The sequence below is a fragment of the Pristis pectinata genome, chromosome 7 (assembly GCF_009764475.1).
Source record: "Pristis pectinata isolate sPriPec2 chromosome 7, sPriPec2.1.pri, whole genome shotgun sequence".
Classification (NCBI taxonomy): domain Eukaryota; kingdom Metazoa; phylum Chordata; class Chondrichthyes; order Rhinopristiformes; family Pristidae; genus Pristis; species Pristis pectinata.
The window spans coordinates 7782764-7904659 of record NC_067411.1 but is presented as its reverse complement, the minus strand read 5'-3'; the positions used below and the strand labels follow the sequence as shown (position 1 = coordinate 7904659).

General features: G+C 44.7%; 1 protein-coding gene across 1 annotated transcript; it reads left to right on the top strand.

Moving 5' to 3' along the window:
* The first annotated feature begins 395 nt into the window (after positions 1-395).
* LOC127572459 (probable ATP-dependent RNA helicase DDX60) lies at positions 396-104456 on the top strand. Its single transcript, XM_052019745.1, has 37 exons — positions 396-893; positions 8337-8406; positions 9170-9359; positions 11203-11559; positions 13595-13711; positions 14630-14794; positions 16417-16569; positions 18924-19068; positions 21747-21902; positions 23878-23983; positions 24057-24175; positions 25522-25661; positions 27106-27352; positions 30875-31053; positions 33376-33534; positions 36006-36155; positions 39645-39764; positions 43136-43231; positions 43887-44002; positions 45719-45849; positions 50940-51049; positions 52325-52429; positions 54756-54884; positions 58712-58839; positions 62371-62529; positions 62997-63135; positions 66289-66441; positions 67654-67758; positions 68779-68979; positions 72593-72697; positions 77826-77967; positions 82287-82408; positions 84776-84923; positions 91899-92047; positions 94674-94825; positions 98229-98291; positions 101592-104456. The coding sequence occupies exons 1-37, from the start codon at positions 515-517 to the stop codon at positions 101695-101697; spliced, it is 5511 nt and encodes a 1836-aa protein (XP_051875705.1). The 5' UTR covers positions 396-514; the 3' UTR covers positions 101698-104456.
* The last annotated feature ends 17440 nt before the right edge of the window (positions 104457-121896 follow it).

Below are 121896 nucleotides of genomic sequence, written 5' to 3'. Positions count from 1 at the left end.
CTCTGTCCTGTTCCTCATCCAATCACGTTTCTCTGTTGGCAACCAGATCACATTCCTATTGCCACTAGCACATAGTGAAAGGGCAGTGCCTTTACGTGCTCTTTTATCCTTCGATTATCAGATCAGTACTGAGCCCCATGTCCCTGCTCTTGATGTAAACTTCATTAACAATAAACAGAAAAAGTCCAGTGTTCAGATACCTTAGGAATTACATGTTGGCATTATTTGCATTGAGTCAACTTAGTTTCATTTCAGTGGAAGTGAAACTTATTGGAGTGTAACAATATGTAATTTCCTGTGTGTAGTTTCACTTGTTGGATATAAATGATTGAGGTTGCTATGCACTGTCACTTTTCAGTCGTTGAGTTAGTGTCAGGATGCATTGTAGCTGAGGACCAAAGGGAAGCAGAGGCTTGGGTGACTGGCCAGTTGGTGAAGTGGTGTGGCCAGGATGACTACAACAGGTTCTGAGCCTGGTCAGTGAGTCCCCTTTGGATTGAGGAAGGGCAAAGCCATGGCAGAAGCACCTGAAACCCAGGATGTCCTAGGTTCAAGAGCAACCAAAACCAGGGTGATGAGACACTCCTCCACACCTGAGGAACAAAATGCAGGTCGAGGTGGTCTAGGGGAAGCAGATCTGGACGAGGAAAACACAGTAAGTCCAGACGAGGACAAGGAGGAGAGTCTGGATGAGGAGAGCAAAGAGAATCTGGATGAAGAAAGTGTGGGCGATCTAGATGAGGAAACCTGGATGAGGAGTGCCGAGGGCTCAGATGATGCAGGGATGTGGTTGGATGAGACTTCTAGTTCCACAGAATCAGAAGAATCAGAAGAGGAAGGTGTCACCTGGGATGGAACTGTGGGCTCAGAAGTCTCCAAACAAGAGAAAGTTGGTAAGCATCAATCTGAAACCCAACCAAACCTTGGTAATTGTAAAATGGTGATCTTCAGGGGTGTTTTTAAGAAGAGGCATAGTGTGGGGAGGGAAGTATGAGGTGGGAATAATATCTGAGTGAACAATGTAAAAGTTGGTGATCATTTTGATATTTCCTTTCCCCACACAAATTTCCTTCCATACCAGGCTGGGAGGTGTGCAGGAGATCAGTGTATCTGGGGATCACGGGTGTTGCCCTGGGAGACAGGTAAAGTGGTGGGAGAGGGCCAAAGGTTCTGAGGACAGGGTGGAGAAGTAAGTGGGTGGGAGGTATTGCATGGGATGTTAATGAACCGTCAAACCGAGCCCCCATCTACCGAAGAAAGGAATCCACCACACCATTTGGATGCAGGAGAGATCTGGAGACTTTTGTTAATGCAAACCACAATCATCATAATCAAGTTAATATATTTTGTGCGAAGCTATCGTGGTTCGAAATCGAATTTCATCCTTTTTCAATGTAAGTCGCGATGTGGACATTTGCAAGACCAGTATTTATTGTCCATCTCTAATTAGGGTAGCACAGTGGCACAAATAGCAGAGCCAGTGCCTCACAGCTCCAGCGACCGGGGTTCCATCCTGACCTCGGGCCCTGTGTGTGTGGAGTGTGCACGTTCTCCCTGCGTGGATTTCCTCCGGGTGCTCTGGTTTCCTCCTGCATCCCAAAGGCATTCGGGTCAGTAAGTTAATTGGTCCCTGTAAATAGTCCATAGTGTGCAGGTGAGTGGTAGAATCTGGGGGGAGATAATGGGAGTGCAGGGAGATTAAGTTACAGGGAAAATTATTGGGGAATGGGATTGATCTGTGAGCTGGCATAGACTCAATAGGCCAAATATTCTCCTTCCATGTCGAAAAGTAATATAATATTTAATTGCATTTGAGAGCATGCTGGTGAGCTGCCTCTTTGAAGATTGCAGCACCAATGCTGTGGGCACAGAAGTCCTGGGATCAGAGAAAGAAGCAACACAAAAGTGCTGGAGGAACTCAGCAGGTCAGGCAGCATCTGTGGAGGGAAATGAACTGGAGATAGATTTCCAAATTTAGGATGGTCTGCGATCTGGAGGGAAACCCGGCTTTCTCATGCACCTACTGCACTTGCTCCTTGGTGGTGAAGGTCGTGGGCTTGGGAGCTTCTGTTAAAAGCCCTGATGAGATGTTGCCTACAATGCATTAGTGATGGAGGGAGTTAATATCTATTAATGTTGAAGATTGGATGAAGATAAGTGAGTTGCTTTGTCCTGGATAGTGTTGAGCTTCTCAAAGTCAAAGTCAGTTTATTGCCACATGCACAAATACATGTGTGCACTTGTGCAATGAAGAACTTACAGCAGTATCACAGGCACATAGTATCAGATAAGTAGCATTCACAAGAAAAACATGAACATGATTTTTACAAGAAAAAGAACACAATTAGAACAAAAAAAAGTCCATTGCAGTGATCAAACTGGTCACAGTGTTGCTATACTGAGGTAGTGATTAGGGTTGTGCTAGTTGGCTCAAGAACAGAATGGTTGAAGGGAAGTAGTTGTTTCTGAACCTGGTGGTGTGGACTTCAGGCTTCTGTACCTCCTGTACGATGGTAGCTGCGAGAAGATGGTGTGGCCCCGGTGGTGGGGATCTTTGATGATGAATGTTGCCCTCTTGAGGCAGCAACCTCCTGTAGATACTACCAATGGTGGGGAGAGATGTGCCCGTGATGTATCAGGCTGAGGCTTTGCAGCTTCTTGCGTTCCTGCACATTCGAATTGCCATACCAGACCACGATGCGAGGATACTTCCAACATTTTCATGCATGTTGTTGGAGCAGCACTCATCCAGGTAAGTGAAGAGTATTTCATCACACTTCTGACTTGTGGCTTGTAGATGGTGGAAAGGCTGTGGCATGTCAGGTGAGTCACACACCATGGGAAACCTTGCTTTGAGAGCCTCAGCGTTTATGTGACTACTCCAGCAGTGGTGACTCCTTCCCACCTGAGCTGGATGTCGATGGTGAGGGACTCACTGTGAATGGTAATGCCATTCAATGTAAAGGGAGGCAATTCCATTTTCATTGATGGTCATTACCTGGTGTTCTTCATCGATTCCTCACTGTTCTTGCTTTCATTAATCGGGGTATTGAGTATTGGAGTCAAGAAGTTATGATGCATCTCCTTTGAACTCTGGTTAGGCTGCATTTAGAGTATTGCGTGCAATTCAGGTCAGCTCACTATAGGAAGGATCTCGAGGCTTTAGAGAGGGTGCAGAGGAGGTTTACTAGAATGATGCCTGGATTAGAGGGCATGTGCTATAATGAGAGGTTGGATAAACTTGGGCTCTTTTCTCTGGAGCGGTGGAGGCTGAGGGGTGATCTGTTGGAAGTGTATAAAATGATGAGGGGCATAGATAGGGTGGACAAGCAATATCTTTTTCCCATTATTGAGTGATCCAATACCAGAGGGCATGCATTTAAGGTGAGAGGGGGTAGGTTCAGAACAGACGTGAGGGGTTAAGTTTTTTACTGAGAGAGTGGTAGATGCCTGGAATGCGTTGCCTGATAGGGTGGTGGAGGCAAATTCATTGGGGGCTTTTGAGGGGCTTAGATGGGCACATGAATGAGAGGAAAGTGGGGGGATATGGGCATTCTGTAGGTAGGAGGGAATAGCTATGTCAGCACAACATTGTGGGCCGAAGGGCCTGTTTTGTGCTGTACTGTTTGTTAACCTCAGAGCATTTATCAGTGGAGTTTCAAATCTGCATACAATTGGAAGGTATACTTGGGCCAGTTTTGAAACCTTCCTCTAGTTACCTGCAGAAATTTATTGACAGCACCAAATACAAATTCATTCCTGAACCATCACAAATAGACAACATTTTAATATATATTGAATCTTTGTGGAGTTTGATGAATGCTGGGTTAATGACAAACTTGGTGTTTTAATCAATGCCCTGTTCCCTACCTACTTTTTTGAACTGATTAAAATCATTACTGATTAGAATTATTGGATATTCATGATATTATACAGCATTCAATTTTTACAGCATTCAATTTTTTATTAAAAGTAGGGTATTTAAAATTGTATTGATGTCCTAACACTCAAACAGTGAGTATGTTTCAATTTGCTGTGTGTTCAAAACAGTATGAGCAAAATTCATCATGGAATGCCTTGTGGCTGAGGCCTGCTCATTGTGTTTATTTGTTTTGAAACCAGCTGAACATTTTGCATAAACAGAATGTGCCAGGAGTCGAAGAGCCTGGTGGATAATGTCTTCCCAAGCACACCTACAAGTAATTGAGATGAATTGCTTCTGGTTGTATTTAAGGGGATATTAGTTTAAAAAACAGAGAGGAGAAGGGAATGATGAGGAGGATAGGTAGGGCCCTGTGGAGTGTTGTGGAACAGAGGGACCTGGGAGTATAAGTACATGGTTCCCTGAAAGTGGCATCGCAGGTAGACAGGGTGGTGAAGGCTTTCGGCACGCTGGCCATCATTGGTCAGGCCACTGAGTATAGAAGTTGGGACGATATGTTGCAGTTGTACAAAACGTTGGTGAGGCCTCATTTGGAATATTGTGTTCGGTTTTGGTCACCCTGCTATAGGAAAAATTGTCATTAAGCTGGAACGAGTGCAGAGGAGATTTACGAGGATGATTGCCGGGACTTGAGGGACTGAGTTATTGAGGGAGGTTGAGCAGGTTGGGACTTTCTCATTGGAACGCAGGAGAATGAGGGCCGATTTTATCCAGGTGTATAAAATCATGAGGGGTGTAGATAGGGTGAATGCACACAATCTGTTTCCCAAGGTTGGGGAATCAAGAACTAGAGGGCATAGGTTTAAGGTGAGAGAGGAGAGATTTAATGGGAACCTGAGGGGCAACTTCTTCACCCAGAGGGTGGTCGGTATATGGAACAAGCTGCCAGAGGAAGTGGTTGAGTCAGGTACATTAACAACATTTAAAAGGTACTTGGACAGGTACATAGATAGGAAAGATTTAGAGGGATATGGGCCAAATGCAGATAAATAGGACTAACTTAGATGGGAATCTTGGTTGGCATGGACTGGTTGGGCCAAAAGACTTGTTTCTGTGCTGTATGACTCTTTGACTTAAGTATTGGAAAGAGCATGGACCAATTGGGCCTGGACTCACTGGGCTTGTTTCTGTGTTACATACATGAGGGAATTCTTACTCGATTAGTTGGACTGAAAACCTCTCTCCTCCTGGTGATTTATTGAGCAGGGCCTTGACACTCAGGCACAGTTTTGAATCCCTCCAAGTTTACATCTTTGTGACTTCCCTCAGCTGCAGGAACCCTGCAGATCCGATTCTGACCTAAGGTGCTATCTGTGCAGAACTGCATCTTCTCTCCATGACCTTGAAGATTTGAAGGTTTCCTCCCGCATCCGAGGAAATGCTGGCTACTTTAAATTAGTGTAGACAAGTGGAAAAAGAGTCAATGGAGAGTTGATGGGCATGTGTGAGAGAGAATAAGTTGTAGGGTTCCAGAGAGAGAGGAAGGGGCCTGATTGGTTGGCTCTATAGGGAGCTGTCTTGAATCCAATTGGCCAAATGGCCTTCTTCTGTATTGTAAGCCTTGCTGAAATCCCTCCTCTTCACTACTACTGGTATCTTGAAACCCCTCCCTATTGTCTTCCAAATATCATTGGCCCAATATTGGCACCCATGCTGTTAGATACCATGGCCCCATGCCCTTGAGAATCTTTTATCTAGGGTCGAAATGTATCTTGTATCTTTTTCCTGAGCTCGAAATGTCTAATACTAAGGGACGTGCATTTAAGGGGAGAGGGGGAAGTTCAAAGGAGATGTGCGGGACAAGTTTTTTACGCAGGGAGTGATGGGTGCCTGGAATGTGCTGATAGGGGTGATGATGGAGACAGATACGATGGAGGCATTTGAGAGGCTCTTAGATAGACACATGAATGTGCAGAGAATGGAGGGATGTGGACATTGTGCAGGCAGGAAGCATTAGTTTAGTTAGGTGTTTAATTACTAGCTTAATTAGTTTGGCACAAGATCATGGTGTACTGTTCTATGTTCTTTGTACGGATTCCCTCCATGACCTGCCCTACCTCTCATTCAAGTGAGTTTTTTATTAGTTTTTTATCTCTAAGTATGGCAGGGTTGCTAGTTTCATGTTGATGATGAGGTATCTTGAAGTGTGTTAGTGCATTTAAAGGCACTATATAGCTGCAAGTATTAGCAATTAAATGGTTCGTTAGCAGCTGCCACCAGTTGTAAAATCATCACGTCTGCCCAAGCAATGATGACTCATTAAAAAGGCTCACACCAAAGGTAAAGCACTAACCTGCACTGTTAAAGCATATTCCTCAAACACTGCCCTGTCTCACCCAGTAAATGCTAGAAAGACTCAGTGGGTCAGACAGAATCTGTGGAAAGAGAAGCAGAGTTAATGGTTCAGGTCTGGGACCCTTTGCCAGAACTGGGAGAGAAGAAACAAGTTAGTTTTCAGTAACAAAGAATGTAGGGTAGGATGGGAAATATCTCTGGTAGTGAGAGAACAAATGGGTTAATGTGGTATTTAGATTGAGATTATACTTCCGAGAACCCCTTCGAACCTATTGTTAATCCCTCACACTTTATCTTTATATATTTATACAGGGGATGTCTTTGCAGGCTGAGCCAGCATTTAACTGCCCATCCCTAGTTGCCCTTGAGAAGGTGGTGGTGAGCTACCTTCTTGGACCGCTGCAGTCCTTGGGGTGTGGGTGTACCCACAATGCTGTTGGGGAGGGCGTTCCAGCATCTTGACCCAGCGCCGGTGAAGGAATGGCGATATATTTCCAAGTCAGGATGACTTGTGGCCTGATAGCTTTCTGTGATTTTTGCCTAAAAAGGAACCTGCAGCAAATTAGCTGAGAATGTGCAATAGGGAATGAACCATGTGGGAAGGATTATTAGCAGGGAATGTAAGAGATGTTGGGAGTGGACAGATCTTCTAGACAGATGACCAGAATGAATGCGGGACTATCAGTCTTTAGACAGGATTTTGAGGATTTCAGGGAATTCAGCAATGGGAGGAATGGGAAGGCTGAGTGGCAGAGATCAGGAAGGTTCTGAGGTGGAAATCAGACATTTCAAAGAGGGGAATCAAGAACATTCGGCAATTGAGCAAAGTTGAGTGGAAGGAACTAGCAAGTCTTAACGATGGAAATCTGGGAGGTCCCGAGGTGGGGATCAGGAAAATTCAATGACCGGTTTCAGGAAAGTTCAGTAGTGTTTCAGGGGAATTAAACAGTAAGAATCTCTGTTTCTTTGTCTGATATTATTGTCACACATACTGAGGTACAGTGAAAAACTTTATTCTGCATGCTGTCCGTTCATTCCAAAATACCTCTCGTTGTCTTGGTGAAGCAGCCAGCATAATCAAAGACCCTACCCACCCGGGACATTCTCTCTCCTCTCCTCTCCCATCAGACAGAAGATACAGGAGCCTGAGGGCACGTACCACCAGATTTAAGGACAGCTTCTACCCCACTGTGATAAGACTATTGAACGGTTCCCTTATACAATCAGATGGACTATGACCTCACGATCTACTTTGTTGTGACCTTGCACCTTATTGCACTGCACTTTCTCTGTAGCTGTGACACTTTACTCTGTACTGTTACTGTTTTTACCTGTACTACATCAATGCACTTTGTACTAACTCAATGTAACTGCACTGTGTAATGAATTGACCTGTACGATCGGTTTGTAAGACAATCTTTTCACTGTACCTCGGTACAAGTGACAATAATAAACCAATACCATCAGTACATTGAGGTAGTGCAAGGGGAAAAGCAATAACAGAATGCAAAATATAGTGTTACAGTTGCAGAGAAAGTGCAGTGCAGGCAGACAATAAGGTGCAAGGGCCATGACGAGGTAGATTGCAAGATAAGAGTTCATTTTTATTGTACAAGTGGTCCATTCAGGATTCTTATAATGGTGGTATAGAAACTGTCCTTGAGCCTGGTGGTACGTGCTTTCAGGCTTTTGTATCTTCTGCCCATTGGGAGGGGGGAGAAGAGAGAATGACTGGGGTGGGAGGGGTCTCTGATTATGTTGGCTGTTCTCCTGAGGCAGTGGTAAGTGTAAACAGAATCAATGGAGGGGATGCTGGTTTTCGTGATGGATTGGACTATGTCCAAAACTCTCTGCAGTTTCTTATGGTCTGGGGCAGAGCTGTTGCCATATAGATAGGATGCTTTCTATGGTGCATCTATAAAAATTGGTGAGGGTTAGTGGGGACATGCTGAATTTCCTTAGCCTTCTGAGGAAGTAGAGGCGCTGGTGAGCTTTCTTGGCCATGGTGTCTATGTAGTTGGACCAGGACAGGCTATTGGTGATATTTAAGCTGTTTTCAATTGATAGCAGCCAAACACTGTCTAACGTTGTCTTTCAGAAGGAGCGAATCCTGCCAAGACTTTGAAAAGTTTGTCAACGTATTTGACCAGAATATTTACAAAATTTCAGTAAGTATTGATCAATTAGCTCAGCAGACCAGTCATATTTATTTGATGTAAAAACAGAAAATGCTGGAAACACCCAGCAGGTCAGGCAGCATCTGAAGGAAGACAAACAGTTAATGTTTAAGTTTGAAAACCCTTCGTCAGAACAGGAGCAGCAGAGTATATTACAAGACGAGACAGACGTAACATAACTTTAAATTAACATAAATTATACATAACTTGCATGTGTGCAAAATGCACAACAAAATAAGCGTAACAACACTAGTGCAAGATTGAGAGGAAGAGAAAAAATATATAGTCTGAGGTAGTGTTAATGTTTTTGTTAATGTTATTGTTTTATGTTAATATTATTGTTAATATTAATGTTAATAATTAATAGCAAAAATAATAATTAATAATTCATGATGTTAATATTAAAGTTGATGTTAATGTTGGTTCAAGAACCTGACGGCAGTGGGGGAGAAGCTGTTGTTGAACCTTGAGGTGTGGGTCTTTGGGCTCCTGTATCTCCTGCCTGTCTGTTTTCTGTAAATTATGAATTAATTCTTAAAGCATTAGCTTTGCTCATTTCCTGTCATACTTTTGATTGAGGTTCTCCAATCTATCACATCTAAGTCAAACCTCAAAACTACTTGGTATCTTTCATTTGAGTCTCTTATATAACAGTGACTGTTCTTTAGAAGTACTACATTGGATGAGAAGTGGTTTGGACATCTTGAAAGCCCTTATGTAAATGCAAGTTTTTTATATATGTTTCTTCAATCAGCAGGACAAGCTTGCTCCGTGACTTTGTTGAATCGGAGTTCTTTGTCATCGATGGTGACTCTTTAATGATGATGTACATTCACAATGCAACTGTTGACCCTGGGCAGAACCTGCACTTTTTTTATCTGGTGGAATGGTTCCTGTCTGACCTGATCCAAAAACAGGCAAAGTTTGTCATCGCATTCTTTAAGGTGAGAATTAAATCCAAAATTCTGTCACATTGATGTTTTTTATTGGCAAAGCTGGTTGTTTCACGTGGGGCTGCGTGGAGAAAATGCTCATGTGGGTATGGTAGCATAGTGATTACTGAACCAACAGAGTTCTGGACCATTGATCCAAAGATGAGAGTTCAAATCCCACCAAGGCAGTTGGGAAATTTAAATTCAAGTAATTAAATCAGTCTGGGATTAAAGGTAATGTTGGAAAAACCCATCCAGTTTACAGATGTCCTTCAGGATGGAAATCTGCCATCATTATCCAATCTGGCCTGCACACAGGTCCAGACCTTACAATGTGGTTGACTCTTACCTGCCTCCTTGATTCAAGGTAATGAAAGGTCATTGGCTTATAAAATATCTTCCTACCTCCGCTAACGATACAACTGAAGATAAGATAAGATAAGATTTCTTTATTAGTCACATGTACATCGAAACACACAGTGAAATGCATCTTTTTTTGCGTGGAATATTGTGGGGACAGCCCGTAAGTGTCGCCACATTTCCGGCGCCAACATAGCATGCCCACAACTTCATAACCCGGAGGAAACCGGAGCACCTGGAGGAAACCCACACAGACACGGGGAGAACGTACAAACTCCTTATAGACAGTGGCCGGAATTGAACCCGGATCACTGGTGCTGTAAAGCCTTACGATAACCGCTACACTACCGTGCCTGATGAAGTTGCTTCTCCCACACCAATTAATCCAATGAGCCTCTATTGACCTCATTACAATTACCTGCCAGAATGTTTGACACAACAAAGTTGCCAAGATAAGACTATTTCTTTTATCCTTGAGACATACTGCACTGTATACACAAATTTTGAGGAGGCTCTGTTATGTCCCAGTTCCAGCCCCACATATAACACTGGATATTATGGACCTTGCCTCTTTAGTTGAGCTAGAATTAGAACATGGAAAATAGAACATGGAACAGTATGGCACAGGAACAGGCCCACTATGCTGTTCCAAACTAATTGAATTTATAATTAAATCCCGAACTAAACTACTCCCTTCTGTCTACACAAGTCCATATCCCTCCTTTCTCTGCATATTCATGTGCCTGTCTAAGAGTCTCTTAAATGCCTCTATTTGTCTTCACTATGACCCCTGGCAGCACATTCCAGACACCCACCACTCCCTGTGTAAAAAACATGCCCTGCACATCTCCTTTGAACTTACCCCCCTCTCACTTTAAATGGATGCCCTCCAGTATTAGACATTTCAATCCTGGGAAAAAGAAACGGCTGTCTACTCTATCTATGTGCCTCATAATCTTATAAACTTCTACCAGGTCTCCACCACTCCAGAGAAAACAACCCAACTTTGTCCAACCTCTCCTTATAGCACATGCCCTCTAATTCAGGCAGCACCCTGGTAAACCTCCTCTGCACCCTCTCCAAAGCCTCCACATCCTTCTTAATGGGGCGACCAGAATTGAATGCAATCCTCCAGATGTGTCCTAACCAGAGTTTAATAAAGCTGCAACATAGCTTCCTGACTCAGTGCCTTCACTAATAAAGGCAAGCGTGCCGTATGTGCTCCTTACTACCCTTTCAACTTTCATGGATTTGGACCTCAAGACCCCTCAGTACATTGATATTGTAAAGAGTCCTGACGTTAACTGTGTACTGTCCTTTTTGTTGGATCTCCCAAAGCGCAACACCTTACACTTGTCTGGATTAAACTCCATCTGCTATTTCTCCGCCCATATCTGCTATATCCCATTGTATCCTTTGGCAAACTTCTATACTATCCATAACACCACCAATCTTTGTGTCATCTTCGTTCAGCAATTGTCGCTCTTTTCTCCAGGATCTTGAATGTATTTGGAACCAAAGTTGCCTGTATCTCTCGATCCGCACTACGCTGATTCTCCACCTTCAGCGCAACACAAAGATCCCAGTCCACACAGAGTTCTCCAGCTGTTTTGATCCCAAATGGAAGACCTTCTTGGAGGAGAACCACCCTTATTTTGTGATGATTTCCGATACGGCTAATCCGAAAAAAAAGAGGGAATGTCTTTCCACTGGACTGTTCCACAACCTGATGATCCACACACTGGGAAATGGAATAAATGTTGTCCTCACGTCAGGAGTCACTCAGGACATTCTCAGACTATATGGCTACCACAAGACCAGCAATGCAATGATTATTTCAGTGTTTCAAGAGGTAAAATTACAAAGTTCTGAAACATATTTACTTTTATTTCGGCCTAACCATCATTGTTTGATCCAACTGTGGTGTAAATATGATTTATTTCTATTAATCTTTTCCAATGAATTATCCATCTTTTACTCACCTTATACTTCACTCAGTTTTAATACAGTATCTATTAATTCTCAACCTTGTTTTCAAACCTCTCTTCTGCATAAGTCTGGAAAGTTTGTCAGCCAAATAACTCTCCACAATCCCTCTGCTCCTCCAGATCTAACCTCACACCATTAGCTATTTCTAAGGCTTCTGTTTCCAAGGCTATCAGCTTCGAAATTCCTTAACTCTCCCATCTCCTTCCCTACTTTAAGAAGCTTCTTAGACTCTACCTCTTCCACCAAACATTTGATCACTGTCCTTTTGTAATTCTGAAAAAAAAGCAGAGAATGCTGGAACCACTCAGCAGGTCAGGTAAGAGAGGAACAGAGTTAATGCTTTGGGTCAGAGATCCTTCATCAGACCTTCTTGATGCCTTCCAGCGTATTCGACTTTTATTTCAGATTCCGGCATCTGCAATTGTTTTGCTTTTCACTTAATATTGTTTTTTATGGATTGAACATAGAGAATTGAACATTACAGCACAGGAACAGGCCCCTTGCCTACCCTATCTACGCCTCTCATAATTTTATAAACTTCTATCAGGTCTCCCCTCAGTCTCCAGCGTTCCAGAGAAAACAACCCAAGTTTGTCCAACCTCTCCCCACAGCTCATACCCTCTAATCCAGGCAGCATCCTGGTGAACCTCTTCTGCACCCTCTCCAAAGCCTTCCACATCCTTCCTGTAATGGGGCGACCAGAATTGCACACAATTCTCCAAGTGCGGCCGAACCAAAGGTTTATGCAGCTGCAGGGAAGTTATATAGATAAGATATCGTTATTTGTCACATGTACATCAAAACACAGTGAAATGCATCTTTTGCGTAGAGTGTTCTGGGGGCTGCCTGCAAGTGTTGCAACGCTTCTGGCGCCAACATAGCATGCCCACAACTTCCTAACCCGTACGTCTTTGGAATGTGGGAGGAAACCGGAGCACCCGGAGGAAACCCACACAGACACGGGGAGAACATACAAACTCCTTACAGACAGTGGCCAGAATTGAACCCGGGTCGCTGGCGCTGTAAAGCGTTATGCTAACCGTTACACTAACTGTGCCTGCTGGGGCAGATCAGCCACAATTATGTTGAATGGCGAGGCAGGCTTGAGGGGTCAAGTGGCCTACTCCTGCTCCTATTTTCTTGTCTTCTAAAGTTCTGCTCAATAGTGAATCCAGAGCTGCAAGCACTGCAGACCTGAAAGACATTACACAGTGGGAGGAGCACGATTGTGGAGGGATTTAATAAGCAAGATACCTCATAGTAAAAACTATTGATGTATAAGATGGAGGCAGTGCATGTCAGCAAGAAAAGGCATGATGCATGTCAGGACACTGACAGTGGGTGGCAGGAACTGACGCTGGTAGACCAGGTTTCATTGCAGATCAGCTGCGATATGACCAGATGGTAGAAATAGTCTTGGGGGGCTGAATGGCCTCCTCCAGCTCCAGTTCAAGGGAGATAAGTAAGACAGCTGGCAATGATTTCCTCAGCAGTCAACGTAATCCATGACCCCTCCCATCCTGGTCAATCTCTCTTCTCCCCCGCCTCCCCTCATCGGGCAGAAGGGCAGAAGTTACAAAAGCTTGAGAACACGTACCACCAACCTCAAGGACAGCTTCTATCCCGCCATTATAAGTCTCTTGAACGGACCTCTTGTATGATAAATCTACCTTGTTGTGTCTCTTGCACCTTGTTGTCTGCCTGCGCTGCAGTTTCTCCGTAACTGTAACACATTCTTTTCCCTTTGTACTACCTTGATGTACTTATAGTTGGAATGATCTGACTAGATGACATGCAAAGCAAAAGCTATTCACCGTATCTCGGTACCTGGGACAATAATAAACCAATGATCAATTCTCTCTGTGCTGAATGTCCTGCTCTTCCCCCTTACAATGCAGAAGGCAGAGGATCTGAAACGTGCTGAGGATTGGATGCTGAGTTGTGCACCGGCATTTCACTCCCAAGTCTTTTGTGGCACTGATGGAAAGAAACTGATGCAGACTCTCCACAGCGAGGTAGGATTTCTTCCTGTCATTCAGGAAAGTCAATCTTCAACAAAACCTGGAAAATAATTGTCTAACAATATTGCCAAAAATCAGATTTTCTGGCTCAAACCTAAATCATTGTCCCAATAGTTCTACACCATGTCGAGCAAACTTCCTGATTGTTTAAGCCAGTTGCTCTCTCTACACAATGAAAGAAAAACTCTGGATTGCAGAATTCCACAATAATCAGCAAGTTGGATGGCATGAGCAGGGAGAGAAACAGAGTTAACATCCTCACAGCTCCAGTGATTGTGGTTCAGTCCTGACCTCGGGTGCTGTCTGCGTAGAGTTTGCATGCTCTCCCTGTTACCACATGGGTTTCCTCTGGGTGTTCCGTTTTCCTCCCACATCCTAAAGACGTGTGGGTCAGAAGGTTAATTGACCGCTGCAAATTGTGCCCTAGTCTGCACATGACTGGTGGAATTCGAGTTGGGCGGGGGGAGTGGGAGTTAATGGGAAAGTAAGAAGAATAAAATTGGGATTGGTATAAGATTAGTGTAAATGTGTGCTCAATGGCTAGTATGGACTCAATGGGCCAAAGGGCCTGTTTCCATGCTGTATGATTACAGGTTTAACAGGTTTGGTAATATTAATCATACCTGTGGAAACTGAAAGATAAACTTAGTTTCTCCTCTCTGTCTATTTGTCTCTGTCTCTGTCTCTCTCTTTCTGTCTCTCACTCTCTCTCACTCTCTCTCTCCATCTCTCTGTCTCCCTGTCTCTGTTTCTGTCTCTGTCTGTCTGTCTGTCTCTCTCTATCTCTCTCTGTTTCTCTCTGTATTAGTTGTAAAGTGTTGTGGGAGGTTTGGGGGTAATGGGCACGAGGGGGTCCTGTTATAATGGGAGGTGCTTGCTAAATGGAGAGATGACCACGTTCTACCTCCCCAGATTCCCCAAACCATCTCTGCACTGAAACTTCTATGGCCCCAAGGAGTAGATGTCCGGAGGATTGTATGTGCCGTGTCTTGTTCCGTGGCACTGAAAATCTATGGCTACATGGTGGCAATGGCCAAATCTACAGGAGATGAGACTGGAGCATCAGCCAACAAAGAGGTGAATCTGTTTCCCTAACTTTCCCTAACAGTTAACGGCAGGACCCTTAACAGTGTTGATGTACAGAGGGATCTTGGGGTTCAAGTCCATAGCACCCTGAAACTGGCCACAAAAGTTGATAGGGTGGTAAGGATGGCGTGCTTGTCCTTGTTAGTTGAGGCACTGAGTTTGAGTCAGGAAGTTATGTTGCAGCTTTATAAAACTCTGGTTAGACAGCATCCTGACTGTTGCATTCAATTCTGGTTGACCCATTACAGGAGGCTTTGGAGAGGGTGCAAGAGAGGTTTACCAGGATGCTGCCTGGATTAGACAGCATGTGCTACAAGGAGAGACTGGACAAACTTGGGTTGTTTTCTCTGGAGCAACAGAGGCTGAGGGGAGACCTGATAGAAGTTTATAAGATTATGAGGGGCAAAGATAGAGTGGACAGCTAGTTTCTTTTTCACAGGTTTGAAATGTCTAATACTAGAGGGCATCTATTTAAGGTGAGAGGGGGAAAGTTCAAAGGAGATGTGCAGGGCAAGTTTTTTACACAGAGAGTGGTGGGTGCCTGGAATACTCTGCCTGGGTGCTGGTGGAGGCAGATACGATAGAGGCATTTAAGAGGCTCTTAGGCACATGGATGTGTAGAAAATGGATCATGTGCATGCAGAAGGGAATAGTTTAATTAGGCATCATTAGTTTAATTAGTTCAGGACAAGTGGGCCAAAGGGCGTGTTCCTGTGCTGTACTGTTCTATGTTCTATAACTATGTGTGGGGTGCTGCATGCTTTGCTTGGCTTGGAGTTCCCCAGGAGGTGAAAACAACTAGACTGTGGTATCAGAGTGTAATTGGACTGGGCGCATGTCCTCCAGCACTACAAAGTGGAGTGGGACCAGTTGTAGGAGCAGTGTTTAGCACTAATGTCTCACAGCTCAAGAGAAGTGGCTTTGATCCTGACCTCGGGTGCTGTCTGTGTGGAGTTTGATGAAGAGATGTGATGAAGCTAGAAAGGGTACAGAGAAGATTCACTGGAATGTTGCCTGGACTGGAGGGCTTGAGTTATAAGGAGAGACTGGATGGGCTGGGACCATTTTCCCTGGAGTGAAGGAGGCTGAGGGTGACCTTGTAGGGGTTTATAAAATTATGGGTGGTATACATAGGTTAGTCTTTTTCCAGGGTAGGGGAGTTTCAAACTAAAAGGCATAGATTTGTGAGAGGGAAAAGATTTAAAGGGGACCTGAGGAGCAACTTTTTCACGCAGAGGGTGGAATGAGCTGCTGGGGGAAGTAGTAAAGGCGGGTCCAATTACAATGTTTAGAAGACATTTGGACAGGTATATGGATAGGAAAGGTTTAGAGGACTATGGGTCAAATGCAGGCAAATGGGACCTGTGTAGATGGGCATCTTGGCTAGCATGATGAGTTGGCTGAAGAGCCTGTTTCCGTACAAGAATACTCTATGAATTGGGATATCTAACACGAGATCCACAAGGTTCCAGGAAGGAGGCATCACTGAGGGAGGAGGCATTTTAAATTGTTTTGTTTTGGTTTTTTGAACATTGAGGGTGGGGTGATATTTGCCTCAGGAGTTTATTTTAATGTCAGTTCTTACAATCTGGTTTTGGTGCATGTTTGAACAGGAGGAGCTGGAAGAACTGTCGGAGCAGGGAGCGACAGAGCTCTGCCGAACGTACTGCCTGCACGTGGCTCTTCTCCGCAAACTGCCATTGGCCCAAAGAGCTCTCAAGAGCAAGGCCAAATGGAAAAATGCAGCGATGCCATTCCTGTTGTTGGTAAGTAGAGAGACTGTTGTCCAACAGAAAACAAAAACGGCCATTGGCACAACTGGCTCATGGCAATACCTCCTGCTGCTGGTCCAAGTTTTGTGTTATACCCCACAGCTGGCTCTGGTTGGCTGTTATACTCCACAGCTGGGTCTGATTGGCTGTTACACCCTAGAGCTGCTTCTGGTTGGCTATTATCACAGCTGGCTCTGATTGGCTGTTATGTCCCATAGTTAGCTCTGGTTGGCTGTTATACCCCACAACTGGCTCTGGTTGGCTGTTATACCTCACAACTGGCTCTGATTGGCTGTTATATCCCATAGTTGGGTCTGGTTGGCTGTTATATCCCACAGTTGGCCCATGTTACCTATCACACTCTGCAGGAGCTTCCATCTTCTTACCTCACCATTCTCGCTGTATCGTACAACTGCTGAGATGGTGGAAGGTGAATGATGACTTTTGATCCCATCAACACCACCCTCTGAGAGATGGATAACAAAGCAACGTCCTCATCCAGGGAAGTGTGGAGACAAAGAGTCCCCTGAAGTATGTCAATGTTATTTGTCTCAAGGACTCCACATGGTAACACCTGCCACACTCTTATGAGCTTGTAGAGTTGTTATGGCACAGAATGACGTAATTCAGTCCATCATTTCTGTTCCATCAGTACGTTGTCTACCCATTCCCCAGAGCAATGCAGGTTATTTTCTTTCAAATGCCTGTGCAGTTTTCTTTTGGAAGCCCTGGTTGATTCTGCTTCCACCAATAAAAAGAGATTTTAGTCACATCCTCATTGTATCTATTGCCCAAAATTTGAAATCTGTGTCCCTGCTCATAGAGTCACAGAGCACAGAAAAAGGCCAACTCGTCCATGCCAACCAAGATTCCCATCTAAGCTAGTCCCATTTGCCTGCATTTGGCCCATATCCCATTAGGCCTTTTCATCCATGTACCTGTGTCAAGTCAAGTCGAGTTTATTGTCACATGCACAAGTACAGTGAGGTACAGGTGACATGCAAATCTTGCTTGCAGCAACATTACAGGCACGTCGATTCAGACAACAGCACTCAGAACATGTTACGCATAAATTATACAAGACAGTAATGAAAAAAAGAGACTGCAAAACACGATATTAGTGCAAAAGAAAACACGTCCATGTACAAATGCCTTTTAAACACTGTAATTGTACCCACCTCTACAGCTGCCTCTCGCAGCTCGTTCCATATACCCACCACCCTCTGTGTGAAAAAGTTGCTCCTCAGGTCCTTTTTAAATTTTTCCCCTCCCACCTTAAATTTATGCTACTTGAACCATCCACTAATGGGAATAGCTCCCTCTATTCACCGTGTCCAAACTCATTGTGACTGCCATCAAATCTCTCTCAACCTTCGTTGCTCCAAGGGGAACAAGCTCAGTGTCACCAGTCTAACCTTGTAGTGAAATCTCTTGTCCTTGGGACCATTCTTCTGTAACCTCTCATGGACCTTCACATCCTCACTATTATAACGCCCTTAGTCTTGGTCTCCGATTCAAGATGCAGAACGTTCCTCTTAGAACAGCTTTTACTAGACCTGAGAAGACCAGGTGAGAAAACCAGTGAGAAGACAGGTCAGCGTCTCTGAATGGTAGGCACGACTTCAGCCTAAATGCTCAGGCACGGATTACTATACATGTGGAGGAATATAGAGCTTCCCCTTTTCCTACCTTCAGTCCTGAAGAAGGCTTCTGACACGAAACGTTGACCACCTGCTTTTCTCCACGGATGCTGCCTGGCCTGCTGAGTTCCTCCAGCATCATAGTGTTTTTCATTGAAATGTGTAATACTAGAGGGCCTGCATTCAAGATGAGAGGGGGAAAGTTCAAAGGAGATGTGCGGGGCAAGTTTTTTACACAGAGAGTGGTGGGTGCCTGGAATGTGCTGCCAGGGGTGGTGGTAGAGGCAGATATGATAGTGGTGTTTAAGAGGCTCTTAGACAGGCACATGAATATGCAGAGAATGGGGGGATATGGACCATGTGCAGGCAGAAGGGATTAGTTTAGTTGGGCATTTAATTACGTCTAATTAGTTGGGTACAACATTGTGGGCCGAAGGGCCTGTTCCTGTGCTGTACTGTTCTATGTTCTATGTTAATTTACAAGGACTAATGCACCCTTTGCACTATTCACCACACATGCAGCTTGTAGGAAGCACAAAGACATGGTCATAGTAGATGCACTGGTGCCCACCACGAGAGCAGCAAGGAGCCAGCTAGAATCATGGGTTCATTCAGTGTAAAGTTCCAACTGAATCTGCTTACACCGTCCTTTCAGGCAGCATTTTCCAGATCAAACCAATTGTTGGGAATTTTCTTTCCTTCCCACAGAGGAGGATGGCAGAATTCTTGGTCCTGAAGGAACTGAGTACTACTCACGACTGGCCGGTCGACCTGACGTACTTGACTGACCTGAGTGATGAGCATCTCTTTAAAAGTGTAGTGAAGATCTGCTCTGAAAGGCCAGCTTGTACTGGTAAGTGTCTGAAGTGTCTGGTGTCTAGTAAGTGATCTGCTCTGAAAGGTCAGCTTTTACTGATAAGTGTCCTAACTGTGGCCCATACCAATCTCCTTAACCAGGATGTTTTTGAGCTGGGCTCAGTGAAGTTAAGTCTGGCACAGAGGGTAGCACTTTCACCTCTGATTCAGAAGGTTGTGAGTTCAAGTCTCATGAAAGTGTAGACCCTAAACATTTTGCCCATGTTGCTGTGTGAGGCTGTGCTGCAGTGTTAGAAGTGCCTTCTCTCAGATGAGACTGGGTGTAAAGGGTTCCACAGCACTACTTTGAACAAGAGCTGGGGGTTATCCCCCATATCCAAGGTGATATTTATCCCCCACTCACCAACTTTATCAAACATTGTCTAATCAGTAATGAGGTGTATGTTTGTATCAATATGTAAGTACATTGTATGTATGTCCAAGATTCCAACAGGACTTAGGTCAACTGGGAGAGTGGACCAAGGGGTGGCATATGGAATTTAACTCGGTCAAGTACAAAGTGTTGTATTTTGGTAAGTTAAACCAAGGCAGGACTTACATTGCAATGGTGGGGCCCTGGAGAGAGGTGTAGAATGGAGAGATCAAGGGACACAAGTGCATAGTTCCCTGAAAGTGGCGACAAAGGTAGACAAAGTGGCGTTTGGTTGAAGGCGTTTGGCACGCTTGCCTTCATTGGTCAGGGCATCGAGTACAAGATTTGGGACATCATGTTACAACTGTGCAAGATGTTGGTGAGACCACACATGGAGTATTGTGTGTAGTTCTTCTTGCCTAGTGATTGGAACAATGCCATTAAGCTGCAAATGTTGCAGAAAAGAATCACAAAGATGTTACCAGGATTCGAGGGCTTGAATTATAAGGATAGGCTGGGGCTTTTTCCTTGGAGGGTGGGAGATAGAGGGTGACCTCATAGAGGTTTATAAAATCACCTTTGTTACTTTCATCCAAGTCATAAAACTCCTGATGCATTCCAGACATCACTATCGTCTAAGGTCACTAGCAGCACAAGAGCAGGTTACAATCCACCTTCGAGTATGCTGCAGGTGTCATAATGCAGTGTGTGGGATCTTGCTGTGCACACATGACCCCCATTAAATTTATGGACAGGGTGCAGAAGAGGTTTACCAGGATGCTGTCTGGGTTAGAGGGCATGAGCTGTAAGGAGAGGTTGGACAAACTTGGGTTGCTTTCTCCGGAGCGGCGAAGGCTGAGGGGAGACCTGACAGAGGTTTATAAAAATATGAGAGACATAGGTAGAGTAGACAGCCGGTATCTTTTTCCCAGGATCAAAACCTTTAATGCTAGAGGGCATGCATTTAAGGTGAGTTGGGGGGGACGGGGCGGAGAATTCAAAGGAGATGTGAGGGACAAGTTTTTTTACACAGAGAGTGGTGGGTGCTTGGAGTGCACTGCCAGGGGTGGTGGTGGAGGCAGATACGATAGAGATGTTTAAGAGGCTTTTAGACAGGCACATGAACGTGCAGAGAATGGAGGGATATGGACCGTGTGCAGGCAGAAGGGGTTAGGTGTCATCAGCTTTATTAGATCAGCAAAACATCATGGACTGTTCCTGTGGTGTACTGTACTATGTTGTATTTTGTATTTTGTATGTTCCTATGTTCTAAACCAGTACCTTATCCGCAAAACATCATGGACTGTTCCTGTGGTGTACTGTACTATGTTGTATTTTGTATTTTGTATGTTCCTATGTTCTAAACCAGTACCTTATCCTCAAAATTGCACCATTGGCTGTAGGGTATTCTGGGAATGGCGGGAGAGGCACAATGTCTTTTATTTTGCACTTTTCCAATGAAGCTCCCCATTTAGCACATTGCTACATGGTTAAGCACGGGCAGGCACGGTAGGTGTAGCGGTTAGCAAAACGCTATTACAACGCCAGCGACCTGGGTTCAAATCCGGCTGCTGTCTGGAAGGAGCTTGTATGTTCTCCCCCGTGTCTGCGTGGGTTTCCTCCGGGTGCTCCGGTTTCCTCCCACATTCCAAAAGACGAACAGGTTAGGAAGTTGTGGGCGTGCTATGTTGGCGCTGGAAGCATGGCGACACTTGCAGGCTGATCCCAGAACGCTCTTCGCAGAAAGATGCATTTCACTGTGTGTTTCCATGTACATATGACGAATAAACATATCTTATTTTATCTTATCTAAGTTGCATCCTCACACTCTCAGGACCTGAGGTTATTAACACCGACATGTCACACACAAACATATGGAACTTCCAGGCAAAAAAAAGATTCTGTGAGACTGCTTTAAAGAAATAGGGAAACCTCCACATGCCTGGGTTGGTCTGTACCGCTGAGCCAACCATGGTCAAAAAAGCTCAGTATCCGGCCATTTTCACAACCTGTGTGAGGTCTTTGCATTAAAGCAGTAGGTGGGCTTCACAAGACGTGCTTCGGCTGTAAAGGACATTGGAGCTCCCAGATGCTGGGGAGACCACTGCAACAATATTACTTCCCTCCGGTGTTTCTCTCCTGATGTTGGTTTGTGAGGTCGGTGCTGGGGGAGGTCCCAAAAAGAACTGACATGTCCTGTAAAACCGTGTGATGAGTGGTGGGTGACCTGGATGTTCAGACTGCGGATGAGGTTGGTGCTACTCCAGTGTGATTCCAAAATTGTGGCTTCTGTTGCTGAACAGGATCGGAGCCCCAGCTGGGGAGGGAGATCGGGAGTGAGTATCGAAACATCTGGGAGGCTGTGGCCACGATTTCTCCTGCTCTTGATGTTGGATCTGCTCTCCCAGTGACATGCTCTCCTGGGCTACTTCTGCTGCCAGCAGACACCACAGAATCAGGTACCTCCAAACACCTTACAATTACTGTGTTTAGGAGACATTTAGACAGGAACTTCAATAGGCAAGGCATGGAAAATTATGGAGCAAATGGGGCAAATGTGATCAGTGTAGATGGGCAAAAAGGTCAACATGGATGTGGTGGGCCAAAGGGCCTGTTTCTGTGCTGTACAACGCTAGGACTGTATGACCTCCACACCCTTCTTGTTTCTGTCTCTGCAGGCGCTGCCTGATCTGCTGAGTGTTTCCAACGTTTTCGTTTTTACCTCAAAGCAAGCTCTGAACATCTATGCATCGCACACCAACACAGGATGACAACAACTAGGATTTTATTCATTGGAGCGTGGGAGACTGAGGGTTGACCTTATAGAGGTGTATAAAATAACGAGGGGCATAGATAGGGTGAATGCATGTAGTCTTTTTCCCAGGGAAAGAAAATCAAAAACTAGAGGGCATGGGTTTCAGGTGAGAGGGGAAAGATTTAGTAGGAACCTGAGGGGCAGCTTTTTCACCCACATGGTGGTCTGTATGTGGAATGAGCTGCCAGAGGAAGTAATTGAGGCAGATACATTAGTAACATTTAAAAGACACTTTGACATTTGGACAGGTACATGGATAGGATAGGCATTTGGTCAGCATGGACCAGTTGGGCTGAAGGGCCTTTTTCCATGCTGTATGACTCTATGACACATAATCTACACACCTTCAAGTCCAATAATGACTCTGGCTGCTCTGAGACTTGTTATCAAACCTCTCTATAAGTTACCCACTTTTGATTTTGATATATGACACCTACTTCCAAACAATAAGGATGAGTGGAGTCCTGGGAGGAGCACAGAAGATGGGTCTGGAGGTAGAGTTTTGGGATACAAAGCATGTCACATGGAATATTACAAATCAAGTCACATGACTTCAGTCAGAGGTAATTGGTATTGGTTTATTATTGTCACTTGTACTGAGGTACAGTGAAAAACTTGTCTTGCATACTGTTCATACAGATCAATTCATTACACAGTGCAGATACATTGAGTTAGTACAGAGTACATTGAGTTAGTACAGGTAAAAACAATAACAGAATACAGAGTAAAGTGTCACAGCTACAGAGAAGTGCATGGCAGGTAGACAATAAGGTGCAAGGTCATAACAAGGTAGATTGTGAGGTCAAGAGTCCATCTCATCGTATAAGGGAACCACTCAATAGTCTTATCACAGTGGGATAGAAGCTGTCCTTAAGCCTGGTGGTATGTGCCCTCAGGCTCCTGTATCTTCTGCCTGATGGGAGAGGAGAGAAGAGAGAATGACCCGGGTGGGTGGGGTCTTTGATTATGTTGGCTGCTTCACCAAGGCAGAGAGAGGTAAAGACAGTGTCCATGGAGGGGAGGATGGTTTCCTTGATGCGCTTGGCTGTGTCCAGAACTATAGTGTTACAGTGCAGTGCAGACATACAGTAAGGTGCAAGAGTCATGATGAGGTAGATTGAGAGACCAAGAATTCAGCTTTATCGTACAAGAAGTCTGTTCTTATAACAATGGGGTTGAAGCTGTCTTTGAGCCTGGTGGTACGTGCTTTCAAGCTTTTATATCTGCTGCCTAATGGGAGGGGGCAGGAGAGTGAATATCCAGGGTGGGTGGGGTCTTTGATTACATTGGCTGCTTTTCCCAAGCAGCGGGAAGTGTGGACAGAGTCCATGGAAGGGAGGCTGGTTTTCATGATAGATCGGGCTGCGTTCACAACTCTCTGCAATTCCTACCGGTCATGGGCAGAGCAGTTTCCGTACCAAGCTGTGATGCATCCGGATGGGATTCTTTCTATGGTGCATCAATGAAGTGAAGACAGCTAATCTTTGGAAATCTTGACCTCCAAGGATTCTGGGTGCTCTGTCATTGAGTATATTTAAGATGGTGATTGAGAGATCTGGAGACTCTTAATCTCATATTTCTCACAATGTAGATTCCTAATTCTAGACTTGTTTGCACAGTCCATCAGGAACAAGGAATTCCTCCCATTGGTTTAATACCAGTGACCTCAGACTTGGTGGAAGAATATCTTGGCAAAATGCTGGGACAAATGCCCCAACTTGACAGGTATACAAAGCACTACTGGCTATCTCAATTGTCTCTTGTGTTTGAACCTTTATTAACTGCTCCCATTTCTTAGTGAGGACCCCACCATTGTGTCACTTCTGAAGCTCAAAGAGTTTGATGAGGTCCTACACTGGCATTCAAGAAAGCCCTTGATAGAGACATGGCATGAAAAGATTCAGAAACTTCCAACAGGTAAAATGGTCCACTTATTTTTAAAGTATCTGGATGTAATTCATAATTAGTAATTGCTTTATTATTGACACGTGCCAAGGTACAGTGAAAAGCTTTTGTTTTGCATGCCATCCAGACAGATCATGCTGTACATAATAACACTGAAGTGGTAAAAAGGAAACAGAATGCAGAATGCAGATTTAGGAACAGCTTTTTCCCCTCCGCCAACAGATTTCTGAATGGTGCATGAACCCATGAACGCTACCTCGTTATTCCTTTCTTTTGCATTATTTATTTATTTTTGGAGTTTATAGATTTTTATGTCCTTGCACTGTACTGCAGCCACAAAACAAGAAATTTCACATCATATGTCAGTGATAATAAATCTGATTCTGATACAGTTACAGAGAAAGTGCAGTGCAGGTAGACAAATAAGGTGCAAGGGCCACGACGAGGTAGATTGGGAGATCAAGACTTCATCTTTTAGCGTATGAAAGGTCTCTTCAAGAGACTGATAACAGCGAGATAGAAGCTGTTCTTGAACCTGGTGGTACGTGCTCTGAAGCTTTTGTATCTTCTGCCCAACGGCAGAGGGGAGAAGAGAGAATGAAGGAGTTAAAGGATTAATCCAGATAGTGGACCATGTGGGTGGAGCAGCCACAATCCTACAGAACATTGAAGCAACTTCAAGTAGAAATATAGCTTCCTCCTGCCCCTATTTCTTGGCGTCTAACCTGACAACCCTCTCACCTCAGTCATTACAGAGTTTATTCAGTCAATAAACCTTCCTGTGCCCCACTCTGTGACAACGATGTCATTAAGCTGGAAAGGATGCAAAAAAGATTGATGAGGACGTTACCTGCACTGGAGGGTTTAAGTTATAAGGAGAAAGTGTGAGTGTGAGAGCTGGGACATCATTCCCTGGAGTGTAGGAGACTGAGGGGTGACATAGCAGTTTATAAAATCTTGATATGATGAGAAGCCACAGTCATTTCCCCAGGGTAGGGAAGTCCAAACCTAGAGGGCATAGGTTTAAATTGAGAGGGGAAATATTTAAAAAGGACCTGAGGGGTAACTTTTTCACACAGATGGTGGTGCTTATATGGAACGAGCTGCTGGAGGAAGTGGTAGATTATAACATCTAACCGACATTGGTACGTGGATAGGAAAGGTTTAGAGGCACACAGGCCAAGTGCAGGCCAATAGGACTAGCTCAGTTAGGCAACTTGGTCAGCATGGACGAGTTGGGCTGAAGGGCCTGTTTCTGTGCTGTATTGTTCTGTGACTCGAAGACGTGCACTGCCCGGAGGGGAGGGACTTGCAATGATTTGTTGGTTACTTACCCCCTGCTTTTGTACCCCACAAAGATCCATTGGAGAGGAAGTCAATGTTACGCCAGCAACAAAAGTACGTTGTGTTTGAGAGACTTTATGCGGAATCTCTGGAGGAGACGGCGACACTAACAGTTGCCAGCAGTCAGGCAGAGGCAGCTAAAAGACCCAGCAAGGTAAATGGCAAGAAATCAGGGGTAAGCCTGACAGCAGGTTTGGAGAAAGGTCTGCTCTCCACTGCTGGTCAGCCCTCCTGTCGACAGGTTCCGGCTCCTGGTCGAGGACAATAACCAGAGGATCATCACACTGCAGGCTGCAGGAGACCAATCCAGTCCCCTTGGTGTAGCAGGTGTACAAAAACACACACACACACACACACACACACACACACACACACACACACACACACACACACACACACACTCTCTCTCTCACACACACTCAAACACACACTCATGCACTCACACTCACACACAGACTCAGACACTCTCAGTCTCACACTCACACACAGTCTCACACACAGGCACACACACACTCACATACACACACTCTCACACACAGACACACATAAAAATCACGTAAACACACATACACATAGACACCCCCACACTTAGATACACACACACACACACACACCATGTACACACACACACACACACACACACACACACACACACACACACTGTCACGAACCAGCAACAAAAGAAACACACTGAGCATGATTCAGTGTTAAAAACTATTTTATTAATCACTACTTACGATAATACGTAAAATAAAAGTAAAACTGTTAGTATGTTAGAATTCAAAAATGTTAAACTTTGAACGTTAACCCCAAAACTAAACTCTTCATGTGTGTGTGACAAAGTCCCAAACTCCAAGTTCAGGAATGGTTCTTGAAGTTCAGTTCTGCAAGCCATAAGGTGAAACATGAGCAAGGGCTTCTTCAACATCCACCGTTGTCTGAAGATAAGACGTAGACGTAGAGAAACATAGAGAGAGTAAATACGAAATCCAAATGTTCCACGATGGAACCCAAATGACACTCCAGTGTTTACTCGGTAGTGAATTCCTCACCCCGAAAAGCATCCGAATCGTGGTCGTCCACACACAAATACCTGTTTCCTTCTACAGGTCAGCAACAAAGTGAACTCCACTGGATTACTTCCAACTTCCATACACAGATTTCAGTGGCAGACACAGTTATTGTTTCTCATCCATCGATAGAGAAAACTAGCAGGCTGGTGTCTCTCTTCCTTCTCTCTCTCTCTCCTTCTTCTTCTTCTAACTTCTTCAACAACGTCATTACGTCCTTTATCTTCTATTGACGTAAGCACGCCCCACACACACATACACACACACTCTCTATCTTAAAGGGACATTCACTGAGTCGGTAACAACACACACACTCATTATCACAGATCACCGTGCCTCTCTGTCCCAGGAATAATGAAGACAGGTTGTCACACCCCTGCCCACCCTCCCCCATCTCTTGTTTCAGAGTCAGTCCCTGTTGCTCCTTTTTCCCGCTCCGACCCCCACAACCCGGGGATGTGAAATGCTGCCGTCTGCTTGTGCTCAACCTTTGTAACCACCTCCTTTTGTGAACTCTCCAAAAAACAGAAGAGCACTGAACTCATTGAGGCGCAGAAGAGAAAGAAGTTGGAGGAGGAGGAGAGGAAGGCCAAGGAACAATGGAGCTCAATTCAAAAGTCCCTTGGGAAAGAAATGACTCAGGACATCGACAAAGGGATAAAAACTCTGGACAGGTTCCTGCAGAAGTGTAACAGTGATCAGGTGAAAGTGGATGCACAGATGGAAGGAATTAAACACTGCTATAATGCCTGGGTTGAACATTGTAGATCTATAGGTAAGAACCGTGCACTCACTCTGAACATACAAAGTCAAAGTCAAGTTTACTGTCATATGCACAAGTATTGATATTGGTTTACTACTGTCACTTGTACCGAGGTACAGTGAAAAACTTGTCTTGCATACCGATCATACAGATCAATTCACCACACAGTGCATTCAGGTAGTACAGCTGTACTACCTGCCTGCACTGCACTTTCTCTGTAGCTGTGACACTCTGTAAAGTGCAGTGCAGGCAGACAATAAGGTGCAAGGTCATAACAAGGTAGATTGTGAGGTCAAGAGTCCATCTCATCGTATAAGGGAACCATTCAGTAGTCTTATCAGCATGGAATAGAAGCTGTCTTTGAGCCTGGTGGTACGTGCTCTCAGGATCCTGTATCTTCTGCCTGATGGGAGAGGAGAGAATGACCCGGGTGGGTGATGTCTTTGGTTGTGTTGGCTGCTTCACCAAGGCAGCGAGAGGTATAGACAGAGTCAATGGAGGGGAGGTTGGTTTCCTTGATGCACTGGGCTGTGTCCACAACTCTCAGCAGTTTCTTGCAGTCCTGGGCAGAGCAGTTGCCATACCAAGCCATGATGCTTCCAGGTAGGATGCTTTCTATAGCGCATTGATAAAAATTGGTGTGAGTCAAAGGAGACATGCCAAATTTCTTTAGCCTTAGGAAGTAGAGGCGCTGGTGAGCTTTCTTGGCCGTGGCGTCTATGTGGTTGGACCAGGACAGGCTATTGATGATGTTCACTCCTAGAAACTTGAAGCTCTCAACCCTCTTGACCTCAGCACCATGTATGCACAGGTGCAATGAAAAATTTACTTGCAGCAGCATCACAGGCACATAGCATCAGATACACAACATTCACAAGAAAAACATAAATTAGAAATAAATTATGCACAATTTTTACAAGAAAGAACACAATTAGAACAAAAATAAAGTTCATTGGAGGGCAAAGTGGTCATAGTGTTGTACTGAGGTAGTGACTAGGGTTGTGAGGGTTGGTTCAAGTACCGAACAGTTGAAGGGAAGTAGCTGTTCCTGAACCTGGTGGTGTGGGACTTCAGGCTTCTGTACCTCCTGCCTGATGGTAGCTGTGAGAAGATGTCATGGCCCAGGTGGTGGGGATCTTTGAAGATGGATGTTGCCTGCTTTAGGCAGCACCTGATCCAGTAATAGAACAATTTAAGTCTGCAGAGCACATGTACAGAATAACACATCTTAACCCAGGGTTAAGAGGAGACATCATCAAGTAAAATTTGAGACATGGTCATGGAAGGAAACATTGATAAGTGATCAAAAGCTTGGTAAAGCAGCTCGGTCTGTAGGAGTTGAGAGGGAAGAGTTTAGGAAGAGAATTCCATAGTCTAAGGTAGCAGCTTGAAGTCACCTTCCCCAACAGTGAGGCGATTAAACAGAGGAGCCAAGTTTGACAAACTTGGCGACACGACAGACCGCAGATGTTGAAAATCTGGAGCAATGCACAAAATGCTGGAGTAACTCAATGGGTCGGGCAGCATCTGTGGAGGGAAATGGACAGTCGATGTTTCGGGTCGAGACCCTTCATCTGGACTCCTGTTGCTCCCTTTATCCGCTGTCACCCAAATGACCCAACTGGTCCAGATGAAGGCTCTCGACTGACTGTCCATTTCCCTCCACAGATGCTGCCTGACCCGCTGATGTTCCTCCAGCACTTAGTGTGTTGGACAAACTTGGGTTGTTTTCTTTGGAGCAGCGGAGGCTGAGGGGAGAGTTGACAGAAATTTATAAAATTATGAAGCCGGTATCTTTTTCCCAGGGTCGAAGTGTCTAATAGTAGAGGGCGTGCATTAAAGATGAGGGGGGTAAGTTCAAAGGAGATGTGAGGAGCAAGTTTTTTCCACAGAGAATGGTGGGTGCCTGGAATGTGTTGCCTGGGTGGTGGTGGAGGCAGATATGATAGAGGCGTATAAAAAGCTCTTAGATACATGAATGTGCAGAGAATGGCAGGAAATGGACATTGTGTAGGCAGTAAGGATTAGTTCCGTTAGGCATTTAATTACCAGTTTAATTAGTTCAGCACAACGTCATACTCACTACCCTCTGCGTGAAAAAGTTGCTCCTCAGGTTCCTTTTAGATCTTTCCCCTCTCACCGTAAACCTATGCCCCCTAGTTTTAGACTCCCCTACCCTGGGAAAAGACTGTTACCATCCACCTTATCTATGCCTCTCATAATTTTAAACACTTCTTTAAAGTTGCCCCTCAATCTCCTACGTTACAAGGAATAAAGACCTAGCCTGGCCGACCTCTCCCTATAACTCAGGTCCTCTTGTATTGGCAATATCCTCGTAAATCTTCTCTGCACCCTTTCCAGTTTAACCACGTCTTTCTTATAACAGGCGACCAAAACTGTACATCCTACTCCAAGTGCGGCCTCATCAATGACTTATGGAACTGCAACGTAATGTCCCAACTCCTGCACTCAGTGCCCTGACTGATGAAGGCCATCATGCTAAACACTTTTTTCACCACTCCATCTACCTGTGATGCCACTTTCAACAAACTATGCAATGTGTACTCCTATAAATGGGAATGGCAATGGGAATGTAGGGAGGGATGTGAGGAAGAAAGGAATGTCTGTGATAGGATGAATCGAGATGTGTTGATGGGGGCAGGTACCAGTGCATTGGTCTGAGTAATGTGTCGGTAATGCTAAGGTGGTGGGATCTGGCAACAGTCCAGGCTTATACAAGTTGGATAACAAAAACTGAGCCAACAACAGAAAAATGGAATATGACGGAAAAACCAACCAGGTCAGATTGTATCAGATCTCTGTTAAAACTCTGGGGCCTTTGTCAGGACCTTACATTGCTTTAACTCTTCATTATAACTACAACTGATATGTATTTCTCCTTTATACTCTTTGTGTACCATGTCTCTATGACTTTCTCTGAGTGGTGGAACAGGGTGGCCAAGATGAATCGTTCCCTCCTGCTTTTTTAACTATGAAAGATAAATTCATGCAGATTATGGTGTTGATGACATTGGTAATTGGTTTATTATTGTCCCATGTACCAAAATACAGTGAAAAGGTTTTGCAAGCCACCCATACAGATCACTTCACAACATGAGTACATTGGGGTAGTACAGGGAAAAGCAAAAACAGAATGCAGAATAAAATGTTACAGTTACAGAGAAAGTGTAGTGCAGGCAGACAATAAGGTGCAAGGGCCATGACGAGGTAGATTGTGAGGTCAATAGTTCATCTTTATCGTACAAATAGCCCATTCAATCATCTTATAACAGTGGGATAAAAGCTGTCCTTGAGCCTGGTGGTACGTGCTTTCAGGCTTCTGTGTCTTCAGCCTGGTGGGGGGGGGGGACAGAGAATGTCTGGGGCGGGAGGAGTCTATGATTATTTTGGCTGCTTTTCCACAGCAGCGAGAAGTGTAGACAGAGTCCACAGAGGGGAGGCTGGTTTTCGTGATGGACAGAGGTGTGTCCACAACTCTCTGACGTTTGTATCTGCTTTCAATATTTTGAGCAGCTGAACCCTCGAGAGATGTGAAGACCGCAGTGATGTTGATGCAGAGAATCCACACTGTTCTGAGTCAATATGAGGAGCAGCTGAGCCCGAAACAGTTAACTAAGCTGGCTGGTTACCTCAAAGAACTGGGATTCCTGAGCCTCAGAGATTCACTGTTGGAAAGAGTTGATGAACAGCAGGTAAAGCACTTGGATTAGAGTTGTGGAAAGGTACAGCACAGATGGAGGGCGTTCATGTCGTGTCAGCTCTTTGGAACAACTACCGGATTTGTCCCATTGCCTTCCCTCTTGCTTCATAGCGCGCCGTGGACTTTACAAATTAAGATAGATTTCTTTATTAGTCACATGTACATCGAAACACACAGTGAAATGCACCTTTTGCGGACAGTGTCCCGGGGGCAGCCCAAAGTGTCGCCACTCTTCCTGTGCCAACATAGCGTGCCCACAACTTCCTAACCCGTACGTCTTTGGAATGTGGGAGAAAACCGGAGCACCCGGAGGAAACCCACGCAGACACGGGGAGAACGTACAAACTCCTTACAGACAGCGGCGGGAATTGAACCCGGGTCACTGGCACTGTAAAGCGTTATGCTAACCGCTACACTACCGTGCCTGCCAATATATTGCCATTCTAGTAGATTAATTGTGGCACTGTGGTGTATCTGGTAGAACTCCCACCTTACAGCTTCAGCGGGTCTGATCCTGACCTCAGGTGCTGTCTGTGTGGAGTTTACACACTCTCCCTGTGACTGCATGGGTTTCCCCTGATGTTCCGGTTTCCCCCTATATCCCAAAGACTGTGGGTTGGTAGGTTAACTGGCCGCTGTAAGTTGTCCCTTGTGTGTAGATGAGTGGTAGAATCTGGAGAGAGTTAATGTGAATGTGGGAAGAAAAGGACAGGATTCGTGTAATCGAGTGCTTAATAGTCAAGATCATTCAGGGGGGCAGCGGGGGGGGGGGTGCAAGGCCGTAAGATTAAGAAGGGACAGGACTTTCTCTCTGGTGCTAAACTCCAGGAAGGTTATTGGTTCTCAGAAGCACTCACCTGCACCCATTTGGGTCAACTGGACTTCAATAAAACCAAACGAGTGGTTAGATAGGGGCGGTCCTGCACTTAGCACAAGTGAAGTTATTTCTTATCTTTCCCATACTGGTAATTGGTAATTGGTTTACTATTTTCACATGTACCGAGATACAGTGAAAAACTTTGTTTTGCATGCCATCCGTACAGATCATTTCACAATATCAGTACATTGAGGTAGTACAAAGGGAAAAGCAATAAAAGAATGCAGAATATAGTGTTACAGTTACAGAGAAAGTGCAGTGCAGGCAAACAATAGGGTGCTGGAGGCAAATTCATTGGGGGCTTTTAAGAGGGGCTTGGATGGGCACATGAATGAGAGGAAAATGGAGGGCTATGGGCATTCTGTAGGTAGGAGGGAATAGCTATGTCGGCACAACACACTATTGTGGGCCGAAGGGCCTGTTCTGTGCTGTACTGTTCTATGTTCTATGTTCTAAGGTGTAAGTGCCACAACGAGGTAGATTGAGAGTTCATCTTATACAATGAGGCTCATTCAATAGTCTTTTAACAGAAGATGTCCTTGAGCCTGGTGGTGCGTGTTTTCAAGCTTTTGTATCTTCTGCCCGATTGGGGAGGCAGGGGAGAAAAGGGAATGTCTGGGGTGGGGTGGGATGACTTAAAGGGAGGCCATTCAGCCCATCGAGTGTATGCCAGCTCTCAATGCATTCCCATGAATCCAATTCTCTGACTTATTTACTTGTAACCTATTCTTCCTCAAATGCTCATCAACCTCACCCAGATTCTCCTCCAGTCAGGGTGATTGCTGGTGGCCAGTTAACCCACCAACTCTCATGGCTTTCAGTTGTGGGCAGAACCTGCGCAACTTGGGGAAAATCCACGCAGTCACAGGGAGAATGTGCAAACTCCACACAGACAGCACCCAAGGTCAGAATTGAACCCAGGTCACTGGCAAAAAGTTAATTGAAATTATAATGGAATGAATTGAGAATGGTGATTTTATTTTTGTTTTTTGGTTCGTATTATGGAGGGTCAAAAGTTAAATTAAGGCAGTGTGCACCAAATTATTCAGGCTAAAATAATATTTTTAAAGATCTCATGTATCTGTCTTTGGAATGTGGGAGGAAATCGGCACACCTGGAGGAAACCCACGCAATCACGGGGAGAACATACAAACTCCTTACAGACAGCGGCCGGAATTGAACCCAGGTCACTGGCGCTGTAATAGCATTACGCTAACCAATGCTATATTGGCGCCGGAAACATGGCGACACTTGCGGGTTGCCCCCAGAACACTCTACGCAAAAAGATGCATTTCACTGTGTGTTTTGATGTACATGTGACTAATAAAGATGTCTGATCTTAGCTGTGGTACAAATTGCAAGGACTTGGAAGTTTTACTGGTTACTTGTTACTAGTGAAGCTGATTAAACATTCTGTTTCATCATGTTTTGCTCCAGAAAGAAAAGTTAAAGAAAAGACAGATGAATGATCCCAAGTGTCCAGTTGGACTAGGAGCAGCCCGTTTTCAGCTGAAGCATATGGGTCCTTTTCTAATCCGGGATGAAAGGACTGATCGAGACCCAAGGGTCCGGCATTTCATACCGGACACGTGGCAGGTAACTTCCAATGTTCATCCAAAAACTACAGATGCTGGAAATCTGAATCAGAATCAGGTTTATTATCACTGACGTATGACGTGAAATTTGTTGTTTTGCAGCAGCAGTACAGTGCAAAGACACAAAATTATGATAAATCACAAAATTGTTTTTACCTGTACTGCATCAATGCACTCTGTACTAACTCAATGTAACTGTGCTGTGTAATGAATTGACCAGTACGATCAGTTTGTAAGACAAGTTTTTCACTGTACCTCGGTACAAGTGACAATAATAAACCAATACCAATACCCAAAATAAATAAATAGTACAAAAAGAATCAGAACATAGAACAATTACAGCACAATTCAGGCCCTTCTGCCCACTAAGCTGTGCTGAACATGTCCCTACCCTAGAAATTACTAGGTTTACCCATAGCCCTCTATTTTACTCAGCTCCATGTACCTATCTAACAGTCTCTTGAAAGACTGTATCAGCCTCCACCACCGTTTCCGGCAGCTCATTCCACACACTCACCATTCTCTGAGTAAAAAAACTTACCCCTGACATCTCCTCTATATCTACTCCCCAGCACCTTAAACCTATGTCCTCTTGTGGCCACCAATTCAGCCCTGGGGAAAAGCCTCTGACTATCTACCCTGTCAATACCTCTCATCATCTTATACACCTCAATCAGGTCCCCCCCTCATCCTCCGTCTCTCCAAGGAGAAAAGGCCGAGTTCCCTCAACCTGCTTTCATAAGGCATGCTCCATATTCCAGGCAGCATCCTTGTAAATCTCCTCTGCACCCTCTCTATGGCTTCCACATCTTTCCTGTGGTGAGGCAACCAGAACTGAGCACAGTGGGGTCTGACCAGGGACCTATATAGCTGCAACAATACCTCACGGCTCCTAAATTCAATTCCCCGATTGACAAAGGACAATACACCATATGCCTTCTTAACCACAGAGTCAACCTGTGCAGCCGCTTTGAGCGTCCTATGGACTCGGACCCCAAGATCCCTATGATCCTCCACACTGCCAAGAGTCCTACCATTCTGCCAACATATTCTCTACCCTCCTCTACCCTTCTCTACCCATGACTACCAAACCGGAGGTTGTGAGGCTTTCACTGCACACTTTGGGTAAAGAGGTGCCATCGTTTTGAGACCTTATCACAGAGTCATGCAGCACAGAAATGGGTCCTTTAGCCTACCTCATCCATGCTGACTGCGATGCCTGTCTACACAAACACCATTTGCCCACATTAGGCCCACATCCCTCTCTGCCTTTCCTCTCCAAGTACCTGTCCAAATGCCTTTTAAATGTTGCAGTTGTTTCTGCCGACTACTGCTCCTCAGGCAGCTTGTTCTACACACCCACCACCCTTTGTGTGAAACACTTGCCCCTCACATCTCCTTTAAATTTCTCGCCTCACTCCTTAAACCTGTGCCCTCTAGTTCTAGGCTCCCCTGTCCTGTGAAACAGGATACCAGTTCTATCTGTGTCCCTCATTATATTATCAACCTCTATACAGTCACTCCACAGCCTCCGACATTCCAGTGAGAATAAACCTAGTCTATTCAATCTCTCCGTTTCACTGCAACCCTCCATTCTGGGCAACATCCTGGTGAATCCTTTTTGCACTATCTATTGCTGCAACATCCTTCCTGTAATGTGGAGACCAGAACTGTCTGTACATAATACTCCATGTGCGGTCTGACCAATGTTGACTTCAGGAAGGGGAGGGAGGGTGAACATGCACCAGTCTACATTGGGGGAATCAGCAGTGGAGAGAGTCAGCAGCTTTAAACTCTTGGGCATTAACGTATTGAATGATCTGTCCTGGGCCGAGCACATAGATGCAATCACAAGGAAGGTGTGCACCTTCACTTTCTTAGGAGGTTTGGCTTGTCACCGAACACTCTAACAAACTTCTACAGATGTACTTTTGAAACTGTCCTGACTGGTTGCTTCATGGTCTGGTGTGGCAATTCGAATGCAGAGGAATGTAAGAAGCTGCAGAGAGTAGTGGACTCAGCCCAATACATCACGGGCACCTCCCTCCCCACCATCGGTATTATCTACAGGAGGTGCTGCCTCAAGAAGGCAACATCCACCATCAAAGATCCCCACCATCCAGGACATGCCATCTCCTCGCAGCTACCATCAGGCAGGAGGTACAGAAGCCCCAAGTTCCACACCAGGTTCAAGAACAGCTACTTCCCTTCAACCAGTCAGTTCTTGAATCAACCCTAATCACTACAGTTTAGCAACACTATGACCACTTTGATCATTTTGCACTGAAATGGACTTGTATTTTTTTGTTCTGATTGTGTTCTTTCTTGTGAAAATTTATGTTTTCCTTGTGAATGCTGCTTATCTGATGCTCTGTGCCTGTGATGCTGCTGCCAGTAAGGTTTTCATTGCACCTGTGCATACATGTGACAATGAACTTCACTTTGATGGTTTATTTTCTGATTGGGTTTTAGAGAGAGCTATTGGATGCAGTGGACAACAATGAGTCTGCAGTCATTGTTGCCCCCACCTCGTCAGGTAAAACCTACGCATCCTATTACTGCATGGAGAAGGTGTTGAGGACCAGTGATTCTGGCATCGTTGTGTACGTGGCACCAACCAAGGTAAAGGCATTTCAAACCTGTCAGGATGCGGTGGAACTACAATGAGAGCATGGTAGTGTAGTGGTTAGCACGACGCTATTACAGCGCCAGTGACCTGGGTTCAATTCCCGCCGCTGTCTGTAAGGAGTTTGTACGTTCTCCCCGTGTCTGCGTGGGTTTCCTCCGGGTGCTCCAGTTTCCTCCCACATTCCAAAGACATACGGGTTAGGAAGTTGTGGGCGTGCTCTGTTGGCGCCAGAAACGTGGCGACACTTGCGGGCTGCCCCCAGAACACTCTACGCAAAAGATGCATTTCACTGCGCGTTTCAATGTACATGTGACTAACAAAGATAACTTAATCTTAAGATGTGCCGCGACTTCTCGATGTCCCAAACTCCCCTCAGTTGGAATTTCTTCAGAGGCAGTCATTGTTGCCATGTAGGAATTCCAACGGCTGTCGCACATGCCACAAGATCCCACAAAGAGAGATGTGGTAATCACCTGATAGTCCGCTGATGCTGATTGAGGAAAAAAGAAGGATTAGTCAGCACACAACTCGAAATAACACTGTGGGATCTTGAAAACAAAGTGGTGGAGGAACATCTGTGGAGGTAAATGGACAATCGAGGTTTCGGGTCGAGACCCTTCATCTGGACCGGACTGTCGACTGTTCGCTTCCCTGCACAGATGCTGCCAGACCAGTTGAGTTCCGCCAGCTGTTTGTTCTTTGCTCCAGATTCCAATATCTGCAGTCCTGGTGTCACCATCTTGGGATTTTGTATGCCCATGCAGTCATGGAGTCATCGACTGATACAGCATGGAAACAGGCCCTTCGGCCCAACTCATCCATGCTGACCATGGTGCCCACCACGCTGATCCCATTTTCCCATATTTGGCCCATATCCCTCTAAGCCTTTCCTGTCCATATACCTGTCCAAATCTCTTTTGGACATTGTTATTGTACCTGCCCCAACCACTTCCTCTGACAGCTCGTTCCATATAACCACCATCCTCTGTGTGAATAGTTTGCCCCTCAGATCCCCTTTGAATCTTTCCCCTCTCTATTAAACCTACGTCCTCTAGTTTTTAGGTCCCTTTCGCTTGGAAAAAGACTCTGTGGGTTCACTGTATCTTTGCCGCTCTTGATTTTATACACGGTCCCATTCCCTCTCTCCTTATCTTTCCTGTGTCCCTACAACATTCTCTCTCACATGCCCATTAACTTCCCCCTTTGATTCTTTTGCCACTTACCCACACTACAGGGGTAACTTACAGTGGCCAATTGACCATTCAGCACGTTTTTAAGTTGTGAGAGGGAGCCGGAGCACCCGGGGGATAGCCATGTGGTCACAGGGAGAAGGTGCAAACTGAACACCGACAGCACCTGAGGTCAGGATCGAACCCGGGGGTCCCTGGAGTTGTGAGGCAGCAGCGCGAACTCTCCATCTCACCCTGTCTCTTCTCTTCCTTGTGTAACAAACAATAGGCTGGAAGAATTCGCCCCTTCAAGCCTGTCCCACTGTTCAATAACAACACAACTGATCTGATTTTAACCTCAACTCTGAGTCCAAAACCGCAAGAAACTGTAGAGAGTTGTGGACACAGCTCAGCACGTCACGGAAACCAGCCTCCCCTCCATGGACTCTGTCTATACTTTTAGCTGCCTCAGTAAAGCAGCCAACATAATCAAAAACCCCTCCCACCCTGGACATTCTCTCTTCTCCCCTCTCCCATCGGGCAGAAGATACAAAAGCCTGCACTCACATACAAGCATGCTCAAGCACAGCTTCTATCCTGTTATAAGACTATTGAACAGCCCCCACGATAATAAGATGGACTCTTGACCTCACAATGCCTCGTTACAACCTTGCACCTTATTGTCTGTCTGCACTGCACTTTCCCTGTAACTGTAACACTTTATTCTGCATTCTGTTATTGTTTTCCCTTGTACTACCTCAATGAACTGATGTGATGAAATGAGCTGTATGGATGGCATGCAAAACAAAGTTCACGAGCAGGCACGGTAGTGTAGCGGTTAGTGTAACGTTATTACAGCATCGGTGACCTGGGTTCAATTCCAGCCACTGTCTGTGAGGAGTTTGTACGTTCTCCCCGTGCCTGTGTGGGTTTCCTCCGGATGCTCCGGTTTCCTCCTACATTCCAAAGACATACAGGTTAGGAAGTTGTGGGCATACTATGTTGGCACCGGAAGCGCGGTGACACTTGCGGGCTGCCCCCAGAACACTCTACGCAAAAGATGCATTTCACTGTGTGTTTTGATATACACGTGACTAACAAAGATATCTTATCTTATCTTCTTCACTGTACCTCAGTACATGTGACAATAATAAACCAATTTACCAATTTACCACTAACCTCCTGTGACCTTCCACCTCCCTGCATTTCAAGAATCTATCTAGCTTTGCCTTAAAAATATTTTAATGTATTTACGGGAAATGGGCATTGCTGGCCAGGATTTTTTGCCCTTCCCTAAATGCTCTTCAATTGACCAACTTGGCGGGTCATTGAGGAAGTGGGGCAGAGCACATGCTCCTGTCTGTATCAATGGTGCTGAGGTGGAGATGGTTGAGAGCTTCAGTTTCCCAGGTGTAAATATCACCAACAATTTGTCCTGGTACAGCCACATAGAAGTTCTGGCCAAGAAAGCAGAGCAGTGCCTCAAAAGGCAAAGGAAATTCAGCATGTCCCCTTTGACCCTCACCAATTTTTACAGATGCACCAGAGAAAGCATCCTATCCAGATGTATCACAGATCAGTATGGAAACTGCTCTGCTCACGACTGCAAGAAACTGCAGAGAGTTGTGAAAGCAGTCCAATCCATCAAGCAAACCAACCTCCCCTCCATTGATTCTATCTACATTGTTTCGGAAAAGCAGCTAACATAACCAAGGACCCGTCCAACCCTGCTCAATGTCTCTTTTCCCTCTCCCATCGGGCAGCAGATACATAAGCTTGAGAACACGAACCACCAGGCTCAAGGACAGCTTCTATCCCGCTGTTATCAGACTCTTGAACTGACCTCTTATATGCTAAAACTCCTGATCTCCCAATCTACCTTGTCATGGCCCTTGCACCTTATTCTCTCGCTGCACTGCATTTTCTCTGTAACTGTAACACTTTATCCTGCATTCTGTTTTCTTTTTACTACCTCAATGTACTTATGTACGGCATGATCTGTCGGGATAGCACGCAAGCAAAAACTTTTCACTATACATCGGTACATGTGACAATAATAAACCAATTCCAATTACCAATAACATCTTAACAACATCCTCACTGTATTATTTTGCCAAAGGATCAAAGACCAATCCAACCACACTCATCAGAACCCCTGCCCTTAAATACACACAGAGTGCAGTGGCTCAAGAAGGCAGCTCACCTCCACCTTCTCAGGGGCAACTAGGGATGGGGAATAAATGTGGGCCATGCCAATGTTGTCCAGATCCTGAAAAAGCATAATTGGATAACATGATTTTGCCTTTTTCTTAGGCTCTTGTCAATCAGGTGGTGGCAACTGTCTATGGAAGGTTTACCAAGGACTTACCTCAAGGAATGGCGGTGTGTGGATGCTTCACGAGAGACTATCGGAGTCACGTTTTTAGTTGTCAGGTAATGCTTTGTTTGATATCACCTGCTACAGTTTCAAGAAAGTGGAGAAGTTATCATTGGGCTTGAAGCAAAGGAGGTTGAGAGGTGTCATGGTAGTGATAATTTCATGAGGAGCATAGATAAGGTAGATCTATTTCCCATGGGAGGGGGGTCTAAATCTAGAGGGCAAAGGTTTAAGGTGAGAGGGAGGAAGTTTAAAGGGGACCTGAGGGGTAAATTCTTAACACAAAGAGTAGTTGGTATCTGGAATGAGCTGCCAGAGGAGGTGGTGGAGGCAGGAACAGTAACAACAGTTAAGAGGCATCTGGACAGGTAGCTGAATGAGCAGGGCAGAGAGGGAGATGGAATTAATGGGGGAAAATAAGATTCGTATAGATAGGAATGATGGCCAGTATTGGCACAGTGGGCCGAAGGGCCTGTTTCTATGCTGCACAACTCTCTGACTCTATAAGTATGTCTTGAATCCTTTTTAAATAGTTACTAATGCACATTTAAGCACCATCTGCAAAATGTAGAGCAGTTATTCTCCCAAGCTACATCATCCTCTAAGCCCCACAACTTTTACCACCAAGAAGGGCGAGGGAGGCAAATGCATGGGACACCACCTCTTGTAGGTTCCCCTCCAAGTCACACACCATCCTGACTTGGGAATATACCATTGGATGTTCATTGTTACTGGGTATAAATCCTGGAGCTCTCTCCTCAACAGCACTGGGAGGACCTTCTCATAGCGCAGCGGTCGAAGAACATAGAACATGGAACAGTACAGCACAGGAACAGGCCCTTCAGCCCACAACGTCTGTGCGAACATGATGCCAAATTAAAACAAATCTCATCTGACTTCACAAGGTCCATATCCCTCCATTCCCTGCCTGCTCATGTGTCTGTCTAAATGCCTCTTGAACATTGTTATTGTATCTGCCTCCACCACCACCCCTGGCAGCACATTCCAGGCAGCCACCACTTTCTGTGTAAAAAAATTTGCCTCATAGAACATAGAAAACTACAGCACAGTACAGGCCCTTTGGCCCACAAGGTTGTACCGACATTTTATCCTGCTCTAAGATCTATCTAACTCTTCCCTCCCACATAGCTCCCCATTTCTCTATCATTCATGTGTCTATCTAAGAGTCTCTTAAATGTCCCTAATATTTCTGCCCCCACAATCTCCACTGGCAGTGCATTCCACGCACCCACCACTCTCTGTGTAAAAAAACTTACCCCTGACGTCCCACTTATATCTTCCTCCAATCACCTTAAAATTATGCCCCCTCGTGTTAACCATTGTCACCCTGGGAAAAAGTCTCTGACTGTCCACTTGATCTATGCCTCTTATCATCTTGTACACCTCTATCAAGTCACCTCTCATCCTCCTTCTCTCCAAAGAGAAAAGCCCAAGCTCTCTCAACCTATCCTCATAAGACATGCTCTCCAATCCAGGCAACATCCTGGTAAATCTCCTCTGCACCCTCTCTAAAGCTTCCACATCCTTCCTATAATGAGGTGACCAGAAACGAACACTCATAAATCTCCTTTAATCATTGCCCCTCTCACTATGAACCTATGCCCTCTTGCATTTGACATTTCTACCCTGAGAGAAAGACTCTAACTATCTGCCCTATCTAGGAAGGTGCTGCCAGGGGTGGTGGTGGGAGAAGATACGATAGAGGTGTTTAAGAGGCTCTTAGATAAGCACATGGGTGTGCAGAGAATGGAGGGATGTGGACATTGTGTAGGCAGAAGGGATTAGTTTAGTTAGACATTTAATTACTAGTTTAATTAGTTCAGCACAACATCGTGGGCTGAAGGGTCTGTTCCTGTGCTGTACTCTCCTATGTTCTATGCCTCTCATAATTTTATGAATTTCTATCAGGCTCATCTTCCCTCCTCAGGGGCAATTAGGGACGGGCAATAAATGCCCAGATCCTGCAAAATGAATAACCAAAATATAAAATGTGGTCCTCAATCCCTTGCTCCTTGAATTGATGGACACGGTGTAGGGTTGGAATCCAACAGAAAGTAGATCGGGGATGGATGACCAGTTATCTCTCCTGAAGCCCTTTGGTGCTGCACTTGGGGCTGTAGGATTACTTAACACTAAGGCCATTCCTAAACTAATTCAATTTCACCAAATGCAATCGAGATATTGTAAACTCCGGATCTCTAGGTTCACAATCTTGTGTATTAGTCGTCAGGGTCAAAGATCCAGGGCATAATTCCTTCCAGATTCTCTCGTAGAGGCAAGAAATTAGTGAGGATGTTTCATAAGATTCTGGTCAAGTGATGTCTTAGTAAATAAACAGTGTGAGCATTTCTCCTTTTACACAACATCAGGTTCACAGTCATTGGCTCGTAATGGTGAGCCAAGTTTAGAAGCCCCCACCAATAGGACAGGGCATCGAGTACTGAAGTTGGAATGTTATGTTGCAGTTGTGCAAGATGTTGGTGAGGTGCATTTAGAATATTGTGTTCAGTTTTGGTCACCCTGCTACAGGAAAGATGCCATTAAGCTGGAAAGAGTGCAGAAAAAAATTATGAGGTTATTGCCAGGACTCGTGGGTGTGAGTTATCAAGAGAGGTTGAGTAGGTTAGAACATTATTCATTGGAGTGTAGGAGAATGAGGGATGAACTGATAGAGGTGTATAAGATCATGAGGGTAAATCATAGATCGGGTGAATGTGCACGGTCTTTTTCCCAGGGTTGGGGAATCAATAACTAGAGGGCATAGGTTTAAGGTGAGAGGAGAGATTTAGTGGGAACCTGAGGGGCAACTTCTTCACCCATAGAGTGGTCAGTATATGGAACGAGCTGCCAGAGGAAGTGGTTGAGGTAGGTACAATAACAATATTTAATAGAAACTTGGACAGGTACATGATTAGGAAAGGTTTAGAGGGACATGGGCCAAATGTGGGCAAACGGGACTAGCTTAGTGGGCACCTTGGTCGGCATGGACCAGTTGGACCGAAGGGCCTGTTTCCATGCTATATGACGTTACGACTCTATGACAAAGCTTGCGTTGAAGAGGGAGATTTTCAGGAGGTGCAGGAGGTGCAGAGTTGAGGAGGTTACAAGAGTGTAGGGCCTGGCCGTTGATGCAGTGATGAAGATTGACGCGTGGCCAGAATCGGGGAGTTCAGGAGGCTGGCGGAGGTTCCAGTTAGTGTGGGAAAGACCTTGAAGGTAAGTTGGAAAGTATGAGTCCTTCGTCGTCTGGGGTCTAATGCAGATTGGTGACTGAAGAGGTAATGGCTGAACGGAGATGGTAACACAGTTTTGCATAATGTCAAGATAAAATGGGGTGAGAGATTACTGGCAAACAATGTTTCTCCACTGCTGTTGGAAAGACTGATGTCTTGCTCTTGATCTGCAGGTCCTGGTGACAGTACCACAGTGTTTAGAGATTCTCCTCCTCTCTCCCCACCAACAGGACTGGGCAAAGAGAATTCAATATGTGATTTTTGATGAGGTAAGAAACTATTCATAGGATCACACAGGACAGAAGCAAGCCCTTTGGCCCACTGAGTCTGTACCGACCATCAAGCACCCATCTGTACAGTGTTTGATGTGCTGGTCTGGAAGCTTCTTTGATCTGTATCACAATGATGCAGCATAACTTAGTTGAAGGTGTTGATGCCTGGTCTAATGTAGGCCGAGTAACATACACCATTGTCCTATGTTTGCTGAGGCAGAGGAGAACGTCTCATGGTCAGGTCAGTTTGCAAACCATCTCTCTTGAGCAGCCAGCCTCCTGCTGTGGGTAAGTGCTCTGTAGACAACATCGTTTGTTTACAAAGCTGTCCTTCTAATTTCAAGCAACACACAAAACTGCTGGAGGTATTCAGCAGGTCGGGCAGCATCTGTGGAGGGAAATGGACTGTCGACGTTTCGGGTCAAGACCCTTCATCTGGACTCAAAGAAAGAGGGGCGAATAGCCAGTGGGGAGGGAAACACACACATTGCTGGAGTGTTTTTATTTTCAAACTGATTTTACTGTTTGCAAGTTATATTAAGAACTGGTTCTAGTTTGAATTAAAGCTTGCTATAGTCACATAACTCCATAACTCCTGAATCCTTAGCACCCTTCTTGGGTGAAGTAATTAAGTCTTGACCTTGTGTTGCAGGTGCATTGCCTGGGTGGAGATATTGGTGCGGAAGTTTGGGAACATCTCCTGGTGATGATCCGTTGTCCTTTCCTGGCTCTGTCAGCGACCATCAGTAATCCAGAGGACCTCACTCAGTAATTCCAACCTAAAGCTTTTCCGCGTTTGCGTTGGTCCGGAATTTCCTCAAAGTGGGAAACGTCCTGCTGGCTGCTTTGAGTGGGTCCACCAGCGAGAGCCTCCTCAACCAGGTTGTCTCAGTGAGGCCTGAAACATTCCCCTAGACACAGGGAGATACTTTGATTCACACTAAAAAAGCAACTAAAGTATTGGACCTTAGTTAAGTTAATGTGACTTGCCTGAGGCTTACCTGTCTCCCTCACAGCCGTTCTTCTCCATTGGAGTGACAGAGCTGCAGAGGGTTCAAGGGGCAGCTTCTTCCCCTCTGCCATCAGATTTCTGGACAGTCCATGAACTCATGAACACTACCTCGTTATTCTTTTCTTCTCCTGTTGCATTATTTATTTATTTTTGTGGTTTACAGTCATTTTAAGTCTTTGCGCTGTACTGCTGCTGCAAAACAACAAATTTCACATCATCTAAGTCAGTGATAATAAATCTAATTCTGATTCTAATGACCAGGGAAGTCCAAGGCTGAACCAACTGTCAAAGATTTAAAGAGATGGAATGTGAGTGAATATCCCTGACATCCAAAAGCCTTCAGAGCTTTGAAAGAAAATTAATTTAAAAAATTAAAAAACACTGAAAAGCAGCTAAAATATTGGACCTTAATTAAATCAATGTGACTTGCCTGAAGCTTACTTGTCTCCCTCATAGCTGTTCTCCCTTGGAGGGTGTAGATCTCAGAGGGCAGAATTCCTGGCTGGGAAACTGCAGGACCTTTACGATCTACCACTGGACTGCAAGAGGATTCCAACTTTGGACTGCAGTCGGAATAACGATGATTTACAGATGTCCAGGACTTCCACATCTTCATTGTCGGAGCATAACCTCAAACTCCTCCGACATTTGAATGTGCCCACCCGTCCCCAAAACTTTCCCTGGTGCCCTGACCTGACTCACGTGCTCCTTATCCATTCCTGCCCGTCCACTCCCCGCTTTATCTCCACTGCAACTCCCACATTTTAAGCCCCTAATCCACTTGTGTTCCTCTACCTGCTCTCCCTTCTGGAATGGGAGGAGCAAAGATCCTTCCTCATTAAGTGGGCCGAGCCTGCTCCATATCCATGACGGCTTGACTCCTGCTGAAGTTCATAAGTGTTGCTCTCATATGAAACGTGCCTTGGGCCACTGAATGTTTACGGCTGGACGTTCCTCAGAACAGAGAACTTAGAACAGTACAGCACAAGAGCAGGCCATTCGGCCCACAATGACTGCACCTAATTAAACTAAATCTCTTCTGCCTGTACATGATCACGTGAAAAGAGATGACACAGACGGGACCTGTACTCACTGAAGTTTAGAAGAATGGTATAAAAATGTGTAAAATTTTTGTGGGCTTGACAGGTTTGATGCAGAGATGAATTTCTCCCCCCCAATGGGTACTGAATCTTTTGAATTCTGTACCCAAGAGGACTGTGGAGGATTAGTCTCTATTATTTAATATAGTATGTTAGTATCTATTATTTGATAGATCTTTGGATATGAAGGGGACCAAGGGGTATAGAGTTAGTGCCGGAGAGTGAGCCTGAGGTAAAACATCAGGCATGGTCAAGCTGAATAGATACAAGAGATGGAATGGTCTACTCTTGCTTCTGCTGGCTTCTTGGTCATAGTATGTAAGGAAAACCACATCATGAACTTTTACTGAACCTGTGTTATGTCGTTAACAGATGGCTGCAGTTGGTGAAGACCTATTGGAAACAAGTGGAGAGAGATTCTGAGGAACCTTCCTCAGCAACCACCAAGCAGAAGGGCAAGAGAAAGAAACACACCAAGAGCCAGTCCTTCAAAGTGAGACTAGGTACTGACAGCAACATGGAGAACATGTTGAAGAGTGCAAAGCCACAATACAACATTGGCTTGCAGGCTTTAGAGAAGGTGCAGAAGAGGTTCACCGGGATGCCGCCTGGATTAGAGGGCATGTGTTATAAGGAGAGGTTGGACAAACTTGGGTTGTTTTCTCTGGAGCAGCAGAGGCTGAGGGGGGAGCTGATTATGAGAGGCATAGATAGACAGCCGGTCTCTTTTTGCCAGGGTTGAAATGTCGAATACTAGAGGGCATACATTTAAGGTGAGAAGGGGAAAGTTCAAAGGAGATTGTGGGCAGTGAGTGGTGGGTGTCTGGAACGTGTTGCCGGGGTGGTGGTTGAGGCAGATACGATAGAGGGGTTTAAGAGGCTCTTAGATAGGCACATGAATGTGCAGAGAATGGAGGGATATGGACATTGTGTAGGCAGAAGGGTTTAATTTAATTACCAGCTGGGCTGAGAAGTGGCAGATGGAGTTCAACCCGGATAAGTGTGAAGTGATACACTTCGAGAGATTGAATTCGAAGGCAGTGTGGAGGAACAGAGGGATCTTGGGGTCCACGTCTATAGATCCCTTAAGGTTGCCACGCAGGTCGATAGGGTGTGTTGGCCTTCATTAGTTGGGGTATTGAGTTCAAGAGCCGCGAGGTGATGTTGCTGCTCTATAGACCTCTGATCAGACCACACTTAGAGTATTGTGTTCATTTCTGGTCCCCTCATTATAGAAAGGGTGGAAGATTTGGAGAGGGTGCAGAGGAGATTTACCAGGATGTTGCCTGGATTGGAGAGCATGTCTTATGAGGATAGGTTGAGTGAGCTAGGGCTTTTCTCTTTGGAGAGAAGGAGGATGAGAGGTGACTTGATAGAGGTGTACAAGATGATAAGAGGCATAGATCGAGTGGACAGTCAGAGACTTTTTCCCAGGGCAGCAATGGCTAACAGGAAGGGACATAATTTTAAGGTGATTGGAGAAAGGTATAAGTGGGATGTCAGAGGTAAGTTTTTTACACAGTGTGGTGGGTGCGTGGAACGCACTGCCAGCAGAGGTTGTGGGGGCAGATACATTCGGGACATTTAAGAGACTCTTAGATAGACACATGAATGACAGAACAATAGAGGGCTATGTGGGAGGGAAGGCTTAGATAGATCTTAGAGCAGGATAAAATGTCGGCACTACATAGTGGGCTGAAGGGCCTGTACTGTGCTGTAGTGTTCTATGTTCTACGTTCTAATACATCCTGAATTGCTTGTGCTAAAAATGCAGTGGTATGGTAGCTCTGTATTCATTACTCCTTTGTCTTGTCTCCATTCCAACTTTTCTGTTTTCTGCTGTAACATTCTGATTGACTGCTGCTCCTTACAATGCTCAGTACTGCTGCCTCATTACAGCAACAGCCCAGGATTGATGCTGAACTGTGGCCTCTCTGTGGAGTTTGCACATTGTCCCTGTGGCCACGCAGGTTTCCTTCAGCTGCTCTGGTTTCCTCCCACATCACAAAGACATGTGGTTTGGTCGGTTAATCGATCACTGTAAATTGCTCCCAGTGTAGGTCAAAAGTCAAAAGCTGAGTTTATTGTCAAAAGCAGAAGTACATGTATGCATGGGTGCAATGAGAAACTTCCTTGCAGCAGTATTAGAGGCACATAGCATCAGATACACAACATTCACAAGAAAAATATAAATTAAACATCAATTATACACAGTTTTTACAGGAAAGAACACAAGTAGAACAAAATAAAATCCATTGTAGTGCAAAGTGATCAAGGTGGTCATAGTGTTGCTGTACTGAGGTAGTGATTAGGGTTGTGCTGGTTGGTTCAAGAACCGAATGGTTGAAGGGAAATAGCTGTTGTTGAGCCTGGTAGTCTGGGACTTCAGGCTTCTGTACCTCCTGTCCGATGGCAGCTGCTAGAATGGTAGAATCTGGGAGCAGTTGATGGGAATATGGAGAGATTAATGTCAAATTGGTGTTTGAAACATAAACTCAGTTTCTCTCTCCACAGATGCCACCTGACTTGTTGAGTGTTTCCAGCATTTTCTGTTTTTCCTTCAGATTTCCAACATCAGTAGGTCTTCAATACCTTTGTCCCTCTGTTAATCTACCTTCCCTGTCGCATTTCTGTACTAGTGTCTTCTGCCACTTCCAGTAGTAACGAGTTCCACATTCTCACCACTTCTGATTTCCCTGTTGCATTTATTAGTGACTCATGTTTATAAACTCCTTTTTGATGTGCAACCATTTATTCCTGGTTCCGGCTTGCATTAATAATGTTGAAAATATTTTGAAACAGGAAACTGTAGCTTTGTTATAAACTGAGGATGTAATTCAATTGTAACTGCTGAAAAGATGTGTCATTTCTTGGAATGTAAACTTAAACAAAGAAGTTTCTGTCTCAGCCCTAAAAAGATACAAAAAACAGTTGCGTTAATGTAGCACCTAGCACTATTTCTTCACAAGCTGTTGAAACGAGAAGCACTCGTTGGATGGGTTTCTGGTGGTGCTGATCGAGAGCTTAGGCAGTCTGGTTCTGTATTCCTTGGAGTTTAGAGGAATGAGGGGTGACTTTATTTAAACATGTAAGATCCTGAGGGAAGATGACAGGGTAGATGTTGAGATGTTTTCACTAGTGGGAGAGTCATGAACAAGGGGACATAGGTACAAAATAAGGAACTGATCATTTGAAATGGAGGTGCGTCAAAATTTCTTCTCTCTGAGGGTAGTGAATCTCCGTCCCTTTCCATTTGACCTCCCAAAGTGCAACACCTCACCCTGCCCGGATTAAACTTTATCTGCCATTTCTCCACCCATATCTTTAACTGTTCTACAGTATATACCGCTGTATCTTTTGACACACTTCTTCACTGTCCACAACTTCACCAATCTTTGTGTCTAAGGAATACAGATCCAAACTGAGTCCTCATTCTGTGTCTCTGAGGGTGGTGGAAGCCAGATTATTAGATATATTTAAATTAATATTTGAAAGATCAAGGAATTGAGGGCTATGGGGAACGGGGACAGAAGAGGAGTTTTGAGGCCAGCATAGATCAGCCATGATCAGATTGAAAGGTGGGGCAGGTTTGAGGGGCTGAGTGGTCTACTCCTTCTCCTATTTTCTTGTGTCCTTGTGTTCTGTTGAAAGAACGCAGGCCAGGAGAAATGCTCCTGCTGCTTTGAGTTACCCTGCCGTGATCATCAAAATGCATTGGACAGGATCTCAACTCAGCATCTCTGAGGGTTGCAATTCTGACAGTACTCCCGCAGTGCAAGAACTGGAGTATACTGGAAACGCTAAGCAGGTCAGGCAGCCTCTGTGAAAAGAGAAACAGTTAACGTTTCGGGTCAAAACCCCTTCATTAGAACCGAGAAAGAGAGAAAACAAATAAGTCTGAGTCACAGGGAAGTTGTGGGAAGGTGGTGGTTGGAACAAAGGGAATCTATGTTACAAGATAAAATGTCACAGCCATTAAATAGACACTTAATCTCCTCTGTCTGTGCAATGTGTTGCTAATGTTGTGAAGTGACTTGGATGAAACTGTAGGTGGGTGGGTGAGTGAGTTTGCAGATGACCCAAAGATCAGTGGAGCTGTGGGCAGTGAAGCAGGTTGTCAAAGGATACAGCGGGATATAGATCAGTTACAGATATGGGCAGAGAAATGGCAAAAGCAGTTTAATCCAGGGGAGTGTGAGGTGCTGCACTTTTGGAGGTCAAATGTAAGGGGAAAGTATGCAGTTAATGGCAGGGCTCTTAATAACATAGACATACAGAGGGATCTTGGGGTCCAAGTCCATAACTCACTGAAAGTGACCATGCAAGTAGATAGGGTGGTAAAGATGGCACATGGCATGCTTGCCTTCACTGGTCAGAGTATTAAGAGTAAGGAAGTCTTATTCCATTTATATAAAACTTTAGTTAGGCTGCACTTGGAGTATTGTGTGCAGTTCTGGTCGTCCCATTACCGGAAAGGTGTGGAGGTTTTAGAAAGGGTGCAGAAGATGTTTACCAGGATGTTGCCTAGGTTAGAGGTTATGAGCTATAAGGAGAGGTTGGACAAACTTGGGTTGTTTTCTCTGGAGCACCAGAGGCTGAGGGGAGAACTGATAGAAGTTTATAAAATTATGAGAGGCATAGATAGGGTAGACAAGCCAGAATCTTTCCCCCAGGATAGAAATGTCAAATACTAGAGGGCATGCATTTAAGATGTGAGGGGGGAAAGTTAAAGGGAGATGTGAGGGGCAGGTTTTTTTACACAGAGAGTGGTGGGTGCCTGGAACAGGCTGCCAGGGGTGATGGTGGAAGCAGATGTGAGTGTGGTATTGAAGAAGCTGTTAGATAGACATGAATATGCAGGGTATGGAGGGATATGGATCATGTGCAGGCAGAAGGGATTTAATTTAATTTGGGATCATCTAGGCACAGTCATCATGAGCCACAGTCCCTGTTCCTGTGCTGTACTGTGCTACGTTCTTGTGTTGTAAGTCTGGGTAATATTGTCTGGCGCACTGGGACGGACCCATCAGGCCAGAATATACAAATGAAAGGAAAAAGGGGAGAGAGGGACCGAAGGCAAAGACGTACAGTCTTGGTGCAATCGGAAAGAAAGAACTAGTTACCTAAGGTTGGAGAATTCAATATCGAGTCCTGCAGATTGCAATGCGCCCAGACAGAAGATGAGGTGTCATCCCCTGAGCTTGCATTATGCCTCATTGTAACACTGAGCCAGAGAGGTCAGTGTGGGAGTGGGATAGAGAATTAAAGTGACAGGCAGCTCAACTTCATCCCTGGAGACTGCAGAGTTTGCTGAGTTGACCATTTTCTGTTTATTTTTGTTTCATATTTCCAGCATCTGTAATTTTTTCCTTCAAAATTTTCATTTAACATAGATTATATGCTCAAATCCCCTTGTGGAGCTACAACCAACTTTCTTAATGCATCTGAGTCACACTTACTGATAAACACTTTCAACTGGATTTATTTATCTGTTCTGAAGCCATTCACACACACTGCAATATCACTTGCGGTTTAATTGTTGCACAATTAACAGAAGTACATCGAAGTAATGGTTATTTCCTGTTGTCTGCAGTCACTTACGGAGAACGATACAATGACCTTGAAAACTTTGTGTGTGACTTTGAAGATGACAAATACAAATTTGTTCCCTACCATCCCTGTGCTGCCTTAACAGTGGATCATGTAAGTTGCAGTTGCCTTGGAATAATTTGACTAACACAGGGATTGAGATGAGGTTATAGAGTCAAAGAGTCATTCAGCCCAACTGGTCCATGCTGACCAAAATGTCCATCTAAGCTCGTCCCATTTGCCCGCATTTGGCCCACATCCCTCTAAACCTTTCCTATCCATGGACCTGTCCAAATACCTTTTAAATCTTGTTAATGTACCTGCCTCAACCACTTCCTCTGGCAGCTCATTCCAGGTTGTGCTGTGGTTATAGCACTTTGTTAGTATTACAGGGCTTGAACTAACAATTTAAATAGTGTCCCTGATGTAGATTCATATGAATTTTATTAAACAAAATGGGACCAGGACACTAACGGGATATTAGGACCAAAAGTGCGGTCAAAGTGGTGGGTTTCAAGGAGCATCTGGAGAGACAGTCAGGTTCAGGGACAGAATCCCAGAGGTGCTACTGCCTCTTCTTCTCTTTCCTCATCGCTAGTCCCTTGGGATTGAGGGTGACTTGGTTCTACTCCAGGTCTGAGGAGTGCAGGGTTTCTGTGCCCGAATTCTTCCAACATGCAGTGGCCATTGAACACCAGCTACAATACCGTCTTGGACAATGACAAGGAGGGCCAAGGCAACTGGAGACACACACACACACACACACACACACACACACACACACACACACACACACACACACACACACACACATATACACACACACACACGCACGCATGAACAATCACACACACTGATACACACACATGCACACACACACACGAACAATCACACACAAACACACGCATGGACAATCACACACACTGACGCACACACACACATACACACACAAACACACAGACACACACACAAACACAAAGATAAACACACACACACACAAACACACAGGCACACACACACACAAACACAGATACACACACATGCGATCACTCACACACACAAACACACGCACACACACGTGCGCGTGTGCACACACACACACACACATGATCACGCATACACACACAGACACACACACGCACACGCACACGCAGACACAGACACACACACGCACACAAAATGATGCCAAATTAAACTAATCCCATCTGCCTGCACATGATCCATATCCCTACGTTCTATGGTTTACAATCTGACTACAAGGCAGAGAGGAGGAGAGCAGAGTTCCTGTGCACTAGTGCCATTCTCACTAGCAGCTGTACAGGTTCTTGTAAAGATCTCTGACCCAGTCCGGTTCAACAGCACTTAGAACAATGTGATTTTGTCTCACAGATTATAAATTACGGGATCCCATCTGACCTTGCACTTTCTCCAGCTGAGTGCCTCAGACTGTACGACACAATGGCAGGTGTATCGCAGGGGTGGCCAAGGGCGCAGGTAGGTTAAAGTGCTGAAGTGACAACAGGAGATAATGACACAGGAGCAGTTCATTCACCTCACTGTGTGTATAGTTTTGTGTATAATTTATGTTTAACTGACGTTTTACGAGAGGAGGTTTACAAGAATGATCCCAGGGATGAAAGGGTTAACGTACGAGGAGAGTTTGGCTCTGGGCCTGTACTCACTGGAGTTTAGAAGGATGAGGGAGGATCTCATTGAAACCTACCGAATATTGAAAGGCCTGGATAGAGTGGACGTGGAGAGGGTGTTTCCAGTAGTGGGAGAGTCTACGACCAGAGGGCACAGCCTCAGAATAGAAGGATGTCCCTTTAGAACGGGGATGAGGAGGAATTTCTTCAGCCAGTGGGTGGTGAATCTGTGGAATTCATTGGCACAGAGGGCTGTGGAGGCCAACTCATTGGGTGTATTTGAGGCAGAAATTGATAGGCTCTTGATTAGTAAGGGCGTCAAAGGTAACAGGGAGAAGGCAGGAGAATGGGGTTGAGAGGGAAAAATAAATCAGCCATGCTTGAATGGCAGAGCAGACTTGATGGGCTGAATGGCCTAATTCTGCTCCTGTATTTTATGGTCTTATGGTTTTTTCTTGTGAATGCTGCTTATCTGATGCCACGTGCCTGTGATGCTGCTGTAAGTAAGTTTTTCATTGCACCTCTGCACACACGTACTTGTGCAGGTGACAATAAACTCAACTTTGACTTTGGCAGCTCAATATCACATCCAATGCAGTGTGCAGTGTCAACTCCACCCTCACCTTACCTACCCACTGGGTGTCAAACCCACCCCCACCTTACCCACCCACTGGGTGTGAACACCACCCCCACCTTACCCACCCACTGGTTGTCAAACCCACCCCCACCTTACCCACCCACGGTGTGAACACCACCCCCACCTTACCCACCCACTGGTTGTCAACCCCACCCCCACCTTACCCACCCACTGGGTGTGAACACCACCCCCACCTTACCCACCCACTGGGTGTCAACGCCACCCCCACCTTACCCCACCTACTGGGTGTCAACCCCACCTCAGCAGTGCTGAGGGAGTGGTGCACTGTCAGAGAGACAGTACAGGAAACACTACTCTACAGGAGAGTGCAGCACTGTCAGAGGGATAAGTCCTGAGGGAGCACTGCACCATCAGTGTTGCAGTACTGGGAGTATGTTACACTGAAGGAACACTACTACCTGCAGGGCAATACTGTGGGAATGGAGGGCAGATGGCTCCCTCCAACTAGAACGCTGGTGAGAACACATCTAGAACATCAAAGTCAAGTTCATTATCATGTGCACAAGTACGCGTATGCGCAGGTTCAATCAAAAACTTACTTGCAGCAGCATCACAGGCACATAGCATCAGATAGGCAGCATTCACAAGAAAAACATAAATTAAACATAAATGATACACAATTTTTACAAGAAAGAACACGATTAGAACAAAAAACAAAGTCCATTTTAGTGCAAAGTGGTCAAAGTGGTCACAGTGTTGCTATACTGAGGCAGTGATTAGGGTTGTGCCGGTTGGTTCAAGAACCGAATGGTTGAAGGGAAGTAGCTGTTCCTGAACCTGGCGGTGTGGGACTTCAGGCTTCTGTACCTCCTGCCCGATGGTAGCTGTGAGAAGATGGCATGGCCCGGATGGTGGGCATCTTTGATGATGGATGTTGCCTTCATGTAGATATTGTGTAGTTAAGGAAGGTTATACCTACGACAGAGGAAGTGCAACAAGGGTCTCGACATTGGTTCCTGGGATGAGGATAACCTCTAATTTCTGAAGTTTAGAAGAATGTGCAAAATGTGCAGACTTCTTACAGTGCTTGACAAGGTAGATGTGGGGAGGACCTTTCTCCTGACAGGGGTCTATAACCGGGGGTGGGAGGGGGGAAGATGAGAAGAAGTTTTTTACCCAGACAGAAAATGGTTGAAGAAAGTCACAGGATTTGGAGTTAATGCAGGAAAGAAGCTCTGAGGTCAAAGATCAGCCTTAGGAGAACATAAGAGATAGAAGATAGAACATAGAACAATACAGCACAGGAACAGTCCTTTCGCCATGTCCTCAGGAGATTCAGAGGAAACATGCTCCTCATGATTTACAGCCAATGACATGTATTATCAGAAAGAGATGTTATCCACCTTCATTTTCTGTGATTGAAATAATTGTCAAGCCTTCATGGGGTTAGAAGGAGGTCATTTGGCCCATTGTGTGCCTGCTTACTAAAACAACTATGGTCTTTTAACGGTACACTTGCCATTTATGGAGTATAATGGCATCCTCTCCCATTGCTAATGGCATGCCTCCACTTCAGGAGCTCGACCCAGAGATGTACAAGTCCTTTAAGAACAAGATCGTTATCCGGAGGTCCGATGTGAGAGAATATGAAGCTGAGCTGAAGAAGGAACTTGCAGGATGGATTGAAACTGGGCGGACAAATGAGGTAGGTGTGTCTCCATTTATGAATGAAAACACCGAGCTTTCAGTACAATGGGTTGGGTTTATGCTCCTTCTGGCCTCTTTTTCACCCCATCATCACATCCCATTCTTTTCTCCCTCACCTGGTAAGCTGCGCTTTCAACACGTTCCTTCCTCAACCATTTCTGATGCTAGTCAGTTCCACAATTCACATCTCTGGTTGGTCCTCAATACACTGGTGGATTTATCAGTACCTACCTCATGGCCTTTAGTTCTGGGGTCTCCTTCAAAAGGACATGTTTTCCGCACATCAGTCCCATGAAACTCTTCCCATGATGTTAGAGATCTCTCTGTTACCCGTCAGCTTTCTACATTCAGGAAAGAAGACCCCAATCCATTCGATTTTCCAAACCTTGTCACTGATCTCGACAGCGATCACGGCAGGCATTAATGGATCGGTTCTACACTGTCGGAGGATAGTTTTGCTTCTGACACCTTAAGGCTGTTCCACCACCTCTAGGCATGGTCAGTAGTGTGATGTAATACGGTCCACTTGCCTGATTGAGTTCAGCTCCAACAATCGAGAAGCTCGACACAATCCAGGACAAAGCAGTCCACTTTGGCGCCCCATCCATCACCCATCACCCTAAGCCTTCGCTCCATCACCGGCGCACAGTGGCTATTGTGTGTGCTATTTATACATTAACTGCAGTTAGTCACATAGGTTAGTCCAACAGCATCTCCCAAACCCATGACCAATAGCATCAAGAAGTACAAATGACAGCAGGCACATTGGAACACCAACGCCTGCAGGTTCCCCTCCATCCTGATGAAGAGACCGAAATATATTGTCAGTCCTTCAGTTTTGCGGGGTTTGAGAGCTGGAACTCCCTCCCCAACACTATTGGGAGAAGACGTTCATCAGAGTGACTGCTGTGGAACAAGAAAGTGGTTCTCGTTCTCGGGGGCAATAGGGGCTGGGCAATGAACGTCAACGATGCCCGCATCCTGAGAAATGAATAAATAATCAAATCTGGAAGGGCACTGCACAGGGTTTCAGGATTCTTCGTAGAATAGCGACATGAACTGACGCAAGTACAGTACTGAGGGAGTGCCACATTCCCAGAGAGTCGGACCTCACTGAGGCCAAAATAAAATTGCAATTTTCAGGAGAGCCAGGACTCTGTCTACACTTCCCCCTGCCCTGGGAAAGCAGCCAACATAATCAAGGACTCCTCCCACCCCACCCCTCTTCCCTCCCCTCCCGTCGGGCAGAAGATACAAAAGTTTGAGAACATTTACCACCAGGCTCAAGGACAGCTCCTATCCCGCTGTTATCAGACTTTTGAACGGATCTCTCATACGCTTAAGATGAACTCTTGATCTCTCAATGTACCTCGTCGTAGCCCTTGCACTTTATTTGTCTACCTGCACTGCACTTTCTCTGTAACTGTAACAGTATATTCTGCATTCTGCTTTCATTTTACTACCTCAATGTAACTGTGTATGGAATGATCTGTCTGGATGGCACGCAAACAAAAGATTCTCACTGTATCTCGGTACTTGTGACAATAATAAACCAGTTACAGTCACTAGTTACCTCTCAGCAATTGCTGGAGCCCTGGCAGGGGCATTGGTATCTTCATTAGCCACAGGAGACATACTGAAAGACTGGAGGGTGGCTAACGTTGTGCCTTTATTTAAGAAAGGCTGCAAGGACAAGCCAGGGAACTACAGGCCGGTGAGCCTAACATCATTGGTGGGTAACTTACTGGAGGGATTCTGAGAGACACGACCTATCAGCATTTGGAAAGGCAAGGACTGATTAAGGACAGGCAGCACGATTTTGTGTGTAAGAAATCATGTCTCAAGAACTTAATTGAGTTTTTTGAAGAGGTGACCAAGAGGGCAGGGTGGTAGGCATTGTCTACATGGACTCACAAGGCTTTTGACAAGGTCCCGCATGGTACATTGGTCCGGAAGGTGATCTCACATGGGGTCCAGGGTGAGCTAGCCAACTGGATACAAAATTGGCTTGGCAGGAGGAACCAGAGGGTGGCAGTGGAGGGATGTTTTTCAGATTAGAGGTCTGTGACCAGTGGCGTGCCGCAGGGATCGGTGCTGGGTCCCCTGTTTGTCGTATGTATTAACGATTTGGTTGAGACTGTGGGTGACATGATGAATAAGTTTGCAATGACACCAGAAATGGTGGTGTGGTGGACAGTGATATGGGTTGTCTGCGGTTACAGGGTTCACAACCTCCAAACAAAGGTTCTGGGATTCAGGATAGAGATGGGAATAAATTTCCTCGCCCGGAGAGCAACGCATCTTTGGAACTCTTCACCCATGAGGGCTGTGGAGGATCAATCACTGAGTATATTCAGGGTAGAAACTGTCAAATATTTAGGGATTCAAAGGATATGAGATACGTGCAGGAAAGTGGGGCTCAGATGAAAGATCAGTCATAATCTGAAGAACAGGATCAAGGGACCTATTCCTGCTTCAATTTCTTATGTTCTTATTCTGCACTGCGATTGCTGGATTTGATAGAGGTCATGAGGAAATGAATAAGATTGATCACTACAATTGGCCAGCAACACTATTATTAATATAGAGTTGCCAAGATTTCAGATTACCATGGAGTTTCAAGAATTAAATAATAATCACCCAGGACATTGCTGTGAGCCACACGGAGAGGGGCATTCAAAAGATCATTCCTCCATTTCCTTACATTTCCCTTGCTTGTTTTTCTGGATAAGGCCCTTTGATCATGGGAATCTGGGAGGTCAGAGAGCAGGTGAAGAATCGGAATTGGTTTACTATTGTCACATGCACCGAGATACGGTGAAAAGCTTTTGTTTGCGTGCCATCCAGACAGATCATGCCTTATATCGACACTTTACTGGCATTAAAAAGAAAACAGAATGCAGAACATACGGTAGTAGCCACAGCGAAAGTGCGGTACAGGTAGTCAAATAAAGTGCAAGGGCCACGATGAGGTAGATTGGGAGATCAAGAGTTCATCTTTAGTGTATGAGGTCTGTTCAAGGTCTGATAACAGCGGGATAGAAGCTGATCTTGAGTCTGGTGGTACGTGCTTTCTAGCTTTTGTATCTTCTACCTGACAGGAGAGGGGAGAAGAGAGAATGACTGGGGTGGGAGGGGTCCTTAATTATGTTGGCTGCATTCCGGAGGCAATGGGAAGTGTGGACAGAGTCAATGGAGGAAGATATCCAGGCCGGATTGGCGATCCTGTTAAATGCCCGGATGGCAGGAGGTGCGTGAGGTGGAGATGATGAGATGGTTTGGTTGAGGGGGTGGAGGGGAGTGGGGGGGCTGTATGGGGTTCCTCTCTTCCAGGGAAGAACAAGCCCACCCATAGAGGACGGTTCATGGTCTTCCTGATTGGGGAATCGGTGCTGCTGTTAATTATAACATTTTAATTATGCTCTAAAAATTATGGGAGGCATAGATAGGGTAGTCAGTCAGAATCTTTCTCCCAGGGTAGAAATGTCAAATACTAGAGGGCTTGCATGAAGATGAGAGTGGAAAAGAAAGGAGGTGTGCAGGGCAAGTTTTTTAAAGAGAGTGGAGGGTGCCTGGAACGGGCTGCCAGGGGTAGTGGTAGAAGCAGATACAGTAACGGCATTTAAGAGGCTTTTAGATAGACACATGAACAGGCAGGGAATGGAGGGATAGGGGTCATATGCAGGAGGATGGGATTTTGTTTAATACGGCCTCGTGTTCGGCGTAGGCATTGTGGGCTGAAGGGCCTGTTCCTGTGCTGTACTGTTCTATGTTCTATGTTAATGGTATAACATCATGGTATAACAAGTCCTTGAACTTTCCCAGGTCAAGGACGTGCTGTTGATGCTGGCACCGAAAGCTAAAGGGATTTTTGGGAGAGAGCACAAAGATAACTTCCCGCTTCTGGTTGAAACCCTTCAGAAACAGAATGGTTTGCCAGCTATATTCTTCATGTAAGTAACTCGCAGCATGAATCCGTCTGCTCATTTATAGAATCATACGCCGCAGAACAGGCCCTTCGGCCCACCAAGTCTGTGCCGACCATCAACCAGCCATTTACTCAAATCCCATTTTATTCCACCCACATTCTCACCAAGCCCCTCCAGATTCCTCCACTCACCCACACACTCGGGGTAATTTACAGTGACCAATTAATCTGCCAACCTGCTTGTCTTTGGGACGTGGGAGGAAACTGGAGCACCCGGAAGAAACCCATGTGGTCACAGGGAGAACGTGCAAACTCCACACAGAGGGCACCTGGGGTCAAGATTGAACCTGGGTCACTGGAGCTGAGAGGCAGCAGCTCTACCAGCTGTGCCACTGTGCTGCCCCAATTTGGACATTTAATTCCAGATGAAGGGTCTTGACCCGAAACGCAGACTGTCCATTTCCCTCCACAGATGCTGCCTGACCTGCTGAGTTCTTCCAGCTTTTTGTGTGTTACTGTGGACATTTGGTAAACCTGTGTGCAGAGGAGATTCCACTTTCTTGCCCAATTGACTGGACAATTGATACGGTTACATCTCATCGCGTTTTGCTCGGTCTTCTAATGTCTCCAGACGACTTCATCCAAATGCACAGGACTTTGGACCAAGAACTGGCAAATAGGGTTAATCTATATAACTCTTTTATGGTCACTAAAAATACGAAGGGCTGAATGGTCTCTTTCGTTTCATAAATGTCTTTGATTGTGCGGTTCGTTGTCCAATCTGATATTTGGAGTCACAGAGTCAAACAGCACGGAAACAGGCCCTTCGGCCCAACTGGTCCATGCTGACTGTGTTGCCCAGCGAGCTAGTCCCATCTGCTCATGTTTGGCCCAGAGCCCTCTAAACCGCTCCTATCCATGTACTTACCTAGATGGCTAATGTGCCCGTCTCAACCACTATTTCTGGCAGCTCATTCCAAATATGCACCACCCTTTGCGTGGAGAAGCTGCCCCTGATGTCCCTTTAAAATCTCCCGCCTCTGATCTTAAACCTATGCCCTCTTGTTTTTAGCACCCCCTCCCTTGGAAAAAGACTATGTGCTTTCACTTTGTCTATGCCCCTCATGATCTTGTAGAGATCAAATCACCCCTCATTCTCCAAAGTTCCAGGGAATTTGCTCCTGGGAAGTGCTTTGGGAAGCTTTATATATTAAGGGTACTGCAAGAATATATGTTGCTGTAGTCCATCGTACTGTCAGTGGTCTCTTCCCATAATCACAGTAGATCACACAGATCACAGTAAGCCCAGGAACAGCTCCTTCAGCCCAGGATATCTGTGCCGAACACAACACCGAATTAAACTAAGTCTTTTCTGCCTGTAAATGATCCCTCTCCCTCCATTCCCTGCCTGTTCATGTGTCTTATCTAACAGCCTCTTAAATACCACCATCATATCTGCTTCCACCCCCACATCTGGCAACCTGTTCCAGCACCCACCACTCTCTGTGTAAAAAAAAACTTGCCCCACACATCTCTTTTAAACTTTTCCCCTCCCACCTTACAGCTATGCCCTCTAGTATTTGACATCTCTACCTTGGGAGAAAGATTCTGACTGTCTACCCTATCTATTGCCTCTCATAATTTTATAAACTTCCGAAGACTCTGCTGATTGTAAGGTAGGATAAGATCTTTATTAGTCACGTACAATGAAACACACAGTGAAATGCATCTTTTGCGTAGAGTGTTCTGGGGGCAGCCCGCAAGTGTTGCCACGCTTCCGGCGCCAACATAGCATGCCCACAACTTCCTAACCTGTACGTCTTTGAAATGTGGGAGGAAACCGAAGCACCCGGAGGAAACCCACACAGACACGGGGAGAACGTACAAACTCCTTACAGACGGTGGCCGGATTTGAACTTGGGTCACTGGCACTGTAAAGCATTTGAATACCTAATCAGATTAAGGGCAAGACCCTTAACAGTGTTGAAGAGCAGAAAGACCTTGGGGTGCAAGTCCATGACTCATTGAAAGTGGCTACACAGGTAGACAGGGTGGTTAAGAAGGCTTATGGAATGCTTGCATTTATTAATCGAGGTATTGAGTATAGGAGTCAAGAAGCTATGATGCATCTCTGTAGAACTCTGGTTGGGTCACATTTAGAGTATTGTGTGCAATTCTGGTCACCTCACTATAGGAAGGATGTGGAGGCTTTAGAGAGGGTGCAGAGGAGGTTTGCTAGGATGCTGCCTGGATTAGAGGGCATGTGCTATCAGGAGAAGCTGGACAAACTTGGGCTCCTTTCCCTGGAGCGACGGAGGCTGAGGGGTGATCTGTTGGATGTATAAAAAATTATGAGGGGCATAGATAGGATGGACAAGCAATATCTTTTTCCCATTATTGAGCAATCCAATACCAGAGGGCATGTATTTAAGGTGAGAGAGGGTAGGTTCAGAACAGACATGAGGGGTATGTTTTTTTACTGAGAGAGTGGTGGATGCCTGGAATGTATTTCCTGAGAGGGTGGTGGAGGCAAATTCATTGGGGGAATTTAAGAAGGGCTTAGATGGGCACATGAATGAGAGGAAAATAGAGGGATATGGGCATCCTGTAGGTAGGAGGGAATAGCTACGTCAGCACAACATTGTGGGCTGAAGGGCCTGTTCTGTGCCGTACTGGTCTATGTTCTGTTCTATTATGTGGAGCTCTTAACACTGTAACTGTCCAACAAGACAGTAAGCTAAGGTGTTGTCTTTCCCTGAGCATACTTGAAGGTAAATAGCCACCGAGTTCAACAAGGTTTATCCCTCGAGTATCAATGCTAATCATGATTACATTGTGCACATTGGCTGGTACAATTCCCATGATACAACAGTGAAAATATTTCACTGGCTATAAGACATTGGTAATTGGTTTAGTATTGTCACTTGTACTGAGATACAGTGAAAAGCTTTTGTTTGTGTGCCATCCAGACAGATCATTCCAACTATAAGTACACCGATGTAGTACGTAAGATTAAAAAAATACAGACTGCAGAATGTAGTGTTATAGTTACAGAGAAAGTGTAGTGCAGGTGGACAAATAAAATGGAAGGTCCATGACAAAGTGGACTGAGAGATCAAGAGTTCATATTTAACGCACAAGAGGTCCATTCAAGAGCCTTATAACAGCAGGATAGAAGCTGTCCTTGAGCCTGGTGGTATCTGCTCTCAGGATTTTGTATCTTCTGCCTGATGGGAGAAGGGAGAAGAGAGAATGCTCAGGGTGGGAGGGGTCCTTGATTATGTTGGCTGCTTTCCCCAGGCAGCAGGAAGTGTAGACAGTGTCAATGGAGGGGAGGTTGGTTTGGGTGATCTACTGGGCTGTGTTCAAACTCCCTGCAACTTCTTGCGGTCTCGGGCAGAGCAGTTGCCATACCAAGCTGTGGTGCATCCGGAGAGGATGCTCTCTGTGGTGAAACATGCTATAGAAATGCACCCTGCTTTTTTTACACACAATAACCCACTGACACATTGTGTTGCTGGCTTCAGACACTAACTAGCCTGCATTTTTGTTTCAGGTTCAATCCATCATTGGTTGAGGGCTTTGCTGATGACATACTGAGACACCTGTTGAGGAAAGCGCAAAGCAAAAAGAAGCCAGGTCATGACAAAACCAAGCTGCAAATAGAAAGCAGGATTGTCAAGCTATTGAAGTACCTGGAAAAGGAGAAGACTTTGTAAGTAGCTTTTTGCATCTTCCATTCCAAGGACTGAAAGTCTCAGAAGGCAGAGGTCCCTGGCTACTGGACAGAACTGGCTATGCTGTTGATTGGAGGATGATGATGTTGAGGTGGGCAATTGTTGGTGTTTTGGATTAAGACCCTGCACCATTGAATCCTGATGCAGGGTTTCGACCCAAAATGTTTGTCAATGTTCCTTCCCTCCCACAGACGCTGAGTTCCTCCAGCAGATTGCTGCTTCAGATTCCAGCATCTGCAGTCTCCTAAGTATCAGATTATGTCTTTGTATCTTTCTGGCTTGGGATTTGAACACAGAATCTTCTAACTCAGTGGTGAGAGAGCATCATCTTTGGAAACGAGGTGCAAACTTGTTTTGTAGCCTTTCGCCATCCCGGGGCTGGCAATTCTAAGCTGTAAATATTTTGCTTAATTTTCTTCTCCATCCGATTTTTCCCTTTTGAAAGGACACATCCCAGCAGGAAACAAGCCGAGAGGCTGACACAATGTCAGACAGAATACGAATCATTAACCAAGAAGCACCAAGAACTTCAAAAACTTCCTCCGGACTGTACATTTGCCCAGATTTCTGCAGCAGATCAAAAGGTAAGGGGGAGGATATCTGATAGAACATACCTTTAGACTTCAAAGTACACACAGCTTTTTGTGCTGGTTTGGAGGGAATGTGAGCTGGTAATGGCAAAATGGGGGCAACAGGGTTTCTGGGAGCTGAGCCACTAACAGGGCCAACAGTGTGACAGCTCACCAACCAGATTAAGCATTAAGAAAGGAACAAAGAGGTGGTAGAGGAAGAGGGTGAATTGAACTCCAATCAGGTACCTAAGAAGGAATGAAAAGATGGAAAGAAATATTGGATGAGGAAAGATGGAGATAGTGGAAAATGGAAGAGTAAGAATCTATGACATTTAAATTTGAAATCTGAAGCCTCTAACAGTGTGGACGAATGAGGCACAGGAGGTTAGTCTGATGCCTTTCCACACCAAAGCAGTTAATTGTAATTACAGCAACAACATCATTTACCCTGAAACCTGTAGTAGGTGACATGGCTGATGAATGTCCAAATCTTGCAACTTCTCAAAAGTAAAGGGTCATTCATGGTCAAATTCTGTGAAGCTAATGGTGAAGTGTGTATTTCCGTGTGTGTGTGTGTGTGTGTGTGTGTTTATTTTCTAAAGTTCCTTCTGGAATGTGTTTCTCACTGACAATGTTAGCACATTATTTCAGTTCCAAACTGCCCTCAGAGATGTTGGGCCTTTCTATGCTTCACGGTGTTTTTTTTCCAAGAGAATGCTTTACTCATAAAATTAGCAATTTTACAAATGCAGAACATTCATCGATCTTCACCAACTGTACCAAGCACATTACCGGATATACTTATATGACGTAAACACGGCTTCCCAACAGTTTGATGCAACTGCTCAGCCACTTGAGAGGGCAGTTGAGTTTCAATCATGTCAGTTTGGGACTGGTCACATACAGTATAGGCCAGACTAGGTGAGGTAAAGATAGATATGATTACACCAAGGTAAAATCAGAATCAGGTTTATTATCACTGACGTATGTCATAAAATTTGTTGTTTTTGCGGCAGCAGTACAGTGCAAGGCATAAAAATTACTAAGTTACAAAAATAAATAAATCATGCAAAAGAGGAATAAGAAGGTCGAGTTCATGGGTTCATGGACCGTTCAGAAATCTGATGGCGGAGGGGAAGAAGCTGTTCCTGAAATTGAGTGTGGGTCTTCAGGCTCCTGTACCTCCTCCCCGATGGTAGTGACAAGAAGAGGGCATGTCCCAGATGATGAGCGTCCTTAATGATGGGTGCCGCCTTCTTGAGGTACCGCCTCTTGATGTCCTTTATGGCGGGGAGGGTTGTGCCCGTGATGGAGCTGGCCAAGTCTATAACCCTCTGCAGCCTCTTTCAATCCTGCACATTGGAGACTCCAAACCAGGCGGTGATGCAACCAGTCAGAATGCTCTCCACCGTACATTTGTAGAAATTTGCAGGAGTCTTTGGTGATGTCCCAAATCTTCTCCAACTTCATTAGAAGTAGAGCCACTGGGGTGCCTTCTTCATGATTTCATTAATGTGTTGGGCCCGGATAGATCCTCTGAGATGTTGACACCCAGGAACTTGAAGCTGCTCACCCTTTCCACTGCTGACCCCTCAGTGAGGACTGGTGTGTGTTCTCCCGACTTCTCCTTGCTGCAGACCACAATCATTTCCTTGGCCTTACTGACACTGAGTGCGAGGTTGTTGTTGTGACACCACTAAACCAACCAATCTATCTCACTCCTGTACGCCTCCTTATCGTCATGATTCCTGCCAACAACAGTGGTGTCATTGGCAAATTTACAGATGGCATTTGAGCTGTGCCTAGCCACACAGTCATGAGTGTAGAGGGAGTAGAGCAGTGGTAATAAAGTGGTAGAGACTAGAGGTCGTAAATAGAAAATATAAAAGAAAAATATAGTGTTGCAGTTACAGAGAAAGTGAAGCGCAGGTAAACAAATAAAGTGCAAGGCCCACAACGAAGTAGATTGAGAGATCAAGAGTTCGTCCTCTCGTGTATGGGAGGTCCGATCAAGGGTCTGATAAACAGCAGGATAGAAGTTGTGCTTGAGTCTGACGGTAGATATTACATTGCTAGACTAGTCAACCAGCACTATAATATTGAATGATATATAATATCTTGACTAATGACCTGAAGGTGTGAAGGCAGTTCTAATCCCTACTGAAGAGGTATTTTAAGTTCATTTAATTAATTAAGTGTGAACTAAAAAAAAAATCTGTGACAGTGACAATGTAACACCCAGACTTGTAATAAAAACCTATGGGGTTCACTAACTTCCTTCGGATAAGGAAATATACTTGCTTTGTTGCTCTGGCCTATAGATTCTTCAGGCCCACAACACTCAGGTGACCCCTGAAGTGTCCTTACAAGATGCTCAGTTTAGAGGAGATAAAGTGCTAATCCTGCCAGTGAAGCCACATCCCCAGACTGAATAAACAAGATTGTGTAGTTAATGTGGCCCATCAGTGCAGCTGGTAAGAGCTGCTGTCTCACAGTCCCAGCAGTCCAGGTTTGATCCCGACCTCGGGCGCTGTCAGCATGGAGTTTGCACATTCTACCTGGGACTGGGTGGGTTTCCTCCGGGTGCTCTGGTTTCCGCCAACGTCCCAAAGACATGTGGGCCTCAAAAGACCTGGATAGAGAGGACGTGGAGGGGATTTTCCATCAGTGGGAGAGTCTAGGATCCAAGGGCACAGCCTCAGAGTAAAGGGATGTCCCTTTAGAACTGAGATGAGGAGGAGGGTGGTGAATCTGTGAAATTCATTGCCACAGAGGACTGTGGAGGCCAAGTCCTTAGGTGTATTCAAGGCAGGGATTGATAAGTTCTTGACTGGTCAGGGGGTTAAGGGTTATGGGGAGAAGGTGGGAGAATGAGGTTAAAAAAAAATCAGCCATGATTGAATGGTGGAGCAGACTCGATGGGCCGAATGGCCTAATTCTGCTCCTATATTTTAAGGTCTGATGGGTTCACAACTTAATTGCTCACTATATCTTGCCCCTAGTGTATGTGGGTGGTAAAGTTGTTGGGAACGTGGGGAGAATAGCTTTCTGGAAAAATTAAGGGGGTAATGGAATTGCTCTGAGAGCTGGCATAGACTTGATGGGCCAAATGGCCTCATTCTACTTTATAAGGAAATATTGAAGTTCCACTTTATGCCCCTACAGTTCTTGGACAAGGTCTTCACCCGTCTGCGTTGGATCCACCATTCTGGCTACTACCGTTCTATGTTGCGTCGAGGGATCGGTTGCCACCATCGCTCCCTGAATAAAACAATTCGGCAATCTGTCGAGATGTTGTTCAGGCGCGGGTTTATCAAGGTGAGGACAGGTTCGAAGCCTCAGTGCTTGTGCTGGGTTTTAAAACACCATTCTCAAGGGCCGGATAATGTGGTTTATGACTGATACCGTTCAGCTGTGAGAGAAACATTTGTAAGAGGACAGAGCCTCTGGGCTACACTGCCAACTGCTACAGTGCCTCAAAGCTGAGAGTGCCTCAAAGAAAGAGCTTCTGGCACCATTGATTCAGGCCATTCAACCCATTGAGCTTATGCTGGCTTTTGGCAGAGTGGTTCCTTCAATCCCTTTCCTCTGCTCTTTCCTCTAACACAGAACAGTACAGCACAGGAACAGGCCCTTCAGCCCACGATGTCTGAGCCGAACACGATGCCAAATTCAACTAAATCTCTTCTGCCTGCTCATGATCCATATCCCTCCATTCCCTGCCTGTTCATGTGCCTCTTAAATGCCACTATCGTATCTGCCTCCACCACCTCCCCTGGCAGCCCGTTCCAGGCACCCACCAATCTCTGTGTAAAAAACCTTGCCCTCCACATCCCCCTTAAACTTTCTCCTTCTCACCTTCAAACTATGTACTGTGAAGGAGTAGTAGTCATTGCATCTTTACAGTTATTGGTGACAATAATATTGTACATGAATTGTACGTAGTGTTAATTGCTGTTATTCTGTTATTGGAAATAATGGTTTTCATTGTACATACAGTATGCAGTTATTGGTAATAATGGTCAACATAGTAAATGCACAGATATGGGTGATAATATGAGATAAGATATCTTTATTAGTCGCATGTACATTGAAACACACAGTGAAATGCATCTTTTGCGTAGAGTGTTCTGGGGGCAGCCTGCAAGTGTCGCCACACTTCCGGCGCCAACATAGCATGTCCACAACTTCCTAACCCGTACGTCTTTGGAACGTGGGAGGAAACCGGAGCACCCGGAGGAAACCCACGCAGACACAGGGAGAACGTACAAACTCCTTACAGACAGTGGCCGGAATTGAACCCAGGTCGCTGGCGCTGTAATAGCGTTATGCTAACCGCTACACTACCGTGCCTGCCACTGATTACCACCACCTGTCTCTTACAAAAGACAGGGCAACAGCTTATAGAACAAGAGCTATGGAGGCTAAACAGGGTAACTGCCCCTCCCTCACCCCAAGGAGAGTAATGAACACAGATCAGCGTGTAATGAACACATTTACACAACTAATTCATTCTCTGTTTCCTTTCAGGTTGTCAGTGCCACATCAACTCTTGCTCTGGGAATCAACATGCCTTGCAAGACTGTTGTTTTCCTTGAAGATTCAGTGTATCTGGACTCTCTGAACTACAGACAGGTAGTGGAAGAGTGCGCTGTAAAGTAGCAAACCTGCTTCCAAAGTCCAAGTCGAATTTATTGTCACATGCACAAGTACAAATTGGTGGGAAGTTCAAGGGAGATGTCAGAGGGAGGTTTTTTACCCAGAGAGTGGTTGGGGCATGGAATGCGCTGCCTGGGGCGGTGGTGGAGGCAGGTACATTGGTCAAATTCAAGAGATTGTTAGATAAGCATATGGAGGAATTTAAAATAGAGGGATATGTGGGAGGAAGGGATTAGATAGTCTTAGGTGAGGTTTAAAGGTCGGCACAACATTGTGGGCCGAAGGACCTGTATTGCGCTGTACTGTTCTATGGTTCTTTGGTTCTATGGTACATGTGTGCACAGGTGCAATGAAAAACTTACTTGCAGCAGCATCACAGGCACATAGCATTAGAGACACAATAGAACATAGAACATAGAACACTACAGCACAGTACAGGACCTTCGGCCTACAATGTTGTGCCGACATTTTATCCTGCTCTAAGATCTATCTAACCCTTCCCTCCCACATAGCCCCCTATTTTTCTATCATTCACGTGTCTATCTAAGAGTCTCTTAAATGTCCCTTTGGAAAGGTTACAGAAGAGGTTCACCAGGATGCTGCCTGGATTAAAGGGGATGAACAAAAAGAGGTTGGACATACTTAGGTTTTTTCTCTGGAGCATTGGAACCACAGAACAATGTTCACAAGGAAAACATAACTTTAAAATAAATTATAAGCACTTAGAACAAAAAAAAAGTCCATTGTAGTGCACGGTGGTCAAAGTGTCATAGTGTTGCTAAACTGTAGTGATTAGGGTTGTGCAGGTTGGTTCGAGAATGGAATGGTTGAAGGGAAGTAGCTGTTCCTGAACCTGGTGGTGTGGGTCTTCAGGCTTCTGTACCTCCTGCCCAATGGTAGCTGCGAGAAGAGGACACGGGCCTGTTCACCCCTCAGCTACCGGCACGATACCCAACCTTGGGCACAGGTATAACCATGTTTTTCTTTGATGCTCAGATGTCAGGAAGAGCTGGACGTCGAGGTTTGGACAATGCCGGGAGCGTGATTTTCTATAAAGTGCCGTTGTCAAAAGTGCAGAGACTGTTGAAGGCCAATGTTCCCCAACTGAGGGGCCAGTTCCCCCTGACCATAACATTGGTGCTCAGGCTCATGCTGTTGGCAGCTAAAGCTGATGACCAACTCGATGCCAAAGCCAAGGTATGGTGTTTGCAGCCTTTCTCTCCGTGTCATATCCTCTTGTTCCTCTCGCAGGTGTATAAAACTTTAGTTAGGCTGCACTTGGAGTACTGTGTGCTATTACAGGAAAGATGTGGAGGCTTTAGAAAGGGTACAGAAGAGGTTCACCAGGATGCTGCCTGGATTAAAGGGGATGAACTATAAGAATATGGAACATAGAACACAGAACACTATAGCACAGTACAGGCCCTTCGGCCCACAATGTTGTGCCGACATTTTACCCTGCTCTAAGATCAATCTAACCCTTCCCTCCCACATAGCCCCCCATTTCTCTATCATTCATGTGTCTCTTAAATGTCCCGAATGTATCTGCCCCCACAACCTCTGCCGGCAGTGCGTTCCACGCACCCACCACTCTCTATGTAAAAAAACTTACCCCTGATATCCCCCTTATACCTTCCTCCAATCACCTTAAAATTATGTTGCCCCGTGTTAGCCATTGTCGCACTTGGAAAAAGTCTCTGACTGTCCACTCGATCTATGCCTCTTATCATCTTGTACACCTCTATCAGTTCACCTCTCATCCTCCTTCTTTCCAAAGAGAAAAGCTCTAGCTCGCTCAACCTATCCTCATAAGACATGCTCTCCAATCCAGGCAACATCCTGGTAAATCTCCTCTGCACCCTCTCTAAAGCTTCCACATCCTTCCTATAAAAGGTTGGACATATTTAGGTATTTTTTTCTCTGGAGCTTTGGAACCACAAAACAACAACAGATTCCACGTCATATAAGTCAGTGATGATAAACCTGATTCTCAGGCTGAGGGGAGATCTGATAGAAGTTTATAAGATTATGACAGGTATAGATATGGTAGACAATCAGAATCTTTTTACACACAGGTGAGATGTCTAATACTAGAGGGCACACATTTAAGGCGAGAGGGGGAAAGTTTAAAGGAGATGTGCGGGTCTAGTTTTTTACACAGAGAGTGGTGGGTGCTTGGAATGGGCTGTCAGGAGTGGTGGTGGAGGCAGATACGATAGTGGCGTTCAAGAGGCTTTTATATAGACACAAGAACATGCAGGGAGTGGAGGGATATGAATCATGTGCAGGCAAATGGAGGATTGGAGAATGACTAATGTTATCCCACTTTTTAAGAAAGGAGGGAGGGAGAAAACGGGGAACTATCGTCCAGTTAGCCTAACATCTGTGGTGGGGAAGATGCTAGAGTCCATTATTAAGGATGAAATAACGGCATATTTGGATAGCAATGATAGGATTGGGTCGAGTCAACATGGATTTACCAAGGGCAAATCATGCTTGACTAATCTACTGGAGTTTTTTGAGGGTGTAACCAGGAAAATAGACGAGGGAGATTCAGTGGATGTTGTATACCTCGACTTTCAGAAGGCATTTGATAAAGTGCCGCACAGGAGATTGGTGGTTAAAATTAGGGCTCATGGAATTGGGGGGCGGGTATTAACATGGATAGAAAACTGGTTGGCGGATAGGAAACAAAGGGTAGGGGTGAATGGATGTTTCTCAGAATGGCAGGCCGTGACTAGTGGGGTGCCACAGGGCTCGGTGCTGGGACCACAGCTGTTTACGATCTATGTTGATGATTTAGATGAAGGCATTGTGAATAACATTAGCAAGTTTGCTGATGATACAAAGTTGGGTGGCAGTGCGACATGTGAAGAGGAAGTTAGGAGAATTCAAGGTGATTTGGATAGGTTGGGTAAGTGGGCAGATACTTGGCAGATGAAGTTTAATGTGGATAAGTGTGAGGTTATCCACTTTGGGAGCAGGAACAGGAAGGCGGATTATTATCTGAATGGTGTGGAGTTAGGTAAGGGGGAAATACAAAGGGATCTAGGAGTCCTTGTTCATCAGTCACTGAAAGTGAATGAGCAAGTGCAGCAGGCAGTGATGAAGGCTAATGGAATGTTGGCCTGTATTACAAGGGGAATTGAGTACAAAAGCAGAGATTCTTTTGCATTTGTACAGGGCCCTGCTGAGACCACTCCTGGAGTATTGTGTACAGTTTTGGTCTCCAGGGTTAAGGAAGGATATCCTGGCTATAGGGGGCGTGCAGCGTAGGTTTACGAGGTTAATTCCGGGGATGTCGGGACTGTCTTATGCTGAGAGGTTGGAGAGACTGGGATTGTACACGCTGGAATTGAGAAGATTGAGAGGGGATCTGATTGAAACATACAGGATTATTAAGGGATTGGACAAGATAGAGACAGGAAATATGTTCCAGATGTTGGGGAAGTCCAGGACCAGGGGGCATGATTTAAGAATAAGGGCTAAGCCATTTAGGACAGAGGTGAGGAAAAACTTCTTCTCCCAGAGGGTTGTGAATTTGTGGAATGCACTGCCTCAGAGGGCAGTGGAGGCCAATTCTCTGGGCACTTTCAAGAAGGAGCTAGATAGGTTTCTTATAGATAGGGGAATCAAGGGATATGGGGACAAGGCAGGAACAGGATATTGATTGTTGAGGATCAGCCATGATCTCAAAATGGCGGTGCATACTCGAAGGGCCGAATGGTCTACTTCTGCTCCTATTGTCTATTGTCTATTGTCTATAATTCAGAATCAGAATCAGATTTATTATCACTGACATATGACGTGGTCAGTATTGACATCATGGGCCGAAGGGCCCGTTCCTGTGCTGTACAGCTCTGTGTTCCTCTGATATTCATGCTAAGACTTGTTCACCCCTGTGCTCACTAGGTTTGCAATGCCTCGATTTTAAATTTGTTTTCACATCTTTCTACTTCCCAAACTTCCCTATCTCTGCAATCTCCTCTGGGCCCATAACCTCTGTGATATCTGATTCCACTAATGCTTATTCCTGAGTTTAATGACTATACACTTAGCAACTGTACCTTCAGCTGTCTGAGCCCTAAGCTGCAGAATTCCCTCCCACAACTTCTCCAGCCCTTCAGCAACACACAAAAAGGTGGAGGAACTCAGCATGTTAATGCTGAGGTATCAGATCCCAGGTAACAGTTTGGCCCCAGCAAGGATCCCAGGTATTGACCTGCTGAGTTTCTCCAGCATTTTGTGTGTTGCTCCAGATTTCCAGCATCTGCAGTCTCACCAGAGAGTCTCCAGCCCATAATTTCTCTTTGGTTCCTTAAGATGTTCTTCGATCATCCTGAGGGTTACCTGTCCCAATCGCTTGAGGCAGAGAGGTATTGGGACAGAATTCCAGAGCTTAGCTGCTCAGACAGCGGAAGGCACAATCAAAATGCTGTCAAACATTGGCACTCTGTGAAGCCACCAGCTTGGGTGCTACGGAAATGCAAGTTGTTGGCAGTAGCAACAATCCCACACTCCGGGCTCATAGATGTGGAGATCCCACTTCTGATGGGGGCATTCCTGAACAGTGGAAGTCAGAAGCCTGGCTCTGGATTCTGGGCTGGCACATCCAGTGTGATACCTGAGACCAGAACCCAACTGCAGAGGTACCTGAGATGGTGGGATGGACGAGAGGATCTGGAGAGGAGGAGAGTGGGAACATGAGGGGTGGAGTCATGAGAGGGGAACAACCAGGAGAGGGACACATCAGCAAGAGATGAAGTCTGTTTCCTTGTTGTGATGTTACTGTTTGGAATCTCTTCAACAGGCACTGTCCGTCCTCCAGTACTCCCTGATGACCTTCAATCAGCCCAGGAAACAGAACATTGTCAAATACTACTTCCTGTTCTCTCTTCAGTTTCTGCTCAGGGAGGTGAGCTATTCCTTGTTTCATGACGGTAAAGTTCCCTGTTATTTTTGGGAATGTCTTCCCACCTGCACTGCTGTTACTTTGGAAGAAACGGGGCACAGAAGTAGTCCTCCACTCAGAGATTGGTGAAGCCATGGAGTTGTACAGCACAGAAACAGGCCCTTCATTCCATCACGTCCATCCCGACACTTTTGCCTGTCTACACTAGTTCCACTATTGTTTCATATAGAACATAGAACAGTACAGCACAAAACAGGCCCTTCGGCCCACAATGCTGTGCCGACCTAGCTATTTCCTCCTACCTACAGAATGCCCAGATCCCTCCGTTTTCCTCTCATTCATGTGCTCTCTTAAAAGCCCCCAATGAATTTGCCTCCATCACCATATCAGGCAACACATTCCAGGCATCCACCACTCTCTCAGTAAAAATCCTACCCCTCACGTCTGTTCTGAACCTACCCCCCTCACATTAAATTCATGCCCTCTGGTATTGGATCGCTCAATAATGGGAAAAAGATATTGCTTGTCCACCCTACCTATGCCCCTCATAATTTTATACACTTCTAGCTGATCACCCCTCAGCCTCTGCCGCTCCAGAGAAAAGAGCCCAACTTCGTCCAGCCTCTCCTGATAGCACATGCCCTCTAATCCAGGCAGCATCCTAGTAAACTCCTCTGTACCTCTTAAACATCATGATTGTATCTGATTCCACCACTTCCCCTGGCAGTGAGTTCCAGCTATCAACCACTCTCTGTGTAAAAAACAACTTTCCCCTCAAATCTCCTTTAAAGCACCTTCCCCTCACCTTAAACCCATGCCCTCTTGTTTCAGTACCTCTATTGTGGGAAAAAGATTTTAACTATTTGGGCCAAATGCTGGCAACTGGGACTAGCTTGGATGGGACATCTTGGTCAGTATAGACCATTTGGGCTGAAGGGCCTGTTTTCGTGTTGTATGGTTCTATCTTTACCTCTCATAATCTTATATATTATATACTAATAGGCATATATCATGGAGGTTAGCTCATTAGAAGGACTTAAAGCGGGAGGTAGGTAACTGTTTGAAAGATCAGGGGATTGAGGATCCTGGGGAACTGACACAGAAGAAGAGTTGGGGCCTAGTGCAGATTCCCCCATTTCCCATTTCTCATTTCTATTTCCCTTTCCTTGGAGCAGACTCGATGGGCCGAATGGCCTGCTTCTGCTCCTTTGTCTTGTGATCTTGTCTTGTGATTAGCCTTGATGATACTGACAGGTTTGAGGGGCCGAGGGGCCGAGGGGCCTACTTCTGCTGTTTCCTTGCGTTCGTGTGTCCTTGGATCTCACTCATCTGCCAGTGAATTTGTGATTGGATGTGACCCCAAAGGATTCCCAGAAACTCTTCTGCCCTGTAACCAGGAGAACCCATTTAAACTCCCAGCATTAACTTGCATCTGCTAGTATGGGGCTGACAATGTGTGACTAGCTCACTGAAGGGGCTTGTCACAAACGACCAGCTCCAAACCCAGTGCTGGTGCCAGCACTATTGAAGCTACTCTGTAGAGTTACAAACACATTGATTGGCACTGGAAAGGTTAATAAAAGAAAAAAAAAGTGCCTCATATGAAAGAATCACTAGTAAATTCAATAAGGAATTCAGGAGAGAACCTATCACAGTAAATGTGAAACTCTGTATCACAGAATGAATAGCACAGATGCTTTGGCTGGGTAATCGCATACAGAAAGAAGAGATTACAAGCATGAGTAGGTTTATTGAGATGATAATGATAGGAACACCTGAATTCAGAGCCAGGAAAGGACACTTGCCTCCTTCAGCCTCCTCTACCATCCATTACGATAATAATTTGTCTAATTTGAACCTTAGCTCCACCTTATCGTCCAGCCCCAGTAACTTTTCACCCCTTTGGTTAGTAGGAATAAATCCGTCTCTGCTTTCAAAATATTCAAAGACTCTGCTCGAACCATCCTTTGAGGAATAGCGTTCCAATCCCCCGAGAGAACAATAAAACCACATCATCCTTGTCTTCAGTGGGCATCTCCTTATTTTTAAACAGTGTCCTTGGTTCAAGATTCTCCTACAGGAGGAAACACCCTCTCCACATCCCTCCTGTTAGTGGCCGCAGTTGGTAGAGCTGCTGTCTCACAGCGCAGACACAGGTTCAGTCTCAACCTCTGATACTGCCTGTGTGGAATTTGCATGTTCTCCCTGTGTTGGTTTCCTCCAGGTGTTCTCGTTTCCTCCCATATCCCAAAACAAACGTGCCCAGTTGGCTGCTGTAAATTGGCCCTAGTGCACAGGTTAGGGGTAGAATCCAGGGGGAAAAGTTAATGGGAATGTGGGGAGAACAGAAAATGGGATTAATGTTGGATGAGAGGAAAAGCATGTTTCTGTGGTGTCTCTCGCTGTGACTGCACGTTAAACAAAAAATATTGCTCACAGCTACTGAAGAATTATTTGACATTCAATGCCATAAAATGCTACGACAAACACACAGACTGGTACGGCCTCAGCTGTTCCTTGTTTTGCGAACTCTATTGAGCTGTTAAAATTCTGGGGCCTTTGCCAGGACTTTACACAGCTTTAACTCTTCACTGTAACTACAACTGACTTGGTATTGGTATTGGTTTATTATTGTCACTTGTACCAAGGTACAGTGAAAAACTTGTCTTGCATACCGATCGTACAGGTCAATTCATTAAACAGTGCAGTTACATTGGGTTAGTACAGAGTGCATTGAGATAGTACAGGTAAAAACAATAACAGTGCAGAGTAAAGTGTCACAGTTACAGAGAAAATGCAGTGCAGGTAGACAATAAAGTGCAAGGTCACAACAAGGTAGGTTGTGAGGTCGGAGTCCATCTCATCGTATAATGGAACCATTCAATAGTCTTGTCACCGTAGGATAGAAGCTGTCCTTGAGCCTGGTGGTATGTGCCCTCAGGCTCCAGTATCTCTACCTGATGGAAAAGAGTAGAGAGACTTGTATTTCTCTCTTGCTGTATTTCTGGTCACAATATAAAGAAGTCGGTTCCCATCAGCACAGGACATCAGTTCCTTGCTTGTCCTCAGCACCTATATCAACAGATTAATGCAGACCTTTCCCTCTTGACTGTGCCACCTACATCCAGTCTATTCCTTGTGCCCAGGTATTGCTGGATTTAATTAGTCCTTGTTATTAGTTTTCACGTAAAGGTTGTTTGATGAAGATCTCGGAGTTTATCTTGCAAAGTTTGATTCTATTGATCTGTTCACTCAGAATAAAAGGTTCTGCAAACTGACATATAGTCAAAGCTCTGTGAGGAACAGAAACAATTAAATTGCATCATAGAGTCACAGAATCACACAGCACAGAAATGGGCCCTTCACCCACCACATCCATGTCGACTTTTTTGCTCACCTAACCCTTTTGCCTACATTGGGTTGTGTCCATCAATGCCTTGCCTATTTAACTGCCTGTATAAATGCCTTTTAAAAATAACGATTGTATCTGACTCCACTACCCCCTCTGACAAGTCAAGTCGAGTTTATTGTCAGATGCACAAGTACATGTGTGCACAGGTGCAATGAAAAACTTACTTGCAGCAGCATCACAGGCACACAGCATCAGATAAGCAGCATTCACAAGAAAAATATAAATTAAACATAAATTATACACAATTTTTACAAGAAAGAACATCATTAGAAAACAAATCATCCATTTTAGTGCAAAGTGATCACAGTGTTGCTAAACTGTGGTGATTAGGGTTGTGCAGGTTGAATCAAATGGTTGAAGGGAAGTAGCTGTTCCTGAACCTGGTGGTGTGGGACTTCAGGCTTCTGTACCTCCTGCTCGATGGTAGCTGCGAGAAGATGGCATGGCCCGGGTGGTGGGGACCTCTGGCAGTGAGCTCCAGCTATCAACCACTCTCTGTGTAAACAAAACTCTCCCCTCAAATCCCCTTTAAAACTCTTTCCCCTCACCTTCAACCCATGCCCCCTTGCTTTCGATATCCCTACCATGGGAAAAAGACTCTATCTACTTTAACTCTGCCTCAGATCTTTGAGTTAGACTTGTTTAGATGGTGACAAACAACTCCTTTCACAGATTCTTCATTTGCAATCTGTTTTAATAGTTTCTTTGAATATCCCGTGGCAAGTAGGAGAGAAATTTTGATCAATTTTCAGTCAAGCATTCTTATACAGATATGGATGGAGTCATAGAGTGAGAGAGACACACACACAGCACAGGAACAGGCCTTTCAGCCCACTGAGTCCATACTGACCATCAACCATCCATTTACACTACATCTACATTAATCCCATTTTTATTCCCCTACATTCCCTTTAAATGCCCCCGGATTCTACCACTCACCTACACACTAGGGGCAATTTACAGTGGCCAATTAACCTAGCAATCTGCATGTCTTGGGGATGTTGGAGGAGACTGGAGTATCTGGAGGAAACTCAGGCAGTACATGCAAACTCCACACAGACAGCACCTGGAGGTTAGCATAGAACCCAGACTACTGGAACTGTGAGGCAGTGGTGAGAGGTTACATCTTTTAACCCCGTTTTAGTTTAGTTATGGAAAATGTTTAAATTATCTTTGGAAAACCCAGAGTTAATTTGTAAAAGGTAAAAAAAAAGCAAGGAATTCATTGGATGGACCTCGGCATTCACTTGGCCTGAGTTATGGGGGGAGGTTGGGCAGGCTTGGATTTATATTCCTTGGAACTTTAGGAGACTGAGGGCTAATCTTATAGAGGCGTATAAAATTATGATGGGTACAAATAGGGTGAATGCACACAAGTTTTTTCCCAGGGTTGGGGAATCAAGATTCTCGAAGGCATAGGTTTAAGGTGAAAGGGGAGAGATTTAGTAGGAACCTGAGGGGCAACTTTTTCACCCAGGCGGTGGTCAGTATTTGGAATGAGCTGCCAGAGGAAGTGGTTGAGGCAGGTACATTAACAACATTTAAAATGCACTTGGAGAGGTGCATGGATAAGAAAGATTTGGAGGGATTTGGGCCAAACGCGGGCAAATGAGCTTAAATGGGAATCTTGGTCGGCATGGCCCATTTAGGCTGAAGGGTTCTGTTTCTGTGTTATATGACTCCATAACTCAAATTGAATGTACTGATTGATTGTTTTAGGGTTTTCTGGATCGAGAAGGTCATCCTCAGGGCTTTGCAGGTTTGGTGATGCATATCCACTACCACGAGCCAGCCAACTTTGTTTTCATCCGTTTCCTGGTACAAGGCCTTCTGCACAAACTCTGCCAACCCGTGAATCCAAGTGAGTCCAATATGGGGGCTGGAAAGGTTGTGGGGTTGGAGGCTGGGGACGGAGTGGAGGGAATGAGACACTCAACTGGCCCGTGGCGACTTTCCAGCCAGTGAGCAGTGTTCCCAGAAGCTCAGGTCATGTGAAGTTTCCATCAACTGCCCATCCATGGCGGAAAGAGGGAATGGGAAAATATTCCCATCTCTTCCAATAATGTCACTGAATGAATTGTTATTCATTGATGGGATGTTGGCATCATTTTCAAGGCAGCTTTAAGAGTCCTTGTCTTAACGCAGTCAAAAAAGTTGTGACAAGCATTCTTCTTGGTATCTGTGTGAATTTTGGGCCATTGGAAAAGGGACATAGAGTCATAGACAGACAAAGCAGAGAAACAGGCCTGGACCAGCTTGTCTCCACTGACTACCACCCTCCTATTGTTGCATGAATCTTACTCTTCCCCATTTTATTCCATCCGACCCTAGGGTACAGGAGCAGAATTAGGCCATTTGGCCCATCAAGTCTGCTCTACCATTCCATCATGGCTGATTTTAATTTTCTCAGTCCCATTCTCCCGCTGCCTCCCTGTAACCCTTAACCCACTTACCAATCAAAAACCTGTCAATCTCTGCCTTAAATACACCCATTGATGGCCTCCACTGTGGCAACAAATTCCATGGATTCACCACCCTCTGGCTGAAGAAATTCCTCCTCATCTCGGTTCTGAAGGAGCATCCCTTTATTCTGAGGCTGTGTCCTCGGATCCTGGATGCTCCTACTAACGGAAGCATCCTCTCCATGTCCACTCTATCCAGGCCTTTCAGTATCTGCTAGGTTTTAGTTTATTTCCCATTTTATTCTTCTCACATTCCCATCAACTCCTCCCCCCCCCCCAAAGATTCTAACGCTCACCCACACACTAGAGCAATGCACAACGGACAATTAACCTACCGACTTGCACACTTTTGGGATGTGGGAGGAAACTGATGCACCCAGAGGAAACCCACAGGGAGAATGTTTGAACTCCACACAGACAGCACCCGAGGTCAGGATTGAACCTGGGTCACTGGGGCTGTGAGGCAGTGGCTCTACTAGCTGCACCACTGTGCCACACGAACATGACTCCAGACCCCAGCAGTGCAGTCGACTACCTTGCTGTGGGTTTGGATTCACATGTAAACTGGGTGAGGCAAAAGATTTCCTTCACTAAAAGCCATGAGTGAACAAGATGGGATTTTTCCAACTGTTGCCGTTAGTAAGTCCAACTTTTCATTCCAGGTTTAATTAATTAATTTCCAACAATAATATATAACCTTAGCTCCACCTTGCCGTCCAGCCCCAGTAACTTTTCACCCCTTTGGTTAGTAGGAATAAATCCATCTCTGCCTTAAAATATTCAAAGGCTCTGCTCGAACCATCCTTTGAGGAAGCGAGCTCTAATCCCCCGAGAGAAAAATAAAACCACATCATCCTTGTCTTCAGTGGGCATCTCATTTTTAAACAGTGTCCTTGGTTCAAGATTCTCCCACAGGAGGAAACATCCTGGTATTGGTATTGGTTTATTATTGTCACTTGTACCAAGGTACAGTGAGTAACTTGTCTTGCATACCGATTGTACAGGTCAATTCATTACACAGTGCAGTTACATTGAGTTAGTACAGAGTGCACTGATGTAGCACAGGTAAAAACAGAAACAGTACAGAGTAAAGTGTCAAACAGTACAGAGTAAAGTGTCAACATCCTCTCCACATCCATCCTGTTAGTAGCACAGCTGGTACAATATACAACAATAAATAACTGAGTAGACTTTCAAGTCACTGCGACAGTTGGCACCTTCAACAATGTAGCACTCCCTCAGTGGTACACTCAGCCTAGATGCACAAAGTAATTAACAGAATGGGGATTGAACCTGTTGAGCCTTGGACAAGACTTCTACCAGCTGACCTGGAGTCAGCCCAGTGGAAAGTGAGGTTATTGGCACTGAAATACCAAGACATTACATGGTGTCACGTACAAACACTCGAGGGCAATGGACAGGACGGAGCAGCAAGTTTAGCACACTGAGCCTACACACTGCGATGGTGAGGGTATCAAGCATAGACTCTCCTTCCCTTCCACAGATCTGTAATCTCCAGCACTGAAAGGGGAATGATGGTGTTTCACAGCATGGTGACAACACAGGAGGCCACTTGGCCCATTATGTCTGCAATGGCATTCTACTAGCCAACTTGCTAGTCAAAATCAAAACTGAGTTTGTTGTTATTCACACAGGTGCAATGAAAAAGCTTACTTTCATCAACGTCACAGGCACATAGCATCAGAGACACAACATTCACAAGAAAAACATAAATTAAACATAAATTATACAAAATCATACAAGAAGGAAAACAATTAGACTAAAAAAAGAAGTTCGTTGTAGTGTGAAGTGATCAAAGTGGTCATAATGTTGCTATACTGAGGTAGTGATTAGGGTTGTGCAGGTTGGTTCAAGAACCAAATGGTTGAAGGGAAGTAGCTGTTCCTGAACCTGGTGGTGTGGGACTTCAGGTTTCTGTACCTCCTGCCCAATGGTAGCTGCAAGAAGATGGCATGGCCTGGATGGTGGGGATCTTTGACGATGGATGTTGCCTTCTTGAGGCAGCGCCTCCTGTCAATACTACCGATGGTGGGAAGGGATGTGCCCCTGATTTACTGGGCTGAGTCCACTACTCTCTGCAGCTTCTGACATTCCTGCGCATTCTAATTGCTGTACCAGACCATGATGCAATCAGTCAGGATACTTTCAACAGTACACCTGTAGAAGTTTGTTAGAGTGTTTAGTGACAAGCCGAACCTCCTTAACCTTCTAAGAAAGTAAATATGCCGGCCCCTCTCCATAGCCTTTGATATTTTCCTCACCATATATTTATCCAATTCCCTCACAATGGAACCTGCCTTGACCAAATCCTCAGATAGTGTACTCTAGATTACAGTGGCATGTTGGTAAGATTTTTTCTTCTTCATGTCACTCAATTCTCTTCTTTGTCTCATACCTGGACCCCTCCATCAAAAAGCCCAGCCTTCCATGATCCACTTTATCCAGACCTCTCATCACTTATATACTTCTACCAAATCTCCCCTCCGCCTTCTGTCTTCTGAAGAAAACAGTCCGAGCTGCACCGATCTGTCCTTGCTTTCAAAAGGATGATCCAGCTGTACCTCGGTACATGTGACAATAATAAACCAACTTACCAATTTGTAAGAAAGACCGCTCCATTCAGCCGGACGAAACCAGGACAGGAATTGCTGAGTGTTGCCTCCTGTATCTTGCAAGCTCTGCCGCAGTCAATAAATGGTCAGCTTCCTCTCGAAGGCAGAAAGAGGGATAGAACATAGTAGGTTGGCTGGCAAGACGTTTCAGACTAACCCCAACCTGAGATTTCTGTCATCAAGGCTCAGCTCATAACCCTCGATTCAGAGATAATTTATGAAGTTCTGTATATAAGCTTATTATTGGTTTTTTATTATTAGGCTACATGTTCTGAGATACAGAGAAAAGCTTTTGTTTTGTGTGCCATCCAGACAGATCATGCCATACGTAAGTACATTGAGGTAGTAAAAAGAAAACAGAATGCAGAATATAGAGAAGGCACAATGCAGGCAGACAAAGTGCAAGGCCATGGAGATCAAGAGTTCATCTTTTAGCGTACAAGAGGTCAAGAGTCTGATAACGGTGGGATAGAAGCTGTCCTTGATATGTTCTCTCAAGCTTTTGTATCTTCTACCCAACAGGAAGGGAAGAAGAAAGAATAAATTGGGGGGGGGGGGGGGGGTGAGTCTTTGATTATGCTGGCTGCTTTTCCCAAGGCAGCGAGAAGTGTAGACAGAGTCCATGGAGGGGAGGCTGTTTTCCGTGATGGACTGGGCTGTGTCCACAACTCTCTGCAGTTTCTTGCGGTCCCGGACAGAGCAGTTGCCACACCAAGCCGTGATGCATCCAGATAGCATGCTTTCAGTGGTGCATCTGTAAAAATTGGCGAGGGTCAATGGAGACATTCTGAATTTCCTCAGCCTCCTGAGGAAGTAGAGGCTCTGGTGTGATCTGACATCCACGATAGTGTCAGAGGCCATCAGGGTGGGTGGCCTCATTGCACTGACCTTCTGTTCGAAACCTGCATAGAATGCATTGAGCTCATTAAGGAAGGATGCGTTGTTGTCAGAATACTGCTCGACTTTGTTTTGTAGCCTGTTATAACATGCAAGCATTGCCACAATCGACGACTGGTCTGGGACTCTTTCACTGGGGACTTTGGTGCACTTACACACCTGGCTAAAACACTTACACTTTTTAACAGGTTCAAACACGTTTTCCGAAGACGTGATGGAAACGTTAGTTCTCATCCTGGCCAATCTATTCGGCAGGAGGCACTTGCCGTCAGTCTTGTGGGAGCAGCGGCCTTCTTTTCAACAGTCCAAGGTGAGTGATGTCTCCAGAGATGGGGCCTTTGCAGTCTGAGACTACCACCACCCATCTCCACTGGCAGGAACCAAGACAGGGAAGACTCTCGTTGCCTTGGGAAAGCAGCCAACATAATCTAGGACCCCCTCCACCTACCCCAGACATTCTCTCTTCTCCTCCCTCCCATCGGGCAGAAGATACAAAAGCCTGAGAACACGTACCACCAGGCTCAAGGACAGCTTCTATCCCGCTATTACCAGACTCTTGAATGGACCTCTTGAATGATAAGATGGACTCTTGACCTCTCAATCTACCTCGTCGTGGCCCTTGTACATTATTTATCTACCTGCACTGCACCTTCTCTGTAACTGTAACACCAAATTTTGCATTTTGACTTTCCTTTTTATGACCTTGATGTACTGATGTACGGAATGATCTGTCTGGATGGCGCGCAAACAAAGTTTTTCACCGCATATTGGTACATGTGACAATAATAAACCAATTACCTTCGCCTTGGATAAGGCTTCATGTCTTGAATGAATGGACATATATAATAATAGGTGCAAAGGAACCATGTTAGTGAATTTACTGCTATGGATTGAGGATAATATTGAAGGATATTTTAGTTGACCATGCGAGGTTTTGTATTCTGAGTTCGCTACATTCACCTGAGGGTGATTGAATATCCTCTCAGTGTTCAGTGCCAGAATCCCAGAAATTAATGGAAAACCAAATAAAACTGCAAATTCTGGAATCTGAAATTCTGATCCAGAAGATTAAGTCACCCACTGGATCCATGGTGACTTGGTAAGGTGGATTCTAAACTGGCTTGGTCATAGAAGACAGAGGGTTGTTATTCTGACTGGAGGTCTGTGACCAGAGGTATTCCACAAGGATCAGTGGTATTAGTTTTGGTTTGTTATTGTCACATGTACTGGGATACAGTGAAAAGCTTTTTTTGTGTGGCATCCAGACAGATCATTCCGTACGTAAGTACATCCAGGTAGTTAAGAAACAGAATGCAGAATATTGTGTTGTAGCCGCAGAGAAAGTGCAGTGCAGGTAAACAAATAAAGTGCAAGGGCCACTACAAAGTAGACTGTGTCATCAAGAGTTCATCTTTAGTGTGTGAGAGGTCTGAATGGAAGTCTGATAACAGTGGCATAGAAGCTGTCCTTCAGCCTGGTGGTACGTGCTTTCAAGCTTTTGTATCTTCTGCCCGACAGAAAGGGGGAGGAGAGAGAATACCGGAGTGGGAGGGGTCCTTGATTATGTCGGCTGCTTTCCCGAGGCAGCGGGAAGTATAAATGGAGTCAGTGGGGAGGAGAGTGGTTTGTGTGATGGACTGGGCTGTGTTCACAACTCTGCAGTTTCTTGCAGTCCTGAGCAGAGCAGTTGCCATACCCAGCTGCGTTGCATCCTGATAGGATGCTTTCTATGGTGCACCTGTAAAAATTGCTAAGAATTTGTTGTTTGTGATATATACAAATGTAAATAAAAATGCAAGTGTTCTGATCAGTAAGTTTGCACACAACACAAAGATTGGTGGATGTGAGGAAGAATACAGAAGGATGTTGATCAGTTGGAAATATGGGCAGGGAAATGGCAGGTGGAGCTTAATCCGGGCAAGTGTGAGGTGTTGGACTTTGGGAGGTCAAATATAAGAGGAACATTTATAGTAAGTGGTAGGGCAAGAGTGGAGGGGTTTACAGTTTCCCAAACAGCACTGTGGGGGAGGAGTGAGGCGTAAGACAAAAGATAAGTTAAGATTTCTTTATTAGTCACATGTACATCGAAACACACAGTGAAATACATCTTTTTGAGTAGAGTGTTCTGGGGGGCAGCCCGCAAGTGTCGCCACGCTTCCGGCGCCAACATAGCACGCCCACAACTTCCTAACTCGTACGTCTTTGGAATGTGGGAGGAAACCGGATAACCTGGAGGAAACCCACTCAGGCACAGGGAGAACATACAAACTCCTTATAGACAGTGACCAGAATTGAACCCGGGTCGTATGGAGATAAGTTAAGACAGATCAGATGATAAGCAACATGTACTGACCTTTGGCGAGGCAGTTTAAAGTAGGCTGAGAAAGGCACGTAAGGATGATAATGGGAGATGATGAGAGGGCAGTTTACCATAAATTGGAATATTCAATGTTCATTTTAGAGGGTTGCAAGATGCCCAGAAGGAAGAGAAGATGTTGTTCTTCTCGTTTATGTTGGGCCTCACTAGTGCAGTGCAGGAGGCCACAGACAAGCCAGAACAGGAATGGGATTGAAAATTAAAACACCAGCAACAGGAAGCTCTGGATAACCTCTGTGGACCGAGTGCAGGTGCTCCACAAAGCGAACACCCGCAATTTAATTCTTGTCTTGTTCTTAGGTATTCCTGAATGATCTTCCTGAAGAGTTTGCAGCTTCTGTCAAAGAGTACAACGAGAATGCTATCCACGTTTTTGGAAACTTCCTGCTCACCATTTCTCAGCTGGCTGACCTGGAGAAAGAGTTCAAGCTTCCCCTCACAAACACAAGTAAGGACTTTCCCGCAGAAGTGTTGTGTCCTGATTGGTTCCAGGGTTGACGGGGTGCATGTGAAAGGGATAATTTAATCTGGACCATGCGACATCTCCATCAGTGTTGGGGGGTTGTAAACCCAATGTGAAAGTCAAGAAACCGAAGATGGTGGAAGTTTAGAAACAAGCGGAACTGTCAGCAACTCAGGCAGCCTCTGCAGAAAGAGAACATAGAACATAGAACATAGGACATTACAGCACAGTACAGGCCCTTCAGCCCACAATGTTGTGCCAACATCTTATCCAGCTCTAAGATCTATCTAACCCTTCCCTCTCACATAGCCCTCCATTTCTCTATCATTCATATGTCTATCTAAGAGTCTCTTAAACGTCCTTAATGTATCTGCCCCCACAACCTCTGTAGGCAGTGCGTTCCATGCATCCACCACTCTCTGTGTAAAAAACTTACCCCTGACATCCCCCTAAACAGGGCTAATGTAATGGTGGAAAACCCTTCGTCAGAATCATAGGCATAGTCACAGAGTTATACAGCATGGAAACAGGCCCTTCAGCCCAACTGGTCCATGCCGACCAAGATTCCCATCCAAGCTAATCACTTTTACCCGTGTTTGTCCCATGTCCCTCTAAACCTTCCCTATCCATGTACCTGTCCAACTGTCTTTTATAAGTTGTTTTCTACCTGCTTCAACCACTTCCTCTGGCAGCTCGTTCCACATACATATCACCCTCTGTGTAAAAAAGTTGCCCCTCAAGTTCCTATTAAATCTTCCCCCTCTCACCTTAAACCTATGTCCTCTAGTTCTTGATTCCCCAACCCTGGGTGCATTCACCCAGACTATGCCCCTCATGATTTTATACACCTCTATAAGATCACCTCTCAGTCTCCTACGCTCCAAGGAATAAAGTCCTAGCCTGTCTAACCTCTCCCTGTAACTCAGGCCCTCGAGTCCCTGCAACATTCTTGTATATCTTTTCTGCACTTTTTCCAGTTTAATAACATCTTTCCTATAACTGGGCGACCAAAACTGAACACAATACTCCAAGTGCGGCCTCACCAGCGTCCCGTGCAACCACACCATGACCTCCCAACTTCTATACTCAATACTCTGATTGCTGAAGGCCAGCCTGGGGAAAGAGAGAAAGCAGGTTAGGTTGAAGTTTCAGAGAAGGTGAGGGAAGGATGGATAGGACAGGGGGAATATCTCTGAATTAGTGAGACTGAGGTTGCGATGGCAATAAGCTATTTGATGAAGCCATCCAGTTGATGGGTTAATGAGGACAGATTGTTGAAAGCAAAGGAACTTGTAAAGGGTATTAAATGCAGGTAAAATCTGTAGGAAATGTTCAGAAGATCAGGGAATTGGTATTTGTTTATTATTGTCACATGTACTGAGATATAGTGAAATGCTTTTGCTGATCACGCCATACATAATTACATCGAGGTAGTAAAAAGAAAGCACAATGCACAACATAGTGTTGCAGTTACAAAGAAAGTGCAGTGCAGGTAAATACATGAAGTGCAAGAGCCACGATGAGGTAGATTGGGAGATCAAGAGTTAAGCTTTAAGCATATGAGAGGTCCGTTCAAGATCACAAGATCACAAGATCACAAGACAAGGGAGCAGAAGCAGGCCATTCGGCCCATCGAGTCTGCTCCAAGGAAAGGGAAATAGAAATGAGAAATGGGGAATGGGGGAAGAAAAAAAATCTATTCTAATCCCAATTTCCGGCCTTATCCCCATATCCCTTGATATCCTGACTATTTAGATATCTATCTATCTCCTCCTTGAATGCCCCCACTGATCTGGTCTCCACTGCTGTACGTGGCAAGGAGTTCCACAAATTCACCACCCTCTGGCTAAAGAAATTTTTCCTCATCTCTGTTTTGAAACTGTACCCTCTAATTCTAAGATTGTGCTCTCTGGTCCTGGACTCACCCACCGAGGGAAACAGCCTAGCCACATTTACTCTGTCCTTTCCTATCAATATTTTAAATGTCGCTATGAGGTCCCCTCTCATTCTTCTGTACTCCAGCGAGTACAGTCTAAGAGCCGACAAACGCTCCTCATACGTAAGCCCTTTCATTCCTGGAATCATCCTCGTAAATCGCCTCTGAACCCTCTCCAACATCAACACATCCTTCCTAAGATGTGGGGCCCAAAACTGAGCACAATATTCCAAATGAGGCCTCACTAGTGCCCCATAGAGCCTCATCAACACTTCCTTACTTTTATACACTATACCTCTCGAAATGAATGCCAACATAGCATTCGCTTTCTTTACCACCGATCTGACCTGGTGGTTAACCTTTAAGGTATCCTGCACGAGTACCCCCAAGTCCCTTTGTACTTCCGTGCTTTGGATTTTCTCTCCTCCTAGATAATAATCTGCCCGCTTATTTCTGCTTCCAAAGTGTACAACTGCACATTTCTCTTCATTGAATCTCATTTGCCATTTCCTTGCCCATTCTCCTAAACTGTCTAGGTCCCTCTGCAACCTTCCTATCTCTTCAATACTCCCTACTCCTCCCCCTATCTTGGTGTCATCCGCAAACTTAGCCACAAAACCATTTATTCCATCATCCAAATCGTTAATGTACAAGGTAAAAAGGAGTGGTCCCAACACCGACCCCTGCGGCACACCACTAGTAACCGGTAACCAACCAGAACGAGATCCTTTTATTTCCACTCTTTGCTTCCTGTCAACCAGCCAATGCTCCACCCATTCTGTTATCCTACCCGTAATTCCATGACCTCTCATCTTATTATCAGTCTCTTGTGAGGCGCCTTATCAAAGGCCTTTTGAAAGTCTAAATACACAACATCTATTCGCCTCTCCCTTATCCACCCTACCTGTGATTTCTTCAAAAAACTCCAATAGGTTGGTCAGGCAGGATCTTCCCTTCACAAAACCATGTTGGCTAGGACCTATGGAAAGATGCTGTCCTTGAGTCTGGTGGTACGTGCCTTTGAATCTTCTACCCGATGGGAGAGGGGAGAAGAGAGAATGTCCAGCATGGGAGGGGTCCTTGATTATGTTGGCAGTGGAGGGGAGGCTGGTTTGCGTGATGGACTGGGCTGCGTTCACAACTCTCTGCAGTTTCTTGCGGTCTTGAGTAGAGCAGTTGCTGTACCGAGGTTTGGTGCATCCAGATAGGATGCTTTCTATGGAGCATCTGTAAAAATTGGTGAGTCAGGGACATGCTGAGTTTCCTTAGCCTTCTGAGGAAATAGAGGTGCTGGTGTGCTTTCTTGGCCATTGTGTCTGTGGCTGGACCAGGACAAATTGATGGTGATATTCACTTGAAGCTCTCCACCATCTCCACCTCAGCACCAGTGATTCAGACAGGGTCGTGTACTCCACCCTGCTTCCTACATCAATGGCTGTCAAATGCTTTGAGGTTCTGAATTTATAAAAAGGTATAACACAAGTGGAAGTATTTCTTTTCTTCATGTGTCAGCACAGATCATTTGGCTCTCTCTCTAGCTGGGAGTTTCCATGGCACCAACACGAAGAAGCTTGATTGGCTGTTTGGCGATTCCGTGGATTCTGGGAGTGGGATGGTTTATTACAGCAGTGTAGCATCCAAGGGAATTAATGGCCCCGTGGTGATGAGGTAGGAGGGGCTGGGTTGTGATGATTCTGTGCCCTGATTCCCTTTGGCATTAGGATGAGCAGGATTCAAGGCCAGTGGAGTGGGGGGAGAGGTTGTCGGACAAGAGGGGCCAAAGATGAATTGTGTCTGAGCCAAGAGGGACCAACTACCGCTGCCTTGTCTCTATCTACATCCCACATCCAACTCACCAAGGTGACTTTACCAGTGAAAACTCTTAAAGGACAAGCCCCTGTTGATAGAACAAGACATGCTTCATAACCTCCCAGCTCTTATATTCTATGCCCCAACCTTGGCTTTAAGGTAATGGGTGGGAAGTTCAAGGGAGATGTCAGAGGGAGGTTTTTCACCCAGAGGGTAGTTGGTGCATGGAATGCACTGCCTGGGATGGTGGTGGAAGCTGGAAGCTGATACATTGGACAAGTTCAAGAGATTGTTGGAGAAGCATGCGGAGGAATTTAATATAGAGGGATATGTGGGAGGAAGGGGTTAGTTAGTCTTAGGTGTGGTTTGAAGGGTGGCACAACATGGTGGGCCGAAGGGCCTGTATTGTGCTGTATTGTTCTATGGCTCAACCTGTGAAGCAGTAAATTAGTTAGATTTATGACTATTGGCTAGTGTTGTTAAGAATTACTTACTGAGGTAGCCTAGATCTTAATTTAAATGAAAAACACGATGATGCTGGAGGAACTCAGCAGGCCAGGCAGCATCCGTGGAGAAAAGCAAGCGGTCAACATTTGGGGTCAGGACCCTTCTTCAGGACTGAAGATAGGAAAAGGGGAAGCCCAATATATAGGAGGGAAAAGCAGAGTAGTGATAGGTGGACAAAAGGGGGGAGGTGGGGTGGGCACAGGGTGGTGATAGGTAGATGCAGGTAAGAGGTAGTGATGGGCAGGTGAGGGGGAGGAGGGGAGAGCAGATCCACCGGGGGATGGGTCAAAGGTAAGGAGAGAGAGGAAAAAAAGGTAGAAGAGGCTAGGAAAGGGAAGAAGAGAAGAAGCACGGTGGGGGGTGGTGTTTGTGGGGGAGGGGGTGGTGATTACCTATCACCACCTTGTGCCCACCCCGCCTCCCCTCTTTTGTCCACCTATCACTGCTCTGCTTTTCCCTCCTATATATTGGGCTTCCCCTTTTCCTCTCTTCAGTCCTGAAGAAGGGTCCTGACCCAAAACGTTGACCGCCTGCTTTTCTCCACGGATGCTGCCTGGCCTGCTGAGTTCCTCCAGCATCATCGTGTTTTTCATCCAGATTCCAGCATCTACAGTCCTTTATTTCTCTAGATTAGGTTTATTTTTGTGGTAGTTGTTAGTGGGCATCCTTCCATAGCTCCTTGTGAATTAAACTTTGATACTTTGTTCCAAATATCCCATTTGTTAGATGTTAAACCAATCAAGCTAGCTAGTTTCGATCAAGGCATTTTTCTTCATCCTGGTTTGTGAGTTGCGATACTGAGTGAATAAGATTCTTACATTACACGAGTAGGGTTGGTTAAATTTAGATTTGATAATTTTGGGTTTATAACTGCAAAAACAGCAGAAGTTCATGGTCAATGTTGCATTTATGCACAGCCACACTCTTCCCTTAGAATGGTTGTGTTGTATGTAGCCATTTATCTTTCAAACTTGGTTGTGGGTATGTAAGTTTTCTTTGCACAGCAGATGATCATTTGCCGATTCTTTTTCTGCTGCAATTAGAACACAATTAACTGAATTATATTTACATTTTCTATGTTGTAAAAGGTAATACCTGATTCTATATAGACCTGTCACAAGACAAGCTGAAAGACCTTAGAACATAGAACAGTACAGCACAGGAACAGGCCCTTCGGCCCACCATGTCTGTGCCAAACATGATGCCTAATTAAACTGAATCTCTTTTAAATCATAGACGTGATCCATATTCCTCCATTTCCTACATATTCATGTGTCTGTCCAACAGCCTCTTAAATGCCACTGTTGCATCTGCTTCCACCGCCACCCCTGTAAGCGCGTTCCATTGTCTGTATTGGAATTGGTTTATTATTGTCACTTGTACCGAGGTACAGTGAAAAACTTGTCTTGCATACTGTTCGTACAGATCAATTCATTACACAATGCAGTTACAACATGAAAAGCATGCCCCGTACATATCCTTTAAACTTTCCCCCTTTTACCTTAAACGTATGTGCTTGACATTTCTACCCTGGGAAAATTATTCTGTCTTCTCTATCTATGTCTCTCATAATTTTGTAAACTTCTATCAGGTCTCCACTCAGCTGCCGACACTCCAGAGAAAACAACCCAAGTTTGTCCAGCCTCTCCTTATAGCTCATACCTTCTTATCCAGGCAGCGTCCTGGTAAATCTCTTCTGCACCCTTTCCAAAATCTCCGCACCCTTCCTGTAATGGGGCGACCAGAACTGCAGACAACACGCCAAGTGCAGTCCAATTTAGCTGCAACATGAGTTTTGCCTTTTTGACATAATTGGCAAAAACACAACATCCAGAGGAAAGATGGAGAGAGCCATTCTTGAGCAGCGAGGAGTGACAATCCAGGAGAAATGGTGGTGAGGCAAATTTAATGGTGGCCATCAAAAATAACTTGCACTTAAACAGAAAAACGGGGCAGTTCACAGGACCTGACCAAAGTCGATATCGAGCCACAGTTGGGAATACCAAGGATACCAAAGTCTTAGGCAATGGCTTTGGTTTTAACCTGTGCCATGACAGGAGAGAGATTGAATAAGTTCAAAAGGTGATTTGTTAATTTTTTCAATAAATTAATTTTTTCCCCAGGGTTGAAATGTCAGCTACTAGAGGACTTGCATTTAAGGTGAAAGGGGGAAAGTTTAAAGGAGATGTGCGAGGCAAGTTTTTTTTTACGCAGAGCTTGGTGGGTGCCTAGAACAGGCTGCCAGGGGTGGGGGTGGAAGCAGATACAATAGTGGCATTTAAGAGGCCGTTGGACGCATGAATATGCAGAGAATAGAGGGATATGGATCACGTGCAGTCAGAAGAGATTCAGTTTAATTCAGCACTGTGTTCAGCACAGATATTGTGCACTAAAGGGCCTGTTCCTGTGCTGCACTGTTCTATGTTCTATCAACAGGGGCTTATTCATTAAGAGTTTTTACTGGTAAAGCAACCTTGGTGAGTTGGATGAGAGGTTATTGGGTAAGAGTTGGGCTGATTGGACAGCTCTACTTAAGGGCCAGTAGTATAGGATGGGCCAAATGGCCTCCTTCTGAACCATGTAAGCCAATGATCCTCAGATGGCAGCAGGTGGAAAGCAGGCCTCCATTTGCACCTAGACAGGTGAGTATTGTCTGTTCTCATTCATTACAACAGTCAATGTGAATGCACCAATGTTTTTCTTTCCAGCATTTCCGGGTCCTCAGGAGCAGGAGGGTGCGGACTTCACTGCGGAGTTGTCCAAATGCTTAGACAGTCCAGTCACAGCAGTGTCACCATTTGCCTGCTTGTCCGGTCGCACCAACCATGACTTGTTCAACAGTTACGACGTTGACCCAGTAAGTTGACAGCCACAGGGTCGGGGGAGTGGGCAATAAGGAACACCAAGACTTATTAGGCACCTCAAAGAGCCAGAACAGACTCAGCTGGGCTGTGAGATTCCATAAGGTGACATATCACTCCAGAGGATTTAAGGCATCACCGTGGTGCAGCCAGTAGAGCTGCTGTCTCACACCATGAAAGACTTGGGTTCAATCCTGACCTTGGGTGCTGTCTGTGTGGAGTTTGCACGTTCACCCTGCGACCATATGGGTTTCCCTGGGTGCTCTGATTTCCTCCCACGTCCCAAAGATGTGTTGGTTGGTGGGTTAATTGGCCACAGTAAATGGCCCCTAGTGTGTAGGTGAGTGGTGAAATCTGGGGAGTATTGATGGGAATGTGGGGGGATTAAGATGTGATTACTGTAGGCACATCATGGAATATGATATGGTGGTATATAATATGGTTATATTAAGGTTATAATCTTATACATATTCTAATATAACACAATATAACTGCAGGTAGAAAGTATTATTATAAAATAATAATACAAATTAAATTCCCGCTAATACACTGGAAAATATACCATTGTCACCAGCTAATACTTCTTCATGTCACTGCCCTGTAGTTCCAAACCCATGGGCTACGTTGGGCCAAGTGATGCTCACCAATGGTTCCAGCAAAAAGCACAATATTCTGCTGGATCTACCTGTCACCCTGTGGAAACTTTCATTCAAGGGATGTGGGCTTCGCAGGCTGAGTTGGTGTTTAATAACCCATCCCTATTTGCCCTCGAGAAGGTGGGGGTGAACTGCCTTCCTTAACCACTGCAATCCTTGAGTTGTTGGTATATTTTACAGCCATTTGGCCCAGTTAATCTGTTCTGGCTCTCTGTCTAATTAGTCTGGTAAAGGAACCTTTATATTTCAGCTTGGCAATTTGTTAATGTGCCCGTTTTACAGGGAGTGATATAGTGAATGGCATTTGCAATCTGTGAATAACTTATCGATGGTATTTGTTTCCCATATGCTAAAAGGGAAGCAAATACCAACTATTTTAAGGAAATTGAGCCATCTTAGCTGCTGCCAGGGGTGTTCTGGGTATGTCAAGTAGCAATCCAGCTGTTGACATTTGACTCCATCAAGAAATGGTCTATTAACAGCCATGAGTTAGATTTGATTGCACGAGAATCATTTGAAAAATATTCAGGAGCCCTTATCGACCGGTGATTTGGTTATTCAACTGATGATTGGATAGGTAAGGTGGAGAGCCGGTCATGTAATTTGTGAAAAACTAGATTGAAACCCCCACAAAAATTGGAAACTTCCATAGTTTTTATGATACTTGGTTTTTCTTAATCTTTAGTTCTTAATGAAGCATCCCAAAATACTGTAGTGAAATTCGGTGAAGTAATTAGGAAATATGTCAAAATTTTGTAAATGGTTTGAACTTGGCACACCCCTCTCCGCCGACCATCTCAGCCTTATCCTGAACGTACTTTCACTTTATCATCCCCTGCCTCTTCTCCCCATCTCCTTTCCAAACTTAGCCTTCCTCTCCAAATCCCCTCTCCTCCTTCCCCATCTCATCCACTTCCCAACCCAGTAAAGCCCTCCCTTAATCTCTCCCCTCCCAGCCTCTGTCCTCTCACCTCTACCCCTCTCCCTTTCCCTTCTGTCCTACCCCACACCTCCCCTCCCAGCGCTCTCCCTTCTCCTCCCCAAGCCCTCCCTGGCTCACCTCCTTAAGGGACACTCTTAAATGGGGGTCACAAGAAATTCTGCAGATGCTGGAATCTGGAGCAATACACAAGATGACGCTGGAGGAACACAGCAGGCCAGGCAGCATCTGTGGAGAAAGGCAGGCGGTCAACTTTTTGGGTCAGGACCCTTCTTCAGGACTGAAGGTAGGAAGAGAGGAAGCCCAATATTTATATATTCCTATATATTGGGCTTCCCCTTTTCCTGCCTTCAGTCCTGAAGAAGGGTCCTGACCCGAAACGTTGACCGTCTGCTTTTCTCCACGGATGCTGCCTGGCCTGCTGAGTTCCTCCAGCGTCATTGTGTTTTTCATCTGGATTCCAGCATCTGAGGTCCTTTGTTTCTCAAGGAATCTGGAAGGAGAGGGCAATGGACCATGGAATAAAAGATGGAGGAGGGGAGATGGGCAGGTCATCAAGGCGGGGGAAGGGAAACACAGGAATAAGGAATTATGTTAAAATTTTGTAAATGGCTTGAACTTGATACACCTCTCTTCCCCAACCACCTCACCCTTATCCTGAACATACTTTCACTTTATCATCCCCCGCCTCTTCCCCCGTGTCGAAGGATTTTGGGGGGGGGAGCAGGTAGAAAAGGAAGGGGTGGGATTACCGGACATTAGAGCAATTGATGTTGGAGGCCGTCAGGTTGGAGACTCCCAAGGTGCCCTATGAGGTGTTGTTCCTCATGGGGGTTCCCTGGAGCAACAGGTGTTGTGCTTCAGGGGAACCTGTAGCGGAGGGAGAGCAATGAAATCGTCAGTTCCTCAGACCTAATCATAATTAAATTATTAATGATCAGAAATTTCGTTTGCAGATGAGTTAAGAAACAGACTAAAGCTGTTGTTGTACAATTAAAGTATAGATACACATTTTATCACTTTCAGATTATCTTCCGCACACTTGGAATTCATATGGGCAACATTCCCATCTTGCCTTTGAAGTACTACGATAGACAAGGAAGACACATGCCCCTTAATGCCTATGCTCTGGACTTCTACAAACACGGCAGCTTGACTGCTTTGACCAGCGATAACGGGTGAGGAGCCATTGTCTGATGGATGTCTACATTCTGATGTAAGCACCTTACCTTCAGGCTGGGTTCATCACAGCCTCCCAGGTTCCACACTGAACTCAGGTTTCAGGTGACGGTTAGGTCACTTGGACCATCGATCCACAGACTTGAGTTCAAGTCCTGCCATGGCCGCAACTCTAGCAGTTCAGTACATCTGGGACTTAAGAAGAAAGTATGTTTCAGTCAGGAGCAGCAAGATTGCCATAAAACTGCACTAAAGACCCAGGTTCAATCCTGACCTCGGGTACTATCTGTGTGAAGTTTGCATGTTCACCCTGTGACCATATGGGTTTTCCCCAGGGGCTCTGATTTCCTCCCATATGGGACTTGGAATTCATATGGGCAACATTCCCATCTTGCCTTTGAAGTACTACAATAGACAAGGAAGACGCATGCCCCTTAATGCCTATGCTCTGGACTTCTACAAACACGGCAGCTTCTGGACTTCTACAAACATGGCATATCCCAAAGGTGTGCGGGTTGGTCAGTTAATCGGCCACAGTAAATGGCCCCTGGTGTGTAGATGAGTGGTATAACCTGGGGGTTATTGATGGGAATGTGGGGAGATTAAAATGGGATTAATGTAGGATTAGTGTAAATGGGGTGCTGATGGCAGGTGTGGACTCGATGGGCTGAAGGACCTGTTTCTGAGCTGTGTCTCTCAGTGAGTCCGCGCCAACCATCAACCACCCACTTACACTAATCCCATTTTATTCTCCCCACATTCCCATCAACTTCCTCCAGATTTTATCACTCACTTGCATGCTAGGGGTAATTTACAGCGGAGAATTAACCTACTAACCTGCATCTAATTCACTGATGGAGACACAAGAGACTGCAGATGCTGGAATCTGGAGCAACACACAAAATGCTGGAGGAACTCAGCAGGTCAGACAGCATCTATGGAAGGAAATGGACAGCTGACGTTTCAGGTCAAGACCATTCGCCTGTCCATTTCCCTCCACAGATGCTGCCTAACTCACTGAGATCCCCCAGCATTTTGGGTGTTTCTCTAATTCACTGCTGTCTGATGCCCTTACCTGGTCTGGCTTTTATGTAACTCCAGACCCACCAACATGGCAACCTGGCTGACTCTTAACAGCCTTCTCCATTCAAGGACAATTAGTAATGAATAATATTTGCCAGTGATGTCCATATCCTCTGAAGGAATAAATAAACAAGGTTTGGGTGCCTGCTTTGTGGAACATCCTTGTTCAGTTCCCAAATATGACCCTTCAGTATCCATTTTCTCGTCCCTCTCCCGTTCTGACTTTTCAACATTAGCTCGAGGAACATCTCCTCATCTTCTGAGTCTGCCCATCACAGACTACCTGATTCCACATCGAGTGCCATGATTGAGGCACAGTGGCGCAACTGGCCGAGCCACTGCCTCACAGCGCCAGTGACCCAGGTTCAATCCTGCCCTCGGGTGCTGTCTGTCTGGAGTTTGCATGTTCTCTCTGTGACCAGGTGGGTTTCCACTGGGTGCTCCGGTTTCCTCCCACATGCCAAAGACATGGCGGTTGATCAATGAATTAGTCACCATAAAGTGCTCCCAGTGACTTCATGAGTGGTCGAATCTGGAGGTAATTGAAGAGAATGCAGGGGGAATAAACAATGGAATTAATGTAGGGTTTGTGTAAATGGATGGTTGATGGTCAGTGCGGACTCTATGATTCCAGATAATAATTCTGCTGTTCCCGTACACATCTCTTCCAGATCCCTCTAATCTCTCCACTTGCCTCTTTCCCCATCTACTGCCCAGTTTCCACCATATTGCATCTCCTGCCTCTTACTCTCTCCCCCACTACGCACCTCTTCCTCATAAAACTATCTAGCCCAGTCTCCTTTTCTACCTCGCCATGGCCCTTGCACTTTATTTGCCTACTTGCATTGCACGTTGTAACTGTAACACTCTATTCTGCATTCTGCTTTCTTTTTGCTACCTCAATGTAATTATGTATGGCATGATCTGTCAGGATGGCACACAAAAGCTTTTCACTGATGAAGGCCAAGTACCTTCCTCACCACCCTGTCTACCTATGACACCACTTTCAGGGAACTATGTTGTACCTCTAGGTCCCTGGAGCAGCAGTAATGCTCAATATTACAGGTAAGACATGCAGGGAGAGAAACAGAGTTAACGTTTCTGGTCTGTTCAGCACTTCAGCTGACTTACATTGGCTCCAGATCCTCAAATGTTGTTGGTCTCTTTTGTTTCCAGTCCTGGTCCATGGAGGGAGGGACTTGGGAGGGATATGGGCCGAACACGGGAAATTGGGATTAGGTAGGTGGACAACGTGGTTGGCATAGACTGGTTGGGCCGAAGGGCCTGTATACATGTTGTATTGCTCTATGACTCTATGACTTTACCCCTCTCAATCTATATAACTTCCTCCAGCGCCACAGTCCAAAGTTCTCTGAGTTCTTCCAGTTCAGGTTCCAGGTTATCTCCAAGTTTAAATGCCTCTCTATTGGTCACTGTACATCCTGTTGCCAAGAGGCTAAGTTCTGGAAATCTGTCACTTCAGATATTTCCCCAAATTTTTCCTCAGGGTTGGGGAATCAAGAACTGGAGGACTTGGGCTTCAAGTGAGAGGAGAGCTATCTTTTCACACAGAGGGTGGTCAGTATATGGAACGAGCTGCCAGAGGAAGTAGTTGAGGCAGGTACAATAGTAAAATTTAAATGACACGGATAGGTGAATGGATGGAATAGAGGGATATGGGGCAAAGGGGACCAGCTTGGATGGAAGTCTTGGTCAGCATTGCCCGGTTAGGCCAAAGGGCCTGTTTCCATGCTGTGTGACTCTCTAACTGTTTGGCTTTCCACTCCCACTGGGTCCCCTCCCCCCACCGTTCCCATCTGCCCTCCCCATCTCCCTTATTTAGTTCCACGCTCCACCTTCCTCTCCTATCAGATTCCACTATCGGCAACCCTGTGTCACCTCCATCTCTCACCTCCCGGCCTCTGTCGCAATTCCCACTCTCCCCTCCTCCAACTGCCTATCCCCCCTCCTCACCCGGGTCCACCTATCCCCTGCCAGCGCCCCTTCCCCTCACCTCTTCATACTGACTATCTCCCCTCTTTCTTTCAGTCCAGATGAAGGGTCTTGACCCGAAACATTGACCGTCCATTTCCCTGCAGAGATACCGCCTGACCCGCTGAGTTCCTTCAGCAGTTTACTTATTGCTCCAGATTCCAACATCTGGATGTGTCTCTATCCAAGTATCTCATTGTTTCTCACTGCTGTACTTTGTTCGCATGGTCACCTGGAGTATTGTACGATGTTACAAGGGCTGCACAAAAGTGAACTATTGTTTTGCCAATGGTAAATTCATGCTTTTCTTGTTATTTGACCCTGCAGAATAAATAGGGGAGAAGCCTATGATCTGATCCGTGATTTCTTATTGGTAATTTCTGCAATCAGGTGAGACAATGTTTTTCCAATTACCACTGCTTAGTTATTTCATTTTAATTAATTTTGTTTCATTGTTGATTTAATTTCAAGCAGGAAATTGGGAAGGTGCAGAATTTTTGAAGAGGGAATGTGAGTAGGAATGGAGGTGACCTGTTCTGTCCATTGGATTATGGCTGCTTTATACCTTAACAAATGACCCAGAAGAAGGCCATTCAGCTCATCGAGTTCTTACCAGCTTCTAGAGGAGCAATTCCATTAGTCCCATTCCCCCCTATCCCTGTAACTTTCCCACATATTCCCATCAAATCCCCCTCGATTCTACTTGTCAATAATATTGTGGGAAGAAACCTACAGAGCCACAGAGAAAATGTACAAACTTCGCACTAATAGGGGCAGCACAGTGGTACAGCTGGTAGAGTCGCTGCCTCACTGCGCCAGAGACCCGGGTTCAATCCCGACCTCGGGCACTGTCTGAATGCAGTTTGCACGCTCTCTCTGTAACTGCGTGGGTTTCCTCCGGGTGCTCGGGTTTCCTCCCACGTTCCAGAGGCATACGGGTCGGTAGTTCAATTGGCCACTGTAAGTTATTCCCTAGTGGAGGTGGCTGGCAAAGGAATCCAAAGGGAGTTGATGGGCATGTGTGAGAGACAATAAACTGCAGGCATACAGGGGAATGGGATTGTTGGGATTGCTCTTTTGGGAGCTGGTATGTACCCAGTGGGTCAAATGGCCTCCTTTTCTGTGTGATAATAAGACAGTAAGTAATGGGTGTATTTGGAGTTATAGAGTCATAGAGTTATACAGCAGGAAAACAGGCCCTTCAGCCCAACTGGTCCATGCCAACCAAGTTCCCCATCTAAGCCAGTCCCATTTGCCCGCGTTTGGCCAATATCCCTCTAAACCTTTCCTATTCGTGTACTTGTCCAACTGTCTTTTAAATGTTAATGTACCTGCCTCAACCACTTCCTCGAGCAGCTGGTTCCATATACTGACCACCCTCTGCATGAAGAAGTTGCCCCTCAGGTCCCTTTTAAATCTCTCCCCTCTCACCTTAAACCTATGCCCTGTAGTTTTTGATTCCCTTTCCCTTGGAAAAAGCCTACGGGCATTCACCCTACCTGTGCCCCTCATGACATTATTCACCTCCCACAGTCCAAGGAATGAAGTCCTACCCTGCCCAACCTCTCTCTATAACTCAGGCCCTCGAGTTCTGGCAAAGTTCTCATAAATCCTGTAAGGAGTTTGTATGTTCTCCCTGTGTATGTGTGGGTTTCTTCCGGGTGCTCCGGATTCCTCCCACATTCCAAAGATGTACGGGTTAGGAAGTTGTGGGCGTGCTTTCTTGGTGCCAGAAGCGTGGTGACACTTGCGGGCTGCCCCCAGAACACTCTACGCAAAAGATGCATTTCACTGTGTTTTGGTGTACATGTGACTAATAAAGATATCTATCTAATCTTAAATCTTCTTTGCACTGTTTCCAGCTTAATGACATCTTTCCTATAACAGGGTAACCAAAACTCTACACAATATTTCAGGTGCGACCTCACCAACATGTACAACTGCAGTACAACCTCCCAACTCCTATACTCAGTTATACAGAATGCAGTAACCATGATCAAGCTATGGCCCCCACTCTGCCCTGTATACAAATCCAATGAAAGCACATACTTCCCGTTTCTTGAAAGTATTTGACTGGTTGACCAAACTTACAATTGTATTTCCAAGTCAGCCCGGCCAAAGGAGAAGTGGTGGAATGGATGATAACAGCTGGCAGTGCCAGTGAGATCCACATCCTATCTGTCTACGCTTCCCACTGCTTCAGGAGAGCAGCCAACATAATCAAAGACCCCTCCCACCCCGGACGTTCTTTTTTTATACCCCCTCCATTGGGCAGAAGATCCCAAAGCTAGAGAACAAGTACCACCAGGCTCAAGGACAGCTTCTACCCCGCTGTTATAAGACTCTTGAACGGACCTCTTGTACGATAAAGATGAACTCTTGATCACTCAGTCTACCTCATCATAGCCATTGCACCATATTTGTCTGCCTGCACTACACTTTCTCTGTAACCATAACACTATATTCTGCATTCTAGTATTGTTTTTTCCTTTTGTACAACCTCACTGTACTTAGGATGTGATGCATTTTGGAAAGTCAGATAGGGGCAGGACATATACAGCAAATTGGTAGGGCACTAAAGAACGTTGTTGAACAGAGAGACCTAGTGGTCCAAGTCCATAGTTCCCTGAAAGTGGCACACAGGTCAATAGGGTGGTGAAGAAGACATATGGCATGTTTGCCTTCATAGGTCAGAGTGTAGAATATAAAAGTTAGGACAATATGTTGGAACTTCACAAAACATTGGTTCAGCCACACTTGAGTACTGGCAATCCCTGAGTTACAGTCTTTTGGGTAACAGAAATTTGCCCTTATAGAATTCACAAATCAATACCCAAAAACGTGAGGGAGGGAATAAAATTTGATCTCACAGAATCAGTGTAGAAAAAGAAGTAAAATAATCAACACAACATTCATTTCTCTTCAGCTCAAGTTTCTTGACGCATAAAGAGGATGCAATTTAGTGTTACGGAATATCACGATACGGCCCATCTTCTGGGACCACAACCCCTCCCCCCCCACCCCCCCCCCACCGCAGGGGTCACCTGTATTGTGTGCAGTTCTGGTCACTACGCTATGATGAAAGGATAGGATTGTGCTGGAGAGGGTGCTGTGGAGATTCACCAGGATGTTGCCAGGATTGGAGGACTTTAGGACTTTAGTTATGGTTAGAGTTAGAGATTGGATAGGCTGGAATGAAGGAGGTTGAGGGTGACCTGATAGATGTATATGAAAGGCATAGATAGCGCAGATAGTCAAAACCTTTTTCCCATAGTAGGGGCATCAAAACAAGACGGTATAGTTACAAGGTGAGAGGCAGGAATTTTAAAGGGGATTTGATGGGTAGTTTTCTTTTACAGAGTAGCTGATATCTGGAACAAACTGCCAGAGGAGATGGTGGAATTAGATACAAGTACCATGTTCAAGAGGCATTTAGACAAGCACTTTAATTGGCAAAGCATAGGAGGATACAGACCGAATGCTGGCAAATGGGATTAATGTATTGGGCAAAAGCAGCAGCATGAACATGGTAGGCCAAAGGGCCCATTCCTGTGCTGTACAACTCTATTTGTCTATGACAGTATTGCTCTGAGACTGGTATAGACTCAGTGGTCTGCAATGCCTCCTTCGATATCATCCATAGTAAGTGATTTGATCTTTAATCACTAACAATCCCTTTTGTTTTTACAGCACTTCTGTAGCAGAGCTGTGCGACAGGGCTGACGATCCTGTTGTATTAGCCTTTCAGCAACTCCAGGAGACCTACAGTGCTAAGCTTCGGAAAGTTTCCAGCTGATACACCCAAGAGGGATTTCAGCACAGCTATCATGCATGTGATATGGGAAGGCAAAGGGACAATTCTGAGATATGATAAGACCCTCTCTGCCTCTTCCCTTTAACCCTGCATAGATAATAATGCATTGTAAAAATTACACATTGATTTCTATTGCCCTCAGGGAGATTTATAATCAATATATTGGAATAAAGTTGTCTTAATGCCCTTGCACCATTAAGAAGAAATGATTCAGCTCATTGCACCAACTTTTTGAGACTGTCCGCCTGATGAAAGTCAAAGTCAAAATCGAGTTTACTATCACATGCACAAGTACACGTACGTACAGGTGCAATGAAAACCTGGCAGTCTGTTGGTGGCGCTGCATGGACTAAGTCATAATTTGGCTTTGGTCCAGGCACTTTTCAATCTATTATTTACCACCCTTTAATAAGTCTTTTACAATACTGGCACAAGTTTAATCTTGATTTTTAACTGTGAAAATGACCACCAGATCTAAAGCCTCTGCTAATGGTAAAGGTAGTGGAGAACAACCTACTTTGGAAGCTATTTCTAATCTGGACAGAAAGTTTGATCGGAGCTTTGCCGAATTGAAGTCTATTTTAAAAGACTGAAGGAAAGCAAAATACTCTTATCCAGGAGAATGCCAAACAAAGGCAATTAATCGCTGAACTCGACTAAGCTGGTAAAGAGAGAGATGCCAAACTCCACTCACTTGAAAAAGCCTTAATTACGACCAAGCAAAACCTGGAAAAGCAACAAGAGAGGATCATCGACCTGGAAGGACTCAGCAGGAGGAAAAATTTAAGGATCATCAATTTTCCAGAAAATACCGAGACTGGTAACCCTACGGAATTCTTCTCTAATCTTTTGGTCGATGTTTTTGGTTCCGAAATGTTCCCTCGTCAGCCCATTTTGGAGAGGGCTCACAGAGCATTAAGATCTAAACCTGCTCTGGATCAAAAACCTCGGCCAGTAATACTGAGATTCCATTTTGTCAGCGTTAAGGAGCTCCTGATTCGTACTGCTCGTAGATGTGGAATGATTCAATTTAAACAATGGAAGTTTCGAATAGTTGAAGATTACACCCCAGAAGTTATGAAAGAAAGGCTGACCTACAAACCAATTATGGCTCGTCTTTATCAAAGCAATTATCATCCTGCATTATTATTCCCAGCAAGGCTGCGAATTACACTGCCTGATAAATCTCGTAAATGGTTTAAATCTATTCAAGAAGCCCAGAATTTTCTTTTGAATTAGCTTTTAATTTTAGAAGCTAAGAAATTGCGGAAGAGACACTGTTTTTCCTTTGATTTACTACCTACTTGTTTTATTATCTAATTAATTTTTAGATTTAAACCTTTCTTTTTTCTTCTTTTAATATTTTTAATGTCTTGTTTTAATAACAATTAAGAATTTAACAAAATAACTGATCAGTTGCTTTCTTTTTGAAATAATTATTAAACCGTATTTTTTAATTGTCGGCTGTTAACGCCCTTTGGCTCTGTTTCAATCTCACAACTATGTTGTGAGTTCGTTATCTCTATTATGTTGTTCATTTTAAGACAAAACGTGGGTGGTTTATATATTTTTTCAATTTGGACTATTGCCACCAATAGAACAGGGTTTAGTTCAATTAGAGGGTAGTGTACTGGCTGCCTATTGGCCAGTTTTCGGGCTGTTGGGGGAGGAGGGTGGGGTACTTTTTACGTTTTTTTTCTTCTGGGCTAAACTACAAATTTTTCTAAATTGTTGTCACATCCCTTTCCTCTTTGAATATTTTTTTTACTTCTTCCTGTTGGTAAGACTTGGAAATATTAAGATTAACCCTTTACATACCATATTTTTTTAATCTGTTAAAATGGATAAGACTATTAATTTTATTTCATGGAATGTTAATGGCTTAAATAATCCACTTAAACGTAAGAAGATTTTTAAAGTTTTTCATAGACTAAATGCTCAGATTATTTTTGTTCAGGAGACTCACATCAGGAAGAAAGATAATCAACGTTTTTTTAGATTTTGGAGGGGTCAACAGTTCCATTCGAATTCACAAGCAAAGGTGAAAGGAGCATCTATTTTTATAGACTCCTCAATTTCGTTTGTCCATCATGAGACAATATCAGACCCAAATGGTTGATTTTTATTAATCACTGGTCTGCTTCATAATAAAAAAGTTGTTATGGTTAATGTTTATGCACCCAATGTAGATCACCCTGAATTTTTTAAACATCTATTTGCATTTTTTCCTAATTTAAATGAATACACTCTGATTATGGGAGGAGATTTTATCTGTTGTCTAAACCCTTCCATGGATAGATCTGTATCAAATCCTGCACTTCCAAACAAATCCACTGTCTTTATTAATTCCTTCTTAGTTGAATTTGGAATTTTAGATGCTTGGAGATTTCTACATCCATATGATAAAGAATTTTCATTCTTTTCTCATGTTTACCATAACTACTCGAAGATTGATTATTTTTTTATTGATGCTAGATTAGCTCCACTTACTATGGACTGTAAATACAATGCAATTGCCATTTCTGATCATGCACCATTGATTTTATCAATTAAATTACCAGATGTATCCTTTGATGTCAGACAATGGCGATTTAATCCTTCTCTATTACAAGACTCAGATTTTATCCAATTTATCAAAGAACAGATTTCATTTTTCTTTTTAACTAATTTTACTGAAAAAATTTCCAGTGGGATAATATGGGATACTTTTAAAGCATATATCCATGGTCAAATTATTTCATATTCCGCTGGCTTGGAAAAACAAACTAATAATGAACTATGTATATTGGTTGACAAGATTAAAGAAATCGATAAAAAATATTCTGATACTCCGAATCTGGAGCTTTTTAAAAAGAGAACAGAACTCCAATTACAACATAGTTTATTATTAACATCTTCAATTGAAAATCTACTACTTAAAAACAAAAGTCAATTTTATATACATGGTGACAAATCCAGTAAATTATTGGCCAACCAATTGAAAGCTACTTTATCTAAACGTCAGATTAATAAAATTTGTAAACCAGATGGTACCTACACGATAGATCCTGTTCAAATCAACAAATCCTTTCAAGAATTTTATTCTTCTTTATACCAATCAGAATCCCCTGAGGATCCTACATCAATGTATGAATTTTTAAGACATCTGAAGATTCCCCAACTATCTTTAAATGAACGTTCTACATTAGATGCTCCCATTTTGGAGGAAGAAATAAAGAAAGTAGTATTTTCAATGAACTCGGGTAAAGCACCCGGCCCTGATGGATATACAGCTGAATTTTTTAAATCCTTTTCTGATATTCTTGTTCCCTGGTTAGCCAAAATTTTTAAAGATGCCCTATCAGTGGGTAAACTACCACAATCTTTCTATGAAGCAACTATTTCTTTAATTCTTAAAAAGGATAAAGATCCCACTGATTGTGCATCTTATAGACCTATTTCTTTATTAAATGTAGATTCAAAAATATTGTCCAAATTATTGGCCTTTAGACTGGAAAAGGTTCTCCCACAAATTATCTCTGAAGACCAGACAGGATTTATTCAGAATCGTTATTTACATTTTAATATCAGGAGATTAATGAATATTATACATACCCCTTCATCCCAAATTCCAGAATGTGTTGTTTCACTAGATGCTGAAAAGGCATTTGACAGAGTCGAATGGGAGTATCTATTCACTACACTTCAGAAATGTAATTTTAGCCCTAAATTTATATCTGTGATTAAAATGATTTATTATGCACCTATGGCTTCAATACTTACTAATAATCAAAGATCTCCTTTGTTTAGGCTTTTTCGAGGTACTAGACAAGGTTGCCCATTAAGCCCTTTATTATTTGATATTGCTTTAGAACCCTTGGCTATTGCACTTCGGGTCTCTTCAAATGTATGTGGCATTACTCACGGACAGATGATTCATAAGATATCTCTCTACGCCGATGACCTGTTACTTTATATTTCCAATCCGGACGAATCTATCCCCGCAGTACTATCACTACTAGATCAGTTTAGTGTTTTTTCTGGCTATAGATTAAATCTTAATAAGAGCGAACTTTTTCCATTGAATATGCAAACCCCAATTTATAGCCAATTACCTTTTAGATTGGTAACTGACTATTTTATGTATTTAGGTGTTAAAATTACCAAGAAGCATAAGGACTTATTTAAAGCTAATCTATTGCCTTTAATTGACCATGTTAAACAATTACTTACTAAGTGGTCTCCACTGTCTTTATCATTGGTAGGCCGAATTAATGCGATTAAGATGAATATTTTCCCAAAATTTTTATATTTATTTCAAGCGATTCCAACTTTTGTCCCGAAATCTTTTGGCACTATTGATTCTAAAATTCTTTCATATATTTGGCAGAATAAAAACCCAAGGTTAAGTAAGAAATATTTACAAAAATTAAAAAAGGATGGTGGTTTGGCCTTGCGTAACTTTAGATTATACTATTGGGCAATTAATATTAGCTATGTAATTTTTTGGATACAAGATTCTGATGTAATTCAATGCCCCAAATAGGTATGCCTTGAGCACCAATCAGTTCTTGACTTTTCATTAGTTTCTATTTTAGGTGCTTCACTCCCTTTTGCACTTACCAAGTTAAGTAAACATACGACTAACCCAATTGTTAAACACACAATACGAATATGGTTTCAATTTTGTAAATTTTTTGGATTGAATAAATTTAATTTGTCAAGTCCCATTCAATCTAATTTTTTCTTTCATCCATCGACAGCTGACTCAGCTTCTTCCATATGGAAAAGGGAATAGTATGTTTTCAGGATCTATTCATTGATAACTGTTTTTCATCTTTTGAACAATTGTCTAATAAATATAATTTACCTAGATCACACTTCTTTCGATATTTGAAGATTAGAAAATTTTTAAAAACTACTGTACCCTCTTTTCCGACACCTTACAAAATTAAAACTACAGAAAAAATTTTAGGTCTTAATCCTTATCAGAAGGGCTTGATAGCAATAATTTATGATTTAATTATGAAAATACATCTAGAATCATTAGATAAAATTAAGAATGAATGGGGAAGTGAACTCCAGACATCTACACCTATAGAGACTTGGAAGAAAATTCTTCATTTAGTCAATACATCTTCAATGTGTGCCAGACACTCGTTGATACAGTTTAAGGTATTCCACAGGACCCATATGTCCAAAGATAAGCTAGCTCGTTTTTATAACCATATAAATCCTATATGTGACAGATGTAAATCGAATGTGGCTTCTTTGACACATATATTTTGGTCCTGTCCTCTTCTGGAAAAATATTGGAAAGACATTTTTAACATTATTTCAAACGTATTGAAGATTGATTTACAACCTCACCTTATCACTGCAATTTTTGGATTACCGAGGATAGAGTCTGGCCATTTATCTCCTTCCGCTAACCGTATGATTGCTTTTGTTACATTAATAGCCAAACGATCCATTTTGCTTAAATGGAAGGATCCAATACCCCCTTACTACTTTTCAATGGTTTTCTCAAACTGTATCATGTTTAAACTTGGAAAAAATTAGGAGTGGTACTGTTGATCCTTCGCTTAAATTTGAAGGTATTTGGAGTCCATTTATTCAATATTTTCACATGATGTAGATCCCCTTTCAATAACTTTCCAACTTGGAGGAATGGACTTGATGACATAATATTGCTCTTGTTTCTACTGAGAAATTTTAGCCCAGTTTTCTTATCTTTTTTGTTGTTGTTTGTTTTCTTTTAAAAAGTTTTTTTTGTTTAGTTCATATTGTTTATAATTTTTTTATTGATTTGGTTTTTTTAAAAATTTATATAATAAATCTTTTTCTTTCCTTTCTTTTATATTATAATCATTTACTGAGAGATCATTGGATCTACAGTTTTTTTTATATTTTGTTGTTCTTTATGATTATATATGCTATGATTGTTATCCTGATCTCTTTGTGTTACATGTATAAATTTTGTCACGAACCAGCAACAAAAGAAACACACTGAGCATAATTTAGTGTTAAAAACTATTTTATTAATCACTACTTATGATAATACGTAAAATAAAAGTAAAAAATGTTAGTATGTTAGAATTCAAGAATGTTAAACCTCGAACGTTAACCCCAAAACTAAACTCTTCGTGTGTGTGTGTGACAAAGTCCAAAACTCCCAGTTCCAGAATGGTTCTTAAAGTTCAGTTCCGCAAGCCATAAGGTGAAACATGAGCAAGGGCTTCTTCAACAACCACCGTTGTCTGAAGATAAGATGTAGATGTAGAAAAACATAGAGAGAGTACATACGAAATCCAAATGTTCCACGATGGAACCCAAACGACACTCCAGTGTTTACTCGGTAGTGACTTCCTCACCCCGAAAGCATCCGAACCGTGGTCGTCCACACACAAATACCTGTTTCCTTCTACAGGTCAGCAACAAAGTGAACTCCACCGGATTACTTCCAACTTCCATACATGGATTTCAGTGGCAAACACAGTTATTGTTTCTCATCCATCGATAGAGAAAACAAGCAGGCTGGTGTCTCTCTCCCTTCTCTCTCTCTCTCCTTCTTCTTCTTCTTACTTCTTCAACAACGTCATTACGTCCTTTATCTTCTATTGACGTAAGCACGCCCCACACACACATACACACACACTCTCTATCTTAAAGGGACTTTCACTGAGTCCGTAACAATATCGATGCTATATATTACTCTGTATTAATTTGAAAACTAATAAAAAGATTGAAAAAAAAGAAAACCTTACTTGCAGCAGCATCACAAGCACATGGCATCAGATAAGCAGCATTCACAAGAAAAACATAAATTATACAAAATCATGCAAGAAAGAATACAACTAGAACAAAAAAAAATCAGAATCTATTGTAGTGTAAAGTGGCCAAAGTGGTCATAGTTTGATATATTGGTTCGATATGATAGTTTGGTAGTGATTAGAGTTGTGCAGGTTGGTTCAAGAACCGAATGGTTGAAGGGAAGTAGATGTTCTTCGACATGGTCTTTAATGTAGTGAATCCTACCACTCACCAATTAACCCACCAACCTCCATGTCTTTGGGATGTGGGAGTACCTGGAGGAAACTCACAGATCTCATACCAAGGCCAACATTTAGACCAGGTAAGGACTAGGAATTCTGTGATAGCAGTAAGCATTGGGTGTGGAATGTGAACTGACTGTTTGATGTTTTATTAATGTTTGGGTCATTAATTATCAGAATAAACCTATCTAGCAGTTCTATCTGCTTTCTACAAGTTACATTATGTGGGGAATGCTGATTTCTTACGATGAAACTGGCAATTTAATTTGGGTTCAGATTCAGATTAGTTTATTGTCATATATGGCAGGGTGCAATGAAATTCCTCAATCGTGTGAAGCTCACAGAGTAAGCAGGATACATGGTGGTAATAAATAGAACAAAAAATGCAGCGACGAGTGCAAGACAGCAGAATGGTGCAAAGTACAACAGAGTAGTGCAAAGACCATCATGCAATCTGAAGTAGTTCAAAGAGCAACGCTGTCATGACAATAACAAAATAACCAAGAGAGGTGGAGTTAAGAGTCCGAGAACGTGGCAGCACCACCGGAAAGGGGATGTGTGATTGGTTCAGGAGTCTGATAGCAGTGGAGTAGAAGCTGCCCTTGAGTCTGTGTACTGATTGCAGTGGCAGGTTTCTTACTAAAATGCTGTACTGGCTTAGCACAAAAACAGGCCATTCGTCCCAATGCATCAGTGCTACTCCCCATGAACTCCCACGCACTCCTCACCTCATCCTTCCATTTCTTTCTCCCTCGAGTGTTGGTCCAAGGTGCCCTGACATCTGCAGGTACGACCACCTCCAATCACTGAACAAACTTGGATTGCTTTCTCTGGAGGCTGAGAGGAGACCTGATAGACGTTAATAAACTGATGAGAGGTATAGATAGGATAGACAGCCAGAATCTTTTTCCCAGGTTGGAAATGTCAAATACAAGACATGGTTTAAGGTGAGAGGGGGAAAGCTTAAAGGAGATGTGCAGGTAAGTTTTTTTACGCACAGTCGTAGGTCCCTGGAACGGGTTGCTGGGGGTGAAGGTGGAAGCAGACACGATAGTTGTGTTAAAGACACATTTAGACAGGCACATGAATGTGTAAGGAAAGGAGGGATGTGGTGCTGGAGGGTGGCGACTCGTTGCAAGCTGCTCTCTGCAGATCTACTCATTACTTTCGCTATATTCTACACTTTTAACTTTAAATTCTGTGTCACTTACTATTACCTCAATGCACTCTGTACTAACTCAATGTAACTGCACTGTGTAATGAATTGATCTGTATGAATGGTGTGCAAGGCAAGCTTTTCACTGTACCTCGGTACAAGTGACAATAATAAACCAATACCAATACCAAGTGGGTTTGTTTTAATTTGGCATCGTGGTTGGCATAGAGATCGTGGGCCAAATGGCCTGTTCCTGTGCTGTACTGTTCTTTGTTTATGTTCTTATATTCAATGAGGGTGCAAGGAGCTTACAGCATGACCTGTTGAACTGTGACTCACCCTGTGAATCCTGCTCCCTCACAAGGCAAGAGTGAGAAGGCAGGGAAAAAAAACAACGTCGCTCTTCGGTTGGGACAGCGAGCCAGGCACTGCAGTGCAGAGAGAATGGTGGGGAGAGGGAAGGGTGGGTGGCTGGAGGACTGCTGGAGGGAAGGAGGGAGTTCTGGAGGGAGTCAAGATGGTGGAAGTGAAGGGAGGAGGGAATGAACAAAAGACCGAACAAAACCAGGGCGGCTCAATCATTGATTATATTCAAAACTGAGACTGAAAGACTTCTGGACATTAAAGGAATCATGTGACATGGGGATAAGGTGCGAGAAGTGGTGTTGAGGTAAAAGATCATTCCTGATAGAACATAGAACACAGAACAGTACGGCACAGGAACAGGCCCTTCCACCTACGATGTTGTGCCCAACTAACTAAATTAGCAATTAAAAACCTACTAAACTAGTCCCTTCTGCCCACACGTCCACATCCCTCCATTCTCTGCACATTCATGTGCCTGTCTAACAGCCTCTTAAACACCACTATTGTATCTGCCTCCACCACCTCCCCTGGCAGTACATTCCAGGCACCCACCACTCTCTGTGTAAACAACTTGCCCCGCACATCTCCTTTGAACTTCCCCCCCTCACCTTAAATGCATGCCCTCTGGTATTAGACATTTCGGCCCTGGGAAAAAGACACTGGCTGTCTATCTGATCTTATTGAATGGTGGACACAGAAAAGCAGGAATCACTACTGCCCACAAAAGCCATGAGTGTTGTGCCTGGTTTGCAGTCTTTATCTTAAACTCTTGAGATGAAGATCTTACTCAGTGACTATCAGATCAAAGTCAGCCCATTGGTCCAGATCTCTCCAAGAGAGAATCAGAATCAGAATCAGGTTTATTATCACCGTTGTGAAATATGTTGTTTTGCGGCAGCAGTACAGTGCAAAGACATAAAATTACTATAAATTACAAAATAAATAAATAGTGCAAAATATAAGGAGTAATGAGGTAGTGGGTTCATGGACTGTTCAGAAATCTGATGGTGGAGCGAAAGAAGCTGTTCCTAAATCGTTGAGTATGGGTCTTCAGGCTCCTGCACCTCCTCCCCGATGGTAGTAACGAGAAGAAGGCGTGTCCCGGGTGGTGAGGGTCCTTAATGATGGATGCCGCCTTCTTAAAGGTCTGCCTCTTGAAGATGTCCTCGATGGTGGGGAGGGTTGTGTCCGTGATGGAGCTGGTTGAGTCTACAACCCTCTGCAGCCTCTTGCGATCCTGTGCATTGGAGCCTCCATACCAGGCGGTGATGCAACCAGTCAGAATTCTCTCCACTGTACATCTATAGAAATTTGCAAGAGTCTTTGGTGACGTACCAAATCTCCTCAAATTCCTAACGAACTAGAGCCACTGCTGTGCCTTCTTTGTGATTGCATCAATGTTTTGGGCCCAGGAGATGTTGACACCCAAAACTTGAAGCTGCTCACTCTTTCTACCACTGACCCCTCAATGAGGACTGGTGTGTTTTCTCCAGACTTCCCTTCCTGAAGTCCACAATCAGTTCCTTGGTCTTGCTGACATTGAGTGCAAGGTCGTTGGTGCGACACCACTCAACCAGCCGATCTATCTCACTCCTGTACGCCTCCTCATCGCCATCTGAGATTCTGCCAACAACAGTGGTGTCATCTGAGAATTTATAGATGGCATCTGAGCTGTGCCTAGCCACACAGTCATAAGTGTAGAGAGATTAGAGCAGTGGGCTAAGCACACATCCTTGAGGTGCGCCTGTGTTGATTGTCAGTGAGGAGGAGATGTTATTACCGACCCGCACTGACTGTGGTCTCCCAATGAGGAAGTCGATGATCCAGTTGCAGAGGGAGGTACAGAGGCCCGGGTTTTGAAGCTTGGTGATTAGTACTGAGGGGATGATGGTGTTGAACACCGAGCTGTAAGCAATAGACAGCAGCCTGACGTATCTCAATCACCAATTATCATAACTGGTGCAGGAAGAGTTGGAGGGCCTTTTATCATCATCCAATTCAACTTGATTGTTGTCTCGCTCCCTGATTTCCTTCCACTTTACTGGACACAATCACCTCCTCTGTTGTTGCCTGCATCCCATCTCCAAAATATCACAGTCTTTGCTTAACCATTGCAGCCACAAAGGAACATGGGCTTATCTTGGCCAGGGGGTTGGTCCATGAGATTTTGAGCAACATTGGTCAGCTTCATCTCACTCGCTCACAATAACAGCATAAGATACAGGAGCAGAATTAGACCATTCAACCCATTGCTCTCTTTCACCCCCCCACTTCCATAACCCTTAACCCCTTTACCAATCAAGAACCTATCAGTCTCTGCCTTACGGCACGGTAGTGTAGTGGTTAACGTAACACTATTACAGCACCAGTGACCCCGGTTCAGTTCCGGCCGCTGTCTGTAAGGAGTTTGTACGTTCTCCCCGTGTGTCTGCGTGGGTTTCCTCCGGGTGCTCCGGTTTCCTCCCACATTCCAAAGACGTACGGGTTAGGAAGTTGTGCGCGTGCTATGTTGGTGCCGGAAGCGTGGCGACACTTGCGGGCTGCCCCCAGAACACTGTCCGCAAAAGATGCATTTCACTGTGTGTTTCGACGTATGTGTGACTAATAAATAAGTACCTTATAATAACTTATACCTAAATAGCCCCAATGACTTGGCCTCCACAGCCCCTTGTGGCAACGAATTCCACAGATTCACCACCTTCTGGCTGAAGAAATTCCTCCTCGTCTCAGTTTTAAAGGCACATTCCTTTATTCTGAGGCTGTGCCCTCGGATCACAGACTCTCCCACTGATGGAAACATCCTCTCCACGTCCACTCTATCTAGGCTTTTCAGTATCCGGTAGGTTTCAATGAGATCCCCCCTCCTCCTTCTGAACTCTCAGCGAGTACAGGCCCAGAGACATCAAACACTCCTCATACGTTAACCCTTTCATTCCTGGGATCATTCTTGTGAACCTCCTCCAGACCCTCTCCAGGGCCAGCACATCTTTCCTTAGACATGGGACCCAAAATTGCTCACAGTAAGTTACGATAATTGGTGCTTGGCATATGTCAGGCTGTTGTTTGCCAATTATAGCTCGGCATTCTGTTTACGTTTGAAGAGGAAGAGATTCAGAATTATTTTGCTGAATCAATATTTCAGCTTGAAACATTGAATAAGCTTCCTGAGGAGAAGTTTGAAACAGTAAGTATTGATTCATACAAATGTAAATTGGATTGGTTCTTTTCCGAGTATTTGGGACTTTAGTACGTGGGTAATTTGAGAGGTGATGTGTACTAAGTGGGGCAGGCTAGATTATTGAGGGTACTTAAAGAGGAAGCAGATAATTATTTGTAAGATCAGGTCATTGAGGGATACGGTGAATCAGCACACAAGAGGAGATGAGACCTGGGGCAGATTAGTCATGTTTAATGGTAGGGGAGGTTTAAGCTGCTGAGTGGCCTACTCCTGTTCCCATTTTCTCCTTTTCTTATGTCGCAGGCATGGGAGGCACAGACGACTTTGTCAATCACAAGATGTGGATGTCACTGGAAAAGCTGACGCTTGAAATTAGTGGCTTGTTAATCCGTGCCAGAGGGCAACAGAACCTAGCTTGTTGCTCTGGGTCTGGTGTCAGGCACAGACCAGACCCACAATAAGGGAGATTCCCTTCTGCCTGCTCCTCCCAGCTGAGCTTGTCTCATTATATCACGGCTCCACCTTGTTCCCCCCTTGTCCGCTCCCTTCCCACCTCCATCCGGGACACCTCCAATTCCCTGGCCCCCACTGCCTCATCTTCACCGTGGACATCCAGTCCTTGCACACTTCCATCCCCCATCAGGAAGGCCTTGGGGGGGGGGGGGGGCGGTCTCTGTTTCTTTCCAGACATTTCCCTCCGCAGATGCTGCCTGACCTGCTGAGTTCCTCCAGCATTTTGAGTGTTGCTCCAGATTCCGGCGTCTGCAGTCTCCTGTGTCTCCAAGGGAGATTTCTCCCCTGATGGACATTAGTGAAACACGTGGGTGCGAAACAACAATCAGTACTTCCATCATTAGTCTGTTCTGGACTTATTGAGTTAGATGCCCACTGCCCGTCACTCTGAAATCACAGCTTTCTACATTGCATTACCAGCCATTGTTGGCAACCTACAACCAGCTCGAATTTTGACCTGCTCCATAAGCCTTCCCTCTGTCTTAGAGTCGTAGAGTCATAGAGTAATACAGCGTGGAAACAGGCCCTTCGGCCTAACTGGTCCATGCTGACCGAGATGCCTGCCCAAGCTCGTCCCATTTGCCTGCGTTTGGCCCATATCCCTCTAAACCTTTCCTATCCATGTACCTGTCCAAGTGTCTTTTAAAAGTTGTTAATGTACCTGCCTCAACCACTTCCTCTAGCAGCTTATTCCACATACATACCACCCTCTGTGTGAAGAGGTTGCCCCTCAAGCTCCTATTAAATCTTTCCCCTCTCATCTTAAACCTATGCCCTCTAGTTCTTGATTCCCCAACCCTGGGACAAAAAACTGAGTGCATTCACCTTATCTATGCCCCTTATATATCTCTCCTTGGTCTCTTACGCTCCAAGGAAAAAAGTCCTAGCCTGTTCAACCTCTCCCTGTAACCCAGTCCCTCAAATTCTGACAATATCCTTGTAAATCTTTTCTGTACTCTTTCCAACTTAATGGCATCTTTCCTATAGCAAAACTGAAAACAACATTCCAGATGTGGCCTCACCAACATCTTGTACAGGAGCAACATAACAAGACAAGACAAGACAAGACAAGACAAGACAAGATATCTTTATTAGTCATATGTACATCGAAACACAGAGAGAAATGCATCTTTTTGTAGAGTGTTCTGGGGACAGCCCACAAGTGTCGCCACACTTCCGGCGCCAACATAGCATGCCCGCAACTTCCTAACCAACTTCCTAATTCTTTGGACTGTGAGAGGGAACCGGAGCACCCAAAGGAAACTCGCGCAGACACGGAGAGAACGTATAAACTCCTTACAGACAACGGCCAGAATTGAACCTGGGTCGTTTAGAATATATTGAAAGTAGAGGCTATACTTTTTTATTCATAATCTGTTCTGTGCTTAAGATAGCTGCTGATCTCCTTAAGATGGCCACTGGGCCTCCTTCCTCTTCAGCTCAAGCGCGGGAAACTCTTAGTGCGGGAAACATAGCTCATTAAAGGAATAGTTAGCACATTCCTAGGAAGGCACTATTGATCTATTGTGTAGCTAAGGGTCGTTAGGGTTAGTGTGACTAATGATTTTGCAGCAGTTCTGAAGCTAATAGTTTTTTAAACTGATAAGCCAGATGCTAGTAAGTCTCAGAAGTCATAGGTTATAGGCGCACATTGTAATGTTTTATAACCATTAGCCTTGTAGCGAATGTCTAGTATTGTTTTATAACTGATAATTCTGCAGCCTAGTACCAGGACTCCCAATGCCCATAAATAATTGGGGAACCCTGTGACTGAGTCATAGTTCTGTAGCCGAATACCAATACTCCCAATAACCATAAATAATTGGGGCACCCTGCGATTGAGTCAGGAAATGACTGTGGTGAAAGACAAATGGCTGTGAGCTAGGAGACAACTGTGAAAGGAGGCAAATGGTGAAGAATGAAACTGTGAAGATGAGAGAGAACATGATGGATTGTAACAATGTAATTGAGCTAAGAAAAAAGGTATAAAAAAAGGCCCTTGAGCATTGCTCGGGGGCAGTCAGAGAGGGCAGTAGTCAAAGCATGACTAGTAACTGACTGTCTGACTGTCACAACTTTTCTTTGCAAATAAAAGTTTAACTTCTTGAGTAATCTTCTGCTTCTCCTGGTCATCTGTCTATTGCGGGTAACCACGACAGTCGCTGGCGCTGTAATAACGTTATGCTAACTGCTACACTACCAGATCTGAGGATACTACTGGATCTGAGGATCTGAGGAACCTCCTGACTTCTGTACTCGATGCCCTGACTGATGAAGTCCAGTGTGCCAAGAGCATTCTTCACCACCCTGTCTACCTGTGGTGCCACTTCTAGGGAACCATGCACCTGAACCCCCAAGGTCCCTCTGTTCTACAGAGCACCAAGGTCCTGAACTCTAAGGTCCCTCTGTTCTACAAACTCTTCTTGAATTTAAGGAGAAGCTGAATTTCTCTTGCTACTAAACACCTAAGTACTTGCTCATTTCAGTAGCTCATATTTTTCAGTTATTTTACATTCACATCACATAGAAGGAAGCCTTCCAGCCATTTGAAATGTCTAATACTAGAGGGCATGAATTTAGGGTGAGGTGCAGGGGAAGTTTTTTTACACATAAAGTGGTGGGTGCCTCGAATGTGCTTCCGGGGTGGTGGTGGAGGCAGATACGATGAAGGTGTTTAAGAGGCTCTTAGGTACATGAATATGCAGAGTCATAGAGCACTACAGCACAGAAACAGGCCCTTTGGCCCATCTAGTCCATGCTGGTCTGGTTTTCTGCCTATTCCCATTTAACTGCACCGGGACCTTAGCCCTCCATACCTCTCTCATCCATGTACCTATCTAAACTTCTCTTAAATGTTACAATTGAACCTGCATCCACCACTTCTACTGGCAGCTCGTTCCACACTCGCACCTCCCTCTGAGTGAAGTAGTTTCCCTTAAATATTTTATCTTTCACCCTAAACCTGTGACCTCTAGTTCCAGTCTCACCCAACCTGAGGGGAAAAAGCCTGCATGCATTCACCCTATCTATACCCCTCATAATTTTGTATAACTCTATAAGATCTCCCCTCATTCTCCTGCGCTCCAGGTAATAAAGTCCTAACCTATTCAACCTTTCTATATAGCTCAGGTCCTCAAATCCTGGCAACATCCATGTAAATTTTCTCTGCACTCTCTCAAGCTTATTGATATCTTTCCTGTAGGCAGGTGACCAGAACTGCACACAATACTCTAAGTTTGGCCTCACCAACGTCTTATACAACTTCAACATAACATCCCAACTCCTGTACTCAGTGCCCTGATTTATGAAGACCAAGGTGCCAAAAGCTCTCTTTATGACCCTATCTACCTGTGATGCCACTTTTAAGGAACTATGGATCTGTATTCCCAGGTCCCTTTGTTCTACCGCACACCTCAGTGCCCTACCATCCACTGTGCAAGTCTTACCCTGGTTTGTCCTCCCAAAGTGCATCACCTCACACTTGTCTGCATCAAATTCCATTTGCCATTTTCCAGCCCATTTTACCAGCCGGTCCAGATAATTTTGCAAGCTTTAATAGCCTTCCTCGCTGTCAACTATGCCCCCAATCTTGGTGTCATCTGCAAATTTGCTGATCCAGTTTACCACATTGTCATCCAAATCATTAATATAGATGATAAACAACAACGGACCCAGCACCGATCCTTGTTTCACACCACTAGTCACAGGCCTCCAATCAGAGAGACAACTATCTACTGCCACTCTCTGGCTTCTCCCACTAAGCCAACGTTGAATCCAGTTGACTACTTCATCCTGAATGCCAAGCGACTTAACCTTCTGGAGTAGCCTCCCATGCAGGACTTTGTCAAAGGCCTTGCTAAAGTCCATGTAGACAATGTCCACTGCCTTCCCTTCATCAACATTCCTGGTTACCTCCTTGAAAAACTCTATTGGATTGGTTAGACATGACCTGCCACGTACAAAGCCATGTTGATTATCCCTAAACAGGCCCTGTCTATCCAAACAATTATATATCCTGTCCCTCAGAATACCTTCCAATAATTTACCCACAACTGACGTCAGGCTGGCCTATAATTTCTTGGCTTATTCTTAGAGCCTTTCTTGAACAACGGAACAATGTTAGCTATCCTCCAGTCCTCCGACACCTCACCCGTGGCTAAGGACGTTTTAAATATCTCTGCCCAGGGCCCCTGCAATTTCTGCACTAGCCTCCCACAAGGTCTGAAGGGACGCCTCGTCAGGCCCTGGGAATTTATCCACCCTAATTTGTCTCAAGACAGCCAGCACCTCCTCTTCTGTGATCCAGATAGAGTCCATGACCTCACTACTCTTTTTCCTCAGTTCTATAGACTCTGTGTCTGTCTCCCGAATAAACACAGATGCAAAAAAATCCATTTAAGATCTCCCCCATCTCTTTCGGCTCCATGCATAGATGACCATGCTGATCTTCAGGAGGACCAATTTTGTCCCTTGCTATCTTTCTGCTCTTAATATAACCGTAGAAACCCTTTGGATTCTCTTTCACCTTGTCTGCCAGAGCAAACTCGTGTCCTCTTTTGGACCTCCTGATTTCTCTCTTAAGTGTTCTCTTACACTTATACTCCTCAAGCGCCTCATTTGATCCTAACTGCCTGTATCTGATATGCACCTCCTCCTCTTTCTTTGCCAGGGTCTCAGTATCCCTCAATAACCAAGGTTCCCTAAACCTGCTAGCCTTGCCTTTTATTCTAACAGGAACATACAGTTTCTGTACTCTCAATATTTCACTCTTGAAGACCTCCCACTTACCAAGCATCTCTTTGCCGGAAAACGACCTATCCCAATCCACGCCTGCCAGATCCCTTCTGATGCTATCAAAATTGGCCTTCCTCCAGTTTAGAATCTTAAGCCTAGGACCAGTCCAATCCTTTCCCATAATTATCTTGAAACTAATGGAATTATGATCAATAGATCCAAAGTATTCCCCTGCACTCACTTCTGTCACCTGCCCTGTCTCATTCCCAAGAGGAATTCCAGTATTACATTCTCTTTAGTTGGGACTTCTACATATTGATTAAGAAAACTTCCCTGAACACATTTGACAAACTCGATCTCATCCGGTCCTTTTACAGTATGGGAGTCCTAGTCAATATATGGAAAGTTAAAATCACCTACTATCACAACTTTATATTTCCTGCAACTGTCTGCTATCTCTCTACAAACTTGCTCCTCTAAATCCTGCTGACTATCGGGAGGTCTATAATGTAGTCCCATTAATGTGGTCGTCCCTTTTTTATTCCTCAGTTCCACCCAAATTGCCTCGGTAGTCGAGCCCTCCAGTATGTCCTCTCTAAGCACTGCTGTGACATTTTCCCTGATAAGTAACACCACCCCTCCCCCTTTAATACCTCCACCTCTCTCATGTGTAAAAATACAGAACTCCTGAAAATTGAGCTGCCAGTCCTGCCCCTCCTGCAATCAAGTCTCACTAATGGCTACAACATCATAATTCCACGTACGGATCCACGATCTAAGTTCATCTGCCTTACCTACAATACTCATTGCATTGAAATAGATGGAACTCAGAACATTCGTCCCACCACACTCAACCTTTCATCTTTGCTTGTAGTTTTAAATCTACTTTCCCCACAGCCTCTCCACTTGCTGCTCTGCCACTCTATGGAGGGATATGGACCATGTGCAGGCAGAAGGGATTGGTCCAATTAGGCATCATTAGCTTTATTAGTTCAGCACAACATTGTGTCGTGGGGCAAGGGGCTTGTTCCTGTGCTGTGCTGTTCTATGTTCTATGTCTAGCTGTACTTTTACTTTGGAGTATCGACTCACCTTGAATGTAAAACAAAATCCAAGGAGCAAGTTGTGCACTGTAAGATTCCACAAAGAGCAATGTGCTTATAAGCATTTCATCTAAGTTTAGGCATGTTGAGTTAGGACACAAGAGGGAACATTGTCAAAGAGCAGAAACAGGGTCGAGATGACTTTTTTATTCCATTTGTCCTTTGCAGAGTTGTTTTGCAAGATCGGAACATCAAAGGTCAACATTTATCTGATTCGTCAAATTGATCCAATGACCTTTTATTCATTTGGTTGTTTACCAGATACTTTCCAGCTGGCTGACTGTAGTACCCCTCTCCTCTCTCCAACCAGAAGTGGGGGCATGTTCCTGACCAGTGCTGTAATGGCTTTAGCAAAGGCATCAACAGCAGCCTCAGTCAAAAACCTGGGGTATTGATTTAGAGGAGTAGGCGGAAGGATTAGAGGGGAGTTGAGGGGTGAAGTGGGGTGGAGGTGGGATCGCTCACCATCAATAAGGACTTGGATGAGCAATTGACATGTATGAACATAGAACATAGAACAGTTCCTGGGAGTGAACATCACCAACAACCTGTCCCGGACAAACCACGTGGATGCCACAGCCAAGAAAGCTCACCAGCGCCTCTACTTCCTCAGGAGGCTAAAGAAATTTGGTTTGTCCCCTTTGACTCTCACCAACTTTTACCGATGCACCATAGAAAACATCCTGTCAGGATGTATCACGGCTTGGTATGGCAACTGCTCTGCCCAGGACCGCAAGAAGCTGCAGAGAGTTGTGGACACAGCCCAGCGCGTCACGGACACCAGCCTCCCCTCCTTGGATTCTGTCTTTACCTCTCGCTGTCTTGGTGAAGCAGCCAGCATAATCAAAGACCCCACCCACCCGGGACATTCTCTCTACTCTTCCATCGGGTAGAAGATACAGGAGCCTGAGGGCACGTACCACCAGATTTAAGGACAGTTTCTACCCCACTGTGATAAGACTATTGAACGGTTCCCTTATACAATGAGATGGACTATGACCTATGACCTCATGACCTCACGATCTACCTTGTTGTGACCTTGCACCTTATTGCACTGCACTTTTTCTGTAGCTGTGACACTTTACTCTGTACTGTTATTGTTTTTTACCTGTACTACATCAATGCACTCTGTACTAACTTGATGTAACTGCACTGTGTAATGAATTGACCTGGAAGATTGGTTTGTAAGGCAAGTTTTTCACTGTACCTTGGTACAAGTGACAATAATAAACCAATACCAATACCAATACAGCTCAGGAACAGGCTCTTCCGCCAACCATGTCTGTGCCGAACACAATACCAAATTAAAATAAATCTCTTCTGCCTGCACATGATCCATATCCCCCCATCCCTGCATATTCATGTGTCCATCTAGAAGCCTCTTAAACACCACTATCGTATCTGCATCCACTACCACTCCTGGCAGCCCGTTCCAGGTGCCCACCACTCTCTGTGTAAAAAAACTTGCCCCGCACATCTCCTTTGAACTTTCCCTCTCTCACCTTAAATGCATGTCATCCAGTTGTTGATATTTCTATGTTGGGACAAAGATTCTGACTATCTATGCCTCACATGATCTTATAAACTTCTCCCCGCAGCCTCTGGCGCTCCAGAGAAAATAACCCAAGTTTGTCCAATCTCTCCTACTCTCTAATCCAGGCAGCATCCTACTAAACCTCATCTGTACCCTTTCCTAAACCTCCACATCCATCCTGTAATGGGACAACCATAATTGCACATAAGTATGGCAGGTGGGATCCGACCGGAAAGCCCTTCTACAACCGGAATGATTCTCTGGAGGACGGGTTGTGGTCGCCCCCTCAGGGTCAGGCTGGGTGGAATCGCATTCACCCGCGATCGAGAGGTAAGCAAAGCCTCACCAGCAGTGGCTTCTCTCTCCACACTCACTCCATGAACTCTGACCCGTCCCGAGGATTGGTTCTGGGCTCCCTTCCGTAGCTCGTCTCTTGGTGCTTCTTGACAGCCTCATCCAGCAGCAATCTCCACACGAGTGCCGGTGACATACGCCTCTGGCCTCTTCTCACCCTCCCACTCAATTGTCAAGCTGCTTGTCCTGGAGAGAGAGAAAACCTTCTG

Coding starts and splice junctions, on each gene's coding strand:
- LOC127572459 (XM_052019745.1), top strand. CDS start 515: ATGGCAGAAGCACCTGAAACCCAGGATGTCCTAGGTTCAAGAGCAACC. Junction 58,840..62,370: donor TTGCCAGCTATATTCTTCAT/GTAAGTAACTCG, acceptor TTTTTGTTTCAG/GTTCAATCCATCATTGGTTG. Junction 72,698..77,825: donor TTCAGTTTCTGCTCAGGGAG/GTGAGCTATTCC, acceptor TGATTGTTTTAG/GGTTTTCTGGATCGAGAAGG.